This window comes from Hyperolius riggenbachi, chromosome 7 (genome assembly GCF_040937935.1).
Source record: "Hyperolius riggenbachi isolate aHypRig1 chromosome 7, aHypRig1.pri, whole genome shotgun sequence".
Taxonomy (NCBI): domain Eukaryota; kingdom Metazoa; phylum Chordata; class Amphibia; order Anura; family Hyperoliidae; genus Hyperolius; species Hyperolius riggenbachi.
Window position 1 is genome coordinate 316,308,490 of NC_090652.1, and position 144,179 is coordinate 316,452,668.

The window sequence follows — 144,179 nt, forward strand, 5'->3', positions numbered from 1 at the left end:
ACGCTAACCACATTAAGATTATTTTCTGGTGAACGCTACCCACATTAAGATTATTTTCTGGTGAACGCTACCCACATTATGATTATTTTCTGGTGAAAGCTGCCCACATTACGATTATTTTCTGGTGAAGCCTGGCCACATTACGATTATTTTATGGGGAAGGCTGGCCACATTACGATTATTTTATGGTGAACGCTGCCCACATTACGTTTATTTTCTGGTGAACGCTGCCCACATTACGTTTATTTTCTGGTGAACGCTGCCCACATTACGATTATTTTATGGTGAACGCTGGCCACATTACGATTATTTTATGGTGAACGCTGGCCACATTACGATTATTTTATGGTGAAGGCTGGCCACATTACGATTATTTTCTGGTGAACGCTGGCCACATTAAGATTATTTTCTGGTGAACGCTACCCACATTACGATTATTTTCTGGTGAAGCCTGGCCACATTACGATTATTTTATGGTGAAGGCTGGCCACATTACGATTATTTTATGGTGAGCGCTGCCCACATTACGTTTATTTTCTGGTGAACGCTGCCCACATTACGATTATTTTATGGTGAACGCTGGCCACATTACGATTATTTTATGGTGAAGGCTGGCCACATTACGATTATTTTATGGTGAAGGCTGGCCACATTACGATTATTTACTGGTGAACACTGGCCACATTACGATTATTTTCTGGTGAACGCTGCCCACATTACGATTATTTTCTGGTGAACGCTGACCACATTAACACTATTTTCTGGTGAAGGCTGGCCTCATTACGATTATTTTATGGTGAAGGCTGGCCACAATACGATTATTTTATGGTGAAGGCTGGCCACATTATCATTATTTTCTGGTGAAGGCTGGCCACATTACGATTATTTTCTGGTGAACGCTGCCCACATTACGATTATTTTATGATGAATCATTGCTGCATTTTGGTTATTTTCTGGCAAAAGATTGCCGCATTCCGATTATTTTAAGTGAATCATTGCTGCGTTATGAATATTTTCTGTTGAAAGATTGCCACATTACTTTTATCTTATGGTGAAACATTGCTGTGTTATGAATATTTTCATCAGGGGACACCACATGGGGGGGGGGGGGCGCCACAGGTTTTCTCGCCTGGAGTGACAAAATGGCTAGAGACGTCGCTGCATATTTCAGTAACAATATGTCAGTTTGAAGGACAAGTGTAAGATTTACAGTTACATGAATAAGTCTTTTAGTGGATAAATACAAATATTTGCACAGATCTGTGCATGAGAGGTAAAGGAGGGAAGACACAAGGGTGTCAGGCTTTCAGAGACTGACTCTCTCTCCAGTAGATGGACATTTCAGCATGGGGCAGTATTGCTGCTTCGCTCTGCACTCAGTGCACTCAGTAATGTGACACAAGGGTGGAGCTCCAGACCGAGAACTAAGAAGAATTACCAGAAATGAAAGTGAAAGAATTTCAGAGCTGAACTAGGAAGGACAATTTTCCCTCTCTGGCCTCATTCTTAGTCCTTTGTACGGCCTAACACACCAAACCCAGCTCTCTGCACACTCTACAAACTACCCCTCACCATGGGGGACAGCAGCTACCCCTACCCTGTCACTCTTCAGTGGGAGAGTGGCCCAAACAGCCTGAAGAAGCTGAAGAATAAGATCCTGCTGTATTTCCAGAAAAAGAGTGAATCTGGTGGTGGAGAGTGTGAGATCCTAGATACCGACTGCAGGCAGGGGTACATCCTCATACACTTCAAACTACAAGCAGGTAAGTGCTAGAAAGGGGTACAGCCTCATACACTACAAGGAGGGGGCCGGTAAGTGCTAGAGAGGGGGTACATCCTCATATGCTACAAGGAGGGGCAGCTAAGTGCTAGAGAGGGGCCGGGCCGAGGCATAGGCTGGAGAGGCTCCAGCCTCAGGGCGCAGTGTAGGAGGGGGCGCACAATTCATTCAGTTGTCATTCTTAATTGTGTATTAAGCAGAAAGAAATAAGAAAAGGGGATACATAGCAGTGACTGCAAGCCAGATAACTAGATATTAAGGTGTTGGGGAGGTTGTGGGCCCTGTGGCCCTCTTAGTCTAATAGCAATCAGTGTGTGACGGCTGGGGTGGGAGGGATGGAGGGGCGCACTTTGGTGTCTCAGCCTTGGGTGCTGGAGGACCTTGTCCCTGCTCTGGAGAGGGGGTACATCCTCATATACTACAAGGAGGGGGCAGGTAAGTGCTAGAGAGGGGGTACAGCCTCATACACTACAAGGAGGGGGCAGGTAAGTGTTAGAGAGGGGGTACATCCTCATACACCACAAGGAGGGGGCAGGTAAGTGCTAGAGAGGGGTACAGCCTCATACACTACAAGGAGGGGGCCAGTAAGTGCTAGAGAGGGGTACAGCCTCATACACTACAAGGAGGGGGCTGGTACGTGCTAGAGAGGGGGTACAGCCTCATACACTACAAGGAGGGGGCAGGTAAATGCTAGAGAGGGGGTACATCCTCATACACTGCAAGGAGGGGGCAGGTAAGTGCTAGAGAGGGGGTACATCCCCATACACTACAAGGAGGGGGCAGGTAAGTGCTAGAGAGGGGGTACATCCTCATACACTGCAAGGAGGGGGCAGGTAAGTGCTAGAGAGGGGGTACATCCTCATACACTACAAGGAGGGGGCAGGTAAGTGCTAGAGAGGGGACACATCCTCATACACTACAAGGAGAGGGCAGGTGAGTGCTAGAGAAGGGTACATCCTCATACACTACAAGGAGGGGCAGGTAAGTGCTAGAGAGGGGGTACATCCTCATATACTACAAGGAGGGGGCAGGTAAGTGCTAGAGAGGAGGTACAATACAATACAATAACATTTCTATAGCGCTTTTCTCCCATAGGACTCAAAGCGCTTAGGCTCTCTTAGATTCAGTAATTAGTAGGATGAAGTATTCACACAACAAAAGTTATATTCCTGCAAATGCCAAACTGAACAGGTGGGTTTTCAGTCTGGATTTAACCACTTGCCGACCGCCTACTTCATATTGGCGGCAAAGTGGCAGCCCCAGGACCACGTAACGCAGAATGGCGTCAGGTCCTGGGGCACTCTTTGGCCGGGGATCGCGCGCTGGGATGCGCGCTCATCCGCCGGCAATAGGCTCCGCCCACCCGCGACGTCAACCCGCCGGCCAATCGGAAGCGCCGGCGGGTTGTTAACCCGACGATCCCCGGATAGGAAGCGTATAATACGCTTTGTAATGTTTACAAAGTGTATTATACAGGCTGCCTCCTGCCCTGGTGGTCCCAGTGTCCGAGGGACCACCAGGGCAGGCTGCAGCCACCCTAGTCTGCACACAAACACACTGATCTGCCCCCTGATCGCCCACAGTACCCCTCAGACTCCCCCCTGCCCACCCCCCAGACCACCATTTGCACACAATCACCCCCCTAATCACCCATCAATCACTCCCTGTCACTATCTATCAACGCTATTTTTTTTTTTAGTCCCTAAACTGCCCCCTGCTCCCTCCTGATCACCCCCCCCCCACCCCTCAGTTTCTCCCCAGACCCTCCCCCCCCCCTGTGTACTGTATGCATCTATCCCCCCTGATCACCTGTCAATCACCCGTCAATCACCCCCTGTCACTGCCACCCATCAATCAGCCCCTAACCTGCCCCTTGCGGGCAATCTGATCACCCACCCACACCAATAGATCGCCCACAGATCCGACATCAGATCACCTCCCAAATCCATCGTTTACATCTATTCTCTCCTCTAAACACCCACTAATTACCCATCAATCACCAATCAATCACCCCCTATCACCACCTGTCACTGTTACCCATCAGATTAGACCCTTGCGGGCACCCAATCACCCGCCCACACGCTCAGATTGCCCTCAAACCCCCCCTTATCGATTCGCCAGTGCATTATTTACATCCGTTCTTCCCTGTAATAACCCACTGATCACCTGTCAATCACCCCCTGTCACTGCCACCCATCAATCACCCCCTGTCACTGCCACCCATCAATCAGCCCCTAACCTGCCCCTTGCGGGCAATCTGATCACCCACCCACACCAATAGATCGCCCGCAGATCCGACATCAGATCACCTCCCAAATCCATTGTTTACATCTATTCTCTCCTCTAAACACCCACTAATTACCCATCAATCACCCATCAATCACCTTCTATCACCACCTGTCACTGTTACCCATCAGATTAGACCCTTGCGGGCACCCAATCACCCGCCCACACGCTCAGATTGCCCTCAAACCCCCCCTTATCGATTCGCCAGTGCATTATTTACATCCGTTCTTCCCTGTAATAACCCACTGATCACCTGTCAATCACCCCCTGTCACTGCCACCCATCAATCACCCCCTGTCACTGCCACCCATCAATCAGCCCCTAACCTGCCCCCTGCGGGCAATCTGATCACCCACCCACACCAATAGATCGCCCGCAGATCCGACATCAGATCACCTCCCAAGCGCAGTGTTTACATCTATTCTCTCCTCTAAACACCCACTAATTACCCATCAATCACCCCCTATCACCACCTGTCACTGTTACCCATCAGATTAGACCCTAATCTGCCCCTTGCGGGCACCCAATCACCCGCCCACACGCTCAGATTGCCCTCAGACCCCCCCTTATCAATTCGCCAGTGCAATATTTACATCTGTTATTCCCTGTAATAACCCACTGATCACCTGTCAATCACCCATTAATCACCCCCTGTCACTGCCACCCATCAATCACCCCCTGTCACTGCCACCCATCAATCAGCCCCTAACCTGCCCCTTGCGGGCAATCTGATCACCCACCCACACCAATAGATCGCCCGCAGATCCGACATCAGATCACCTCCCAAGTGCAGTGTTTACATCTCTTCTCTCCTCTAAACACCCACTAATTACCCATCAATCACCCCCTATCACCACCTGTCACTGTTACCCATCAGATTAGACCCTAATCTGCCCCTTGCGGGCACCCAATCACCCGCCCACACCTCAGAACGCCCTCAGACCCCAGCCCTGATCACCTCGCTAGTGCATTGCTTGCATCTATTTCCCCCCTCTAATCACACCTTGAGACACCCATAAATCACCTCCTGTCACCCCCTAGCACACCTACCCATCAGATCAGGCCCTAATTTGCCCCGTGTGGGCTCCTGATCACTCGGCCAAACCCTCAGATCCCCCTCAGATCCCCTTCCGATCACCTCCCCAGTGCATTGATTGCATCTATTTTCCCCTCTAACCGCCCCCTGAGACACCCATCAATCACCTCCCGTCACCCCCCTAGCACTCCTATCCATCAGATCAGGCCCAATACATCCTGTCATCTAAGAGGCCACCCTGCTTATGACCGTTTCCACAAAATTTGCCCGATCATAGACCACCTGTCATCAAAATTTGCAGATGCTTATACCTCTGAACAGTCATTTTGAGAAATTTGGTTTCCAGACTACTCACAGTTTTGGGCCCGTAAAATGCCAGGGCAGTATAGGAACCCCACAAGTGACCCCATTTTAGAAAGAAGACACCCCAAGGTATTCTGTTAGGTGTATGATGAGTTCATAGAAGATTTTATTTTTTGTCAAAAGTTAGCGGAAATTGCATTTTTCACTAACTTGTGACAAAAAATAAAATCTTCTATGAACTCACCATACCCCTAACGGAATACCTTGGGGTGTCGTCTTTCTAAAATGGGGTCACTTGTGGGGTTCCTATACTGCCCTGGCATTTTAGGGGCCCTAAACCGTGGGGAGTAGTCTAGAAAACAAATGCCTCAAAATGACCTGTGAATAGGACGTTGGGCCCCTTAGCGCACCTAGGCTGCAAAAAAGTGTCACACATGTAGTATCGCCATACTCAGGAGAAGTAGTATAATGTGTTTTGTGGTGTATTTTTACACATACCCATGCTGGGTGGGAGAAATCTCTCTGTAAATGGACAATTGTGTGTAAAAAAAATCAAAAATGTGTCATTTACAGAGATATTTCTCCCACCCAGCATGGTTATATGTAAAAATACACCACAAAACACATTATACTACTTCTTCTGAGTACGGCGATACCACATGTGTGACACTTTTTTGCAGCCTAACTGTGCTAAGGGGCCCAAAGTCCAATGAGTACCTTTAGGATTTCACAGGTCATTTTGAGACATTTGGGTTCAAGACTACTCCTCACGGTTTAGGGCCCCTAAAATGCCAGGGCAGTATTGGAACCCCACAAATGACCCCATTCTAGAAAGAAGACACCCCGAGGTATTCCGTTAGGAGTATGGTGAGTTCATAGAAGATTTTATTTTTTGTCACAAGTTAGCGGAAATTGATATGTATTGTTTTTTTTTCACAAAGTGTCATTTTCCGCTAACTTGTGACAAAAAAAAATCTTCTATGAACTCACCATACCCCTTACGGAATACCTTGGGGTGTCTTCTTTCTAAAATGGGGTCACTTGTGGGGTTCCTATACTGCCCTGGCATTTTAGGGGCCCTAAACCGTGAGGAGTAGTCTAGAATCCAAATGCCTCAAAATGACCTGTGAATAGGACGTTAGGCCCCTTAGCGCACCTAGGTTGCAAAAAAGTGTCACACATGTGGTATCGCCGCACTCAGAAGAAGTAGTATAATGTGTTTTGGGGTGTATTTTTATACATACCCATGCTGGGTGGAAGAAATGTCTCTGTAAATGGACAATTGTGTGTAAAAAAAATCAAATAATTGTCATTTACAGAGATATTTCTCCCACCTAGCATCTGTATGTGTAAAAATACACCCCAAAACACATTATACTACTTCTCCTGAGTACGGCGGTACCACATGTGTGGCACTTTTTTGCACCCTAAGTGCGCTAAGGGGCCCAAAGTCCAATGAGTACCTTTAGGATTTCACAGGTCATTTTGCGACATTTGGTTTCAAGACTACTCCTCACGGTTTAGGGCCCCTAAAATGCCAGGGCAGTATAGGAACCCCACAAATGACCCCATTTTAGAAAGAAGACACCCCAAGGTATTCCGTTAGGAGTATGGTGAGTTCATAGAAGATTTTATTTTTGTCACAAGTTAGCGGAAAATGACACTTTGTGAAAAAAAAACAATTAAAATCAATTTCCGCTAACTTGTGACAAAAAAAAAAAATCTTCTATGAACTCACCATACTCCTAATGGAATACTTTGGGGTGTCTTCTTTCTAAAATGGGGTAATTTGTGGGATTCCTATACTGTCCTGGCATTTTAGGGGCCCTAAACCGTGAGGAGCAGTCTTGAAACGAAATTTCTCAAAATGACCTGTGAAATCCTAAAGGTGCTCATTGGACTTTGGGCCCCTTAGCGCAGTTAGGGTGCAAAAAAGTGCCACACATGTGGTATCGCCGTACTCAGGAGAAGTAGTATAATGTGTTTTGGGGTGTATTTTTCCACATACCCATGCTGAGTGGGAGAAATATCTCTATAAATTGACAATTGTGTGTAAAAAAAATTGTCATTTACGGAGATATTTCTCCCACCCAGCATGGGTATGTGTAAAAATACACCCCAAAACACATTATACTACTTCTCCTGAGTACGGCAATACCACATGTGTGGCACTTTTTTGCAGCCTAACTGCGCTACGGGGCCCAAAGTCCAATGAGCATCTTTAGGCTTTACAGGGGTGCTTACAATTAGGCACCCCCCAAAATGCCAGGACAGTGAACACACCCCACAAATGACCCCATTTTGGAAAGTAGACACTTCAAGGTATTCAGAGAGGAGCATAGTGAGTCCGTGGCAGATTTCATTTTTTTTTGTCGCAAGTTAGAAGAAATGGAAACTTTTTTTTTTGTTTTTTTTGTTACAAAGTGTCATTTTCCGCTAACTTGTGACAAAAAATAAAATCTTCTATGAACTCACCATGCCTCTCACTGAATACTTTGGGATGTCTTCTTTCCAAAATGGGGTCATTTGGGGTGTATTTGTACTATCCTGGAATTTTAGCCCCTCATGAAACCTGACAGGTGCGCAGAAAAGTCAGAGATGCTTGAAAATGGGAAAATTCACTTTTGGCACCATAGTTTGTAAACGCTATAACTTTTACCCAATCCAATAAATATACACTAAATGTTTTTTCTATCTATTCTCTCCTCTAAACACCCACTAATTACCCATCAATCACCCATCAATCACCCCCTATCACCACCTGTCACTGTTACCCATCAGATTAGACCCTTGCGGGCACCCAATCACCCGCCCACACGCTCAGATTGCCCTCAAACCCCCCCTTATCGATTCGCCAGTGCATTATTTACATCCGTTCTTCCCTGTAATAACCCACTGATCACCTGTCAATCACCCCCTGTCACTGCCACCCATCAATCACCCCCTGTCACTGCCACCCATCAATCAGCCCCTAACCTGCCCCTTGCGGGCAATCTGATCACCCACCCACACCAATAGATCGCCCGCAGATCCGACATCAGATCACCTCCCAAATCCATTGTTTACATCTATTCTCTCCTCTAAACACCCACTAATTACCCATCAATCACCCATCAATCACCCCCTATCACCACCTGTCACTGTTACCCATCAGATTAGACCCTTGCGGGCACCCAATCACCCGCCCACACGCTCAGATTGCCCTCAAACCCCCCCTTATCGATTCGCCAGTGCATTATTTACATCCGTTCTTCCCTGTAATAACCCACTGATCACCTGTCAATCACCCCCTGTCACTGCCACCCATCAATCACCCCCTGTCACTGCCACCCATCAATCAGCCCCTAACCTGCCCCCTGCGGGCAATCTGATCACCCACCCACACCAATAGATCGCCCGCAGATCCGACATCAGATCACCTCCCAAGCGCAGTGTTTACATCTATTCTCTCCTCTAAACACCCACTAATTACCCATCAATCACCCCCTATCACCACCTGTCACTGTTACCCATCAGATTAGACCCTAATCTGCCCCTTGCGGGCACCCAATCACCCGCCCACACGCTCAGATTGCCCTCAGACCCCCCCTTATCAATTCGCCAGTGCAATATTTACATCTGTTATTCCCTGTAATAACCCACTGATCACCTGTCAATCACCCATTAATCACCCCCTGTCACTGCCACCCATCAATCACCCCCTGTCACTGCCACCCATCAATCAGCCCCTAACCTGCCCCTTGCGGGCAATCTGATCACCCACCCACACCAATAGATCGCCCGCAGATCCGACATCAGATCACCTCCCAAGTGCAGTGTTTACATCTCTTCTCTCCTCTAAACACCCACTAATTACCCATCAATCACCCCCTATCACCACCTGTCACTGTTACCCATCAGATTAGACCCTAATCTGCCCCTTGCGGGCACCCAATCACCTGCCCACACCTCAGAACGCCCTCAGACCCCAGCCCTGATCACCTCGCTAGTGCATTGCTTGCATCTATTTCCCCCCTCTAATCACACCTTGAGACACCCATAAATCACCTCCTGTCACCCCCTAGCACACCTACCCATCAGATCAGGCCCTAATTTGCCCCGTGTGGGCTCCTGATCACTCGGCCAAACCCTCAGATCCCCCTCAGATCCCCTTCCGATCACCTCCCCAGTGCATTGATTGCATCTATTTTCCCCTCTAACCGCCCCCTGAGACACCCATCAATCACCTCCCGTCACCCCCCTAGCACTCCTATCCATCAGATCAGGCCCAATACATCCTGTCATCTAAGAGGCCACCCTGCTTATGACCGTTTCCACAAAATTTGCCCGATCATAGACCACCTGTCATCAAAATTTGCAGATGCTTATACCTCTGAACAGTCATTTTGAGAAATTTGGTTTCCAGACTACTCACAGTTTTGGGCCCGTAAAATGCCAGGGCAGTATAGGAACCCCACAAGTGACCCCATTTTAGAAAGAAGACACCCCAAGGTATTCTGTTAGGTGTATGATGAGTTCATAGAAGATTTTATTTTTTGTCAAAAGTTAGCGGAAATTGCATTTTTCACTAACTTGTGACAAAAAATAAAATCTTCTATGAACTCACCATACCCCTAACGGAATACCTTGGGGTGTCGTCTTTCTAAAATGGGGTCACTTGTGGGGTTCCTATACTGCCCTGGCATTTTAGGGGCCCTAAACCGTGGGGAGTAGTCTAGAAAACAAATGCCTCAAAATGACCTGTGAATAGGACGTTGGGCCCCTTAGCGCACCTAGGCTGCAAAAAAGTGTCACACATGTAGTATCGCCATACTCAGGAGAAGTAGTATAATGTGTTTTGTGGTGTATTTTTACACATACCCATGCTGGGTGGGAGAAATCTCTCTGTAAATGGACAATTGTGTGTAAAAAAAATCAAAAATGTGTCATTTACAGAGATATTTCTCCCACCCAGCATGGTTATATGTAAAAATACACCACAAAACACATTATACTACTTCTTCTGAGTACGGCGATACCACATGTGTGACACTTTTTTGCAGCCTAACTGTGCTAAGGGGCCCAAAGTCCAATGAGTACCTTTAGGATTTCACAGGTCATTTTGAGACATTTGGGTTCAAGACTACTCCTCACGGTTTAGGGCCCCTAAAATGCCAGGGCAGTATTGGAACCCCACAAATGACCCCATTCTAGAAAGAAGACACCCCGAGGTATTCCGTTAGGAGTATGGTGAGTTCATAGAAGATTTTATTTTTTGTCACAAGTTAGCGGAAATTGATATGTATTGTTTTTTTTTCACAAAGTGTCATTTTCCGCTAACTTGTGACAAAAAAAAATCTTCTATGAACTCACCATACCCCTTACGGAATACCTTGGGGTGTCTTCTTTCTAAAATGGGGTCACTTGTGGGGTTCCTATACTGCCCTGGCATTTTAGGGGCCCTAAACCGTGAGGAGTAGTCTAGAATCCAAATGCCTCAAAATGACCTGTGAATAGGACGTTAGGCCCCTTAGCGCACCTAGGTTGCAAAAAAGTGTCACACATGTGGTATCGCCGCACTCAGAAGAAGTAGTATAATGTGTTTTGGGGTGTATTTTTATACATACCCATGCTGGGTGGAAGAAATGTCTCTGTAAATGGACAATTGTGTGTAAAAAAAATCAAATAATTGTCATTTACAGAGATATTTCTCCCACCTAGCATCTGTATGTGTAAAAATACACCCCAAAACACATTATACTACTTCTCCTGAGTACGGCGGTACCACATGTGTGGCACTTTTTTGCACCCTAAGTGCGCTAAGGGGCCCAAAGTCCAATGAGTACCTTTAGGATTTCACAGGTCATTTTGCGACATTTGGTTTCAAGACTACTCCTCACGGTTTAGGGCCCCTAAAATGCCAGGGCAGTATAGGAACCCCACAAATGACCCCATTTTAGAAAGAAGACACCCCAAGGTATTCCGTTAGGAGTATGGTGAGTTCATAGAAGATTTTATTTTTGTCACAAGTTAGCGGAAAATGACACTTTGTGAAAAAAAAACAATTAAAATCAATTTCCGCTAACTTGTGACAAAAAAAAAAAATCTTCTATGAACTCACCATACTCCTAATGGAATACTTTGGGGTGTCTTCTTTCTAAAATGGGGTAATTTGTGGGATTCCTATACTGTCCTGGCATTTTAGGGGCCCTAAACCGTGAGGAGCAGTCTTGAAACGAAATTTCTCAAAATGACCTGTGAAATCCTAAAGGTGCTCATTGGACTTTGGGCCCCTTAGCGCAGTTAGGGTGCAAAAAAGTGCCACACATGTGGTATCGCCGTACTCAGGAGAAGTAGTATAATGTGTTTTGGGGTGTATTTTTCCACATACCCATGCTGAGTGGGAGAAATATCTCTATAAATTGACAATTGTGTGTAAAAAAAATTGTCATTTACGGAGATATTTCTCCCACCCAGCATGGGTATGTGTAAAAATACACCCCAAAACACATTATACTACTTCTCCTGAGTACGGCAATACCACATGTGTGGCACTTTTTTGCAGCCTAACTGCGCTACGGGGCCCAAAGTCCAATGAGCATCTTTAGGCTTTACAGGGGTGCTTACAATTAGGCACCCCCCAAAATGCCAGGACAGTGAACACACCCCACAAATGACCCCATTTTGGAAAGTAGACACTTCAAGGTATTCAGAGAGGAGCATAGTGAGTCCGTGGCAGATTTCATTTTTTTTTGTCGCAAGTTAGAAGAAATGGAAACTTTTTTTTTTGTTTTTTTTGTTACAAAGTGTCATTTTCCGCTAACTTGTGACAAAAAATAAAATCTTCTATGAACTCACCATGCCTCTCACTGAATACTTTGGGATGTCTTCTTTCCAAAATGGGGTCATTTGGGGTGTATTTGTACTATCCTGGAATTTTAGCCCCTCATGAAACCTGACAGGTGCGCAGAAAAGTCAGAGATGCTTGAAAATGGGAAAATTCACTTTTGGCACCATAGTTTGTAAACGCTATAACTTTTACCCAATCCAATAAATATACACTAAATGTTTTTTTTTTTATCAAAGACATGTAGCAGAATAACTTTCGCGCTCAAATGTATAGGAAATTTTACTTTATTTGAAAAATGTCAGCACAGAAAGTTAAAAAAGTAATTTTTTTGACAAAATTCATGTCTTTTTTGATGAATATAATAAAAACTAAAACTCGCAGCAGCAATCAAATAGCAGCAAAAGAAAGCTGTATTAGTGACAAGAAAAGGAGGTAAAATTCATTTAGGTGGTAGGTTGTATGACTGAGCAATAAACCGTGAAAGCTGCAGTGGTCCGAATGGAAAAAAAGGCTCTGGTCCTTAAAGAGACTCTGTAACGACAAAAAGATCCCCTGGGGGGTACTCACCTCGGGTGGGGGAAGCCTCAGGATCCTAATGAGGCTTCCCACGCCGTCCTCTGTCCCACGGAGGTCTCGCTGCAGCCCTCCGAACAGCCGGCGACTGTGCCGACTGTTCAATTCAATATTTACCTTTGCAGGCTCCAGCGGGGGCGCTGTGGCTGCTTTCGCTCCGAAGGAGGCGGAAATACCCGATCTCAGTCGGGTCCGCTCTACTGCGCAGGCGCCGGAGACTTGCGCCTGCGCAGTAGAGCGGACCCGACTGAGATCGGGTATTTCCGCCTCCTTCGGAGCGAAAGCAGCCAGAGCGCCTGCGCAGGAGCCTGCAAAGGTAAATATTACGTCACCGCTGTACGGAGGGCTACAGCGAGACCCCCGAGGGACGGCAGACGGCGTGGGAAGCCTCATTAGGATCCTGAGGCTTCCCCCATCCGAGGTGAGTACCCCCCAGGGGACGTTTTAACGTTACAGATTCTCTTTAAGGGGTTTTATGACTGCAGTCCTTAAGTGGTTAAACACGTCCAGGGATGGAGCTGTCCTGATCTGTTGAGGTAAGGAGTTCCAAAACGTAGGGGCAGCATGGCAGAAAGCTCTGGGACCAAAAGTTTCCAAGTGGACTCTGGGTATGACTAGATTATTAGAACCTGTTGATCTGAGAATGCGGGGATTGCTACACAGCTGTAACATAGCTTTCATGTATCCAGGGCCTAGATTATTCAGGGATTTAAATGTCAGTAGGCCAATCTTGAATTGGACCCTCCATTCTATAGGTAGCCAGTGAAGGGAGTGCAGGACTGGCGTTATGTGGCAGTGACGGCTTTGGTTGGTTGGTTAGCAGTCTGGCAGCAGTATTCTGTATCAGCTGTAGGCGGTACAAGACCTTTTTTGGAAGGCCAGTGTAGAGAGCATTGCAGTAGTCCAGTCGGGATGTGATGAAGGCATGGACTAAGGTTGGCAGATCTTCTGGGGGTATGAGGTGCTTGATTTTTGCAATGTTCTTCAGGTGAAAATAGGATGATTTCACCACAGCAGAGATTTGAGTTCTGAAGTTTAAATCCCCATCAATTAGGACTCCCAGGCTACGCACATGATCAGAGCTGCGCAGATCCGTGCCTCCTATTCCCAGTGGTGAAGACTGCAAGTTAAGTTGTTTTGTTATCATGCTCTGCCCTCCAATCAGAAGGACTTCAGTTTTGTCTGCATTTAGTTTCAGCCAGTTGTCATTTATCCATTGCTGTAATTCACGTAAGCAGGCGTTTATAGTTAGAGTTGGGTCTGTCACACCAGGCTTCAAGGAAAGATATAGTTGGGTGTCGTCTGCATAGCAGTGGTATGTCAGGCCATGTTTTTGGATTAGTTTTCCCAGCGGTAACATGTAAATCGTGAAAAGCAGGGGAGAGAGGATTGAGCCCTGGGGCACCCCATACTTAAGTGATACAGGGGTGGACAGGAAGGGCCCCATAGACACTTTGTGGGTTCTGCCACTCAAGAAGGATTGGAACCACTGAAGAACAATGCCATCAATGCCGCAGTATTCCTGTAGCCTGTTTATCAAGATGTCATGGTCAACTGTATCAAAGGCTGCAGAAAGGTCTAGCAGTATGAGGATCGAGCACTCTCCTCTGTCTCTTGCCATAAGCAGGTGGTTGCATATTTGGATGAGGGCAGTTTCAGTGCTGTGGTGTTTCCTGAAGCCAGACTGGAATGGGTCATAACTGTTGTTTTGTAGGATTTTGGCTTCTAGCTGGAGGTAAACAGCTTTTTCAATTAGCTTGCCCAGAAAGGGGAGATTAGAGACAGGTCTGTAGCTGGTCATTGCATCTGGGTCCAGGGAGGGTTTTGAGGAGAGGCCTGATGATTGCTTCCTTCAGTAAAGCAGGAAATATCCCTGATTGTAAGGAACAGTTAACAATTTTGACGAATACCGGTACGAACAGGTCGGGGCAGTTCAACATGAACTGTGTTGGGCCAGGATCCAGGTCACAGGTAGTTAGGCGGACGTGAAGGAGGATGCTTGATGTGACTTCTTCATCAATTTCTTTGAAGTTTGACCAAGGTGTTACATTGTCTCTGCTAATGGTCTTCGGCGCTATATTAGGCTCAGATCCTATAAGTTGGATGGCGGACCTTATAGCGGAGACTTTGTCTGTGAAGAAATGGGCAAATTGGTCACAGAGGTCCTTTGAAGACTCGATATTAAGTTTTTGACATGCCGGGTTGCAGAGTTTTTCCACTGTGCGGAACAGTTGGGCTGGTTTGTTAACTGCATTTGCAATCTCTTGTGATAGAAAGGATGATTTTTTTCCCGTGATTACCTTTTGGTAGCTCTTCAAGTGGAGGATTAAGGCATGTTTGTCTTCTGGGGACTGAGATTTGCGCCACAGTCTCTCAAGTTTTCGGCCTTGTCTTTTCAGCTCTTTTATAACGTTATCAAACCACTGTGCATGATGGTGTGGAGTAAGATATTTGGTGCGCAGAGGAGCAATGGTCTCAAAGGTGGAGGACACACATTTGTTGTATTTAAACACCAGAGTATCAGGGTCCAAGCTGGAGTCAGTCAATTCATCAAAGCTAAGGTTATCTCAGATATGTTGAGGTGTTAGCCCTTTTAAGCGGCGATATTTTATTTGATTCTTGACCTGGTGTTTGACAGCTGGTATTGAGAGGGAGAAGTGGATAGTGTGATGGTCTGACCAGGCAACAGGATTAATTTCCACATTGGCTATTGACAGCCCAGTATGGAATATAAGGTCCAGAGTATGACCTTTCCTGTGAGTAGCAGAGCTGATTGATTGGAGGAAGCCCAGTTCATGTAAGGCACGAGGTAGCTCTATTCCAAGTTGTGAAGAGGAGTCATCCACCCATGTATTGAAATCTCCAAGAACAATCCATCTGGGGTGTTACAGTGTTAGGTTGCATAGGAGGTCTACAAGTTCCTTAAGGAAGTCTGAGTATTTTTTTGGTGGGCGGTAGATCAGCAATATGTTAATGTTTTTCTCAGCTGAAAGTTGCACCCCCAAGCATTCAAACGAGTTGGTAGGACCTACAGTAAGTGGTCTGATTTTCAAAGCTGATCTAAAGCAAAGTGCAACCCCTCCTCCCCTGCGTTCTTTCCTGTTGCAGTATATCACGGAATAATTTGTTGGCACGGCGGCCTCCAGGGTGGGGCCAACTGGTTCAGAAAGCCAGGGTTCAGTCAGGCAGGCCAGATCAGAAGACTCTATTAGATCATGTATGATTGCTGTTTTGTTGTTTATCGATCTGACATTACAGAGGACAGCCTTGATGGGGCTACCCTGGGAGCTAGGGTCTGAGATTGAGGACTCCAGGAGGGAACAGTCTCCAGATGTGTGGCTGTCATCTCTGCTGGATTGTGCTGGAGCTATTAGGGTTGTTGGCTGGGTGTACTCTGTAGATTTTGTCACAGAGTTATTTTGGTTCTGCAGTGAAGAACGTCTTTTCCCACGTCCTCTCGATCCTCTCTTTGTCTTTCTGAAGATTCCAACAGACTTAAGTAGAATTATTGTTGATTTGTCAATTGGATAAATATTTCTTGGTTGGTATACAGCTAGAAGTCTCTCTGCTGAATATTGATGTTTACACATTAGAATGGACAAGAGACAGCTCAGGGCTCCTGCTGAGAAAGGCCCTATTTAGAGTCAAGGTGTGAACTTTCTCAGCTGTGGCTGGTATCCTGCAGAGATCAAAGGGCCTGTGTAGACTGAATTGTCCTTACACAGAGATGTATGGATGGGCAGCATGGATTTTAAAACACAGTTCTCCTCTAGTGTATGAGGTACATCCTCATACACTAGAGGAGGAGGCAGGTAAGTGCTAGAGAGGGGGTACATCCTCATATACTACAAGGAGGGGCAGGTAAGTGCTAGAGAGGGGGTACATCCTCATACACTACAAGGAGGGGGCAGGTAAGTGCTAGAGAGGGGCTACATCCTCATACACTACAAGGAGGGGGCAGGTAAGTGCTAGAGGGGGGTGGGGTACATCCTCATACACTACAAGGAGGGGGGCAGGAAAGTGCTAGAGAGGGGGTACATCCTCATACACTACAAGGTGGGGGCAGGTAAGTGCTGGAGAGGGAGGTACAGCCTCATATACTACAAGGAGGAGGCAGGTAAGTGCTAGAGAGGGGGTACATCCTCATACACTACAAGGAGGGGGCAGGTAAGTGCTAGAGAGGGGGTACATCCTCATACACTAGAGGAGGAGGCAGGTAAGCGCTAGAGAGGGGTACATCCTCATATACTACAAGGAGGGGGCAGGTAAGTGCTAGAAAGGGGGTACATCCTCATACACTACAAGGAGGGGGCAGGTAAGTGCTAGAGAGGGGGTACATCCTCATACACTAGAGGAGGAGGCAGGTAAGTGCTAGAGAGGGGTACATCCTCATACACTACAAGGAGTGGGCAGGTGAGTGCTGGAGAGGGGGGTACAGCCTCATACACTACAAGGAGGAGGCAGGTAAGTGCGAGAGAGGGGTACATCCTCATACACTACAAGGAGGGGGCAGGTAAGTGCTAGAGAAGGGGGTACATCCTCATACACTAGAGGAGGAGGCAGGTAAGCGCTAGAGAGGGGTACATCCTCATATACTACAAGGAGGGGGCAGGTAAGTGCTAGAGAGGGGGTACAGCCTCATACCCTACAAGGAGGGGCAGGTAAGTACTAGAGGGGGGCTACATCCTCATATACTACAAGATAGATAGGGGGTACATACTTACCTATCCATTGGTTTGGATGGAGGTTTCTCCATCGTAATGTCACTGTCCTGCTCAGCTGTGCATGGCACCCTGGGCCAGGGTCATTTTGGGTATGCTTTATTGAAAAGTGCTGCTTCTTAAGTAGAAAAGCTACATGGAGCATGAGCGGACAGTGCATGCTGCGCTCCGTAAAGCTGACTCTAGACAGGTAAGTGATAAGCCCCCATTCTACACATGCCGGCCCATGTCATTCACAGATTGCTTTTTAGTGCAAGTCTCCTCTTTAAAAGATTGGGGGACATTAGAAATGGCTGATTGGTAGTTTCAGTCTGTTTTGGACATTCTAGTTCATGGTGTGGCTTGTCTGCTAAGTAAAATCCCCGGTGTTATGTTACAGATCAGGAGCAGGTGCTTCAGAAATCATCTCATGAGCTGAAATTACCCGGAGGGAAGAAGATGAAACTGGAAGTGCGAGCGGCGGGGGCGGAGGGAGCCAGAAGCAGCCCGGAGCCACCAGAGCCAGCAGCAGTAAGTGTCTGCATTCCTGCCAGAGGGGGGCAGCCTGGAGCCAGCAGATAACTCTGGACCTCTGCCATTGTTTTACACTGTTACATAAAGTAACCCAGAGCTGGAGAAACTACGATACTTACCTGCTGCTTCCTCCAGCAGCATAAACACGTGCGAGTTCCTCGCCATCCTCCCGCGGTCTATCGGTCAGCCGCAATCAGCCTCTGTAACTGGCTCAGCCGCATCAGTCCAGGTCTACTGCGCATGTACCGACCTCCCGCACATGCGCAGAAGACCCAGACTGGACCCAACTGAGCCTGTTACGGGGGATTATCACCAATGAACGGCAGACTGCGGGACGACGGCGAGGGACTCGCACATGTTTATGCTGCTGGAGGAAGCCGCGGGTAAGTATCGACTTTTGTAGTTTCTTCAGGTCTGGTACACTTTAAAGTTGGCTCTGTCCACATCTGGTTATGGTTACGCCTATTATTTTTCGCTCTTTCCTAACCTTGATGCCCCAGGGTAACCAGATACCTTCAGGATCCTAACAAGGCCTCTACGCATCCGCCTAGGCTAAGTATCACTAAAAGCGTGGGTCTACGTTCAATTCCTAAATAGATATAGGACGAGTTTCTAGTGCTAAAACTAAATTACCATTGCCTGGGTATGTATTTGGCAGTGTTGGCTCCGCCCACTTTTTCTAATCCCAACACACAATTACTCAATGACCTAGATTGTGAGCTTTGCGGTCTTTGGTACCAATAATTTGCAATGAAATGAAACACAAATCTGATTGGCTGTTTGTAGCTCCACCCCCTTTTCTGAATTTGAACCCCAGTCACCCAATGACCAGCTGTACCAGGTTTGAGGCTTGTGCCATTAACAGTGCAAGAATGGCAGCAATTACATATTCCCCTTGAAAAGCAATAGGTGAATTTTGATTGGCTTTTGTAGGCTCCACCCACTTTTCTAAATATTAATCCCAGTCACCCAGTAACCAGCTGTGCCAAGTTTGAGAACCCTGCCATTCCCCCTTACCACAACATTCACTCTTCTTATGGGCGGGGAAGAGGAATTACTTATTTTGTTTATGTAAGTATTTCTATAGCGCCGACATATTACGCAGCGCTGTACAGAGTATATTGCCTTGTCACTAACTGCCCCTCAGAGGGGCTCACAGTCTAGTCCCTACCATAGTCATATGTCTATGTATGTATCGTGTAGTGTATGTATCATAGTTTATGGCCAATTTAGGGGGAAGCCAATTAACTTATCTGTATGTTTTGGGATGTGGGAGGAAACCAGAGTGCCCGGAGGAAACCCACACAGACACAGGGAGAACATACAAACTCCTTGCAGATGTTGACCTGGCTGGGATTCGAACCAGGGACCCAGCGCTGCAAGGCGAGAGCGCTAACCACTACGCCACCGTGCTGCCCAAATTATTTGTTATTATTTATTTCTTTTTAGAATTCCTAAACACTTATGACATTTCTCTCCTCTAAGAAAATATGGCCTCGGAGTTAAACATGCCCTTTTCCATATATTTCTATATTTTTATGTTGGTATTTTCTTGCTGGCAAATGTGGCGATATACTGTATATATCTCACTAATATTATAAGTGTGAGACTTTGATGTTTAGATGTTAGGATGTTTGTTACTCAATCACGCAAAAATGGCTGAACGGATTACCTGGAATAACATATAGGATACTTTTTATCCCCATAACCAAAAAGTGGGCGGAGACAAATACAAATTTCACTGGGAAAATGTAAACTGCAGCCATTCTTACACTGTTGGAGGGTGATGGGAGGGAACATCGCAGTAAGCCCGCCCTTTTACTGTCTGAAAATTTGATTTGAGACAAAAATCTCATTTCTCAAGCAGTGATTACGGGGTTTAGAGAAACCGGACAATACACAGAAGGTATTTGGATCCCGGGTGGACATACCTTTGCTTAGCTTAGCTAGCTTTGTCTCAGTCAGGTATCCACTATCTAAGCTCTTTAGTGTAGCCTAACTGCTTACTTTAACTAGATCTCAAAATAATATTTCCCCTCCTCTGTAATATTTGTGAAAGCAACAAGTTTTTTTAAGTACACTAAAGAGATGTCCTCCTGCAGATGTGGTTTGTTTTTCTGTGGTCATCTCAGTGCAGAATGAATGTTTATGTATTCAATAAATATTTCTCTATTTTTTCCAGGATTTCAGACAGACGAGGAAGAAGGAGGTTTCGCAGTCCCCAGGTATTTATAGTAATTGCACAGATGTGATGCTGTATGTAGGACATCAGTGATGACATGGGAATGTACGATGAGGTCTAGCCCCTCATTGGGGAGTGATAGGATAGTCCATGCTGTGAATAGTTACCTGCAAAGATCATCACCTGATCACCTGTCCTTCGCCTCTCCAGAGAGGGGTCCTCCTCAGATGTCAGATGAAGATGGCTTGTGGTTGTAGGAAATGATAGTGGTCATGCTGAAAGAAATGACAGTAGAACACATTGGCTGTAGGACAAGATGGTGATCATGTTTTTAGTTAGCCTGCCCTAGACTGAAGTTATGGTGGCTGCTTGCCTTTTGGTTGTCATGTTTCCTGGATGCTACAGTTGCCATGCTGATTGTAAGACATTGTGGGGGCCACCGTGCTTGTAGGTTATAATGCTGGCCATGGTGGTTGCAGGACATAATGCTGGCCATGGTGGTTGCAGGACATAATGCTGGCCATGGTGGTTGCAGGACATAATGCTGGCCATGGGGGTTGCAGGACATAATGCTGGCCATGATGGTTGCAGGACATAATGCTGGCCATGGGGGTTGCAGGACATAATGCTGGCCATGGGGGTTGCAGGACATAATGCTGGCCATGATGGTTGCAGGACATAATGCTGGCCATGGTGGTTGCAGGACATAATGCTGGCCATGGGGGTTGCAGGACATAATGCTGGCCATGATGGTTGCAGGACATAATGCTGGCCATGGGGGTTGCAGGACATAATGCTGGCCATGATGGTTGCAGGACATAATGCTGGCCATGGTGGTGGCAGGACATATTGCTGGCCATGGTGGTTGCAGGACATAATGCTGGCCATGGTGGTTGCAGGACATAATGCTGGCCATGGTGGTTGCAGGACATAATGCTGGCCATGGTGGTTGCAAGACATAATGCTGGTCATGGTGGTTGCAGGACATAATGCTGGCCATGGTGGTTGCAGGACATAATGCTGGCCATGATGGTTGCAGGACATAATGCTGGCCATGGTGGTTGCAGGACATAATGCTGGCCATGGTGGTTGCAGGACATAATGCTGACCATGGTGGTTGCAGGACATAATGCTGACCATGGGGGTTGCAGGACATAATGCTGACCATGTAAGTTGCATGACATAATGCTGGCCATGGTGGTTGCAGGACATAATGCTGGCCATGGTGGTTGCAGGACATAATGCTGGCCATGGTGGTTGCAGGACATAATGCTGGCCATGGTGGTGGCAGGACATAATGCTGGCCATGGGGGTTGCAAGACATAATGCTGGCCATGGTGGTGGCAGGGCATAATGCTGGCCATGGTGGTTGCAGCACATAATGCTGGTGGCCATGATGGTTGCAGGACATAATGCTGGCCATGGTGAGTGTAGCACATAATGCTGGCCATGGTGGTGGCAGGACATAATGCTGGCCATGGGGGTTGCAGGACATAATGCTGCCCATGGTGGTTGCAGGACATAATGCTGGCCATGGAGGTTGCAGGACATAATGCTGGCCATGGTGGTTGCAGGACATAATGCTGGCCATTGAGGTTGCAGGACATAATGCTGGCCATGGTGGTGGCAGGACATAATGCTGGCCATGGTGGCTGCAGCACATAATGCTGGCCATGGTGGTTGCAGCACATAATGCTGGCCATGGAGGTTGCAGGACATGATGCTGGCGATGGTGGTTGCAGGACATAATGCTGGCCATGATGGTTGCAGGACATAATGCTGGCCATGGTGGTTGCAGGACATAATGCTGGTCATGGTGGTGGCAGGACATAATGCTGGCGATGGTGGTTGCAGGACATAATGCTGGCCATGATGGTTGCAGGACATAATGCTGGCCATGGTGGTTGCAGCACATAATGCTGGCCATAGGGGTTGCAGGACATAATGCTGGCCATGGTGGTTGAAGGACATAATGCTGGTGGCCATGATGGTTGCAGGACATAATGCTGGCCATGGTGGTGGCAGGACATAATGCTGGTGGCCATGGAGGTTGCAGGACATAATGCTGGCCATGGTGGTTGCAGGACATAATGCTGGCCATGGTGGTTGCAGCACATAATGCTGGCCATAGGGGTTGCAGGACATAATGCTGGCCATGGTGGTTGAAGGACATAATGCTGGTGGCCATGATGGTTGCAGGACATAATGCTGGCCATGGTGGTGGCAGGACATAATGCTGGCCATGGGGGTTGCAGGACATAATGCTGCCCATGGTGGTTGCAGGACATAATGCTGGCCATGGAGGTTGCAGGACATAATGCTGGCCATGGTGGTTGCAGGACATAATGCTGGCCATGGTGGTTGCAGGACATAATGCTGGCCATGGTGGTTGCAGGACATAATGCTGGCCATGGAGGTTGCAGGACATAATGCTGGCCTTGGGGGTTGCAGGACATAATGCTGCCCATGGTGGTTGAAGGACATAATGCTGGTGGCCATGATGGTTGCAGGACATAATGCTGGCCATGGTGGTTGCAGGACATAATGCTGGTCATGGTGGTTGCAGGACATAATGCTGGCCATGGTGGTTGCAGGACATAATGCTGGCCATGGTGGTTGCAGGACATAATGCTGGCCATGGCGGTTCCAGGACATAATGCTGGCCATGGGGGTTGCAGGACATAATGCTGCCCATGGTGGTTGAAGGACATAATGCTGGTGGCCATGATGGTTGCAGGACATAATGCTGGCCATGGTGGTGGCAGGACATAATGCTGGTGGCCATGGAGGTTGCAGGACATAATGCTGGCCATGGTGGTTGCAGGACATAATGCTGGCCTTGGAGGTTGCAGGACATAATGCTGGCCATGATGGTTGCAGGACATATTGCTGACCATGGTGGTTGCAGGACATAATGCTGGCCATGATGGTTGCAGGACATAATGCTGGCCATGGTGGTTGCAGGACATAATGCTGGCCATGGTGGTTGCAGGACATAATGCTGGCCATGGTGGTTGCAGGACATAATGCTGACCATGGTGGTTGCAGGACATAATGCTGACCATGGGGGTTGCAGGACATAATGCTGACCATGTAAGTTGCATGACATAATGCTGGCCATGGTGGTTGCAGGACATAATGCTGGCCATGGTGGTTGCAGGACATAATGCTGGCCATGGGGGTTGCAAGACATAATGCTGGCCATGGTGGTTGCAGGACATAATGCTGGCCATGGTGGTTGCAGGACATAATGCTGGCCATGGTGGTTGCAGGACATAATGCTGGCCATGGTGGTTGCAGCACATAATGCTGGCCATGGTGGTGGCAGGACATAATGCTGGCCATGGGGGTTGCAGGACATAATGCTGCCCATGGTGGTTGCAGGACATAATGCTGGCCATGGAGGTTGCAGGACATAATGCTGGCCATGGTGGTTGCAGGACATAATGCTGGCCATTGAGGTTGCAGGACATAATGCTGGCCATGGTGGTGGCAGGACATAATGCTGGCCATGTTGGCTGCAGCACATAATGCTGGCCATGGTGGTTGCAGCACATAATGCTGGCCATGGAGGTTGCAGGACATGATGCTGGCGATGGTGGTTGCAGGACATAATGCTGGCCATGATGGTTGCAGGACATAATGCTGGCCATGGTGGTTGCAGGACATAATGCTGGTCATGGTGGTGGCAGGACATAATGCTGGCGATGGTGGTTGCAGGACATAATGCTGGCCATGATGGTTGCAGGACATAATGCTGGCCATGGTGGTTGCAGCACATAATGCTGGCCATAGGGGTTGCAGGACATAATGCTGGCCATGGTGGTTGAAGGACATAATGCTGGTGGCCATGATGGTTGCAGGACATAATGCTGGCCATGGTGGTGGCAGGACATAATGCTGGTGGCCATGGAGGTTGCAGGACATAATGCTGGCCATGGTGGTTGCAGGACATAATGCTGGCCATGGTGGTTGCAGCACATAATGCTGGCCATAGGGGTTGCAGGACATAATGCTGGCCATGGTGGTTGAAGGACATAATGCTGGTGGCCATGATGGTTGCAGGACATAATGCTGGCCATGGTGGTGGCAGGACATAATGCTGGCCATGGGGGTTGCAGGACATAATGCTGCCCATGGTGGTTGCAGGACATAATGCTGGCCATGGAGGTTGCAGGACATAATGCTGGCCATGGTGGTTGCAGGACATAATGCTGGCCATGGTGGTTGCAGGACATAATGCTGGCCATGGTGGTTGCAGGACATAATGCTGGCCATGGAGGTTGCAGGACATAATGCTGGCCTTGGGGGTTGCAGGACATAATGCTGCCCATGGTGGTTGAAGGACATAATGCTGGTGGCCATGATGGTTGCAGGACATAATGCTGGCCATGGTGGTTGCAGGACATAATGCTGGTCATGGTGGTTGCAGGACATAATGCTGGCCATGGTGGTTGCAGGACATAATGCTGGCCATGGTGGTTGCAGGACATAATGCTGGCCATGGCGGTTCCAGGACATAATGCTGGCCATGGGGGTTGCAGGACATAATGCTGCCCATGGTGGTTGAAGGACATAATGCTGGTGGCCATGATGGTTGCAGGACATAATGCTGGCCATGGTGGTGGCAGGACATAATGCTGGTGGCCATGGAGGTTGCAGGACATAATGCTGGCCATGGTGGTTGCAGGACATAATGCTGGCCTTGGAGGTTGCAGGACATAATGCTGGCCATGATGGTTGCAGGACATATTGCTGACCATGGTGGTTGCAGGACATAATGCTGGCCATGATGGTTGCAGGACATAATGCTGGCCATGGTGGTTGCAGGACATAATGCTGGCCATGGTGGTTGCAGGACATAATGCTGACCATGGTGGTTGCAGGACATAATGCTGACCATGGGGGTTGCAGGACATAATGCTGACCATGTAAGTTGCATGACATAATGCTGGCCATGGTGGTTGCAGGACATAATGCTGGCCATGGTGGTTGCAGGACATAATGCTGGCCATGATGGTTGCAGGACATAATGCTGACCATGTAAGTTGCAGGACATAATGCTGGGCATGATGGTTGCAGGACATAATGCTGGCCATGATGGTTGCAGGACATAATGCTGACCATGTAAGTTGCAGGACATAATGCTTGCCATGATGGTTGCAGGACATAATGCTGGCCATGGTGGTTGCAGGACATAATGCTGGCCATGATGGTTGCAGGACATAATGCTGACCATGTAAGTTGCAGGACATAATGCTGGCCATGATGGTTGCAGGACATAATGCTGGCCATGGTGGTTGCAGGACATAATGCTGACCATGGTGGTTGCAGGACATAATGCTGACCATGGTGGTTGCAGGACATAATGCTGACCATGGGGGTTGCAGGACATAATGCTGACCATGTAAGTTGCATGACATAATGCTGGCCATGGTGGTTGCAGGACATAATGCTGGCCATGGTGGTTGCAGGACATAATGTTGGCCATGGTGGCTGCAAGACATAATGCTGACCATGGTGGTTGCAGGACATAATGCTGACCATGGTGGTTGCAGGACATAATGCTGGCCATGGAGGTTGCAGAACATAATGCTGGCCACGGTGGTTGCAGCACATAATGCTGGCCACGGTGGTTGCAGGACATAATGCTGGCCATGGTGGTTGCAGGACATAATGCTGGCCATGATGGTTGCAGGACATAATGCTGGCCATGATGGTTGCAGCACATAATGCTGGCCATGGTGGTTGCAGGACATAATGCTGGCCATGGTGGTTGCAGGACATAATGCTGGCCATGGTGGTTGCAGGAGATAATGCTTGCCATGATGGTTGCAGGACATAATGCTGGCCATGGTGGTTGCAGCACATAATGCTGGCCATGGTGGTTGCAGGGCATAATGCTTGCCATGGTGGTTGCAGGACATAATGCTGACCATGGTGGTTGCAGAACATAATGCTGACCACGGTGGTTGCAGCACATAATGCTGGCCACGGTGGTTGCAGGACATAATGCTGGCCATGATGTTTGCAGGACATAATGCTGGCCATGATGGTTGCAGCACATAATGCTAGCCATGGTGGTTGCAGGACATAATGCTGGCCATGGTGGTTGCAGGACATAATGCTGGCCATGGTGGTTGCAGGACATAATGCTTGCCATGATGGTTGCAGGACATAATGCTGGCCATGGAGGTTGCAGGACATAATGCTGACCATGGTGGTTGCAGCACATAATGCTGGCCACGGTGGTTGCAGGACATAATGCTGGCCATGATGGTTGCAGGACATAATGCTGGCCATGGAGGTTGCAGGACATAATGCTGACCATGGTGGTTGCAGCACATATTGCTGGCCATGGTGGTTGCAGGACATAATGCTGGCCATGGTGGTTGCAGGACATAATGCTGGCCATGGTGGTTGCAGGACATAATGCTGACCATGGTGGTTGCAGGACATAATGCTGACCATGGTGGTTGCAGGACATAATGCTGGCCATGGTGGTTGCAGGACATAATGCTGGCCATGGAGGTTGCAGGACGTAATGCTGGCCATGGTGGTTGCAGGACATAATGCTGGCCATGGTGGTTGCAGGACATAATGCTGGCCATGGTGGTTGCAGGACATAATGCTGGCCATGGTGGTTGCAGGACATAATGCTGACCATGGAGGTTGCAGGACGTAATGCTGCCATGGTGGTTGCAGGACATAATGCTGGCTATGGTGGTTGCAGGACATAATGCTGACCATGGTGGTTGCAGGACATAATGGTGATAATGCTGTAGGACATGAACTCAGCCATGGTGACTGTCATGTAAATATTTGGTTTTGGAGATGATGGTGCTCATGGATGGCTCAAAACACTGTTATGGAGGCTGTTGGACATTACTTTGGCACCTGTTGACTTTGTTGTAGTGCTGAGCATGATTACACTGGATTTTTTTTTTTTTTTAGAATATAGTCATTTCAATGTCCAAACAATGCCTAACTACAACACCCCCAACTTATACAGTAACTATAACTTATAACTAACTTATCCTCGATATTTGCCCACCATCTAAAGTGTGTATAATGCTGGGTACACACGGTGCTTTCCCGCACTCGATGCGCCGCTCGATTTCCGGCTGCTCGATTATTTCTGAACATTTCCGAGCGCATTTCGATGATTGTTAGGTTGATTTAAATGTAAAGTATGCCAAATCGACCTAACGATCCAGCGAAACGCGAATCGGACATGTCGGAAATAATCGAGTCAACACGAATCGATGGGCGCATCGAGTGCGGGAACGCGAAGTGTGTATCCAACATAACACTAGCTTTAAACTCCTGTGACTCCCCTCAATATGCTTAACGTTGTCACAGGATCGTGCAGCCTAACACTCACCCTAATGCTGGATACACACGGTGCGTTCCCGCACTCGATGCACCCATCGATTCGCGTCGACTCGATTATTTCCGACATGTCTGATTCGCGTTTCGATGGGTCATTAGGTCGATTTGGCATACTTTGCATATAAATCGACCTAACAATCGTCGAAATGCGCTCAGAAATGCTCGGAAATAATCGAGCGGCGCATTGAGTGCGGGAAAGCACCGTGTGTATCCAGCATAAGCCTAACACTGGCGATTGCTCTCCAAATAGTCTAACGCTAACCTTACCCTATACCACTGCCTGATGTTAGCCTTAATTCCTACACTAAATTAACTTTAGCTAAATTAACTTTACTAACTTTGCTCAACCCTATTTCATGCTAACCTTTCACACAAGTGAAGCCTTATGCTGGGTACACATGTTGAGATTTCCCGCTCGATTCGAGGATCGATTTGATTATTTCAAACATGCTCGATTGGATTTCAATCGTTCCTGCCGTCGATTTTTCATACTTAACATGAAAAAAACGATCGAAATCCAATTGAGCATGTTTGAAATAATCGTATCGATCTGTTCGATCCCGCGAATCGAGCAGGAAATCTCAATGTGTGTACCCAGCATAAGACTTTGCCACTGACCTTAGTCAGGAGTCCACACTAGACCTCTACCTGCTAGGCCTGCTCCGAGATGAATGGTTGCTAAATCTCTGTTGTCCATCATGGCACAAACGGCTACCTGGTCATTTCCATGGGGCCACACTGGGTTCTCTGAGATTATATAAAGTAAGATAAGTTTTTTATAAAGGTAATTTTGAAGTAGAAGTCAGGAGGTGGTAACTGTTTGATGTTCTTTCTGAAGGACACAATTTAGTCTTTTTGTCCTCTCCATCCAGCAGCCGCTCAAAAGCCACATTCCCAACCACAGCCAGAGACACAGGAGGAGCCGTCATCATCCTCATCACCCCCATCCTCTATGGTCCTGATACGGAACCTCCAGGACAGCCTCACTCCCGATATGCTGAACCTCCTGCTGGAGAACGTGAGTGGGAAGAATGAGGACTTGGACTTCAGTGTGGAGAGGATACCTGAGAACCAGTCTGTGGTGGTCACCTTCACCTGTGACTTCGGTGAGAACCAGAGAACATTCTGAGGAATACAACAGTGAAACAATAAACAGGGAGCTATAGTCTGACAATTTATGTACGTCTTCACCAGTGAGTTCTCATTGTTCTGAACATCCTTCCGTCTAAAATCCAGAATTTAATAACAAGTTTCTAATAAATAAACGTCTGTATGGAGGATGTTTCTATGTAGGTGGGATAACAAACTGATGAAGTATTAAACCTCAGTTCAGTCAGTTTTTATATATATTAAAGTAGTATTGTCATCAAATTTCATCTATAGACTAAAGCATTAGAAACAGCATAAAATGAATAGCTAAAACCATCTGACTTGGTCTCTAGGGTTAAAACTCATGCTTTACACTTTATTTAGAGCCTAACTGATAAGTTTGCCATTGCTAGGAAGAACTATCAGATTGTGCTGGAAGTGAATTCACTGTTTAAACAAGACAGAAAAAGCTCCTGCTGTATGGGGGATGGGGAGGGGCAGAGAACTTTATCTAGTCTATTTGCTGAGTAATTATCATATTTTTCTAACCATAAGACGCACCTGACCATAAGATGCATGTACTAAACCCCTGGAGTGTACCATTAAATTTATCTTTGTTGAATTACACAGCTTTCTTGTGTCTACTTGAGGGAGGTAAGTCCACCACTACCTCCTAAGCAATTTTAAATATTTTAAATTTTGTTTTTATCCTTTTGGCGCCTCTGTTCAGTTCATAATACACTATTCATCCACCCTTGGTGGAGGGGGATACCCCCTTTTCTTCAAGCCTACAGAGAGCGACTTCTTATTCCTGAGTGAGGACAGGTTAATCTCCTCACCTGCCTATACAGTGGTTGCCTGGAGGTAACCCTGGTTTGTGAGTATATATTTTACTCCTTCTCACTATACTAAATTGCCCGAGACTTACTACACTATATTGGGCTCTCGGTTCTTCTTTTTATATAAGATGCACCTAGGTTTAGAGGAAAAAACGCAGGAAAAAGTATACTAAACCTGGTGCGTCCATGGTGCAGGGGCATCTTATAGACCTTTTCCCCTTAATTATTATGTGCCTCTTGTATCCCTCTTGCACATTTTGGTGTCCTTCCCTCACGTGTCATCCTCTGTTCCTCTTGCTTCATCCTCTTTGTCCTCAGTATCCTCATTTGTGTCCTTCATCCTCCTCTGGCCCCCTCATCTGTCCCCTGTGTCTTCCTCTGGCCTCCTCATCTGTCCCCTGTGTCCTCCTCTGGCCCCCTCATCTGTCCCCTGTGTCTTCCTCTGGTCTCCTCATCTGTCCCCTGTGTCCTCCTCTGGCCCCCTCATCTGTCCCCTGTTTCTTCCTCTGGCCTCCTCATCTGTCCCCTGTGTCTTCCTCTGGCCTCCTCATCTGTCCCCTGTGTCCTCCTCTGGCCCCCTCATCTGTCCCCTGTGTCTTCCTCTGGCCTCCTCATCTGTCCCCTGTGTCCTCCTCTGGCCCCCTCATCTGTCCCCTGTGTCCTCTGTCACCCTGTATCCTCCTCTGGCCTCCTCATCTGTCCCCTGTGTCCTTCTCTGCCCCCCTTATCTGTCCCTTGAGTCTTCCTCTGGCCCCCTCATCTGTCCCCTGTTGTCCTCCTCTAGCCTCCTCATCTGTCCCCTGTGTCCTCCTCTGGCCTCCTCATCTGTCTCGTGTCCTTTGTCACCCTGTATCCTCCTCAGGCCTCCTCATCTGTCCTCCTCATCTGTCCCGGGTCTTCCTCTGGCCTCCTCATCTGTCCCCTGTGTCCTCCTCTGGCCCCCTCATCTGTATCCTGTGTCCTCTGTCACCCTGTATCCTCCTCAGGCCTCTTCATCTGTCCTCTTCATTTGTCACCTGTGTCCTCCTCTGGCCCCTCATCTGTCCCATGTGTCCTCTTATGGCCCCCTTATCTGTCCCCTGAGTCCTTCTCTGTCACCCTGTATCCTCCTCTGGCCCCCTCATCTGTCCCCTGTGTCCTTCTCTGTCACCCTGTATCCTCCTCTGGCCCCCTCATCTGTCCCCTGTGTCCTTCTCTGTCACCCTGTGTCCTCCTCTGGCCCCTTCATCTGTCCCCTGTGTCCTCCTTTGTCACCCTGTGTCCTCCTCTGGCCCCCTCATCTGTCCCCTGTGTCCTCCCCTAGCCCCTCTGGTGCCCCTCTGGTGCTACTCTTCCCTGTGGGGAAGAGTAGCATGACGCTACAAAGCACATGTAAAAGTAGCCTTAGAGCTCCCAACCTGCAAGAAATTACTCAAAATAAGTTTGATATTACTTTTTTAACTATTGTTTAGTATTTTGTTAGTTGCTTAGTGCAAAAAAAGTTATTTTTAATTAACCTGAAATAGAAACAGAATCCCGGAGCAACAATGCTGTATCCAATGTGAAAACTTCCAACACTTTTTTACAAAAACATATTAAAGAAAGTTATACTTATCGGTACAAACAGCAGTAGCTGAAGTGCAGAGGAGGTTTGTCAATCGTTTCGCCCTGCCATATGGGCTTTTTCAAGACTGTATGGTTGTTTATTTTATTTTTAATTAAGATGTAATATCTCTTGTCACACAGAACTACTTTCACACATACTTATGGCATATTTTAGTAATGTTCGGCAACTTTTCTTTTCCAGACGTTCGAAACTTTATTAAAAATTTTCAAACAAACCTCAGAGTCAGCAGCCTTAAGCTGAGAGCCGAAGCTCTGGAAGAACCTACAAGTGTGAGGATCGAGGGTCTACCCCCCAACATGCCAGAGGATTACATTGGTCTTTACTTTGAGAACCCCAAGCATGGTGGTGGTGCCGGGAGTGTGAAGGACATCATGGTCCTGCCTGAGATGGGAGCCGCGCTGGTGACGTTTTCTGATGCACGGGGTAAGACTTGTGTCCTGCCTAATGCCTTCTATCCATTGCCTAGGAAGGGCATTGCACTGGAAATGTCTACATTAGCTGTATGTAGGACATCCGTGTAGCTGGGATCACTTATCTGATCACTCTCTTTTGGTGCAACAGAATATCACTATAAACCCCACTCCTCATTAACAGTAACTACACAAGACCGGGGGTGCTGAAGACTTTTGCTGGTTTCCTGATGTTTTCCCTATTTTTATGCATATTCTTGTAATTGATTATGGTCTATTCTGGTGAAGGGGTACACCACTAAGGATACATTTTTTTCCCAATCTCCCAATAGTTTAATTACAGTGACTGCCAGGTGTGGGCGCAATACTTTGTGGGCGGGGGAAGGGGGGGGAGGATTCCACCCCTCTTATAGGCACCCCCCTCCTTTCCAATCTTAACGGGCATAGCTTGCTGGTAACTAGAGATGAGGGAGACCCCCACAGTTTTTTCACCCATTATCAGCTCTCTGGTAGGCAAGGCTAGTATAGCTCTGAATATGTTGAGCACCTTGGTTCTGTCGAGTGGTAGTTGAGCCAATAGGGTAGTGGTCCTCAAACTAAGGCCCACGGGACAAATGTGTCCCCCTGAGGCTTTTTTACCGGCCCCCCACACAGAAAATGTATTACTTATTTTATATATTTACTATATTGAACCCATCACTCAGGAGACAATCCGCTGGGTTAGACATGTTTATCTCCGAGCAGTCCCGCTGTAAGATGCTGTGTGTATCCGAATCATCCGAATCAGAATCAGAATCATCTTTATTATCGCCAGGTACACCTATTGGTGTGCCCGGAATTATTTGTGGTACACATGGCAAATGGCAATACAGGAACATATAACAATGCAGGGCAGACATAGCAAAGCAAAGCAAAAAAAAAAAAAAAAAAGCAAAAACATACAAAGCAAACAAATGAAGCAACACAAGTTCGAGTCTAGGGAGGGTCAGAGATTACAGCTGTGAGGGAGGATAGCCCTGAAGGCTAGAGTGTCTCAGTGGTGTAGTGGTGTGGTGTAGGGGGGGGGGGGGGGGGGGGGCGTTCTTGAGTTCAGTGAGTTCAACAGGAGAACTGCTTGGGGGAAGAAGGTGTTCATGCGCCTGGTGGTTTTGGTGGGGATGGATCTGAAACGACGTCCCAATGGTATCCGGACTTTGCCTGATGAAGGGGCGTCGCCCTGTCGGACATGCAGTGTGACTGCTCTGACATAAACACAAGGTGATGCCAGGGGAGTGTCTGCTGAGTGTTTATTGTCATAGAGGAACTAATTACTGTATGGTGGTTACAGTTCCCCATCGTCCTGCGCCCAGACAGTCATGATACCAATGACAATACACCCATATGCAGCTTCAGTATAATCTTCTAAACAAAAGTAGGCAATCAGTATATATAAAGGGAGCGCTCTATACAGGGGCGAGCCTGGGGTGCCTGGCACCTGGGTGCAAGATTTTCTCTGGCGCCTATGGGAGTGGTTAAATTAACCGCACCCAACCACATAACCACACCCATGTCCTGCCTAATCACACCCACACCTTCCACCTCTTTCCGCATGCATGTGATACCCCATTCCTACCCCTCTTCCATGGGCTTGCTCCTGGCTGGCTTTGGCTTCCTGCGAGTCTGCTAGTCTCTGGACTGACTCAGGCTGAGAGGTTCTGCGAGTGCAACGCAGTCACACACTGCGTATTTATGGCTGCCTGCGGCCACCCTACTCTCGCTCGCTGACGTCGGCTCCTCCCCCCTGCCAAGCCCAAGGTGGGCTGCCTGTATCTTTCCCGTTGCGCCACGCGGCCTGCCAGTGTTGCCACCCTTTCACGTAATTTTTTACTGACAAATACCTAAAAATTTACTGACAAAAGATTATTTTTACTGACAAAATTTCCCCACTAAATGCACATAAGAGACAGCTTTTTCCCATGTAAATGCACATAACAAGAGACCGCTTTTCACCAGTAAATGCACATAACAAGAGACCGCTTTTCACCAGTAAATGCACATAACAAGAGACCGCTTTTCACCAGTAAATGCACATAACAAGAGACTGCTTTTCACCAGTAAATGCACATAACAAGAGACTGCTTTTCACCAGTAAATGCACATAACAAGAGACAGCTTTTCACCAGTAAATGCACATAACAAGAGACAGCTTTTCACCAGCAAATGCACATAACAAGAGACAGCTTTTCACCAGCAAATGCACATAACAAGAGACCGCTTTTCACCAGTAAATGCACATAACAAGAGACCGCTTTTCACCAGTAAATGCACATAACAAGAGACCGCTTTTCACCAGTAAATGCACATAACAGGAGACTGCTTTTCACCAGTAAATGCACATAACAAGAGACTGCTTTTCACCAGTAAATGCACATAACAAGAGACAGCTTTTCACCAGTAAATGCACATAACAAGAGACAGCTTTTCACCAGCAAATGCACATAACAAGAGACAGCTTTTCACCAGCAAATGCACATAACAAGAGACAGCTTTTCACCAGCAAATGCACATAAGAGACAGCTTTTCACCAGCAAATGCACATAATAAGAGACAGCTTTTCACCAGCAAATGCACATAATAAGAGACAGCTTTTCACCAGCAAATGCACATAAGAGACAGCTTTTCACCAGCAAATGCACATAAGAGACAGCTTTTCACCAGCAAATGCACATAATAAGAGACAGATTTTCACCAGCAAATGCACATAATGACAAACAGCCAGTGTCCCCAGAATATATAGCCAGGGATATATGTGCCCAGTATATGTAGGCAGGGGTATATGTCCCCAGTATATGTAGGCAGGTGTATATGTCCCAGTATATGTAGGCAGGTGTATATGTCCCAGCATATGTAGGCAGGTGTATATGTCCCAGCATATGAAGGCAGGGGTATATGTCCCAGCATATGAAGGCAGGGGTATATGTCCCAGCATATGAAGGCAGGGGTATATGTTCCAGCATATGAAGGCAGGGGTATATGTCCCAGCATATGAAGGCAGGGGTATATGTCCCAGCATATGAAGGCAGGGGAATATGTCCCCAGCATAGGTAGCCAGGGGGTATATGTGCCCAGCATAGGTAGCCAGGGGGCATATGTGCCCAGCATAGGTAGCCAGGGGGTATATGTGCCCAGCATAGGTAGCCAGGGGGTATATGTGCCCAGCATAGGTAGCCAGGGGGTATATGTGCCCAGCATAGGTAGCCAGGGGGTATATGTGCCCAGCATAGGTAGCCAGGGGGTATATGTGCCCAGCATAGGTAGCCAGGGAGTATATGTGCCCAGCATAGGTAGCCAGGGGGTATATGTGCCCAGCATAGGTAGCCAGGGGGTATATGTGCCCAGCATAGGTAGCCAGGGGGTATATGTGCCCAGCATAGGTAGCCAGGGGGTATATGTGCCCAGCATAGGTAGCCAGGGGGTATATGTGCCCAGCATAGGTAGCCAGGGGGTATATGTGCCCAGCATAGGTAGCCAGGGGGTATATGTGCCCAGCATAGGTAGCCAGGGGGTATATGTGCCCAGCATAGGTAGCCAGGGGGTATATGTGCCCAGCATAGGTAGCCAGGGGGTATATGTGCCCAGCATAGGTAGCCAGGGGGTATATGTGCCCAGCATAGGTAGCCAGGGGGTATATGTGCCCAGCATAGGTAGCCAGGGGGTATATGTGCCCAGTCTAGGTAGCCAGGGGTATATGTGCCCAGTCTAGGTAGCCAGGGGTATATGTGCCCAGTCTAGGTAGCCAGGGGGTATATGTGCCCAGTCTAGGTAGGCAGGGGGTATATGTGCCCAGTCTAGGTAGCCAGGGGGTATATGTGCCCAGACTAGGTAGCCAGGGGGTATATGTGCCCAGTCTAGGTAGCCAGGGGGTATATGTGCCCAGTCTAGGTAGCCAGGGGGTATATGTGCCCAGTCTAGGTAGCCAGGGGGTATATGTGCCCAGTCTAGGTAGCCAGGGGGTATATGTGCGCAGTCTAGGTAGCCAGGGGGTATATGTGCCCAGTCTAGGTAGCCAGGGTTTATATGTGCCCAGTCTAGGTAGCCAGGGGGTATATGTGCCCAGTCTAGGTAGCCAGGGGGTATATGTGCCCAGTCTAGGTAGCCAGGGGGTATAGGGTCCCCGTTTAGGTAGTTAGTAACAGGAGCGCTCCCCTCCCCTCTAGCCGCTGCTCCCCCCTCACTTTGCCGCAGCTTCAGACCTCAATCAGCGGGCGACCCGACCAGTAAGAGGGCGCTGGACGCACCCGCTCTTTATGCGGAAGTGATGTCACTTCCGCATATCAGTGCGGCGTGCTAGGTCCTAGCGCCCGCCCGCCTGATCGAGGTCTGACGCGGCGGCGCCGCCGGCTAGAGGGAGGGAGCGAGCTTTGGCCACAGGGGGAGAGCGGCGGCCACAGGGGGAGAGCGGCGGCCGGGCGGCGCCTCTCAGAGGCAGGCGCCTGGGTGCCTTGCACCCGCAGCACCCGCCCAGGCTCGGCCCTGGCTCTATAGTGCATTAAAAGCCTTTTTGATAGCTGCAATATAAAGAATGAAACTTACAAAAGATTCCAGCATATACATGTAATGGTGGGCTCCCCTCTACCTCATGCTATATCCCTTCACGCTCCATGACCAGCAGTGTGGGCATCCAGATCTCTGTGGAACCAGGAAGTATCAGCGGTGGCTGTGGGTGGGGCCAATCCTGTGCCTGCCAGCGTGTCACAAACTTAACTGGAACTCCAGTGAAAATTATGTAATAAAAAGGTGCTTCATTTTTACAATAATAATGTATAAATGATTTAGTCAGTGTTTTCCCATTGTAAAATCTTTCCTCTCCCTGATTTATATTCTGATATTTACCACATGGTGACATTTTTACTGCTGGCAGGTGATGTAAGTGGAAGTACCTGCTGCTTGCTGTTTTGGCAGTTGGAAACAGCTGTAAACAGTTATTTCCCACAATGCAATGAGGTTCACAGACAGGAAACTGCCAGGAAAATGGTCCTCACAGTCACCAGTGGGAGGGGCTTCACCACAATATAAGCTATACAGCGCCCCCTGATGATCCATTTGTAAAAAGGAAAAGATTTCTCATGTAAAATGGGGTATCAGCTACTGATTGGGATGAAGTTTAATTCTTGGTCACAGTTTCTCTTTAAGTGACTGTGTGTTAAGGTTAGAAAACGGGGGCAGAGCCAACAGCAGCCAAATACATACCCGGGCAACGCCGGGTCATCAGCTAGTCTTAGATATAAATAACAGATCTATAGAGCTACTGTATGTTTCATGACTTGTTAGGAAATGTAACATAGAGTAAGTTTCAGCACAGTTATATTTCACTAGTAGACCTAAGCCCGTTTAAAAACGGGCTCTAGGTCTTTATCGGAACCGCTCTTTCCTCCCTCCCCTGTGACCGCCACCACCGGCGCGCACAGTCAGCCCGCCGTCCCGTCCGGCTCCCTTTCCCAAGGCTGTCCGTGCGGCACATGCGCAGTAGCCCAAAGCACGGACACACACACATACACAGGGACGCAGAGACACAGGGGGGTTATTATATAGGATTTTATTCAGTTCAACACAAGCATGACTGAACTTTAACGAATCAGTAACACTATTTCTGATCTGTTTTTCTTCCTACGTTGCTTCCTTGTTGAGTGGCACTGCTCTGAGTCTAAGACACGTAACCTTGGAATATGACAAACAGCTGGATAATAAACTTATGGAACTCAGTTGCTGAGGGTGTGACCAGAACGTGGACAAAGTTTACAGCACTTATATGGATAAGAAGTATTGCTGCAAAGCTTTGCTGCTGAAACTGACTCTCTATATTACATTTATTAACAAGTCATGAAACATAACACTATAGATCTGTTATTTATATCTCAGACTAGCTGATGGTCTGCTGTTGCCCTACTGTTTCTAACCTTGACACACAGTCACCCAATATAATATAAGTTTGTGAGCTTTGGTGTCCTTGGCATCATTAATTTGTATTTTCCCAGTGAAATGAAACAAATCTGACTGGCTGTTTATGGCCCCGCCCCTTTTCTGAATTTGAATCCCAGTCAATCAATGATCACTATACCAGAATAGAGGCTTGTGCCATTAACAGTGCAAAAATGGCATTCAATATGTGAATTTTGATTGGCTGTTGTGTGTGCCAAGTTTGAGAACCCTGCGATTAACAGTCTAAGAATGGCTGCAGTTTACATTTTCCCATTAAAAATGAATTGTTGAAATTTGATTTCCCCAAATTTTTTACCTTCGTCACCAAGTGACCAGCTGTGCCAAGTTTAAGGCCTCTGGCTTTATTACTGAAATCTGAGTTCACTCAATACTTAGTCGGGAATCCTTTTGCAGAAATGACTGCTTCAATGCGGCGTGGCATGGAGGCAATCGGCCTGTGGCACTGCTCAGGTGTTATGGAGGCCCAGGATGCTTCGATAGCGGCCTTAAGCTCATCCAGAGTGTTGGGCCTTGCGTCTCTCAACTTTCTCTTCACAATATCCCACAGATTCTCTATGGGGTTCAGGTCAGGAGAGTTGGCAGGCCAATTGAGCACAGTAATACCATGGTCAGTAAACCATTTACCAGTGGTTTTGGCACTGTGAGCAGGTGCCAGGTCGTGCTGAAAAATGAAATCTTCATCTCTATAAAGCTTTTCAGCAGATGGAAGCATGAACCCACTTTTGAACCAGAAACAGCGGCAGAAGCGCCTGACCTGGGCTACATAGAAGCAGCACTGGACTGTTGCTCAGTGGTCCAAAGTACCTTTTTCGGATGAAAGCAACTTTTGCATGTCATTCAGAAATCAAGGTGCCAGAGTCTGGAGGAAGACTGGGGAGAGGGAAATGCCGAAATGCCTGAAGTCCAGTGTCAAGTACCCACAGTCAGTGATGGTCTGGGGTGCCATGTCAGCTGCTGGTGTTGGTCCACTGTGTTTTATCAAGGGCAGGGGCAATGCAGCTAGCTATCAGGAGATTTTGGAGCACTTCATGCTTCCATCTGCTGAAAAACTTTATAGAGATGAAGATTTCATTTTTCAGCACGACCTGGCACCTGCTCACAGTGCCAAAACCACTGGTAAATGGTTTACTGACCATGGTATTACTGTGCTCAATTGGCCTGCCAACTCTCCTGACCTGAACCCCATAGAGAATCTGTGGGATATTGTGAAGAGAAAGTTGAGAGACACAAGACCCAACACTCTGGATGAGCTTAAAGAGAATCTGTATTGTTAAAATCGCACAAAAGTAAACATACCAGTGCGTTAGGGGACATCTCCTATTACCCTCTGTCACAATTTCGCCGCTCCCCGCCGCATTAAAAGTGGTTAAAACAGTTTTAAAAAGTTTGTTTATAAACAAACAAAATGGCCACCAAAACAGGAAGTAGGTTGATGTACAGCATGTCCACACATAGAAAATACATCCATACACAAGCAGGCTGTATACACCCTTCCTTTTGTATCTCAAGAGATCATTGTGTGTTTCTTTCCCCCTTCTGCTCTCATGCACTGAAGTTTCAGGCTGCTCTTTTCTTCTTGCAAACAGCTTTGCCCTTGTCTGTAATCCTCAGTATGTGAAAGCCCAGCCAGCTCAGAGGACGATTTATCCAGCTTGTAAAAGATAAGAGAGAAGAGAGAATCTGCCATAATCTAAATAACACACAGGCAGTGTGCAGAGAGGGGCCTGTAGGGGGGAGATTCATCACAGAACCACAACACTGAAGAACTTGGCAGCCTTCCAGACACAGGCCGACAAGTCTGACAGGGGAAAGATACATTGATTTATTACAGAGACTGTTATAGTAGAAAGTGCTGCAGTAAGCCACAACACATTAGAATAGCTTTTGGAACTTGTAGGATGATAAAAAACAGGATGCAATTTTTGTTACGGAGTCTCTTTAAGGCCGCTATCGAAGCATCCTGGGCCTCCATAACACCTGAGCAATGCCACAGGCTGATTGCCTCCATGCCACGCCGCATTGAAGCAGTCATTTCTGCAAAAGGATTCCCGACCAAGTATTGAGAGCACAACTGAACATAATTATTTGAAGGTTGACTTTTTTTTGTTTTAAAAACACTTTTCTTTTATTGGTCGGATGAAATATGCTAATTTTTTGAGATAGGAAATTTGGGTTTTCATGATCTGTGTGCCAAAATCATCAATATTAAAACAATAAAAGGCTTGAACTACTTCAGTTGTGTGTAATGAATCTAAAATGTATAAAAGTCTAATGTTTATAAGTACATTACAGAAAATAATGAACTTTATCACAATATGCTAATTTTATGAGAAGATCCTGTGTATATGTATATATATATATATATATATATATATATATATATACAGTATATATATATATATATATATATATATATATATATATATATATATATATATATAGTTAGTTGTTTTGTGTTAGCAACAGCTAGTAGAAGAAATACAATTTGTGAACAACACCTTTTTATTGGCTGGTTGAATATATTTTCAGAGACAAGCTTTCACGTACAGTCAGTTCCCTTCTGGTATTATAAATCACGCGTACGTTAAAAAGGGGCGCTGGGAAAAAAGGGCGCGGGGTTTTAAACGATAAACATGGATAACGTTTAAAAATATAATGTACTATATTTCGTTTAAAAATAATGTTTTATCTATATATATAATAGACTAAGTGCCTCAACCTTCGAGCAAGAAGAAGAAGTACTTTGCATGAGAAAATGTATGCGTGCTCAAACACCAAGTTTAAGGCCTCTTTTCCACGGACTGTTGAGCTGTGTGCTCAGCAAGCAGTTACCAGGCAGCAGTAAGCAGTTACCAGGCAGCAGTAAGCAGTTACCAGGCAGCAGCAAGCAGTTACCAGGCAGCAGCAAGCAGTTACCAGGCAGCAGCAAGCAGTTACCAGGCAGTAGCAAGCAGTTACCAGGCAGCAACAAGCTGTTACCGGGCAGTAGTGAGCAGCTGTAAGAGTTTGAGAGGCATTTTACTGCCTATCAACTGTCCGTGGTAAAGAGGCCTACCCTAGCAAGTCTGGCTTTGCAAATCTGGCTTAATTGGCTATTCATGAGGCAATGCTCATGCAAATTTGCTTTTGCGTGCCAAACTATGCAGGGTCAAAAAACTAATACCCCAAAGCGGTCGCCCTGCTACATGCCAGTGATGAGCGAAAATGCAAAAATTTGTTTCGACAATTTTTTGCCGAATTTTCGCCTAATTTCGTTTTGACAGGCAAATTTTCCATCTAATTTTTTCACGTTAATTTTCGCCTAATGCCAGTCATTTTCACGTTACTTGCGTATTATTGCTGACATTTTCCACATAAGGGCATTAGCGTCCGCATTCAGAGAAGTTTCTTGCGCATTATTGCGGACATCTTCCGCATAAGGGCATTAGCGTCCGCATTCAGAGAAGTTTCTTGCGCATTATTGCGGACATTTTTCCGTATAAACGTCCGCATAGACTGAATTTCCATGCGGATTATTGTGGACATTTTTCCGCATAGGGGCATAAGCATCCGCATACAATGAATTTTCGATGCTGGTCGAAAACGCAAGATTTTCGTGAAAATTCGCCAAAAATGAAAATGGGATTTTCGATGCGAAACTGCTACATGCTACATTAGCACTATCCAGGAGCGCCACAGGGAGGATTCCCAATGCCCCCTTTTTTATACAACCGGGGGGACCGCGGGTCCCAGGCTCTCTCACTGCCTGGGAACCACAGCGGCACCCCGGAGGGGGAGGCTAGGTGGTGCAGGCGACCCCCCCCCCCCCCCCCCAAGCGTGGCCAGCGCCGGGAGAGCCGTCTGCACCCACCTCCCAATATTAGAAACAGGCACTTACCTTAACGTCCATTGCGTTCTGCTAAATGCGCATTAACTTGGGGGCACCACATGAGAGGGGAGTGAAGCATGGGTCACCCCGAGCTTTAGAGCTCAGGGCTGGCTCACATACAACACTCCGGGGGGGGGGGGGGGAGAGGACAAGCACAGACAACTAACTCCACGGCTCACACCGCCGGAGCAAGCTATCCACCACCTGCCTCCAAAGGATACAAACTGAAAAAAATGCTTTCCATGAGAAAATTAATGCGCATGTAGCAGAACGCAATGTACGTTAAGGTAAGTGCCTGTTTTTAATATTGGGAGGTGGGTGCGGACGGCTCTCCCTGGCGCTGGCCACACTTGGGGGGGGGGGGGGGGCTGCGCCACCCAGCCTCCCCCTCCGGGGTACCGCTGTGGTTCCCAGGCAGTGAGAGAGCCTGGGACCCTGCGGTCCCGCCGGTTGTATAAAAAGGGAGGTATTGGGAATCCTCCCTCCTGGATAGTGCTAATGTAGCATTAACTTATTCCCGCAGGGCGACTGCTTTGCAGTATTGGTTTTTTGACCCTGCATAGTTTGGCATGCGAAAGCAAATGCATATTTGCATGAGCATTGCCTCATGAATAGCCAATTAGGCCAGATTTGGAAAGACAGACTTGCTAGAGTTAAACTTGGTGTTTGAGCACGCATACATTTTCTAATGGAAAGCCTAAAGGTGGGTACACACATCAGATAAATGTCTTTGGAAAATGAAAGATCACAGACCAATGTTACCCCCTTCCATGTAGTATGAGAGCCATACCTACACAGTCTATTCTATGGAGCTGAACTCCCCATCAGATAAATTTTTTTGCAAGATGCTGCACACAAAGATGCTGTACACATGCAACAGATCAGTATCTGCAAAAGATCTGTTCCTGCAAAAAATCAGTTTCTGCAAAATGCATTCATAGTCTATGATATCTGCAGATCTCATGCTGGGCATACACGGTATGTTTTCTACCATGTAATCGAGCCGCTGATGGCTCGATTGATAATTTCCGACGTGCCCAATACCCCGCCGGATCGATTCTGCGCTCGATACCGGCGGGCAGGACAAAAGAAGAAACGAGGGTAAAATAAGAAAGTGCTCGCGGGGACGAGCGGGAATCGATCCGGGTGCCCGCGGGAATCGAGCCAGCGGCTCGATTACACGGTAGAAAACGTACCATGTATGCCCAGCATAATATACACCTTGTTGGACGGACATTCATCTACAGATCAGACAATCATCTGCAGATATGAAGATCCATCCTGGTTGATCTGATCTGCAGATGATTGTCCGTTAAACAAGGTGTGTATGAGATCTGCAGATTTAGACTATGAATGTATTTTGTAGGTACTGATATTTTGTAGATACTGATCTGTTGCATGTGTACAGCATCTTTGTGTGCAGCATCTTGCAAAGATTTCTATCTGATGGGGAGTGCAGCTCCATAGAATAGACTGTGTAGGTGTGGCTCTCATACTACATGGAAGGGGGTAAGATCTCTGTCTGATGGGGAGTGCAGCTCCATAGAATAGACTGTGTAGGAATGGCTCTCATACTACATGGAAGGGGGTAAAATTGGTCTGAGATCTTTGATTTTCCAAAGACTTTTATCTGATGTGTGTACCCACCTTTATTCTTCTTGCTTCAAGGTTGAGGCACGTACTCTGTTAGATAGATAGAAGATGCGGCGTATGCTACGACGCGGGTCGGCTAGTAAAGTTATAAATCATTAAATAATGTGCATGAAATCGGCAATTGTGAAAACATTAATCTTCTGTTTAAAAAGTGAAACGTATAATAACGTTTAAAAAAAAATAAGTAAGTAACCCTCCCTGTACCTACCCCTAACCCCTAGACCCCCGTATTGGTGCCTAAACCTAAGACCCCCCTGGTGGTGCCTAACCCTAAGACCCCCCTGGTGGTGCCTAACCCTAAGACCCCCCTGGTGGTGCCTAAACCTAAGACCCCCCTGGTGATGCCTAAACCTAAGACCCCCCTGGTGGTGCCTAAACCTAAGACCCCCCCTGTGATAAGCATTAATAACGTTTCAAAAAAATATTCTGCGGTTTTTCGTTTAAAAATAATGTAAAAAAAAAAAATTGTACTGTTTTTCGTTTAAAAATAATGTTTTAAAAAAATATTGCACTGTTTTTCGTTTAAAAATAATATTAAAAAATGTATAAATCATTAAATAATGTGTAATCATGAGAAGCAGTTATAAAACATTAAAAGTCTCCGGGCGCCGCTTTTAAAACGTTATTTTTCTCCGGCGCCCTTTTTTCCTGTTGGGCGCCCATTAAACGATATTTATTATGGGAGTGAATGGCGGCGCCCGATTTGTCCACTAGCCTCCTGCGCCCTTTTTTACTGTTACCATAAATCACACTGTGTCTGATGTAGAGAACTGAGTGTTTCTGAAAGCTTTCATCCAAAACTACAGTATATTCAGTCAGCCAGTAAAATGAATTGCCTGCAATGTTTTCCCCTTTTCTTATCTCTCAGCAGTCACATTCTGATTATCTTTTTTCCCCCCTTCTATGCAGCTGCTAAGAAGGCTCTGGCCACGAAGCATATGATTAGTAAGAAAGATGTGTCGGTCTATCCTTATTTCCCCGCACAAGATATTGTGCTGTATGGGAAGCAAAGGCCCTGTATAGAGAAACCAGAGCCCGTCATGTCTCCGATAAGCCCATACATACTGGAATTCATCCTGAAAGATGAAACGTTAAAAGACCACATGGAGAAAACAATGAAGACTCATCACTGTGATGTCAAATGGCCAGAGCTGCTCTGCCCCCAACCCAGCATCACCCTGAGCTTTCCTGAGGACTTGTCTTCTCATCTCAGGACCATGGCAAAGCTTGTTCCAACATGGAAAGATGAGGTTAAAAACAAGTTCTCCCTTCTCATATCAAAGTTTAAAGTCATTGAGTATAAGATGCACCAGTCGGCTTGGGGAGTTATTAGAGAAAAAATCAAGAGCCCCACATATCATGATGTGCTGATCAAACCTGACCTACCTGCAGAGAAGGTCTTCCTGGCAGGATTGACCAAGGATGTCACTAAGATTGACCCAACATTCAGGACACTGGTAGAAGCTACCACTACAGAAGCAGAGAGAAAGAGCCAAAGCATAACGGAAGACATACCTGTGTCCCCAGCGCTCTATCAGATTATGTGTAACTGCGGCACGTTGGAGAATATACTGAAGCAAGTCCCAGAGCTCAACATTGACTATAATGCGCCAACAAAGAAAGCTCGGCTGTCTGGACTGAAAGAAGAAGTGCTCACTGGCAAATTTGAGATACTCAGCATAGCACAGCAGATGAAATCTAAACTTGTTCCTCTGAATCCACAACTTTTGGAGTTCCTGATGACCACTGATAATGAAGACCTGTCAGGATTCCTGTTTCTAAGACACAAAATTAATGCGCTGATGGAAATCGATGATAACTCTGTGAAACTGACAGCTTACTCCAAGAGCGACTTGATGGAGGCTGAAGAACAAATGATCAAAGAACTTATTTGTGAAGAACTTTCTGTTGAAGACAAGAATATTCTGAGAAGTCCCGAGTGGAGAAAACTTCACTCGGATCTGCTTCAGAGGTTTAATGCAGAGAAATCCACAGTAAGAATCGTGGAATGTCCTTCTGGGGTAATGATCGCCGGTTTGTGTTCAAATGTACAGAAATGTCGCCATGAAGTCAGTGACTTTCTGGTGAAGAACACGCCAATGCAGAGGAACATTAAGGTCCAATCGGTGGCAATTATGCACTTCCTTAAGGAGGAAAAGAAGTCAATGTTGGATGACTTGAGAAAGAGCATGAGACTTACAACGCATTATAAAATCATCCGCTTGAAAGGTGCAAAGCTCTACGTGACAGAGGCAGAATCATGTATACAAAAGGTCCTGTCCTCCCTCTGCTGTGACACACTGCGCATTGATAAACCTGGAGCCAAGAAATTCTGTCTGAAAAATGAAGACTTGTATGTTACTACGGCTAGGAATAAATACAGATGTGTCCTACATTTAGAGAAGGATGGAGAAGAAGATGAGATTGATGAAGAGGAAACGGATGAAATGGATGAACACCAATGTCAAGTAAATCACCCAAGTGGTACAGTCATCTCTGTGCGTAAAGAGGACCTGTGTCGTCTCAATGTTGATGTCGTTGTTAATGCAGCCAATGAGGATCTCAAGCATATTGGAGGTCTGGCATTGGCTTTACTTAGAGCTGCGGGACACAAATTGCAACAAGAATCTGATGAAATTATCAGGAAGGAAGGTCGGCTGCAAGCAGGTGAATCAGTGGTAACCGACTCTGGGAACTTGCCGTGTAAACAGGTTATACACACGGTTGGGCCCAGGTGGAATGATAGGTCACCTTCACAATGTGAGCATCGTCTACGGAAAGCCATAACTTCCAGCCTGGACCTGGCTGAAGCATGTTGTCATAAGTCCATCGCAATCCCAGCTGTCAGCTCTGGTATTTTCGGGTGTCCGGTAGATGAATGTACACGGATTATAGTAGAATCTGTCAAAGAATATATAGATGGCAAACGTGGAGGGAGCTGCCTTACAGATATCCGCTTGGTGGACACTAAAGAAGACACAGTAAGAATCTTTGCTTCAAATCTGAGAAGGGTATTTGGGCAACAGGAACCTGATTTGCCTCCGAGGTATAGGGAGAAAAGAACTGAGAGACCTGAGAGGTTTGAGAAGATTACTCCACACAACAGAGTCTATCCAACCAACATATCTAAAAATCAGATGACAACCAGAGAAGACATAAGGATCAGAGTGGTAGAAGGACTCATCCAAGATGCAGCAGTAAGTAGTGAGAGTCTGGTGAGTAGATGTTTGTTCCTTTTGGATATATTGCCAATAATGATCAGAGTGATAGATGGACTCATCCAAGATGCAGCAGTAGGTAGTGAGAGTCTGGTGAGTAGATGTTTGTTCCTTTTGAACATGTTGCCCAATAATGATCAGAGTGATAGAAGGACTCCTCCAAGATGCAGCAGTAGGTAGTGAGAGCCTGGTGAGTAGATGTTTGTTCCTTTTGAACATGTTGCCCAATAACGATCAGAGTGATAGAAGGACTCATCCAAGATGCAGCAGTAGGTAATGAGAGTTTGGTGAGTGTATGTTTGTATCTCTGGACATGTTGCCCAGATAAAAGTAACACATAATGCTATTAATGGGAAACGCAATTTCCGGAATGCAAGGAACATTGTACGCTTACAGACAAATGGAGGACAACCCCAATTAGCAGCGTTTATAAATAATTACACACATTTCTGGCAAAGGGCAAGGACCCTACAGTGCCTTCAAAATTAATCTTTATTGGGTTCAAATTAAACTAAATATGTATAAAAAAAACACATATAGAACATATAACAGTTTGGACCAGACACTACAGGGGTCCACGTGAGAAACACAATGAACCTCCTATCCAAGGGTTGACATTGGTCTAGTGTCACACGGCTTGGACAGCGCCCAGGGCTCGGTGTCCCACAACATTAGATAGATCCGAACAGCTGTCCTTCCAACCAGGGGCTGAGAAATTGATTTATGGCAGCCAATATACCATCACTGATGTCTCAATGTTTCAAATTTTCAACATACGTAAAGCCCTTTCTTGGCTTAGCCTTAGCAAAGGATTGTTCCCTATTGTCCCCTCCCGTCTCCTCCTGGATAATATTATAACTAGGAAAGTTGAGCAAGCAGTATCCAGAAAGCCTCACTAATCAAATGTGAGGAGTCCACCAGTATTATATAAACCGGATGTGCAGAACGGCCAATCTAATGACCAAACAACAGCATGAGCCTCAAAATACCGCATTAGTCCGGATATAATTGTAACATCACAACAAACTTTATTGTACATCTCTGCATAACTCTAAAAACATCTAAGAACATCAGTATTCATTGGCGGGGAGGGGCTTCCAATAATAACCACCCACAGCCACATGCCCAGAGAAGGATCATCCACCAGGCAACCTAGGCAGGTGCCAGGGGCCTAGTGGGTGTCAAGGGGCCCTCCAGCCACCTTCTCTGACCTCTCTCCACTTCAGCTTGCAGAAAAGACCACACGGGGGCCCCAAATCTACTACCTCGCCTAGGGCCCCATTACAAGTGAATTCAGCTCTGCACACGCCTGCTGGCATGATCAGGATTTTACCAGCACTGCAGAGGATCGTTATTTTACCAGGCCTGTTTTCTCGAATCACCACTTGGTGCTCCTAACACATAAATCAGAACCACGTGCAGCTGCAGGACTCTGTTTTAGTCATCAGATCGAGATGTCTTACTTTAAAGGGAACCTAAACTGAGAAGGATATGGATTTTTCCTTTTAAAATATTGCCAGTTGCCTGACTTTCCTGCTGATCCTGTGTCTCTAATACATTTAGCCACAGCCCCTGAACAAGCATGCAGATCAAGTGCTCTGACTGAAGTGTGACGGAATTAGCTGCATGCTTATTTCAGGTGTGTGATTCAGCCACTACTGCAGCCAGAGAGATCAGCAGGACTGCCAGGCAATTGGTATTGTTTAAAAGGAAACATCCATGTCCCTCTCAGTTAAGGTTCCCTTTAAAGAGAGTCTGAAGCCTCCCTAAATCACTGTTTTTACTTCACAATACTGTTAGGCATGATTGCCCCCTCTGAAACGCCGCACCCCCGCGGCTGCAGTCTCAATGAATCCCCCCGAAATCCCCGGGGGAAGATTAGGGGAGCGCTTCAGCTTTCAGCAGTAGCTCTGCCTCTACTCTGTCAATCTGCGTGGATCTCCGCCTCTCCCCGCCCCTCTCAGTCTTCCTTCACAGAGAGGGGCGGGGAGAGACGGTGACCTGCACGCAGATTGACACTAGCAAAGGCGGAGCTACAGCTGAAAGCTCTGCCTCCCCGGGCAGCAAAATCCACCACCAGGAAAGTCGTAGATTTTTTCCTCGGGATTTTAGGGGGATTAATTGAGATTTCAGCCGCGGGGATGCGGCGTTTCAGAGGGGGCATTCATGCTTTACAGGATTGTGAAGAAAAAACTGTGATTTAGGGAGGCTTCAGAGTCTCTCTAAGAAACAAAATATCCGTGAATAGATTATATTTGTGTTTGGAAACAATATATTTTCACTTTAAAGTGTACCTGAGATGAGCAGAAATATTTGATACATACCTGGGGCCTCCTCCAGCGGCAGCCCCGTCGGGTTAATTGTTCCTCGCCATCTTCCCACGCCTCCGGATTGTCCACTAGGTGGCCCTGTAATTTTGCCAGTTGGCGCAGGTACAGAACTCTCCTGACGATGGGGTACACAAGCGGGGCCGGGCCGCGCATGCACGGTACATCTTGACTGCCGAAGTTACCAGGCCGCCTAGTGGAGGAACCATGTGGCGTGGGAAGAGAGGGAACGATTAGCCTGATGGGGGCTGGAGGAAGCCCCAAGTATGCATTAAACTTTTTCTTCTTATCGTCTCAAGTTTCCTGTAAAGCGGACCTGAACTCAGAACTTCCTCTCTGCTCTAAAAGATACACAACAGCATAATAACCTTTACAGAAAAACATTTCTTGTTGCAGCTGATACAAATCCTAAAATAAATCTGCACAGTTTCTACTTCCTGCTTTCATGGAAGCAGACATATTGTTAACATCCTGTGCTTTCAAATGAACTGCTCTGCTATGGCAGTCAGCTGACACAGCTGAGAGATCAAATTACAACTTGTGATTAGTGACAGATGAGGGGGAAGAGTTCAGGTCCACTTTAAGTGCATATTACAAACAAAACGGGTCGGTGTTGCAATAATCCAATATGGAGGGGGGGGGGGGGGGGGGAGAAGACGGCCCATCTGTCTGAGCGGTTCGGAGTGGATAGTATTGATATATATGGAAAGGATTTATGGTTTCTGTGAGTGGAATCTGTGAGTGGAATCTGTGTGTGGAATCTGTTAGTGGAATCTGTGAGCGGAATCTGTGCGTGAAATCTGTGCGCGGAATCTGTGCGTGGAATCTGTGCGCGGAATCTTTACGTGGAATTTGTGCACGGAATCTGTACGTGGAATCTGTACAAGGAATCTGTGTGCGGAATCTGTACGTGGAATCTGTACACGGAATCTGTGCGTGGAATCTGTATGTGGAATCTGTGCGTGGAATCTGTACGTGGAATCTGTACAAGGAATCTGTGTGCGGAATCTGTACGTGGAATCTGTACACGGAATCTGTGCGTGGAATCTGTACGTGGAATCTGTACAAGGAATCTGTATGTGGAATCTGTGCGTGGAATCTGTACGTGGAATCTGTACGTGGAATCTGTGCGTGGAATCTGTATGTGGAATCTGTACGCGGAATCTGTGCACGGAATCATGGATTCTGTACGTGGAATCTGTGCGTGGAATCTGTGCGTGGAATCTGTGCATGGAATCTGTGCGTGGAATCTGTGCGTGGAATCTGTGCGTGGAATCTGTACGTGGAATCTCTGCGTGGAATCTGTGCCTGGAATCTGTGCCTGGAATCTGTGCCTGGAATCTGTGCGCGGAATCTGTGCGCGGAATCTGTACGTGGAATCTGTACGTGGAATATACATAACATCCAATATGGGGGGGGGGGGAGACGGCCCATCTGTCTGAGCGGTTCGGAGTGGATGGTATTGATATATATGGATATATGGAAAGGATTTATGGTTTCTGTACATGGAAACTGTACGTGGAATCTGTGTGTGGAATCTGTTAGTGGAATCTGTGAGCAGAATCTGTGCACGGAATCTGTATGTGGAATCTGTACGTGGAATCTGTGCGTGGAATCTGTGCGTGGAATCTGTACGTGGAATCTGTGCGTGGAATCTGTGCGTGGAATCTGTGCGTGGAATCTGTGCGTGGAATCTGTGCGTGGAATCTGTACGTGGAATCTGTGTGTGGAATCTGTTAGTGGAATCTGTGTGTGGAATCTGTTAGTGGAATCTGTGAGCGGAATCTGTGCATGGAATCTGTATGTGGAATCTGTACGTGGAATCTGTGCGTGGAATCTGTGCGTGGAATCTGTACGTGGAATCTGTACGCGGAATCTGTGCGTGGAATCTGTGCGTGGAATCTGTACGTGGAATCTGTACGTGGAATCTGTACGTGGAATCTGTACGTGGAATCTGTGCGTGGAATCTGTACGCGGAATCTGTGCGTGGAATCTGTGCGTGGAATCTGTACGTGGAATCTGTGCGTGGAATCTGTACGCGGAATCTGTGCGTGGAATCTGTACGTGGAATCTGTACGTGGAATCTGTACGTGGAATCTGTGCCTGGAATCTGTGCCTGGAATCTGTGCGCGGAATCTGTACGCAGAATCTGTACGCGGAATCTGTACGTGGAATCTGTACGTGGAATCTGTGCGCGGAATCTGTGCGTGTAATTGTGCGCGGAACCTGTGCGCGGAATCTGTGCTTGGAATCTCTACGTGGAATCTGTACGTGGAACCTGTGCGTGGAATCTGTACGTGGAACCTGTGCGTGGAATCTGTACGTGGAATCTGTACGTGGAATCTGTGCGTAGAATCTGTACGTGGAATCTGTACGTGGAATCTGTGCGTAGAATCTGTATGTGGAATCTGTGTGTGGAATCTGTTAGTGGAATCTGTGAGCGGAATCTGTGCGTGGAATCTGTGCGCGGAATCTGTGCGTGGAATCTGTGCGCGGAATCTTTACGTGGAATTTGTGCACGGAATCTGTACGTGGAATCTGTATGTTGAATCTGTGCGAGGAATCTGTGCGTGGAATCTGTACAAGGAATCTGTGCGTGGAATCTGTACAAGGAATCTGTGTGCGGAATCTGTACGTGGAATCTGTACACGGAATCTGTACGTGGAATCTGTGCGTGGAATCTGTACGCGGAATCTGTGCGTGGAATCTGTGCGTGGAATCTGTATGTGGAATCTGTGCGTGGAATCTGTACGTGGAATCTGTACGTGGAATCTGTGCGTGGAATCTGTATGTGGAATCTGTACGCGGAATCTGTGCACGGAATCATGGATTCTGTACGTGGAATCTGTGCGCGGAATCTGTACGTGGAATCTGTACGTGGAATCTGTACGTGGAATCTGTGCGTGGAATCTGTACATGGAATCTGTACGTGGAATCTCTGCGTGGAATCTGTGCCTGGAATCTGTGCCTGGAATCTGTGCCTGGAATCTGTGCGCGGAATCTGTGCGCGGAATCTGTACGTGGAATCTGTACGTGGAATATACATAACATCCAATATGGGGGGGGGGGAGACGGCCCATCTGTCTGAGCGGTTCGGAGTGGATGGTATTGATATATATGGATATATGGAAAGGATTTATGGTTTCTGTACATAGAATCTGTACGTGGAATCTGTGTGTGGAATCTGTTAGTGGAATCTGTGTGTGGAATCTGTTAGTGGAATCTGTTAGTGGAATCTGTGAGCGGAATCTGTGAGCGGAATCTGTATGTGGAATCTGTACGTGGAATCTGTGCGTGGAATCTGTGCGTGGAATCTGTACGTGGAATCTGTACGTGGAATCTGTACGCGGAATCTGTGCGTGGAATCTGTGCGTGGAATCTGTGCGTGCAATCTGTGCGTGCAATCTGTGCGTGGAATCTGTACGTGGAATCTGTACGTGGAATCTGTACGTGGAATCTGTACGTGGAATCTGTGCGTGGAATCTGTACGCGGAATCTGTGCGTGGAATCTGTGCGTGGAATCTGTACGTGTAATCTGTGCGTGGAATCTGTACGTGTAATCTGTGCGTGGAATCTGTACGCGGAATCTGTGCGTGGAATCTGTACGTGGAATCTGTACGTGGAATCTGTACGTGGAATCTGTACGTGGAATGCGTGGAATCTGTACGTGGAATCTGTACGTGGAATCTGTGCCTGGAATCTGTGCCTGGAATCTGTGCGCGGAATCTGTACGCAGAATCTGTACGCGGAATCTGTACGTGGAATCTGTACGTGGAATCTGTGCGTGGAATCTGTGCGCGGAATCTGTGCGTGTAATTGTGCGCGGAACCTGTGCGCGGAATCTGTGCTTGGAATCTCTACGTGGAATCTGTACGTGGAACCTGTGCGTGGAATCTGTACGTGGAACCTGTGCGTGGAATCTGTACGTGGAATCTGTGCCTGGAATCTGTGCCTGGAATCTGTGCGTGGAATCGGTGCGTGGAATCTGTGCTTGAAATCTGTGCGTGGAATCTGTACGTGGAATCTGTGCGTGGAATCTGTGCTTGGAATCTGTACGTGGAATCTGTGCTTGGAATCTGTACGTGGAATCTGTGCGTGGAATCTGTGCCTGGAATCTGTGCCTGGAATCTGTGCTTGGAATCTGTGCGTGGAATCTGTGCCTGGAATCTGTGCCTGGAATCTGTGCCTGGAATCTGTGCGTGGAATCGGTGCGTGGAATCTGTGCTTGAAATCTGTGCGTGGTATCTGTACGCGGAATCTGTACGTGGAATCTGTGCCTGGAATCTGTGCCTGGAATCTGTACGTGGAATCTGTGCGTGGAATCTGTATGTGGAATCTGTACGCGGAATCTGTGCACGGAATCATGGATTCTGTACGTGGAATCTGTGCGCGGAATCTGTACGCGGAATCTGTACGTGGAATCTGTACGTGGAATCTGTGCGTGGAATCTGTGCGTGGAATCTGTACGTGGAATCTCTACGTGGAATCTGTGCCTGGAATCTGTGCGCGGAATCTGTGCGCGGAATCTGTACGTGGAATCTGTACGTGGAATATACATAACATCCAATATGGGGGGGGGGGGAGACGGCCCATCTGTCTGAGCGGTTCGGAGTGGATGGTATTGATATATATGGATATATGGAAAGGATTTATGGTTTCTGTACATGGAATCTGTACGTGGAATCTGTGTGTGGAATCTGTGAGCGGAATCTGTGAGCGGAATCTGTGCACGGAATCTGTACGTGGAATCTGTGCGTGGAATCTGTACGTGGAATCTGTACGTGGAATCTGTACGCGGAATCTGTGCGTGGAATCTGTGCGTGGAATTTGTGCGTGCAATCTGTGCGTGGAATCTGTACGTGGAATCTGTACGTGGAATCTGTACGTGGAATCTGTGCGTGGAATCTGTGCGTGGAATCTGTACGCGGAATCTGTGCGTGGAATCTGTACGTGTAATCTGTGCGTGGAATCTGTACGCGGAATCTGTACGTGGAATCTGTACGTGGAATCTGTACGTGGAATCTGTGCCTGGAATCTGTGCCTGGAATCTGTGCGCGGAATCTGTACGCAGAATCTGTACGCGGAATCTGTACGTGGAATCTGTACGTGGAATCTGTACGTGGAATCTGTGCGCGGAATCTGTGCGTGTAATTGTGCGCGGAACCTGTGCGCGGAATCTGTGCTTGGAATCTCTACGTGGAATCTGTACGTGGAATCTGTGCGTGGAATCTGTACGTGGAACCTGTGCGTGGAATCTGTACGTGGAATCTGTACGTGGAATCTGTGCGTAGAATCTGTACGTGGAATCTGTACGTGGAATCTGTGCGTAGAATCTGTATGTGGAATCTGTGTGTGGAATCTGTTAGTGGAATCTGTGAGCGGAATCTGTGCGTGGAATCTGTGCGCGGAATCTGTGCGTGGAATCTGTGCGCGGAATCTTTACGTGGAATTTGTGCACGGAATCTGTACGTGGAATCTGTATGTTGAATCTGTGCGAGGAATCTGTGCGTGGAATCTGTACAAGGAATCTGTGTGCGGAATCTGTACGTGGAATATGTACACGGAATCTGTACACGGAATCTGTGCGTGGAATCTGTATGTGGAATCTGTGCGTGGAATCTGTACGTGGAATCTGTGCGTGGAATCTGTATGTGGAATCTATACGCGGAATCTGTGCACGGAATCATGGATTCTGTACGTGGAATCTGTGCGCGGAATCTGTACGTGGAATCTGTACGTGGAATCTGTACGTGGAATCTGTGCGTGGAATCTGTGCGTGGAATCTGTACGTGGAATCTCTGCGTGGAATCTGTGCCTGGAATCTGTGCCTGGAATCTGTGCGTGGAATCTGTGCGCGGAATCTGTGCGCGGAATCTGTACGTGAAATCTGTACGTGGAATCTGTACGTGGAATATACATAACATCCAATATGGGGGGCTGGGGAGACGGCCCATCTGTCTGAGCGGTTCGGAGTGGATGGTATTGATATATATGGATATATGGAAAGGATTTATGGTTTCTGTACATGGAATCTGTACGTGGAATCTGTGTGTGGAATCTGTGTGTGGAATCTGTTAGTGGAATCTGTTAGTGGAATCTGTGAGCGGAATCTGTGCACGGAATCTGTATGTGGAATCTGTGCGTGGAATCTGTGCGTGGAATCTGTGCGTGGAATCTGTATGTGGAATCTGTACGTGGAATCTGTACGCGGAATCTGTGCGTGGAATCTGTGCGTGGAATCTGTGCGTGCAATCTGTGCGTGGAATCTGTACGTGGAATCTGTACGTGGAATCTGTACGTGGAATCTGTACGTGGAATCTGTACGTGGAATCTGTGCGTGGAATCTGTACGCGGAATCTGTGCGTGGAATCTGTGCGTGGAATCTGTACGCGGAATCTGTGCGTGGAATCTGTACGTGGAATCTGTACGTGGAATGCGTGGAATCTGTACGTGGAATCTGTATGTGGAATCTGTGCCTGGAATCTGTGCGCGGAATCTGTACGCAGAATCTGTACACGGAATCTGTACGTGGAATCTGTACGTGGAATCTGTACGTGGAATCTGTGCGCGGAATCTGTGCGTGTAATTGTGCGCGGAACCTGTGCGCGGAATCTGTGCTTGGAATCTCTACGTGGAATCTGTACGTGGAACCTGTGCGTGGAATCTGTACGTGGAACCTGTGCGTGGAATCTGTACGTGGAATCTGTACGTGGAATCTGTGCCTGGAATCTGTGCCTGGAATCTGTGCGTGGAATCGGTGCGTGGAATCTGTGCTTGAAATCTGTGCGTGGAATCTGTGCGTGGAATCTGTGCGTGGAATCTGTATCTGTGCGTGGAATCTGTGCGTGGAATCTGTGCTTGGAATCTGTACGTGGAATCTGTGCTTGGAATCTGTGCTTGGAATCTGTACGTGGAATCTGTGCGTGGAATCTGTGCCTGGAATCTGTGCGCGGAATCTGTGCGTGGAACCTGTGCGTGAAACCTGTGCGTGGAATCTGTACGTGGAACCTGTGCGTGGAATCTGTACGTGGAATCTGTACGTGGAATCTGTGCCTGGAATCTGTGCCTGGAATCTGTGCGTGGAATCGGTGCGTGGAATCTGTGCTTGAAATCTGTGCGTGGTATCTGTACGCGGAATCTGTACGTGGAATCTGTACGTGGAATCTGTACGTGGAATCTGTACGTGGAATCTGTGCCTGGAATCTGTGCCTGGAATCTGTACGTGGAATCTGTGCATGGAATCTATGCGTGGAATCCGTACGTGGAATCTGTGCGTGGAACCTGTACGTGGAATCTGTACGTGGAATCTGTACCTGGAATCTGTGCCTGGAATCTGTGCGTGGAATCTGTACGTGGAATCTGTGCGTGGAACCTGTACATGCAATCTGTGCTTGGAATCTGTGCGTGGAATCTGTACGTGGAATCTGTGCGTGGAACCTGTACATGGAATCTGTGCGTGAAATCTGTGCATGGAATCGTGGAACCTGTACGTGGAATCTGTGCGCGGAATCTGTGCGTGGAATCTGTGCGTGGAATCTACGTGGAATCTGTGCACGGAATCTGTACGTGGAATCTGTACGTGGAATCTGTGCGTGGAATCTGTATGTGGAATCTGTACGTGGTATCTGTGCGTGGTATCTGTACGCGGAATCTGTACATGGAATACGTGCGTGGAATCCATGTGTGGAATCTGTATGTGGAATCTGTGCGTGGAATCTGTGCCTGGAATCTGTGCCTGGAATCTGTGCGCGGAATCTGTACGTGGAATCTGTGCGCGGAATCTGTGCGTGGAATCTGTGCGCGGAATCTGTTAGCGGAATCTGTGCGTGGAATCTGCGTGGAATCTGCGTGGAATCTGTTCGTGGAATCTGTTCGTGGAATCTGTCACGTGGAATCTATGCGTGGAATCTGTGCGTGGAATCTGTGCGTGGAATCTGTACGTGGAATCTGTACGTGGAATCTGTACGTGGAATCTGTACGGGGAATCCGTGCGTGGAATCCGTGCGTGGAATCCGTACGTGGAATCCGTGCGTGGAACTGTGCGTGGAATCTGTACGTGGAATCTGTACGTGGAATCTGTACGCTGTGCGTGGAATCTGTACGCGGAATCTGTACGCGGAATCTGTACGCGGAATCTGTTACGTGGAATCTGTGCATGGAATCCATGCTTGGAATCCGTGCTTGGAATCCGTACGTGGAATCCGTACGTGGAATCCGTACGTGGAATTGTGCGTGGAATCCGTACGTGGAATCTGTACGTGGAATCTGTGCATGGAATTTGTACGTGGAATCTGTACGTGGAATCTGTACGTGGAATCTGTACGTGGAATCTGTACGTGGAATCTGTACGTGGAATCTGTACGTGGTATCTGTGCGTGGTATCTGTACGTGGTATCTGTACGCGGTATCTGTACGCGGAATCTGTACGTGGAATCTGAATCTGTACGTGGAATCTGTGCGTGGAATCTGTGCGTGGAATCTGTGCGTGGAATCTGTACGCGGAATCTGTGCGTGGAATCTGTACGCGGAATCTGTGCGTGGAATCTGTGCGTGGAATCTGTGCGTGGAATCTGCGTGGAATCTGTGCGTGGAATCTGTGCGTGGAATCCGTGCGTGGAATCCGTGCGTGGAATCCGTGCGTGGAATCCGTGCGTGGAATCCGTGCGTGGAATCTGTGCGTGGAATCTGTGCGTGGAATTTGTACGTGGAATTTGTACTTGGAATCTGTACGTGGAATCTGTACGTGGAATCTGTACGCGGAATCTGTATCTGTACGTGGAATCTGTGCGTGGAATCTGTGCGTGGAATCTGTGCGTGGAATCTGTGCGTGGAATCTGTGCGTGGAATCTGCGTGGAATCTGTGCGTGGAATCTGTGCGTGGAATCTGTGCGTGGAATCCGTGCGTGGAATCCGTGCGTGGAATCTGTACGTGGAATCTGTGCGTGGAATTTGTACGTGGAATCTGTACGTGGAATCTGTACGTGGAATCTGTACGCGGAATCTGTACGTGGAATCTGAATCTGTACGTGGAATCTGTGCGTGAAATCTGTGCGTGGAATCTGTGCGCGGAATCTGTGCGTGGAATCTGTACGCGGAATCTGTGCGTGGAATCTGTGCGTGGAATCTGCGTGGAATCCGTGCGTGGAATCCGTGCGTGGAATCCGTGCGTGGAATCCGTGCGTGGAATCTGTACGTGGAATCTGTGCGTGGAATCCGTGCGTGGAATCCGTACACGGAATCTGTACGCGGAATCTGTATGTGGAATCTGTACGTGGAACCTGTGCGTGGAATCTGTGCGTGGAATCTGTACGCGGAATCTGTGCGTGGAATCTGTACGCGGAATCTGTGCGTGGAATCTGTACACGGAATCTGTACACGGAACCTGTGCGTGGAATCTGTACGCGGAATCTGTGCGTGGAATCTGTGCGTGGAATCCGTGCGTGGAATCTGCGTGGAATCCGTGCGTGGAATCCGTGCGTGGAATCCGTGCGTGGAATCTGTACGTGGAATCTGTGCGTGGAATCTGTGCGTGGAATCTGTGCGTGGAATCCGTGCGTGGAATCCGTACACGGAATCTGTACGCGGAATCTGTATGTGGAATCTGTACGTGGAACCTGTGCGTGGAATCTGTGCGTGGAATCTGTACGTGGAATCTGTACACGGAATCTGTACGTGGAATCTGTACGTGGAACCTGTGCGTGGAATCTGTATGCGGAATCTGTGCGTGGAATCTGTACACGGAATCTGTACGTGGAATCTGTGCCTGGAATCTGTGCGTGGAATCTGTGCCTGGAATCTGTACGTGGAATCTGTACACGGAATCTGTACGTGGAATCTGTGCCTGGAATCTGTACGTGGAATCTGTACGTGGAATCTGTGCATGGAATCTGTGCGCGGAATCTGTGCGCGGAATCTGTACGTGGAATCTGTGCGTGGAATCTGTGCGTGGAATCTGTGCGTGGAATCTGTGTGTGGAATCTGTGCGTGGAATCTGTGCGTGGAATCTGTACGCGGAATCTGTGCGTGGAATCTGTGCGCGGAATCTGTGCGCGGAATCTGTGCGTGGAATCTGTACGTGGAATCTGTGCGTGGTATCTGTACGCGGAATCTGTACGCGGAATCTGTACGTGGAATCTGAATCTGTACGTGGAATCTGTGCGTGGAATCTGTGCATGGAATCTTTGCATGGAATCTCTTTCAGGGAAATTAATACCAATAATTAGGAAACATGATGGGGTAACTATGACATGCCGGTTTTAGATGTATGCACAGACAGCGGCACAAGAGACAGAATTGTTACCAGCCCCCTTTTTAAAACAAAACAGACAGGGGTGAATGACTTTTTGGCAGGAGGAAGTTGGCACATGAGAAACGAAGCTGACGAGAAACGAAACTGATCGTGCAACATTCTGAAGTGTCAGTTTCTGAGAATTAGCAGAAAGGATAGAGGTTTGTGTACAGATCAGCCTGAGGGGATAAACGGAGGTTTCAAGTGAACAAGAATGTGGATCAGGCCTGACTTATAACAGCCACTGTCCGGCCAAAACCTCTGTTTCCCACAAGTCATGATTTAAAGAGACACTGAAGCGAAAAAAAAAATGATGATATTATGATTTGTATGTGTAGTACAGCTAAGAAATAAAACATTTAGATCAGATACATCAGTCTGATTGTTTCCAGTACAGGAAGAGTTGAGAAACTCCAGTTGTTATCTCTATGCAAAAAAGCTATTAAGCTCTCCGACTAAGTTAGTCGTGGAGAGGGCTGTTATCTGACTTTTATTATCTCAACTGTTCCTGGACTATTTACTTTTCCTCTGCCAGAGGAGAGGTCATTACTTCACAGACTGCTCTGAAAGACTCATTTTGAATGCTGAGTGTTGTGTAATCTGCACATATTATAGAATGATGCAATGTTAGAAAAAACACTATATACCTGAAAATAAAAATATGAGAATATTTTCTTTGCTGCTAATCTTCTAGTAATTATTCATAGTACACAACCAATTCATTATATCATATATATTTTTTCGCTTCAGTGTCTCTTTAAGGAAATCTGAAAAGTGATGTAAAATACCTTTATTTGCTGTTCAAAGTCTACAAAACCGCCATGTCATTTGCTTAAAAACAGGCGTGGTGATGATCACGTGACCACCTGGGATACAGGTGACTAAAAGGGGTGTTCTGAACTATTTTAAAGATAACCTGTAACAAAAAAAAAGTTCCCCTGGGGGGTACTCACCTTGGGAGGGGGAAGCCTCAGGGTCCCAATGAGGCTTCCCTCTCCCCTGTAGCTGCAGGCAGTCCAGTGCTGGCTCCCCCGAAGTCTCCTGCAATCCTGGCTCCACAAGCCTGACAAGGCTCGCTATATTTACCTTCCCTGGCTCCAGCAGGTGGCGCTGTTGTAGCTCTCAGCACGGAGATAGGCGGAAATAGCCGATCTCCGTCCGGTCCACTTTACTACGCAGGGGCAGGAGTCTTGCAGGAGACTTGCACCTGCGCAGTAGAGCGGTCCGACAGCGATCGGCTATTTCCGCCTATCTCCGAGCGGAGAGCCGATACTGCGCCTGCGCTGGAGCCGGGAGGGTAAATATTTACATCCCCGCTGTTCGGAGGGGCACAGCGAGACCGCCGTGGGACACAGGAGGACGGGGGAAGCCTCAATAGGATCCGGAGGCTTCCCCCACCCGAGGTGAGTATCCCCCAGGGGAGGTTTTTCTCAGTACAGGTGTTCTTTAAGATTGTTTTTTTCACATTTTATGCTCTTATTATAAGACAGAGGCTACAGGCTTAACACGTGTTACCTGGGCAGGGGATTTAATGATGGAAATCAGGTAATGTTACAGAAAGGACAAGAGAGAAAATATATGAAAAATATTGTCCCTTTATAAACATAGTGAAGATATCTATACATCACAATTACAGGAGAATCTTGTTATAGTAAACTCTGATATAGTAAACCTCTGCATATTGTAAACTCAGGCCTCAGGTCCCAGCAAAGGCCTCAGTATAAATGTCTGACCAGTTGTGATATTGTAAACTAATTATTCTGGTCCCTCTGAGCTTACTATGAAGGGATTCTTCTGTATATTGTAATGAAATGTGGTTTTAAATAAAGTTTCCCCTAAAAAAAATAAACATTTATGTAATGAGCAAAAATTTTAGAAATCAGTTACTATTCCCAAGTTATGTTAGAAGGAAAACAAAGCAGGAGATGACACCTTCACAGGCTTTTCCATGAAGGGTTTGCTAGATAATGGCGGGTCCCCGGCTGCCGCTGTGTGAAGAATAGTGGTAAAGAGGCAAAAAAAATCTCTGTTCCAAACTGACCGGACAGAAATTCTCTGCTTAACAATCGGGTACACGAAACAAGGAAGGGATAGGTGAAAATGTGGTTTCTACACTATCATATACGGTTTATATTGTACAAAAAGTACAGCTTGTACCAGATCAGACCAGAGCCACATGAAAAGTGACATACTCTGTGAGATGGAATTGCTGAATCCAGAAGCAGAAATGTAACCAGAGACCTGCAGGAAGCCCCACAGAGCATCATCTTGCCTGTGGATACTCATCCTGACCTCCAGGCCTTGCTTTCTCCTGTCAGAGAGAAATACTGGAAATTTTACCTTGTCAGCACAGAGCCAACCAACAAACATTGCTTGCACATGATGTTTCATGTTTTCATGTGTAGGTGACATATTTAGCTTTGTTTTCACCTCAGAGAGATACAGTGGCTTGTAAAAGTATTCGGCCCCCTTAAAGTTTTCCACATTTTGTCACATTACTGCCACAAACATGAATCAATTTTGTTGGAATTCCACACATGAAAGACCAATACAAAGTGGTGTACACGTGAGAAGTGGAATGAAAATCATACATGATTCCAAACATTTTTTACAAATAAATAACTGCAAAGTGGGGTGTGCGTAATTATTCAGCCCCGAGTCAATACTTTGTAGAACCACCTTTTGCTGCAATTACAGCTGCCAGTCTTTTAGGGTATGTCTCTACCAGCTTTGCACATCTAGAGACTGAAATCCTTGCCCATTCTTTTCTGCAAAACAGCTCCAGCTCAGTCAGATTAGATGGACAGCGTTTGTGAACAGCAGTTTTCAGATCTTGCCACAGATTCTCGATTGGATTTAGAGCTGGACTTTGACTGGGCCATTCTAACACATGGATATGTTTTGTTTTAAACCATTCCATTGTTGCCCTGGCTTTATGTTTAGGGTCATTGTCCTGCTGGAAGGTGAACCTCCGCCCCAGTCTCAAGTCTTTTGCAGACTCCAAGAGGTTTTCTTCCAAGATTGCCCTGTATTTGTCTCCATCCATCTTCCTATCAACTCTGACCAGCTTCCCTGTCCCTGCTGAAGAGAAGCACCCCCAGAGCATGATGCTGCCACCACCATATTTGACAGTGGGGATGGTGTGTTCAGAGTGATGTGCAGTGTTAGTTTTCCACCACACATAGCGTTTTGCATTTTGGCCAAAACATTCCATTTTGGTCTCATCTGACCAGAGCACCTTCTTCCACATGGTTGCTGTGTCCCCCACATGGCTTGTGGCAAACTGCAAACGGGACTTCTTATCTTTTTCTGTTAACAATGGCTTTCTTCTTGCCACTCTTCCATAAAGGCCAAGTGCACGACTAATAGTTGTCCTATGGACAGAGTCTCCCACCTGAGCTGTAGATCTCTGCAGCTCGTCCAGAGTCACCATGGGCCTCTTGACTGCATTTCTGATCAGCGCTCTCCTTGTTCGGCCTGTGAGTTTAGGTGGATGGCCTTGTCTTGGTAGGTTTACAGTTGTGCCATACTCCTTCCATTTCTGAATGAAATTTCTTGAACACTGCTCCGTGGGATGTTCAAGGCTTTGGAAATCTTTTTGTAGCCTAAGCCTGCTTTAAATATCTCAATAACTTTATCCCTAACCTGTCTGGTGTGTTCTTTGGACTTCATGGTGTTGTTGCTCCCAATATTCGCTTAGACAACCTCTGAGGCCCTCACAGAGCAGCTGTATTTGTACTGACATTAGATTACACACAGGTGCACTCTATTTAGTCATTAGCACTCATCAGGCAATGTCTATGGGCAACTGACTGCACTCAGACCAAAAGGGGCTGAATAATTATGCACACCCCACTTTGCAGTTATTTTTTTTTTTTTACATTTTGGAATCATGTATGATTTTCATTCCACTTCTCACGTGTACACCACTTTGTATTGGTCTTTAACGCGGAATTCCAATAAAATTGATTCATATTTGTGGCAGTAATGCGACAAAATGTGGAAAACTTCAAGGGGGCCGAATACTTTTGCAAGCCACTGTATCTGTGTGGTCACAACTACCAGTTGTGACTTTTCCAAACTATGGATGGATGTATAAGAACCCCACCGGTTCTGATTTCTCTAGACTATAGATCAAATTGTTAGGCCCTTACTGGCTCTGAATTCCCCAGACTATGGATGGGAGTATGAGGACTTCGCTGGCTCTGACTTCTCCAAACTATAGATGGAAGTATGAAGAATCCCACGGGTTCTGACTTCTTTAGACTATACATGGAAGTATGAGGACCCCAGGACCCCATTAGTTCTGACTTCTCCAGTCTATAGATGAGAGTATGAAGATGAAGAACCCACTGGCTCTTACTTCTCCAGACTATAGATGGGAGTATGAGGACCCCACTGGCTCTGACTTCTCCAGTCTATAGATGGGAGTATGAGGTCCCCACTGGCTCTGACTTCTCCAGACTATAGATGGGAGTATGAGGACCCCACTGGCTCTGACTTCTCCAGACTATAGATGGGAGTATGAGGACCCCACTGGCTCTGACTTCTCCAGTCTATAGATGGGAGTATGAGGACCCCACTGGCTCTGACTTCTCCAGACTATAGATGGGAGTATGAGGACCCCACTGGCTCTGACTTCTCCAGACTATAGATGGGAGTATGAGGACCCCAGTGGCTCTGACTTCTCCAGACTATAGATGGGAGTATGAGGACCCCACTGGCTCCGACTTCTCCAGACTATAGATGGGAGTATGAGGACCCCACTGGCTCTGACTTCTCCAGACTATAGATGGGAGTATGAGGACCCCACTGGCTCTGACTTCTCCAGACTATAGATGGGAGTATGAGGACCCCACTGGCTCTGAATTTTCCAGTCTATATATGGAAGTATGAGGTCCCCACTGGCTCTGACTTCTCCAGACTATAGATGGGAGTATGAGGACCCCACTGGCTCTGAATTTTCCAGTCTATATATGGAAGTATGAGGTCCCCACTGGCTCTGACTTCTCCAGACTATAGATGGGAGTATGAGGACCCCACTGGCTCTGACTTCTCCAGACTATAGATGGGAGTATGAGGACCCCAGTGGCTCTGACTTCTCCAGACTATAGATGGGAGTATGAGGACCCCACTGGCTCCGACTTCTCCAGACTATAGATGGGAGTATGAGGACCCCACTGGCTCTGACTTCTCCAGACTATAGATGGGAGTATGAGGACCCCACTGGCTCTGACTTCTCCAGTCTATAGATGGGAGTATGAGGACCCCACTGGCTCTGACTTCTCCAGACTATAGATGGGAGTATGAGGACCCCAGTGGCTCTGACTTCTCCAGACTATAGATGGGAGTATGAGGACCCCACTGGCTCTGAATTTTCCAGTCTATATATGGAAGTATGAGGTCCCCACTGGCTCTGACTTCTCCAGACTATAGATGGGAGTATGAGGACCCCACTGGCTCTGAATTTTCCAGTCTATATATGGAAGTATGAGGTCCCCACTGGCTCTGACTTCTCCAGACTATAGATGGGAGTATGAGGACCCCACTGGCTCTGACTTCTCCAGACTATAGATGGGAGTATGAGGACCCCAGTGGCTCTGACTTCTCCAGACTATAGATGGGAGTATGAGGACCCCACTGGCTCTGAATTTTCCAGTCTATATATGGAAGTATGAGGTCCCCACTGGCTCTGACTTCTCCAGACTATAGATGGGAGTATGAGGACCCCACTGGCTCTGACTTCTCCAGACTATAGATGGGAGTATGAGGACCCCACTGGCTCTGACTTCTCCAGTCTATAGATGGGAGTATGAGGACCCCACTGGCTCTGACTTCTCCAGACTATAGATGGGAGTATGAGGACCCCACTGGCTCTGACTTCTCCAGACTATAGATGGGAGTATGAGGACCCCACTGGCTCTGACTTCTTCAGATTATAGATGGGAGTATGAGGACCCCACTGGCTCTGACTCCTCCAGACTATAGGTGGGAGTATGAGGACCCCACTGGCTCTGAATTTTCCAGTCTATATATGGAAGTATAATGAATCAGAAGAATAAACTAATCTGGATTTGAAAAAAAAATCACATAAGTGTGTACGCTAGATTTCTTTTATATCCGAACAATATCAGATCTGAGTGACAATCTGATTACTCATTGGAACAAGATCTGAAGTGAACATTGCATGTTGTATACAGGGGTTTGGAACGTATTTCCCTTAGGTCCGGATACGATTGAGTGTTGAGGACAACGCTTGCGTTTGTATGTGATATACGCACACATTGTCCAGGCCAGCACTATGTTTGGTAGCGGATGAATGCATGCGGCGTCTGAAAAAAAGCAACATGCTGTCAGCTTTCTTGCACTCTAGAGGGGTGCAGCAAGCATGGCTTGTGCCACAGGAGCCACAGCACCATGAGCTCCATGTATGCCCTGTGCTGTGCCGCCATGCCTGCTCCTGTGCTGCGCCCCATGCCTGCCTCCATCAATCCCTGTCATTCAGACCTCAGATCAGATTAACTCTTATCTAGGGAACATGGCTACTTAACTTATGCATGTAGGGCGCACTTGGCTTGGTGTTAGAAAAGAGGACAGGGAGTGAATAACAAGGATGCTGTTTTTAGAAGGGAAGGTGGCTCTGACTGAGGAGGGGGGGCGCAATCAGTGATGGGCCGAAACTTCGCATGTGCAAAATTTCGCATCGAAATTCGCATTTTCACATCCTAATTGTGATGTGAAATTTTAGGGAAAATCGTAATTGATTTCGTATGTAAAAGTAGTATTTCATAAGTGTGCAGAAAATCTATTTAGGTGCTGCACACTGAGCTGGTGGTCATTTCAGATGCAGCCTTAGTGGTATGCGCTGGCCCTCTCCTCGCTATATTACCCAGATACACCCTTGCTCAAAACCAATAGGAAGGGGAGTCCTGCCCTATGTGACCTCAGCAAAGGCCTAGGAATACCTAGAAGCGGGTATTGAATAATGGAGATCTGGTAGAGGAACCTGCCCCTCACTGTGTGAGTAATACTTTGTGTTATTTGTCTGGCAGACAGATGTGGTTGTGAACAGTGTGGGTAGGAATCTGGATCTGGACAATGGTGGCGCTTCGAGGGCTCTATTGCAAAAAGCTGGGATGAGACTCCAGCAATGCCTGAGTGATGCCCGTCAGGGTGGCCACGTGGGAGATGGTGCCATGTTCATCACCGAGGGCTGCAACCTGTCCTGCAAGACCGTCATCCATGTGGTGGCTCCTCATTGGGACAGAGGACAAGGACAATCAGAACAGGTAAAATATATCGTTACATATAAAAAAATTCTTTTATTTTTGTTTTATTTTGTACAAACATTCAATTTTGATTGGCCAATTTTGTCACTTCCATGTAGTGCACAAATAGGATGAAAAGGTGGCCAGATGATAATAAAATGAATTAAAGGGACTCTGAGCAGTGCCAGAAATTAAAAGATTACACTTACCTGGGGCTTTTTCCAGCCCACCGTAGGCGGCGAGGTCCCCCGGCGTCCTCCTGGCTCCTCTCGGTATGCCTCCGCCGGCCCCCGTTACAGGCGACACCCGGAACGGGTGTCGGGGCGGCTCTTCCTGGTTCCTGATGCTCGTCGTCATCATCAAGGCGGTCGGTGTGACAGGTCTGCGCATGCGTGGAAAACCAGGAGGGGCCAGGAGGACGCTGGGGGACCTCGCAGCCTACGGTGGGCTGGAAAAAGCCCCATATAAGTCTTTTAATTTCTGGCACTGTGCAGGGTCCCTTTAAAATCTATGAAATATTTTTATTTACTTAAGTATTTATATAGCGCCAACAGATTACACAGCGCTGTGCAGAGTATATTGTCTTGTCACTAACTGTCCCTCAGAGGTGCTCACTATCTCATCCCTACCATAGTCTTATGTCTATGTATGTATCGTGTAGTGTAGGTATCGTAGTCTGGGGCCAATTTAGGGGGAAGATGTGGGAGGAAACCAGAGTGCCCAGAAGAAACCCATGCAGACACATTGGGAACATACAAACTCCTTGCAGATGTTGACCCTGGCTGGGATACACTCCGGGGACCCAGAACTGCAAGGCGAAAGCGCTAACCGCTATGTGCTGCCCAAAATAAATAAGGGTTGGAGGTGCTGGCTTACACCAATGAAGACAAATGAATAATCTTTAATAGCACTGGCTGTTTGTGTTTTTGTTTAGGGTGACATCCCCCCCCCCCCCCCCCCCCCCCCCAGCTACTTCTCTGTAGTGCAGTATGAGCTCTGCCTCTTACCAACACAATCTGCTCATAGTATTCAAAATATTTTGGCCCTCGTTGTACATGGAAGTGGTAGAATTTGCCAAAATTGGAAGTGTGTAGGCCTAGGTTTTTTAGAAATTCTCAACAGCTGTGATAATCAGTTTCTCCTGCAAGAGTTACCCACATGATACACAAGAAACATTTCATTTGATCAGGTGATGAATTCCTTAGTGTCTGATTGGTTATGATCACATGATCGTTTAACATTACTGCTTCCTGTGTAGGCCAACACCACGACTAACATTTTTAATGTTAGATTTTCAGGCACATAATAAGGACGTGTTTAAGTGAAACGGAGAAGAGACGGATGAAATCCATAACATTTCCAGCCATCGGAACGGGAAATCTGTCATTTCCAAGTGACGCTGTCGCTGCTTTCATGTTTGAAGAAATTCTCAAGTTTAGCAGTGAAAGCAAAGCCCGACATCTCCGAGAAGTGGACATTATTCTTCATCACAACGATCAGAACACAATTACGGTAAGAGAGAAATCATCGGAACATGGATTACTTTAGTTATGTTCAGCCACTTATCTCAGGCATCAGATCTAATGGGATGTCATGGCATGGTGGCAAATAACTGATATCAGGCAATGTTCAGCCACTTATCCCAGGGATACACACTGCCATCTGATCTAATGCTGAGCCACTAATCCCAGGCACACACACTGTCATCTGATCTAATGTCCAGCCACTAATCCCAGGCATACACACTGCCATCTGATCTAATGTCCAGCCACTAATCCCAGGCATACACACTGCGATCTGATCTAATGTTCAGCCACTAATCCCAGGCATACACACTGTGATCTGATCTAATGTTCAGCCACTAATCCCAGGCATACACACTGTCATCTGATCTAATGTCCAGCCACTAATCCCAGGTACACACACTGCGATCTGATCTAATGTTCAGTCACTAATCCCAGGCATACACACTGCAATCTGAACTAATGTTCAGCCACTAATCCCAGGCATACACACTGTCATCTGATCTAATGTCCAGCCACTAATCCCAGGCATACACACTGCGATCTGATTTAATGTTCAGCCACTAATCCCAGGCATACACACTGCAATCTGATCTAATGTTCAGCCACTAATCCCAGGCACACACACTGCGATCTGATCTAATGTTCAGCCACTAATCCCAGGCATACACACTGCGATCTGATCTAATGTTCAGCCACTAATCCCAGGCATACACACTGCCATCTGATCTAATGCTCAGCCACTAATCCCAGGCATACACACTGCAATCTGATGTAATGCTCAGCCACTAATCCCAGGCATACACACTGCAATCTGATCTAATGCTCAGCCACTAATCCCAGGCACACACACTGCGATCTGATCTAATGTTCAGCCACTAATCCCAGGCATATACACTGCGATCTGATCTAATGTTCAGCCACTAAACCCAGGCACACACACTGCCATCTGATCTAATGTTCAGCCACTAATCCCAGGCATACACACTGCGATCTGATCTAATGTTCAGCCACTAATCCTAGGCATACACACTGCAATCTGATGTAATGTTCAGCCACTAATCCCAGGCATACACACTGCAATCTGATCTAATGTTCAGCCACTAATCCCAGGCATACACACTGCGATCTGATCTAATGTTCAGCCACTAATCCCAGGCATACACACTGCGATCTGATCTAATGTTCAGCCACTAATCCCAGGCACACACACTGCAATCTGATCTAATGTTCAGCCACTAATCCCAGGCATACACACTGCAATCTGATCTAATGTTCATCCACTAATCCCAGGCATACACACTGCGATCTGATCTGATGTTCAGCCACTAATCCCAGGCATACACACTGCGATCTGATGTTCAGCCACTAATCCCAGGGATACACACTGCGATCTGATCTAATGTTCAGCCACTAATCCCAGGCATACACACTGCGATCTGATGTTCAGCCACTAATCCCAGGCATACACACTGCCATCTGATCTAATGTTCAGCCACTAATCCCAGGCACACACACTGCCATCTGATCTAATGTTCAGCCACTAATCCCAGGCATACACACTGCGATCTGATCTAATGTTCAGCCACTAATCCCAGGCATACACACTGCAATCTGATCTAATGTTCAGCCACTAATCCCAGGCATACACACTGCGATCTGATCTAATGCTCAGCCACTAATCCCAGGCATACACACTGCGATCTGATCTAATGTTCAGCCACTAATCCCAGGCATACACACTGCAATCTGATCTAATGTTCAGCCACTAATCCCAGGCATACACACTGCCATCTGATCTAATGTTCAGCCACTAATCCCAGGCATACACACTGCCATCTGATCTAATGTTCAGCCACTAATTCCAGGGATACACACTGCAATCTGATCTAATGTTCAGCCACTAATCCCAGGCATACACACTGCGATCTGATCTAATGTTCAGCCACTAATCCCAGGCATACACACTGCGATCTGATGTTCAGCCACTAATCCCAGGCACACACACTGCGATCTGATCTAATGTTCAGCCACTAATCCCAGGCATACACACTGCGATCTGATCTAATGTTCAGCCACTAATCCCAGGCATACACACTGCGATCTGATCTAATGTTCAGCCACTAATCCCAGGCATACACACTGCGATCTGATCTAATGTTCAGCCACTAATCCCAGGCATACACACTGCGATCTGATCTAATGTTCAGCCACTAATCCCAGGCATACACACTGCAATCTGATCTAATGTTCAGCCACTAATCCCAGGCATACACACTGCGATCTGATCTAATGTTCAGCCACTAATCCCAGGCATACACACTGCGATCTGATGTTCAGCCACTAATCCCAGGCATACACACTGCGATCTGATCTAATGTTCAGCCACTAATCCCAGGCATACACACTGCAATCTGATCTAATGTTCAGCCACTAATCCCAGGTACACACACTGCGATCTGATCTAATGTTCAGCCACTAATCCCAGGCATACACACTGCCATCTGATCTAATGTTCAGCCACTAATCCCAGGCATACACACTGCGATCTGATCTAATGTTCAGCCACTAATCCCAGGCATACACACTGCATTCTGATCTAATGTTCAGCCACTAATCCCAGGTACACACACTGCGATCTGATCTAATGTTCAGCCACTAATCCCAGGCATACACACTGCAATCTGATCTAATGTTCAGCCACTAATCCCAGGTACACACACTGCGATCTGATCTAATGTTTAGCCACTAATCCCAGGTACACACACTGCGATCTGATCTAATGTTCAGCCACTAATCCCAGGCATACACACTGCGATCTGATCTAATGTTCAGCCACTAATCCCAGGCATACACACTGCCATCTGATCTAATGTTCAGCCACTAATCCCAGGCATACACACTGCAATCTGATGTAATGTTCAGACACTAATCCCAGGCATACACACTGCAATCTGATCTAATGTTCAGCCACTAATCCCAGGCATACACACTGCGATCTGATCTAATGCTCAGCCACTAATCCCAGGCATACACACTGCGATCTGATCTAATGTTCAGCCACTAATCCCAGGCATACACACTGCCATCTGATCTAATGTTCAACCACTAATCCCAGGCATACACACTGCCATCTGATCTAATGCTGAGCCACTAATCCCAGGCATACACACTGCCATCTGATCTACTGTTCAACCACTAATCCCAGGCATACACACTGCCATCTGATCTAATGCTGAGCCACTAATCCCAGGCATACACACTGCCATCTGATCTACTGTTCAGCCACTAATCCCAGGGATACACACTGCGATCTGATCTAATGTTCAGCCACTAATCCCAGGCATACACACTGCGATCTGATCTAATGTTCAGCCACTAATCCCAGGCATATACACTGCGATCTGATCTAATGTTCAGCCACTAATCCCAGGCATACACACTGCAATCTGATCTAATGTTCAGCCACTAATCCCAGGCATACACACTGCAATCTGATCTAATGTTCAGCCACTAATCCCAGGCATACACACTGCGATCTGATCTAATGCTCAGCCACTAATCCCAGGCATACACACTGCGATCTGATCTAATGTCCAGCCACTAATCCCAGGCATATACACTGCGATCTGATCTAATGTCCAGCCACTAATCCCAGGCATACACACTGCGATCTGATCTGATGTTCAGCCACTAATCCCAGGCATACACACTGCGATCTGATCTAATGTCCAGCCACTAATCCCAGGCATACACACTGCGATCTGATCTAATGTTCAGCCACTAATCCCAGGCATACACACTGCAATCTGATCTAATGTTCAGCCACTAATCCCAGGCATACACACTGCGATCTGATCTAATGTCCAGCCACTAATCCCAGGCATACACACTGCGATCTGATCTAATGTCCAGCCACTAATCCCAGGCATATACACTGCGATCTGATCTAATGTCCAGCCACTAATCCCAGGCATACACACTGCGATCTGATCTGATGCTCAGCCACTAATCCCAGGCATACACACTGCGATCTGATCTAATGTTCAGCCACTAATCCCAGGCACACACACTGCGATCTGATCTAATGTTCAGCCACTAATCCCAGGCATACACACTGCAATCTGATCTAATGTTCAGCCACTAATCCCAGGCATACACACTGCGATCTGATCTAATGTTCAGCCACTAATCCCAGGCATACACACTGCAATCTGATCTAATGTTCAGCCACTAATCCCAGGCATACACACTGCGATCTGATCTAATGTTCAGCCACTAATCCCAGGCATACACACTGCAATCTGATCTAATGTTCAGTCACTAATCCCAGGCATACACACTGCGATCTGATCTAATGTTCAGCCACTAATCCCAGGCATACACACTGCGATCTGATCTAATGCTCAGCCACTAATCCCAGGCATACACACTGCGATCTGATCTAATGTTCAGCCACTAATCCCAGGCATACACACTGCAATCTGATCTAATGTTCAGCCACTAATCCCAGGCATACACACTGCGATCTGATCTAATGTTCAGCCACTAATCCCAGGCATACACACTGCAATCTGATCTAATGTTCAATCACTAATCCCAGGTACACCTGCTGAGATCTGATCTAATGTTCAGCCACTAATCCCAGGTACACATGCTGAGATCTGATCTAATGTTCAGCCACTAATCTTAGGTATACACACTGCAATCTGATCTAATGTTCAGCCACTAATCCCAGGCATACACACTGCAATCTGATCTAATGTTCAGCCACTAATCCCAGGCATACACACTGCAATCTGATCTAATGTTCAGTCACTAATCCCAGGCATACACACTGCGATCTGATCTAATGTTCAGCCACTAATCCCAGGCATACACACTGCCATCTGATCTAATGTTCAGCCACTAATCCCAGGCATACACACTGCGATCTGATCTAATGTTCAGTCACTAATCCCAGGTACACCTGCTGAGATCTGATCTAATGTCCAGCCACTAATCCCAGGCATACACACTGCGATCTGATCTAATGTTCAGCCACTAATCCCAGGCATACACACTGCCATCTGATCTAATGTTCAGTCACTAATCCCAGGCATACACACTGCAATCTGATCTAATGTTCAGCCACTAATCCCAGGCATACACACTGCGATCTGATCTAATGTTCAGCCACTAATCCCAGGCACACACACTGCAATCTGATCTAATGTTCAGCCACTAATCCCAGGCATACACACTGCGATCTGATCTAATGTTCAGCCACTAATCCCAGGCATACACACTGCAATCTGATCTAATGTTCAGCCACTAATCCCAGGCATACACACTGCGATCTGATCTAATGCTCAGCCACTAATCCCAGGCATACACACTGCGATCTGATCTAATGTTCAGCCACTAATCCCAGGCATACAGACTGCGATCTGATCTAATGTTCAGCCACTAATCCCAGGCATACACACTGCGATCTGATCTAATGTTCAGCCACTAATCCCAGGCATACACACTGCGATCTGATCTAATGTTCAGCCACTAATCCCAGGCATACACACTGCAATCTGATCTAATGTTCAGCCACTAATCCCAGGCATACACACTGCAATCTGATCTAATGTTCAGTCACTAATCCCAGGAATACACACTGCGATCTGATCTAATGTTCAGCCACTAATCCCAGGCACACACACTGCGATCTGATCTAATGATCAGCCACTAATCCCAGGCATACACACTGCGATCTGATCTAATGTTCAGCCACTAATCCCAGGCATACACACTGCCATCTGATCTAATGTTCAGTCACTAATCCCAGGCATACACACTGCAATCTGATCTAATGTTCAGCCACTAATCCCAGGCATACACACTGCGATCTGATCTAATGTTCAGCCACTAATCCCAGGCACACACACTGCAATCTGATCTAATGTTCAGCCACTAATCCCAGGCATACACACTGCGATCTGATCTAATGTTCAGCCACTAATCCCAGGCATACACACTGCGATCTGATCTAATGCTCAGCCACTAATCCCAGGCATACACACTGCGATCTGATCTAATGTTCAGCCACTAATCCCAGGCATACAGACTGCGATCTGATCTAATGTTCAGCCACTAATCCCAGGCATACACACTGCGATCTGATCTAATGTTCAGCCACTAATCCCAGGCATACACACTGCGATCTGATCTAATGTTCAGCCACTAATCCCAGGCATACACACTGCAATCTGATCTAATGTTCAGCCACTAATCCCAGGCATACACACTGCAATCTGATCTAATGTTCAGTCACTAATCCCAGGAATACACACTGCGATCTGATCTAATGTTCAGCCACTAATCCCAGGCACACACACTGCGATCTGATCTAATGTTCAGCCACTAATCCCAGGCACACACACTGCGATCTGATCTAATGTTCAGCCACTAATCCCAGGCATACACACTGCGATCTGATCTAATGTTCAGCCACTAATCCCAGGCATACACACTGCAATCTGATCTAATGTTCAGTCACTAATCCCAGGAATACACACTGCGATCTGATCTAATGTTCAGCCACTAATCCCAGGCACACACACTGCGATCTGATCTAATGTTCAGCCACTAATCCCAGGCACACACACTGCGATCTGATCTAATGTTCAGCCACTAATCCCAGGCACACACACTGCGATCTGATCTAATGTTCAGCCACTAATCCCAGGCACACACACTGCGATCTGATCTGATGTTCAGCCACTAATCCCAGGCATACACACTGCAATCTGATCTAATGTTCAGTCACTAATCCCAGGCATACACACTGCGATCTGATCTGATGTTCAGCCACTGATCCCAGGCATACACACTGCGATCTGATCTAATGCTCAGCCACTAATCCCAGGCATACACCCTGCGATCTGATCTAATGTCCAGCCACTAATCCCAGGCATACACACTGCGATCTGATCTAATGTTCAGCCACTAATCCCAGGCATACACACTGCGATCTGATCTAATGTTCAGCCACTAATCCCAGGCATACAGACTGCGATCTGATCTAATGTTCAGCCACTAATCCCAGGCATACACACTGCCATCTGATCTAATGTTCAGCCACTAATCCCAGGCATACACACTGCGATCTGATCTAATGTTCAGCCACTAATCCCAGGGATACACCCTGCGATCTGATCTAATGTCCAGCCACTAATCCCAGGCATACACACTGCGATCTGATCTGATGTTCAGCCACTAATCCCAGGCATACACACTGCAATCTGATCTAATGTTCAGCCACTAATCCCAGGCATACACACTGCGATCTGATCTGATGTTCAGCCACTAATCCCAGGCACACACACTGTCATCTGATCTAATGTCCAGCCACTAATCCCAGGCATACACACTGCGATCTGATCTAATGTTCAGCCACTAATCCCAGGCATACACACTGCAATCTGATCTAATGTTCAGCCACTAATCCCAGGCATACACACTGCAATCTGATCTAATGTTCATCCACTAATCCCAGGCACACACACTGCCATCTGATCTAATGTTCAGCCACTAATCCCAGGCATACACACTGCAATCTGATCTAATGTTCAGCCACTAATCCCAGGGATACACACTGCGATCTGATCTAATGTTCAGCCACTAATCCCAGGGATACACACTGCGATCTGATCTAATGATCAGCCACTAATCCCAGGCATACACACTGCGATCTGATCTGATGTTCAGCCACTAATCCCAGGCATACACACTGCGATCTGATCTAATGTTCAGCCACTAATCCCAGGCATACACACTGCAATCTGATCTAATGTTCAGCCACTAATCCCAGGCATACACACTGCAATCTGATCTAATGTTCAGCCACTAATCCCAGGCATACACACTGCAATCTGATCTAATGTTCAGCCACTAATCCCAGGCATACACACTGCAATCTGATCTAATGTTCATCCACTAATCCCAGGCACACACACTGCCATCTGATCTAATGTTCAGCCACTAATCCCAGGCATACACACTGCAATCTGATCTAATGTTCAGCCACTAATCCCAGGCATACACACTGCAATCTGATCTAATGTTCATCCACTAATCCCAGGCACACACACTGCCATCTGATCTAATGTTCAGCCACTAATCCCAGGCATACACACTGCAATCTGATCTAATGTTCAGCCACTAATCCCAGGGATACACACTGCGATCTGATCTAATGTTCAGCCACTAATCCCAGGGATACACACTGCGATCTGATCTAATGATCAGCCACTAATCCCAGGCATACACACTGCGATCTGATCTGATGTTCAGCCACTAATCCCAGGCATACACACTGCGATCTGATCTAATGTTCAGCCACTAATCCCAGGCATACACACTGCGATCTGATCTAATGCTCAGCCACTAATCCCAGGCATACACACTGCAATCTGATCTAATGTTCAGCCACTAATCCCAGGCATACACACTGCGATCTGATCTAATGTTCAGCCACTAATCCCAGGCATACACACTGCAATCTGATCTAATGTTCAATCACTAATCCCAGGTACACCTGCTGAGATCTGATCTAATGTTCAGCCACTAATCCCAGGCATACACACTGCGATCTGATCTGATGTTCAGCCACTAATCCCAGGCATACACACTGCGATCTGATCTAATGTTCAGCCACTAATCCCAGGCATACACACTGCGATCTGATCCAATGTTCAGCCACTAATCCCAGGCATACACACTGCGATCTGATCTAATGTTCAGCCACTAATCCCAGGCATACACACTGCAATCTGATCTAATGTTCAATCACTAATCCCAGGTACACCTGCTGAGATCTGATCTAATGTTCAGCCACTAATCCCAGGGATACACACTGCGATCTGATCTAATGTTCAGCCACTAATCCCAGGCATACACACTGCGATCTGATCTAATGTTCAGCCACTAATCCGAGGCACACACACTGCGATCTGATCTAATGTTCAGCCACTAATCCCAGGCATACACACTGTGATCTGATCTAATGTTCAGCCACTAATCCCAGGCACACATGCTGAGATCTGAAATTTGATTTTATGGGGTGCCGTAGCAAGGTGTCAAATAACTGATATTAGGTAATATTCAACCACTAATCCCAGGATCATACTGAGATCCAAGGCCCCATATTCCATTTCAGATCATATTCCATTCTTTCTCAGGGCTATTTTCCACTTAAATGGACACTGTTGATTAACATGTTTTTTTCAATTGAGATAGGAATAGTTTGGGAAGTGCTTAAGTAGTGTTGTATACATTTCACTGCTTACCTCTTTGTTTACTGTTATCAAATTCCTTTCACTCTTCACTGACGGCCAAGGTGAGCAAGCTGAGCAGGGTGTAGGCCAAGCTGAGCAGGGTGACGAATCAGTAAATCATGAGGGAAGGTCCCTCTACTTACATCTGTTAACCCTGTATGTGAGAAATCTCTCACTAGCTAACTGCAGCTGCATGTGTCTCTGAATGAACTGTCTGCATTGAGAGCAGAGGAGATGTATCTTGTTTGTAATTGTGTGTGAAACCTGACACCTGAGGCTTTTCATGGAACTCTGTAGTCTCACTTGCAAATTACAGCACTGGCTGTGAAATACTGAAGCACATACACCACCCCTTTGCCAATGAATGTTCCAATACAACCTACACACAATGAATTACATCTTTTGCCTCTGATATTTAACATGAAAAGTAGGAAAATGTTTACACAGCTACTTAGACATTATTTGTACATCGTCATTTTGGAACACTTGGTTTGATAGTACAGTATTCCTTTAAAATCATGATCACATTATTGTGACTCCAAGTGCACCCAACGTGGGTGTGATCTTTGTGATCTGGTGAGTATCACACCACAATTGCCTTCAACACAAGCACAAACTAACAAACGCAGGGCCAACGTTTATAACCAGTTAAAATCATGTTGCAATTGCATTCCTCTTATGGAAATGTTACCACTCAATTTTAAGTAGTTGAGCAGGATCCAGCACTTTATGATGCTAAAATGATCGGAATCAGCTGCTGGAAAACAGCCCTCAAGGACACAAAAAGCAATGCAGTGGCTCAAAGACAGCAAAGAAGGGTGCCAATACTGGAGAGGAGGCATTCGTAGAATTGCTGTGTGCCTCTTATGCCCCTGGGGTGTAGCAGTTGTTGCCCCCTGCAGGCACATCAGTAAACATGCAGGGAAACTGAACTTTCGCTATATAACCCGACCAGAGCTCCAGTAATGCAGGAATCCCCGCTCCCCAGCAGGCCAATCGCTACCACCACTGGTGACTCCATTCCTCCTCGACACCAGAATCCCATCAGTGAATAAAACCTACATTCTGAAAATCTTCCTGTTTCTTGTAAATAAACCTTGAGATCATACACAACTCAACAGAGCTCATAATGTTTATCTGTTTCACATTTAGGAGTTTTACAAGGAACTGGCTAAGAAGATGGATAGAAATGCCACAAGAAGTGGTCAGAGTTACCCCGTCTCCACAGGAAGCAGTCACAGTTATACCGGCGCTGCAGGAAGCAGTCAGAACGCACAGGAAACTGTCACAACAGGACCGGGTGAGTGATGACAGCCGGGTGAGGACAGGACCGGGTGAGTGATGACAGCCAGAGATTATCAGATGTGTCACCAAGAGCAGTGGCCACTCAAACAATTTGCACTCCTCACTGGTTTCAGAACATTGTTTAATCTCTTAAACTCCTCTCTTATGCTCTGTCAGACCCTAACCTCTACTCCTACCCCTGCCTAACCCTAACTTCTCCTCCTACTCTGTGCCAGACCCTAACCTCTCCTCCTACCCCTGCCTAACCCTAACTTCTCCTCCTACTCTGTGCCAGACCCTAACCTCTCCTCCTACCCCTGCCTAACCCTAACTTCTCCTCCTACTCTGTGCCAGACCCTAACCTCTCCTCCTACCCCTGCCTAACCCTAACCTCTCCTCCTACCCCTGCCTAACCCTAACTTCTCCTCCTACCCCTGCCTAACCCTAACTTCTCCTCCTACTCTGTGCCAGACCCTAACCCCTCCTCCTACCCCTGCCTAACCCTAACTTCTCCTCCTACTCTGTGCCAGACCCTAACCTCTCCTCCTACCCCTGCCTAACCCTAACCTCTCCTCCTACCCCTGCCTAACCCTAACTTCTCCTCCTACCCCTGCCTAACCCTAACTTCTCCTCCTACCCGTGCCTAACCCTAACTTCTCCTCCTACCCCTGCCTAACCCTAACCTCTCTTCCTACCCCTGCCTAACCCTAACCTCTCTTCCTACCCCTGCCTAACCCTAACCTCTCCTCCTACCCGTGCCTAACCCTAACTTCTCCCCCTACTCTGTGCCAGACCCTAACCCCTCCTCCTACCCCTGCCTAACACAAACATTTCCTCCTACCCTGTGCCTACTGCCTAACCCTTACATCTCCTCTTACCCTGTGCTTTATACCAACCTCTCCTCCTACCCTGTGCTTAACCCTAACTACTCATTTTACTTTGTGCCTAACCCCTCCTCCTACTCTGTGCCTAACCTTAACCTCTCCTATCCGTGCCAAACCCTAACCTCTGCTCTTATCCTATGCCCAACCCAATCTTCTCCTCCTACCCTGTGCTTAACACCAACCACTCCTCCTACTCTGTGCCAGACCCTAACCTCTCCTCCTACCCTGTGCCAGACCCTAACCTCTCCTCCTACCCTGTGCCAGACCCTAACCTCTCCTCCTACCCTGTGCCTAACCCTAACTTCTCCTCTTACCCTGTGCTTAATACCAACCTCCCCTACCCTGTGCCTAACACCAACCTCTCCTCCTACCCTGTGCTTAACCCTATCTACTCATTTTACTTTGTGCCTAACCCCTCCTTCTACTCTGCGCCTAACCTTAACCTCTGCTCTTATCCTATGCCCAACCCAATCTTCTCCTCCTACCCTGTGCTTAACACCAACCTCTCCTCCCTCCCTGTGCCTAAGAAAATACATGTTCCTTTTGTGTGTTGCAGTCTTCTTTGGCACGGTGACCACGCCAACACAGGGGGTTCATGAAATGAAGCTCGGATCAGTCACTTATCAGGTGAAGTCTGGTGATATTTCCAAGGAGGACACCGACATTATAGTGAATTCCACCGACCAAACATTTACCATGAAATCAGGTATGTATACCACCAGAGAATGAGCCCACTCATCCACCCATTTCTCTCCTCCACACAGTCCCTAAGATCTTCTCCCAATCTGTCCTCCGGGACAGTCCTGTGTGATCCATTGCGTGGAGGAGGTCTGGGATTCAACCCACAGCACCATACATGTGTCCCGTCTTTCCTCCACATGTCACCCCCACTTTCCCCATCCTTCCCCCACTGCACCCCAAGTCTCACATTGTTGTCTCCTTCTCAGGTGTCTCTAAAGCCATCCTGGAGGCCGCAGGGCCGAGTGTGGAGAATGAGTGTCTCCAGCTGGGTAAGTGGTCACAATCTGCCGATATCCTTAGTGAGCCTCTCTCAGCTAAAGTGTTTGTACAGCCTGCAGATTTTCTTGGCTCAATTATTGTTTTGGCTGAAAATGTAAAGTGTATAGAGGTGTCCCCCAATGTCGCTGGCCTCGCTCCATAGCAATCTGCCTGGCTGGACCACTGTCCCTCGATCTCAGCTCTTGTTTTCCTGGTACACCTTCATATAAGGTTCCTGCTGCATGGTGCCACTCACACATCTCTTACTCTTTCCATGGCTATAAATAGCTAAGCATTAACCATGAGGGTGGGCGGTACACATGAGGGTGGGCAGTACAAATAGGGGTGGGCGGCAGAGCCGGATTATCCACCAGGCAACACAGGCAGCTGCTTTGATCTATTGAAAGGTCAGGGCCCGGCAGCCCCAATAAAGATTTATTGCCACTGTTGATGTAACTCTTTATGGTCTTCAGTATTTCTCTCTGTAACAGATAATAAGACACATACAGACAGTGTTTCCTCCTGGATATCCCCCCCCCCCCCTCCCCTCCTTAGTTTAGCTGTCAGACACAGGCTGGGATCTGGAATGACTAATGTTATTTGTGTGATCTCTGTCCAGCGTTCTCCACTAATAAAAATGTTTTGACACATAGTAATAGTTTCACACACTGTGGCATTATTTGCAGAGTGTGAGCAGAGAGGAGCAAAGTATCTGTTACAGGGGGGAGATTTCTCCCAGACCTTTTATTCAGTGATTTAGGGCCGGTCCAGTGTCTGCTGTATTCAGGTTTGTTGTTGTAAGGCAATGTGAAACACTAGGCTAGCTGATAAAAGTGCAATTCCAGGGCAGACAAGATGGTAAATATACACAGCATGATGCAGAGCTTGCCTGGAGGGTCTGTGGGAAAATATCTGTCTGGTCTCTCCCCATTGTTATAATGACTGCATGTGTGGATAAGGTGTTAAACAAGTTGAATAGTTTTTGACAGTCCCTAGACTCCAGGAGGGCTGCTTTCTGACTTGTGTGAGAGACTGGCAGGGACAGGAGTCCTATTACAGGCAAGTAACCTGTCTGATGTGGGACTGCAATACAGCTCTGCTCCATCTCAGGCTATTCTCAGTTTCTCTCCACTCTTCCTCTGGGCTAGTGCAATGCAAAATCACAATAGCTATCGCTAGCAATTTGCGAGTGCAATTTTGTGAATCGGTTTTCAGAGCGATTTTTGAATGAATTGCTCCAAAAAAATGCTACATGCAGTATAGCTGCGATTTTGAAAAAATCACAATGTTGCTGTGGGAACACCCTCATAGGGTAACATTAGCCAAGCGCTTTTCAAATTGCTCTTGGTGTACACCAGCCCTCCCATATTCACTTTTGTTTAGCTCTTCCCCTAGTGCTGGGTGTCTTCTTGTCATACAGGAAAGCTAAATAAAAGTGCAATCCTGGTGAGGCAAATATCTTCTTCCCTCTCTGGCCCAGTGCACACTAAAAACCTCTAACCTCTAGCAGATCTGCAAAACGTTAGAGGTTTTTGAAGCAGATTTCAGAGCGATTCTAGGCATGTTTAGAGACGTTTTCTAAACATGCCTAGCGGTTTCGGGTGCGTTTTTGTGTAGCAGATTACAAATATTGTTACAGTAAAGATGTTACTAAACAGCTTCTGTAACAAAAACGCCTGAAAAACCGCTCTGATCTAGCGCTTTTTAGAGCAATTTTCCACTTTCCTATACTTTAACATTGATGCAGAAACGCCTCAGAAATATAAAAAATACTACAGCCCCCGAGTTTGCGTTTGTGGAAAAAACTAGCCGCTCTGGTGTGCACCAGCCCATTCACTTTCATTAGCCAAGCGGTTTTCCCCCAGCAAGAGTTTGAAAAAAAACGCTTTAGAACCACCCTGGTGTGCACCAGCCCTCTTTCAGCTTTTTCTCTCCTCACTGTTTCTCCCCTTCTCTGCATAAAGTCTCAGACACAATATAAGCACTTTTCTGAGCGATTTTACCGCAATCGCGATTTTACCATGATTTTAATGTAAGTCAATTTGAGCGTTTTTTAAAAAGCTCTCAGAAATGGAAAAGCGCCAGGTCCAGATGGCCTAAGCACTGAATATTATAAGATATTACAGACAGAAGTAGTTCCTCACTTACAAAAAGTGTTCAACACAATATTAAAGACGGGGACACTGCCCCATACGGCAAATAATGCGTATATCAAAGTCTTACCCAAACAAGAGAAGAACCCATTAATGCCCGAGTCATATAGACCGATCTCATTAATAAACCAGGATTTGAAGATACTAACAAAAATTATGGCGGATAGATTGGCTACGCTATTACCCGCTTTAGTAAAACCACACCAGGCTGGCTTTGTAAGGGGCAGATCAGCAATCTCCATTATAAGAAAAGTATTAACGGTCCTAGACTATGCTAAACTTTATCCCAAAACAAGTCGAGAACATGCAATTTTATTATTAGACGCGGAGAAAGCCTTTGATAATGTCAGCTGGCATTGGTTACAAAAAGTGCTAGAGTTCATGAAATTTTCAGGAGCTTTCATGTCACTAGTTAAAGCCCTCCACACTTCTCCAACTGCACAGGTTTACACACCTGGCTTTTTATCTCCATTTATAGAACTACAAAAGGGAACACGGCAGGGGTGTCCACTTTCACCCCTCCTGTTTAACTTGTCTCTGGAACCCATGGCACGACTGTTAGAGCGCAAAATCCAAGGGATTGAAATAGGGGCAACCACCCTGACACAAATATTATTCGCGGACGATATTCTGCTCTTTATGTCTAGGCCATTGTCTCAAATCCCGCTAGTCTTTAAGTTGATCCAAGAAGTAGGACAGTTCAGTGGATTCAAAGTAAACGAATCTAAAAGCGAGCTTCTCTTACTGTCAGCCAGAACTGACACCATATCACAATTCAAGAAGTTGAATATCAAACTTTGCTCCACCGTAAGATATTTGGGCATTCAGATACCTAGGGATCCAAACTCAATATACACACTCAACTATCCCCCCTTGATATCAAGAGGTAGGAAATTTTTGCCATGGGGCTGCAACATATATGCTCAGAATACTCACTATAATTATTATGAACCCAACTGGTGATTTTGTGTAGCCAGTATGATTACATAGTAAAGTTTTTTTGCACAAATGTGGCCATGAACACCTAATACCTCTCAGTTGGAAAGTGAATCTTTATTGAACATACAAAGCCGCTGATAGACACCTTCCACGACCAAAAACACAGACAGAGATAAAAACTATTTCTGCGCAGAAATAACACATAAAACCAAGGTGCCAACCCACACTTCCCCTAGTACCATACTCTAGGCTTCTGTGCATGGAGTCCGTCATAAACTCTCTGCTCCATGCACACAAGCCCAGCCCACCCACAGCTCTCACTCCACCCAGCACCAAGCATACAGCAGCTGCCTCCCCCTAATGGGGATAAGTCCTTAGATGTTAAGCAGTAGCAAGCAAGCGTATTTAGTGAGCATCAGGAGATTTGAGCCAAAGTGCTGATATATGAAGCAGAAAGCAATCTCAACCAGACATCAATATCCCATAGTTCATCAGTGACACACAAGGACTTGTTATACTTGCAGTGCTCCACGATCTGAGGTGGCTCGGTTCACCCTTCTGTTCCACTCCTCTCCCCTTGTCCACAGGCCAGTCCACCGCTATGATTCCCTCCACTCCAGGTGTCATTAGCAGATTACCCGGAGGAGTATCCCCCCTTGATAACTAAGCTTAAACAGCAACTCCAAAACTGGGAGAAATTGCCCATTGATTTGATGGGAAGGGTTGCCTTAGTGAAATCAATAACTTTTGGTAGACTTTTATTTCCACTTCAAACCATTCCGTTGTTATTGAAACATCTAGACATAAGGGAACTAGACAGAGCAATTGCACGCTTTTTATGGGCAGGAAAGAAACATAGAATAGCCTTATATAAATTACAATTACCCAAAATGTGGGCGGGACTTGGGGTGCCACACATCCGAAATTATAATTTAGCTTGTCTCTTTAGACATGTAAAAGATTGGATCTGTGGCACCGAGACCTTCTCAAACATAGAATTAGAGAGATCATTCGTAGAACCATGGTCGCTGGCGGCACTCCTACACACAAGCTACCCAAAGCTGCCAATTAAAGCCAAACGCAGTGGGATCATTAGAGACACATGGGCAACCTGGAAGGAAATCAGGAAACGATTTAATTTACACTCCCAAGTCTCTAAATACATGCCCCTATGGGGACACCCAGACTTTCCTGCAAGTTTGTCACACCAAGGTTTTGCAACATGGGAGGACAAGGGAATAACAACACTAGGGCATCTCTTCCATTTAAAGAGAGTCTGAAGCGAGAATAGATCTCGCTTCAGACCTCATAGCTAGCAGGGGCATGAGTGCCCCTGCTAAAACGCCGCTATAGCGCGGCTTAACGGGGGTCCCTTCACCCCCAAATCCCCCTTTGAGCAGCGGGGGAGCGCTTCCTGGTTGGGGCAGGGCTAACCGCCGCAGCCCTGCCCCACGCGCGTCTGTCAGACGCGTATCTCCGCCTCTCCCCCGCCCCTCTCAGTCTTCCTTCACTGAGAGGGGCGGGGGAGAGGCGGCGATGCGCCGCTGATAGACACGCTGTGAGGCAGGGCTGCAGCCGTTAGCCCTGCCTCCAGGAAGAAGATCTGCAGCGACCATTTTCCGACCAAGGTTTGCGGGGGGTGGGTTGAGGGTGAAGGGACCCCCGTTAAGCCGCGGGATAGCGGCGTTTTAGCAGGGGCACACGTGCCCCTGCTATATATAAGACCTGAAGCGAGATTTAGTCTCGCTTCAGTGTCTCTTTAAGCGAAGGAAAATGGAAAACATTTAGGGAACTTAGAACAGAATTTAACCTTCCCAAACATCATTTTCTGTATTATGCGCAGATCAAGTCATATATCTCCAGTTTACTGAGGGATTTATCCAAAGAACAGAACTTTAATGACTTTGATGCCTTTCTTTCACCGGGACATACCAAGCTCTCTCTGGCCAACATACAACAAAATCTATCCAAAGTACAGCTGGAAAGTCACACCATTAAAAATCTAAAAGCATGGCTAAAAGACATTAATGATCAAGAGATCATGATGAAGATAATCGAGGGAAATCTCTTGTTTCGTCAACTCTTCAAAAATGAGACTTGGAGGGAGTCCCACTACAAGCTCATACATAGGGCAAAATACGCCTTTAATATCAAGTATACATCACCGCCAGCTAACTATTCCCTCAACTGCCCGAAATGCCAGTATCCGCAAGCGAACTTGTTCCACTGTATCTGGGAGTGTAATGTAATCAATACCTTTTGGAAAGAAATAAATGCTTTTATAAAACAAATCTGCAAAGTAGATATATCAATTACACCCCAATTATGTCTGTTCCACTTCGAAGATTCAAAGAGACAACAGGAAGACAACACAGAGAACACACAAAACAGATTACCGGTACTGGGACATATAATACTCGCAGCAGCAAATAAAACAATATATAATAAATGGATCTACCCTTCCCACCCCACGGTCTGGGATGTGAAACAAGAACTTCTACACTTATTCACTATAGACAAACTGGATGCTTGGGCAAATACGGAAAAAAAGGCAAAGTCGTTTTTCAGGAAATGGAAAAGATTTATAGAACTATATTTCTCTCGGGAAGACATTCAAACTATTGTCAGACCATTCAGATACTCGACATGGTATGCCACGCTAGATTTATTAGGGGAACTGGGACCGTTAAAATTAATGGGATGAACTAAAAGGAACAGCGGGAAAAAAAAGGGTAAGGGGGAAGGGGGGCGGGGCTTAGGGAACAGTTTTATTTTGGGGGGAAGATAGTAGAGGGAAGGGAATGTTCAAAGGTAATGCTGTCTATAGGTCTCAATAAATGGCCAGAGATATGTACTCTCAACATACATATGTTACCGCAATTTCATTATATGTGTTATCAATGTTGACTGTTACAAAAGTTCAAATAAGTTTGTTAACAAAAGGCAAAATCCAATAAAACATCTTTTTAAAAAAAAAAGCTCTCAGAAAACTCTGATGGCTAAAAGTGCTCATAAAAGCGCTTATAGTGTGTCTGAGCCCCTAGTATTTGTACACTGCGGGTGAGTTGGGCGCCAAGAGCGCCGAATGATGGCTCTTCCTGCTGCCACTAAACTCCCTGGCGGTGTTAAATATTATTCCCGTTCAAGCCGTTGCAACTCTGAGGGAGGTGTAATTTGGGGTACGGTGATCACCTGAGCCCGAATTTTCCTTGCGCGCCCCACACAGCATATTATTGCTGCTATGGGGCTCCTGGTTTGGGTAACCGGTGCTGAGCGCCGTGCACCAAAACCACCTGCTTTGCCTTCTTCCTTCTCCAATCTTGTTATTAGAAAGTAGAAACCATAATCTAAAGCTGGCCATACATGCATCAATTGTTACAGGCAGATTCTTTCACTATGATCGGATCATAATGGCTTTTCCACCTGTCAGTACTGAGCATGGATGTGGCCTATAGGGTTTCATACTATAGTGAAGTGTGTTGTGTGCAGGCAGTGATGCACTGCCACTGACCACCAAAAAGGCATGGTGGGGGTGGGGGGGGGGAGGATTAGAGTGAAAACAGTGATGGAAGGAGGGGTACCAAAACTTTTGGAAATTAGCATTAGCGAGGCAGGGATAATGGTGCCAGGATGCTTTACCTGACTAAAGGTGCGTACACACATGCGACTATAGTCGTTTGTAACGATCGTTCCCCGATCTTTACCAACGACGATCGTTACAAAAAACGAACCACCGACTATTAAGGCAAACGACGAACGAGCCAAATCGCTACAAAAGAAAGTTCTGTCTCGGCGGATTTTAACCAACGACGATCGTTTGCAAAAGTAGTACATCGTTGGAAACGATCGTTCGTACTAGGCTTGACATGCGCATTTCACTATTTCTCCATGGAACTTCTCATTTTTATGCGCAGGCGCAATAGTTGCTTTCTGTGATGTAACGTTCGTTCTAACGATCAGATCGTTACACACATTTTAAAACTACCTTTACTTAGGTCGTTCTTTCATCAATTAAAAGTTCGTTCGTCGTTCTTAACGAACGATCGTTGTCGCATGTGTGTACGTAGCATTAGGCTGGTCTGATAAAGAGGGAGGGGATATCCGAGATGGAAGAGGGACATATTTGAGGGATTAGTAGAGATGGTGGCGAAGGGGAGGACATAAATGGGGGTCGGGGGGAAGGAATGAGCCTTGGGGAATTAAAGTGACCATACATCTGTTGACATCTGGCTACCTATACTGGGGGGTGACAGCTGGCTATATATATATTGGAGGGGTCATCTGGCTACCTATACTGGGGGGGTCACTTGGCTACCTATACTGGGGGAACATCTGTCTACCTTCTCTGGGGGGTTGTCTTGCTATCTATTCCGGGGGGACATGTGGAAGGGGGGCCCAAGTTTATTGCTCTGCTTGGGGCCCTGTGTGGTCTTAATCCAGTTCTGGTGGGCGGTACACATGAGGGTGGGCGGTACACTTACCTCATTTATGAAAAAACCTTGGATATTCAATAGAGAACTTCACTGACACATTCACAACGCATTTTGGAAAAGACCTGGGAGCTCACTTCTTCAGGTATAGTGCCGGTCGGCTTCTGTGTCCACACACACACACTGTGACTGTGTCAATACAGTTCTCAATTCAATATTCCAGGTCTGATTTGTTTTATACAGGCTGCAGGTCAGATTACAGTAACTGTTAAGATTAGAGAATGTATAGATATATAATAGGTGGTGTATAAGGGCTTTGGGGAGATAAAATAATTAAAACATTAAAAGGGAGAGTAGGTAAGCTACTTACTTCCTGTAGTAGGAACAGAGATATGCATACCTATCAAGATTCAGCCACTGAGCATTATAACCTGAGGAAGTGGCCAGAGACCCACAAAATGCATTGTGGTGTGTCCCAAGAAATTCCTTAACCCTTGCCTTTTACTGTTCATACTTCAGGAAGTAAGTGAGTTACTTACTCTCCATATTAAAATGTAAATTATTTCATCCCACCCCAACACCTCTAAACCTCCTGTTATACAATCTATTTGTACAGTATCATTAGTTTCCCTGGCCATGTGCTTCTCACATCTTCCCATATATTAATCTTCCTGTATATCGGGTGTGGCCGTACAGTCATCCATGGACACTGGAGAGATGGGGACATCTGTGGCTCGGGGTTCTCTGTCATGGTTGGGGTAATGCATTATTACAGTAATAAGTAAATAATCATCCGGTATTTCTTCTTCTGCAGGAGCTCAGAGTAATGGGAACCACATTGTTACAAAAAATGGAAATCTCCGCTGCAAAAACATTCTCCATCTCGTCGGCAGGAATAGAGCTGAAGGCATCAAAGATTTCATTTCTGAAGCTCTGGCTGTATGTGCTCAGCTGAAGGCATCGTCGGTGGCCTTTCCAGCCATCGGGACAGGTCTGGTATCCACCTTCTACTCCTCATACCTTCCCTGTCTCACCATCTGCCACAACAACACTGTCCTCTCCACCTCGTCATTCGTCCCACCACTTCATGTCCCTTGTGTCACCTTCTGTCTTACTGTAACCTTTCCTGTGTCACTTGTCAAGTCACTGTCCCCATCACCTGGTCATTCTTCCATCCCACCACTTCCTGTCTGCTGTGTTATCACCAACCATTAGTCTTCTCATTTCCATACCACTGCTCACACCAAGCCTCATCATTCATGGTCAGGATCCTAGAGTGATAAGAAGTCTCTTCTAAAAACAGAAGGTATTCCCTGGCTATCATTTTTTATGTGTCCGAAAAGCAACATGGATAATGTATCACAAAAGATCAGTGAGCATAGCCGTTCATGTCATTTCTTTCTGCTCCTATAAGCTCCTGTTACCCTCCTATAATGGAGGGTAAGTTATCTCTTTCCTCCCAAGAATGGCCATTTACCAAATTTCATACTGGTAAAAGACAGGAAAAAAACACGGGAACTTCGGAAGCCCAATCTGGTGTAGTATCGTTTAGTTGTGTAGGGTGGCAATAAATGATACAAATGCATACTCACAAGTTTGGGTTGCCACCAGATGCAACCACTCTTAAAGTGAACCTCCGGACTAAAAATTGACTCAGCAGCACTGAAAAGGCTTGGTGTTTCTTTAACAGTTTCACAGCATCAGAACTTTGTTTCTCTTATACAAGCCTCATTTTTAGCTGCACAGAAGAAAACTGCCCGGGCTTTTTTTCCCTGATGCTGTGCAAAGCATGATGGGATTTCTGATTTTGTTGTTCTCGTTCTGCTGTTTTGGTGCAATTTTTTTTTTTTACATTTTGAATATGACATTTGAAGCCTAGTGTGTGCAGCTGGGAGGGGTAATCAGGACACAGGACAGTTGGAACGGTGTCTCCTGCTCCTTGTCACCTCCTTTCAACCAAAAAGATGGCTGCCCCCATGACAAAGATGGCAGCCCCCATGAATCACAAACATTTGCCTGTTCTTTTAAAATAGGGTGGGTAAGAGATTATATTGCCTATCTATTCTAATTAACATAACTAATGTAACTTGATGACAGTGTGTTTGTTTAGGCTGAAGTTCCCCTTTAAGGGCATGTGGAGAAATACCGTCTCCACTCGGCCTTTCAGGTGTAGAGGATCGGTCGCTGCTCCAAAAAAGGTCTTTTCTCACAATTAAATTGTGTGGTACTAACCCTAGTAGTGTAGGGTATTTTACAATAAAATAGTGCTAGGAGGCGCCCAAAACAATAAATCAAATGAATACTCATGCCAGTCAGGCGCATTTCAAAGTGCAATCCAGACCTGGATACCTGCTATTTTGGCACAAACTTGACCTGAGGAAGCGGCTGTTGCCGAGAAATGCGTTGTCATTGTCCTTATGAAATAAAGTTCTAAAAATCTTTTTATAGAGACACTCCTTGTGAGTTTTTTTTATATAGCCTTCTAATTTGGCTGTTTTTACCTCTGGGCGCCTCCTAGCACTATTTTAATATACCAAATTGTGTAAGAATGCAAACTTTATTAGACTACTGCTAGACAATGAGTTTCCTGGGCATTCTCCCCCTTCATCAGGTCTGTTATGTGTCAATAATGAGAGTACTCTTGCAGGTGCTCAGTGTTGGCAGATGGAAGATCTGAAGGAGCGGGATGTGGGACGCGTGCGAAATATGTTGTCTAATAGTAGTCTGATAAAGTTTGTATATCGCTACATAATATCATTAATGGCCACTCTTGGGAGGTAAGTTATATCTTAGCATCCCATTTTAAAAGTTTTTATACATTTTATTGTATGTGGGCAGTTAGTGCCATAGTAGACCTCACAGAGGTGGGCACATTGGCCTCTGGATCTCATCCAACCTATAGACCTGTGCACTTTAGAGACCGACCTTCACCCAGAGGAACCTTTAGAGCCCTGAGTGGGAACAAACTTATATTGCATCCATACTTACCTACGGAGCGGTTGTTTGGATGCCAACCAGAGTTTTTGAGTACCTATCCCATGTCTCTCATACCAAGCACACTACACTGTTGTCCTTGGTTTTGTCTTCCATTTTGTTTTTGAGTTTTTATTGACTGTTTTGAAACAGCAGGCCAGTCATACATCCACAGGCTTTGGTTTATGGCACACGCATAGTTTATATGATACAACTGGAGGCATCAGGCTGGATTGGCTTCATCAGTACAGGGTATGGATTCTGAATTGCTCTATGGGTAGGAATTGAGATAAAAGTCCTATGGGGTTTAAAGTTTAGTTATGGAGGACTAGATCTAAAGTAGCTGGCCTAAAATTCCACACAGAACTGCTGATTTATACCACACCTATGCTATATTATTTAAGAAAAAAATTATGTAATACAAGTTGTAGACAGCTGTCCCCGGCTAGGTTGGTTTCATCAATACAAGGTATGGATTGGATATGACCCTCTGGATCATAAAGGCTCAAGGTGTTGAAGTTCATACACGCCTTTTTTTAGCTTGGTTAACTGTGCTATGGAGAAGGAGATCCAACAGAAGTCCTCATGGTGTTAGATCTCCATGCTCTGTTGGAATCCAGCACTACTAGAGATGGAGATAGAAATAGGAGCCATAGGCTATCATTCATAAAAGTGTTGTCGGTAACAGTAATCCGTGCGGGAAAATACCGCTGTCGGTATTTCAGCCTTCTGGGTGGTCATTCATAAAAATGTTTCTAGTTGCGATAGGAGTGCGGAGATATCCCGCTGTAGGCTGGCGGTAGGCTGGCGGTCGGCATGCGGAAACAGGAGAAGCTGGCCGAGTCCCTCCATGCGGTGTTCTCTCTGCTGCTGCTTGGGAGGTCTGTCCCATTCACTTATATGTACTCCGCATGCTTATCGCTACATCCAGGGGAGCGGTAATCCACGTCCGCATACCGCTTGCATAAAGTTTATGAATTTACATTTTGTTACATTTCCGCATGGAATCACCGCACAATGCGGTAATTTATCGCTCTGCTCGGAAATGTCAGCTTCGCATGCGGAAACAGCCTTTATGAATTGACATTTTGCTCAGTGCTTGGTAAAGTCGGCTGTTTTTAGCATTTCCGCATGCGGGAATGCTTTATGAATGATAGCCATTGTGACTTGCTGAAGGAAGATCTTATATCTTTACTGTGATGTACAAGTCCAAATCTGCCATTAGAAAGAACATCACACTCAAACACAATGCTCCATGGCCTACTGCAGACCAACATTTATTTATACTTTTGGTTCAGTGTCACCAGGCAGTTTGGACTTGGCATCTTCTGTCATCTATGCAGCAGACAACACACTATGTACAGAACAGGATGTGTCCTGGCAGAGAGGAGAGGATCATTTCTGGTCTTTGTTGCAGGTATGGGTAATATCCCTTCAGCCATGGTGGCTGACATTATTCTAGAAGCTGTGGCCCAGTTTGCCAGATCACCGAAGTCTATTCAGATGGTCAAAGTCGTCATTTTCCAAAAGCAAATGCTGAATGACTTCCATTCCAGTATGAAGAAGAAGGAGGGGACCGGACTGGCCAAACAAGAGTCACTTCTATCCAAAATCACCCAATTCACCAAATGTGAGTATTCTCCATTGTAGAAGGTTCCCTTTATGTGACATTATTATTATTATTATTATTATTATTATTTATTTATTTATAAAGCGCCAACATATATTGTACAATGTAAGAACACAAACAAGGGATACATAATGATGCAGACAATGATATACATGGAAATATGAACACTGATACAAGATACAGCACTGCTGATTACAATTTGATTTAACAGGATGACTAAAATGTATAAATTTCTAACAGTGTGCAAGCAATTGAATTAATAACATTCCATGACACAAAAGGATGAGAGCCCTGCCCTTGCGAGCTTACAATCTGAAGGAATGGGGTGGAAACAAGAGGTGGGGGAAGTATACAGTATATGTACAGGCAGTGCGTAATTAGGTTATTTAGTGGGTGCATGGCCTAAGCTAGAGAATATGCTTGTCGGAAAAGGTGGGTTTTGAGGGAGCGTTTAAAGATTTCAAAGGTGGGAGAGTGGCGGATGTGTTGTGGAAGGGCATTCCAGAGGAGGGGTGAGGCACGTGAGAAGTCTTGTACACGTGAATGTGAGGAGGTAATTGTAGAAGAGGATAGAAGAAGCTCGTGTGCAGATCTGAGATTGCGGTTGGGTTGGTATCTGGAGACTAGTGAGGAGATGTACAGGGGAGAGAGATTGTGGAGAGCTTTGTAGGTTATGGTTAAGAGTTTGAACTGAATCCTCTTATTAATTGGTAGCCAGACATAACATGTCCGTCACTTCCACAACACCTCCGTCACTCACCAACCTTTCAAATCTTTAAATGCTCCCTCAAAACTCACTTTTTCAGACAAGTATATGATCTAACTTAGGCCATTCCCCATTTGAGCTCCGATCAAGTTGCACTCCTCGCTAGATAACTTAAAAACACTCTTGCCTGTATGAATACGGTATACTACCCCACCACTTCTTCCCCCCATTCCTTTCGATTGTAAGCTTGCAAGGCCAAGGCTCTCTCTGCTTTTGTGTCTTGGAAGTTGTTCTAAGAGATGGCCCGAACAGTTTACCCGCGAACAGTTCCTGGCGAACTTGGGCTGTTCGCCATTCGCATTTAACATCATTTTTTTTGTCAAAAATTTGCTTTTCGCATTTTTTACATGTAAGTCAATGGCCACCGAATTCAGTGGTTAATAGCAAAACCCTTGTACATTCTAGAAACACCAAATTCGCAGGGTATGTTAAGGAGGACAGTGGAAACAAGAGAAACGAATATTCAAAAAGACCTTATAGTTTTGGAGAGAATCGATTTTAAAGTTACAATAAGAAAAAAGTATACATTCAAATGCGGTAAATGATAGATAATGTATAACCTAATGGTTGTGTAAATCTAAATTATTTAAAAAAAGAGCAGTGAATTCTATGTCAACGCTGTTGGCCAGGGATCGCTATACAGCCGCAATATAGTTATATAAGGATCCCTGGCATCTTTACCTATTTTTCTAACCATTTTTTTTCCTCAGAGTTTGGGAACTTTAAAAAAAATGATGTGGGGTCCCCCTCCCCAGCCCCTGGTTCCCCATGCTGGCTGAATAGCCAGAATGCAGATCCCCAGCCACGTAGGGCTTTGCACCCTGAGCTATACCAGCCTGCATGGTCCATGGTATGGGGGGCTCCGGGGGAGAGGGGCGGCCAAGCCTTCCCCTCTCCCCCAGAGCCCTTGTCCAATACATGGACAAGGGGCTCTTCCCCACCTCCGGTACCCCAGGAGCAGTGTTACTTGCAAATTTTCACCAAAGTCAATGGGGTTGAGGTCAGGACTCTGACTGGGCCACTCCAGAAGGGGTATTTTCTTCTGTTTAAACCATTCTGTTGTTGATTTACTTCTATGCTTTGAGTCATTGTCCCGTTGCAACACCCATCTTCTGTTGAGCTTCAGCTGGTGGACAGATGGCCTTAAAGTGCATCCGAGGTGAACTTTTACTAATTGCATAATTGTGTTCCTTTCCTATTGTTTATGAGGCATTCCTCAAGCTAAATACTTTTTTGTTTTTGTTTTAATACTCTAATTCCCTATTAACTAAAGAAGCCACGCCCACAGTTCTTCAGAGAGCCTTGGCAGTAGCAAGGGCTCATGGGAGCTCAGTCTGGGTAGAAGGAGGGGGAGGTATTACTAGCCAGAGATTTCAGAGGCAGAGGGGAGGAGGAGGGGGGATTAGGTTTTTTTTCACAGTCTGAGTGCTGATGGTGCAGATAAGCCTGCCTCTGTGTAATGTTTACAAACAACATGGCTGCTGTCATTGTATCACAGGAAGAAATAATCATATTCTATCAAAGCTGTTTGCAGATAGATATACTGTCTAAACTTTAGATAAGATATATAGACAAGTTACTTGTTATAGTTAGTTTTACATCTCGGATCCGCTTTAAGTTCTTCTGCAAATTGTCTTGATAAACTTTGGAATTCATTTTTCCTTCGATGATAGCAATCTGTCTAGGCCCCGATGCAGCAGAGCAGTCCCAAACTATGATGCTCTCACCACCATGCTTCACAGTTGAGATGAGGTTTTGACGTTGATGTGCTGTGCCTCTTTTTCTCCACACATAGGCCCATATGCAATTAACTTTTTCTCTTGAGTTTTTCGCTTAAGTTTTTCATCTTTCCTTTCAAATAATTTGTAAGCGCTTTGCAATTGTAAAAGTACCCAAATGTAGGTGAAAAGTACCATCAAAATTATTTTGAGTATTTTCCTGCTTGCAGGTGGCTTAAAATGCACTTATTATTTATTAAAACTCAGGAAAAAAGTTAATTCCATATAGGCCATAGTGTTGTATGTTTCTTCCAAACAACTCAATTATGGTTTCATCTGTCCACAGAATATTTTGCCAGTACTACTGTGGAACATCCAGGTGCTCTTTTGCAAACTTTAAATGTACAGCAAGGTTTTTTGGGACAGCAGTGGCTTCCTCTGTGGAATCCTCCCATGAACTCCATTGTTTAGTGTTTTACGTATCGTAGATTTGCTAACATGGATGCTAGCATATGCCAGAGACTTTTGTAAGTCTTTAGCTGACACGGTAGGATTCCTCATTGAGCATTCTGCGCTGCGCTCTTGCAGTCATCTTTACAGGACGGCCACTCCTAGGGAGAGTAGCACCAGTGCAGAACTTTCTCCATGTATAGACAATTTGTCTTACTGTGGACTGATGAACAGCAAGACTTTTGGAGATACTTTTATTACCCTTTCCAGCTTTATGCAAGTCAACAATTCTTAATTGTTGGTCTTCTGAAAGCTCTTTTGTGTGAGGCATCATTCACATCAGGCAACGCTTCTTGGGAAAGCAAACCCAAAACTGCTGTGTGTGTCTTTTATAGGACAGGGCAGCTGTAACCAACACCTCCAATCTCATCTCATTGATTGGACTCCAGCTGGCTGACACCTCACTCCAATTAGCTCTTGGAGAGGTCAGTAGTCTGGGGATGGTGTGTTCAATAAAAACATGAAGACATTTCATTACTTGTGTGGTATTCGTCGAAGAAGACTGTGATTGTCTATTGTTTGGAATTAGATGAAGATCAGATCACATTTTATGACCAATTTGTGCAGAAATCCATACTATTCCAAAGGATTCACATACTTTTTATTGCTACTGTACGTATAGTTAGAGCAAAAGCATATTTAAATTTGCCACCAATGCTCCCCAATTACCTGATCCCCATTGGTCTGTTATTAGACCAATGGGGAGCCTTACAGCTTTAGCTAGAGCTCTGCTCTGAGTTCCCTCCTGTGCAGCTCCCACTCTCCTCCCTCCTACCTAAACCAATGCAATTATGGCATTTTATTGAAATACGTATCTTTCTGAATAATGCAGGCACTTACCGCAGTGTTGGCACTTGGCCCCGTAATTGCCTCCGTGTTTCCCCAACGGGTTCCCCATCGACTGGCCAGTCAATGGGTCAGTCACTGACATTCGCCAAGACCTTCCTGTTTCTTAGCGCCGATCGCTTTCTCCTCTAATGAGGTAAACGCGTGGCTTGTTTTCGTGCACGCGCATCATCTCTCACGTCACGTGTTTGTGCGTGCTTGCGTAACCCACAAGCGCTGATTGTCAGTGGCCATCACCCCACGCAAGTCAATACGCTCAGCTCGTGTGCTGAAATTGAACAGTGCACGAGCGTGGAGAAGGAGATTCTCGCTCTGTCAGCCGCTCTGCACAGGAAATCAGAGCGGTTCAGGCGCCATATATTAATGATGCATGGAAAATAAAACCTCTGCCTTACAACAGTTCAAAAATCCTCTGCACTCCTTTCATTGGATAAAAGCATAAATCCTTTTATTTGGTCATCATAGAAAAATAGCAAAATAGGGCAGCATGCAAGCTGACGCGTTTCTGACCCTGCCGGGTCCTTAGTTGTAGCTATTGTGACATGCTCAGATTGGTCTTAAATACCTAGAGACCACACCCCCTATTCACCACACCTCAACAGGTGATAGAGCAATCTTAAAGGGGAACTGAAGTAAGAGGTATACGGAGGCTGCCATATTTATTTCCTTTTAATCAATACCAGTTGCCTGGCAGCCCTGCTGGTCTATTTCTCTGCAGTAGTACCTGAATAACACCAGAAACAAGCATGCAGCTAGTCTTGTCAGATCTGACTTTAACGTCTGAAACACCTGATCTGCTGCATGCTTGTTCAGGGGCTATGGCTAATAGTATTAGAGGCAGAGGATCAGCAGGGCTGCCAGGCAACTGGTATTGCTTAACCTCCTGAGCGGTCTGGACGAGCTCAGCTCGTCCATCACCGCCGGAGGCTGCCGCTCAGGCCCTGCTGGGCCGATTTTTATCAAATAAAGTGCAGCACACGCAGCCGGCACTTTGCCAGCCGCGTGTGCTGCCTGATCGCCGCCGCTCTGCGGCGATTCGCCGCGAGCAGCGGCGAAAGAGGGCCCCCCTAGCCGCCTGAGCCCTGCGCAGCCGGAACAAAAAGTTCCGGCCAGCGCTAAGGGCTGGATCGGAGGCGGCTGACGTCAGGACGTCGGCTGACGTCGATGACGTCACTCCGCTCGTCGCTATGGCGACGATATAAGCAAAACAAGGAAGGCCGCTCATTGCGGCCTTCCTTGTTTATTCTGGGCGCCGGAGGCGATCGGAAGATCGCCTCCGGAGCGCCCTCTAGTGGGCTTTCATGCAGCCAACTTTCAGTTGGCTGCATGAAATAGTTTTTTTTTTATTTAAAAAAAACCCTCCCGCAGCCACCCTGGCGATTTAATCAGAACGCCAGGGTGGTTAAAAGGAAATAAACATGGCAGCCTCCATATACCTCTCTCACCAGTTCCCCTTTAAAGGGAAATAACCCGTGGTGGAAAGAGAGTGGACTCCAGTGTATTGTACAATAATTTGCATGAATACATATGCATAAAATTACATTAAAAGACAATAATAAAGTAGAGCTAACCCACTGCTGTTGTATACCCCAAACACAAGATCATATAAAGAGGGGGGGGGATCAACTGCCTTACAACAGTTGCAGCCATTGAGGACAGTCGAAAACAAGCTGAATAGCGAGTATGGAAGGTAGGCTACTTGGACATGTGTTTCCTTCAAAATATTAATGTTGGTTTAGGTACTCTTAAAGGGAACTTTAACTGAGAAGGATATGGATTTTTCCTTTTAAAATAATACCAGTTGCCTGACTCTCCATCTGATCCTGTGTCTCTAATACTTTTAGCCACAGCCCCTGAACAAGCATGCAGATCGGGTGCTCTGACTGAAATCAGACTGGATTAGCTGCATGCTTGTTTCATGTGTGTGACTCAGACACTACTGCAGCCAAAGAGATCAGCAGGGCTGCCAGGCAACTGGTATTGTTTAAAAGGAAACATCCATATCCCTCTCAGTTAAGGTTCCCTTTAAGTATAGCTAGAGCAAAAAGCATGGTTCCAAGGCTCTCCATTGGTCTGTTAATCAGGGCTGTGGAGTCGGAGTTGGAATCGGAGTCGGGGCAATTTTGGGCACCCGGAGTCGGAGTCGTTGATTTCATAAAGTGAGGAGTCAGAGTCGGGAGTCAGAGTCGGATGATTTTTGTACAAAATCCACAGCCCTGTTAAGTATTAGAGTAAGGAGTCGGAGTCGGGGCCATTTTGGGTACCCAGAGTCGGAGTCATGGTTTCATAAACTGAGTTGGAGTTGGAAGATTTTTGTACCGACTCCACAGCCCTGCTGTTAATAGACCAATGGGGAGCCTTGGTGGCAAATTTAAAGATTCTTTTTCTCTACCTACTTAGTATAGCTACAGCTGCGGTTAGCGGCGATGTGTGGCAGCGGGTGCGCAGTGGAGATCTTCAGTCAAGGTAACAGAGGATATTGGTGTGGGACATTTCTGAGGATATTGGCGTGGTAACATTTTTTTAAAGGTAAGTATTCATGGTTAATTATGATTAATAAAGGCCTTTTCTCATCATTGTATTTTTATTTCTTTTAACCCTCCTGGCGGTGCGCAGTTTCAGTGGTTGCGTCCGCGGGAGTAATTTTTTGAATAAAACTTTTTGTAAACCTTGTAGCTAGCACTAGGCTAGCTGCCTGTGTCCCCCAAGTCCCCCCGCACCTCTCTAATCCCCCCGATCACTGGCGCTTATATTTACCCAGCCGCGATCCCGCAAGAGCCGCAGCCTCTGCAATCAGCTTTAGTCGTCGTTATGGCGACGATCGGACATGACGTCTGACGTCATCATGCCCAGTCCCGATCCTCCCCATAGCGAAGCATGAAGGTGATTGGAGAGGCTGCGCTATCGCGGGATCCGGGGGGTGGTACGTATAACGGTGGTGATCGGGGGGATCGGAGCAGAGCGGAGGGACTTGGGGGACACAGGTAGCTAGCCTAGTGCTAGCTACAAGGTTTACAACAAGTTTTATTCAGAAAATTCCTCCCGGGGCCATGTAATCCTCTGCGGCGGCTACCCCGAGTGTACGTCGGGGCTACCACCAGGGAGGTTAACCCTTTGTGGAAATGGGAAGTGGAGGTGGCTGGCATCTGGGTGTCCAATTTTTAAAGCACGCTGTCTCAACCTGCTTCGCATTTATTGTCACTGCTGCTCACCTCTCCTTTCTGATGAATCATGTTGTCTTCTCTCCAATAAGACAGGATGAGTCACCAGGAGGGAGGGGCAAGGAGTGATCACATGTGAGACAGCAGCTGTCAGGCTAGACTGAAGTACTATTGCTATACAATTTTGCAGTGCTTGTTTGAGGTTTTGGTGACTGATTTGCAAAGATAAATGTACCGATTCCTCTTTTCCAGCTGTGTTCAGCATTTTCCGCAGTGATGATACTGAGGAGCCCAAAATGGTGGAACTGAGAGAGAACATTGAGCCGGTTGTCTTCCACCTGTGTGCAGAAAGTCGGGATCTTGTGAACAAGACGTCCTCCTGGCTCCGAGACCTCATCCTGAAGGAACAGCATGAGAATGTTATAACAGATGACTGGATCCGGGAATTTGATGAGAGGGACCAAGAGGCCCTGATCCAACTTCAAAAGGATCATACAGTTAGTCTTATATTTGATCTGCCAAATTTCACAGTCAAAGTTCTGGGTCTCTCAAAAGATGTTCTAGAAGTCAGCAATAAAATCCAAGACATGATAAAGAATGTAAGAGATAAGAAGACCAGAGAGCGCGAGGCCCAGCTTTGCAGTAACGTGGTGGAGTGGGGATACTACCAAGGCACCAACTTCATTCCATTCGATAAGATGACGAACATGGAACTGGAGAAGGCCAAGACAGAGGACAGGCAGAGTCTGAGCATTGATATCGCTGGAGCCAAGTACACTGTTATTGTAGAGCTTAACATTGCAAGAGATTCAAGAGGAAACCAAACTAAGATCGAGCGAAAGCCTAAACATGGTAAATCCAGCATACCTACGTATTAATTATTATACTAAAACTCAAGTATTATGCAGTTCCCTACATTTAAAAATAATACCACTAAGGGGCGGTTCACACAGACGCTCGGTGGTGTCCTCCGGCCTTCCGTTCTGCGTCGTCACATCTGGGGGCGGCGCCAGGCTTCCTGCGGCGATTGTTGGCCTCCAGTCGTGATTGGCGGTTTTCATCCCTGCAAGGGGACATGAAGACGTGGGGGTCACCTGAACTACGCGGTAAATCGGGATCGGAATCCCGCTTTTGCGTAATCGGCGGTAACCGTGCTCTATATTATATATTACACATTATACAGATATATTATATATATTGCACATTTCACAGCTCTTTACAGAGTATATAGAGGCGATCGAGTCAGATCATTGACTGTCCTCAGAGGAGCTCAAAAGTCGTAGTCTAATGTCCTGCCCTATTTATTATTATTACTATTATTATTATGTATTTATATAGCACTGACATCTTCTGCAGCACTTTACAGAGTACATAGTCATGTCACTGACTGTCCTCAGAGGAGCTCACAATATAATCCTATCATAGTCGCAGTATAATGTCCTGCCATATTATTATGTTTATTGTATATAGCACTGACATCTTCTGCAGCGCTTTACAGAGTACATAGTCATGTCACTGACTGTCCTCAGTGGAGCTCACACTCTAATCCTACCATAGTCATAGTCTAATGTCCTACCATATTCTTATTATGTATTTATATAGCACTGACATCTTCTGCAGCACATTACAGAGTACATAGTCATGTCACTGACTGTCGTCAGCGGAGCTCACACTCTAATCCTACCATAGTCATAGTCTAATGTCCTACCATATTATTATTATGTATTTATATAGCACTGACATCTTCTGCAGCACTTTACAGAGTACATACAAGTTGTAAAGAGGTCGGCACCACTCCAAGCATCAAGGAAAGCTCTTTTATTGCATCACCATTGTGGCTTAACAATGACAAGCGTTGTTTCGGGCGTTGCCCTTTTTCAAATTGCAGCAGCCATATACAAACACACATGTGCAGTGCCTTAAATACCCCACCTCCACTAAAATCACCAATCGGTGACTTACTGGGCGGAGACCAGTGGTGGACCTGATGGGGAACTGCAAAGGCTAATATGTAAATCACAATTAACCACCTGCCTGCTGGCAAAAAGACCCAATGCAAAGATTAAGAGTAAAAGTGCCTCCATTGGTCATAAAAAACAGATCATATGACATCCGCATCACTTCCTGGACCTATCTGGCCAATCAGGAAGATCCACGTCATAAAACGGAACCACGCGTCCAAAAATACGCATGCATGCATGAGCGTACGCATGGAACGCCAGTCAGCCGCGATGTAACCGCAAAACGCGGAAAAGACGCGAAAAAGACGCGAAAAAAGCAGCGAAAAAGATGCGAAAAACCAAACGGCAAAAACCCGCTTCAAAGCAATGCGTCACAAAGTACGCATCCCAACATGGCGGTACGCATGGAACGCACCCCAAACGCGGAGTGCGCTCCCACACGTGTACGACTAATCCGCAACGCGTCAAAAAATACGCAAAGCATATGACCATACGCGTAAAAACCGACGGTAAACCGCTTCGAAAAATGCGTCAAAGTACGCATCCCGACATGGCGATACACATGGAATGCACCCCAAATGCGGAGTGCGTTCACAAACGCGTACGTCTGATCCTCAACACGTCAAAAATGCGCAAGACATATGACTAAACGCATAAGAACAACATGCATGCATACATATGTATGCATTTATGTATGCATGCATGTTGTTCTTATGCGTTTAGTCATATGTCTTGCGCATTTTTGACGTGTTGAGGATCAGACGTACGCGTGTGGGAGCGCACTTCGCGTTTGGGGTGCGTTCCATGCGTACCGCCATGTTGGGATGCGTACTTTGTGACGCATTGCTTTGAAGCGGGTTTTTGCCGTTTGGTTTTTCGCGGCTTTTTTCGCGTCTTTTCCGCGTTTTGCAGTTACATCGCGGCTGACTGGCGTTCCATGTGTACGCTCATGCATGCATGCGTATTTTTGGACGCGTGGTTCCGTTTTATGACATGGATCTTCCTGATTGGCCAGATAGGTCCAGGAAGTGATGCGGATGTCATATGATCTGTTTTTTATGACCAATGGAGGCACTTTTACTCTTAATCTTTGCATTGGGTCTTTTTGCCAGCAGGCAGGTGGTTAATTGTGATTTACATATTAGCCTTTGCAGTTCCCCATCAGGTCCACCACTGGTCTCCGCCCAGTAAGTCACCGATTGGTGATTTTAGTGGAGGTGGGGTATTTAAGGCACTGCACATGTGTGTTTGTATATGGCTGCTGCAATTTGAAAAAGGGCAACGCCCGAAACAACGTTTGTCATTGTTAAGCCACAATGGTGATGCAATAAAAGAGCTTTCCTTGATGCTTGGAGTGGTGCCGACCTCTTTACTACTTGAATGCTTTGAGCACCTCGGTGGACGCAGAGGTGAAGGTCGAGGCACACTCATCTTCATTTTGGTGTGGAGCTCCTCCTGACTACAGAGTGTCCTTTACAGAGTACATAGTCATTGTCAAGAACCGGCCCGCGGCACGCCTGCGTATACGGTTCCCGACTGCGGGTTTGACCAGATTAAGCGGGGAACAGCCTTATTTAAGCTACAAACAAGGCTGGAACCCCTCAAAACACCTCTCACTGCCACCACTAGCGTTGCTAGACACTTCCACTCTGCTGTCGAGTCCTCAGCGCGCACTCCGCGTTTTCGTATTTGGGTCAGCTTTGCGCTTAGGCCAAATACGGGAACGCCACGCACCCACACACACACACAGTTGCAATCTTACACTGTCGTGAAGCAAAGACCCACTAACAGTCGTTCCGAACGATACTGTTAGCTACTCGCACTGGCGTTGTTCGTACGTTGGGTCAGCTGCGCGCTTAGGCCAACGTATGACAAACGCCCCCACACACAATGCAATTACAATTTCCTACGGTAGTGTTGCTCAAGCGTACAATTAGGCATGAACTTATACACGGTTACACTTCAGTCTCTTCTAGGCTATGAGTGTTAGTTTAGTACGGCAGAAGTCAAACTTATTAAATAATAATTTAATATTCCAGAAAAAACATAGAACAGGGCAGAACTGAATATATACAAAAAGATTACAAAAAAACAAAGTAAAAATAGTTACAAGATAAAATGTACAAAGATAACACACAAAGCGATTTTGCTTACCAAAATAAACGGGAAATAAACGTACCAGCGTATCGATCTGGTGTTGTTGCGGGCGGTACGCACTTCTGGTCAGGAACCAGGTTAGTTCTAGCCGTGTGAGCTACCTCCAAGAACTACAAGTTGTGGCTATCCTAGCTGCGGTTTTATACTATGAAATACGCCTGGAGGCTGTAAGCCTGTGTGGACGGGGGGAAGCTAGATTTAATAACATCCTCAGACATAATTTGATTTCCCAGGTAAAAGTCTACTATACATCAAAGATTGTGAAGTTAGGCTTTCAACTCCAGGTGAAAACTTGATTAAGGCGTTTTCCTGTCTCCGTTCTCAGACATAAATGGGATTTCCAGAGATCCACATACATGAAAAGGGTACTATAGCACACACACAAAACAAAAGACTTCCTTCACTTCCAATCTCCCCAGGTTACAGGTGACAATTGATTAAGGCTTTCACATTGCAGCAGGATGTCCTGTGTGATAGGTGACTGGTCGTATTCACTGAAGACCTCTTTAGATGCAAATGTAGGTCTAGTGACCCACCCACACAAATACAGGAACAGTCAATGAATCTAGCCTGCATCTCTACACCTTTGACATACCACAGCAGATATAAAAATGGGAAAATGAAAATATATTACTGTATTATCCTTAACAGCATCAGCACCCCAATATATCTCCACACCTCCGCCGTTAACTTGGTGCAAGGCAGACGATCTTCCCAGATCATCCTGCCAGCACCTACACTGTTGGTTCTGCTTGACGGGACAGCCCGTCCGCATTCCCATGATTGCTCCCCTTCCAGATGGCGCTGGCAGGTGAATGTAACGCATCATCCTGCCAAAGCCTACATTGACGGCCTGGCCGGGTGGGGAAACCCTTTAGCATCCTCAGGAGGGTTCCCCACCTGTCAGTTAGCTCCAAGCTACACGACTGGAAAGCTAGGTCAGGTTGCTGCAATGTGTCGTTGCCCTTGGGCACCTGACGTAACCAACCAGGGGAATGTGGGTCAGTGGCGACCGTGAATTCGCAACCATAGAGACTGTGCTGCAACTGGGGAAGGGTTCCAACCGTCGCTACACGCACTCTCTCTATAGTGGCAGGAGCTATCTCTCGGTCCCTTTGGGGAACGAGTATCTGCCGGTCTGCCTCCTCCACTTCGGACAGCTCCGAGGGAATAACTTCCCAGAACCCTCTCAACCTGCCCCTCCCAGCTGGTGACCTGCTGGCTAGCCCCCTGAGCTCTTCCAGGCTGCTGTCAAATCGAACAGCCCCAGAGAGCTCAGTGCTGCCTGTCACACATTCTAGGAAGGCTGCAGACGGAGAGGCTCCTGGGCCCTCCGGGCCAGGTTCCGAATTGGATGTGGCTGACCCAGCAACATTTGCCACTTCGGTGGACAGTCCCTCTGCTGTAGACCCGCTAGCACTGCGTGCCCACCTTACACACATCATAAATCACGTCACATTTTGTCTTAAAACCATCTGAAGGGGAAAGATCTGGCCTGGTGCCGTCTGCCCCTTCAGTGGACAGTCCATCTGCTGCAGCCCAGCGAGCGCCGCTGGTTACTCCGGCAGCTGACGGAGTGTCCACATGACACACAGCATTATGTAGCACAACACATATGCCATCAGCATTATCATCCCTACATATATTGTCATTTGGGACATCACATAAAACCTCCACATTATCTGTATCATTACACACATTGCTACTCAGCACTTCACAATTATCATCAACAGTTCCTGCATCGATCGCCTCGATAGTCCGTGCGTCATAAATGACATCATCAGTTTCTGCATTCTCTGTGTCAACAGGTCCCACTCCAGGCCTAGGCACTGGAGACTCACTAGGGCTGGCTCCTAGTACACAGTCCATAGCCCCTGGGGCCTCTCCAGCACTCCCCACTTGCACAGCATTATCAAACAGTACCTTGCAAGAGTCCAGAACTTCTGCTGGGGATGCAGGCTCCACAGGGTTTGGAGTAGGCTCATACCGGGCCACTAACCGTCCCAGGTCAGTACCCAGCAAAACGTTGGTGGGGATTTTGTCAGTTACCCCAACTTCTTTCAGTCCGCTGCCGGCCCCCCAACTCAGGTGGACCAAGGCGGTGGGTATGGCTGGGGTGACACCCCCAATTCCTCTGACAGCAATCATTTTCCCAGGTATGTACTGCTCCGGGTTCACAAGCTGGGGATGTATGAGAGTCACTTCTGCTCCAGTGTCTCTCAGCCCAGTGGCAACTGTACCCCCAACCGTGACAAGCTGCAGATTCTCTGCATAGCCAGTAGCATTCCTGGTAGCACACAAAGCCGTTGGGACTTCACTGGGGTTTGAGGCCTCACTGGATTTTGGGGCCTCCCTCTTCCTCTCTGGGCAAGTCGTGCTGATATGACCCACCCTGTCACATACAAAGCATTTCCGAGTGTCATGTTGCTTGAATCCAGGAGACAGCGGTGCTTGCCTCCTCTGGGTGCTGGGTGAAACAGGTTTAGCAATCTGTTCTCCTCTCCAGCTGGGCGTAGTAGTCCTCCGGGACTCAGGTGCTCTATGGGCGGTGTAGGAATCGGCCATTTCCGCAGCCTCATCCACTGTCTTTGGTTCTCGATCCAGCACAAACAGCCGGACCTCAACAGGACAGGTGTGGAGGAACTGGTCTTTTATCATCAGTTCCTGCAGGGCATCTAAAGTTTCCACTGACAGTCCTTTTACCCACTGCTGGAAGGCAGTGCGCAGGTTGCAAGCATGATCCAGGTAGCTGTCATTAGGACCTCGCTGCACTGTCCTGAAACGTTTGCGATACACTTCTGGCGTGAGGTGGTATCGCGCAATAATGGCTTTCTTAATTGCCTCAAAGTCTGTTTCTTCCTCCTGGGGGAGACTCACAAACGCCTCCAGGGCCTTGCCTCTCAGCCCTGGTGTGAGGTATCTTGCCCACTGCTCACGGGGCACCCCATACTGCCGACAAGTCCTTTCAAACCCCTGTAGGAAAGTGTCTATGTCAGAGTCCTTGTCCATAGCGGGGAACTTATCCAGGGGGATTCTGTGGACTCGCTCACCTTCGCGTTCTGCGGGTCCAGCAGACCGGTTCTGCTGCTGAAGTTTAGCCAGCTCCAGCTGGTGTTGCCGTTCAGCTCTTCCCTCCTCTGCCCGGAGTCTGTCCCTCTCGGCCTGGAGTCGCTGGGCAGCTTGTTCCCTCTCTGCTTGCCGATGTTCCAGAATCAGCTTTAGGCGCAGTTCGGGCTCAGCCGAACCTAGTAGCTGTAGGTCGGCTTCCAGAGATGTCATCTCCGTGTTAGGTGGATCATCCAGGACATCGTCTCCACTCGCATCCTGTGGCGGGAGCGATTCCTCCTCTGGCGTGTCGTGAGCTGCATCTGCTGACGTTGAAGCACGGGCTCGTTCTGCCTCATCATGCTCCTCGAGCGCACGAACTAACTGCTCCTTAGTCTGGCCGCTCACCGTCTCGATGCCTTTGTGCTCACACAGGTTGAGTAGTATCTCTTTGTTTTGCCTTGCATAGCTGGATGCTTTCTGAGCCATCGTGTTGCACAAAATAAAAAGAAAAAAAAAAGGGGGGGAGGGAAAGCAAACACCAAGTGTGTATCTATGAACAAAAAAAAAAAACGTATATAGATTCTGCACTGAGTAGACTTCTGTAGGCTAGTTGCTTCTAGCAAGCTTCCAGCCTTTAGTACTCAGAATAGCGAGCTAAACTGCGTACTAATGTACTAAACGATGCCACCACTGCCAGCCAATTATGTCAAGAACCGGCCCGCGGCACGCCTGCGTATACGGTTCCCGACTGCGGGTTTGACCAGATTAAGCGGGGAACAGCCTTATTTAAGCTACAAACAAGGCTGGAACCCCTCAAAACACCTCTCACTGCCACCACTAGCGTTGCTAGACACTTCCACTCTGCTGTCGAGTCCTCAGCGCGCACTCCGCGTTTTCGTATTTGGGTCAGCTTTGCGCTTAGGCCAAATACGGGAACGCCACGCACCCACACACACACACAGTTGCAATCTTACACTGTCGTGAAGCAAAGACCCACTAACAGTCGTTCCGAACGATACTGTTAGCTACTCGCACTGGCGTTGTTCGTACGTTGGGTCAGCTGCGCGCTTAGGCCAACGTATGACAAACGCCCCCACACACAATGCAATTACAATTTCCTACGGTAGTGTTGCTCAAGCGTACAATTAGGCATGAACTTATACACGGTTACACTTCAGTCTCTTCTAGGCTATGAGTGTTAGTTTAGTACGGCAGAAGTCAAACTTATTAAATAATAATTTAATATTCCAGAAAAAACATAGAACAGGGCAGAACTGAATATATACAAAAAGATTACAAAAAAACAAAGTAAAAATAGTTACAAGATAAAATGTACAAAGATAACACACAAAGCGATTTTGCTTACCAAAATAAACGGGAAATAAACGTACCAGCGTATCGATCTGGTGTTGTTGCGGGCGGTACGCACTTCTGGTCAGGAACCAGGTTAGTTCTAGCCGTGTGAGCTACCTCCAAGAACTACAAGTTGTGGCTATCCTAGCTGCGGTTTTATACTATGAAATACGCCTGGAGGCTGTAAGCCTGTGTGGACGGGGGGAAGCTAGATTTAATAACATCCTCAGACATAATTTGATTTCCCAGGTAAAAGTCTACTATACATCAAAGATTGTGAAGTTAGGCTTTCAACTCCAGGTGAAAACTTGATTAAGGCGTTTTCCTGTCTCCGTTCTCAGACATAAATGGGATTTCCAGAGATCCACATACATGAAAAGGGTACTATAGCACACACACAAAACAAAAGACTTCCTTCACTTCCAATCTCCCCAGGTTACAGGTGACAATTGATTAAGGCTTTCACATTGCAGCAGGATGTCCTGTGTGATAGGTGACTGGTCGTATTCACTGAAGACCTCTTTAGATGCAAATGTAGGTCTAGTGACCCACCCACACAAATACAGGAACAGTCAATGAATCTAGCCTGCATCTCTACACCTTTGACATACCACAGCAGATATAAAAATGGGAAAATGAAAATATATTACTGTATTATCCTTAACAGCATCAGCACCCCAATATATCTCCACAGTCATGTCACTGACTGTCCTCAGAGGAGCTCACACTCTAATCCTACCATAGTCATAGTCTAATGTCCTACCATATTATTATTATGTATTTATATAGCACTGAAATCTTCTGCAGCACATTACAGAGTACATAGTCATGTCACTGACTGTCCTCAGAGGAGCTCACAATCTAATCCTACCATAGTCATAGTCTAATGCCCTACCATATTATTATTATGTATTTATATAGCACTGACATCTTCTGCAGCACATTACAGAGTACATAGTCATGTCACTGACTGTCCTCAGAGGAGCTCACAATCTAATCCTACCATAGTCATAGTCTAATGTCCTACCATATTATTATTATGTATTTATATAGCACTGACATCTCCTGCAGCACTTTATAGAGTACATAGTCATGTCACTGACTGTCCTCAGAGGAGCTCAGTGTGTTGGTGGCTCTGGATTGGTTGGTGTCTCTGGATTGGTTGGTATCAGTGACTCTTTGCTGTATCTGCTTCTCTTGCAGGACAGTTAGAGCTGCCCCAGCACTGGGATCCAATGCCAAACGAGAATGTGAAGTTGGTGCCGCTGGCCGCTGGGAGTAAGGAGTACACAGACGTGGAGACAGAATTCAGGAAAACGTGTGCGATGAGAATCGTCAAGGTAGTCCATCTTTTGTGTTAAGTGGAACATTTAGTTTTTTGTATTAGATTTAGTACTCATGACATTTTTTAATCAAGGAAATAATAAATAATGACTACTTGGGATGGTCAATGAGAAGTGAGTGATTTCGAGTTGAGGCAACAACAACTGCTGCTCTTTATTGGCCCATTTCAAGGCTGCATTAATTTCCATAGAGTCAGCATAAAATGATGCATCAACTTGAAATTGTTGTCACTTCATTGACCATCCCTATAGACCACCTGTGTCCTGAACCCCACCCCAGACAGGTCAATGAGGTCATACATGAGACATCCTGAACCCCACCCCAGACAGGTCATACATGAGAAGTCCTGAACCCCACCCCAGACAGGTCATACATGAGAAGTCCTGAACTCCACCACAGACAGGTCATACATGAGAAGTCCTGAACCCCACCCCAGACAGGTCATACATGAGAAGACCTGAACCCCACCCCAGAGAGGTCATACATGAGAAGTCCTGAACCCCACCCCAGACAGGTCATACATGAGAAGTCCTGAACTCCACCCCAGACAGGTCATACATGAGAAGTCCTGAACCCGACCCCAGACAGGTCATACATGAGAAGTCCTGAACTCCACCACAGACAGGTCATACATGAGAAATCCTGAACCCCACCCAAGACATGTCATACATGAGAAGACTTGAACCCCACCCCAGAGAGGTCATACATGAGAAGTCCTGAACCCCACCCCAGACAGGTCATACATGAGAAGTCCTGAACTCCACCCCAGACAGGTCATACATGAGAAGTCCTGAACTCCACCACAGACAGGTCATACATGAGACATCCTGAACCCCACCCCAGACAGGACATACATGAGACATCCTGAACTCCACCACAGACAGGTCATACATGAGAAGACCTGAACCCCACCCCAGAGAGGTCATACATGAGAAGTCCTGAACTCCACCACAGACAGGTCATACATGAGAAGTCCTGAACTCCACCACAGACAGGTCATACATGAGAAGTCCTGAACTCCACCACAGACAGGTCATACATGAGAAGTCCTGAACTCCACCACAGACAGGTCATACATGAGAAGTCCTGAACTCCACCACAGACAGGTCATACATGAGAAGTCCTGAACTCCACCACAGACAGGTCATACATGAGACATCCTGAACCCCACCCCAGACAGGACATACATGAGACATCCTGAACTCCACCACAGACAGGTCATACATGAGAAGTCCTGAACTCCACCACAGGCAGGTCATACATGAGAAGTCCTGAACTCCACCACAGACAGGTCATACATGAGAAGTCCTGAACTCCACCACAGGCAGGTCATACATGAGAAGTCCTGAACTCCACCACAGACAGGTCATACATGAGAAGTCCTGAACTCCACCACAGACAGGTCATACATGAGAAGTCCTGAACTCCACCACAGACAGGTCATACATGAGAAGTCCTGAACTCCACCACAGACAGGTCATACATGAGAAGTCCTGAACTCCACCACAGACAGGTCATACATGAGAAGTCCTGAACTCCACCACAGACAGGTCATACATGAGACATCCTGAACCCCACCCCAGACAGGACATACATGAGACATCCTGAACTCCACCACAGACAGGTCATACATGAGACATCCTGAACCCCACCCCAGACAGGTCATACATGAGAAGTCCTGAACTCCACCACAGACAGGTCATACATGAGAAGTCCTGAACTCCACCACAGACAGGTCATACATGAGAAGTCCTGAACTCCACCACAGACAGGTCATACATGAGAAGTCCTGAACTCCACCACAGACAGGTCATACATGAGAAGTCCTGAACTCCACCACAGACAGGTCATACATGAGACATCCTGAACCCCACCCCAGACAGGACATACATGAGACATCCTGAACTCCACCACAGACAGGTCATACATGAGAAGTCCTGAACTCCACCACAGGCAGGTCATACATGAGAAGTCCTGAACTCCACCACAGACAGGTCATACATGAGAAGTCCTGAACTCCACCACAGGCAGGTCATACATGAGAAGTCCTGAACTCCACCACAGACAGGTCATACATGAGAAGTCCTGAACTCCACCACAGACAGGTCATACATGAGAAGTCCTGAACTCCACCACAGACAGGTCATACATGAGAAGTCCTGAACTCCACCACAGACAGGTCATACATGAGAAGTCCTGAACTCCACCACAGACAGGTCATACATGAGAAGTCCTGAACTCCACCACAGACAGCTCATACATGAGAAGTCCTGAACCCCACCCCAGACAGGTCATACATGAGAAGTCCTGAACTCCACCACAGACAGGTCATACATGAGAAGTCCTGAACTCCACCCCAGACAGGTCATACATGAGAAGTCCTGAACTCCACCACAGACAGGTCATACATGAGAAGTCCTGAACTCCACCACAGACAGGTCATACATGAGAAGTCCTGAACTCCACCACAGACAGGTCATACATGAGAAGTCCTGAACTCCACCACAGACAGGTCATACATGAGAAGTCCTGAACTCCACCACAGACAGGTCATACATGAGAAGTCCTGAACTCCACCACAGACAGGTCATACATGAGACATCCTGAACCCTGTCACGCTTGGTGGTATATCCTCCACGGTCAGCACACAATGAGGATTCTGACGTGAAGGAGGTACACACGCTAGCACAAGGAACCAGGATATCCCCAGTTTAGTGAAGGAGAGGACTGACTCCAACAGGAGATGTGGCGCACAGAGCAGGCGTAGATCCGAACAGCCACAAACAATCCTTCCACTATAGTGGCTCAGCGCAAGGCATCGCTGAGCGCAAAAACCAGAACTCAAAAGATCAGGACAGGAACCAGAATGAACGTTTGCTTAACTAGTCACTGCTTAAGTGACAGCAAACGTCCAAGACAAGACAGACTGGAATGAGGCAGCCAATGCGATTGCAGCGGTGGCGTGCCCCACAAGGACAGGACAGGATAGTCGGGAAATAGAGTCAAAGAAGACAGACGTAATACACACAAATATACAATAGGTATGACTTCCTAGCGTATTACGATTACAGCTATCAATGAACTACAAACGACTAACTGACATATGTATATATCGGCGATAAACCGATATATGACATAAGCAAGGAACACTGACTAAGAACTGGAGCAGGACTAGGAACAGGACTGAACTAGCTAAGCACGGGTGATCACGATACGCGCAACCTACCAAAACGTGCTGGAACTAACTGACTGAACACAGGATATAAACAGTTCGTGTACGTATATATCAGCGACACTGATGTATTAACGTAACACGAATACAAGGAAAATAACAAACGTGCAAGTATGCGTATATATTGGCGATGAACCGATATATGACGCAAGACAAGCAAAGTAGCAGTTTCTGATAGCAAGAGCAGGACTAGGAGGACTCGCTGACCCCTTCGCAGGAGTCAGTGCAGTCCACACGGACTAGGAACGAGGTGAGGCTCGGACAGAGAAACAGACTGAATCTGAGACTATGATAGCCCATGGAACACTGCAGGAAGCAGTCCTTTATACTGAGGTCATCCAATGGGAGCAGACATGCAGATTCCCACACAGGTAAATGGTAATTAATCACAGGCTGACAGCAGGAAAGGGCAGACAATGATATGCAGCCTGCAAGAAATGGATTGCAGCTCCATTGCAACAGACAATTAACCTGTCATTAACTTCAGAGCGACTGCAGATGGAATCAACACTCAGTGTGAGCGCACGCAAAACTATGCGAGCAAATGCACGCAAAGAAATCAAAAACTGCTTGTCTTCAGTAAAACTGCAGCAAGCAGTACATTCTGCAGAAGTGATCATAACAAACCCCACCCCAGAGAGGTCATACATGAGACATCCTAAACCCCACCCCAGACAGGTCTACATGGAGGACACGGAGGGAAGCCACAATTTGATACTGAGAGGCTTCCCTTTCTTTAGGTAAGAATGTGATTCTCAACCTGAGCTTTGCCTCAGGCACACTTTAAGTGGTGATTGAGTGGAGTTTGACAGTTTGCTCACTATTCCAAAATATGATGTGTCTGACTCCACATCTCAGTGATGGTGTTGAGAATTGGAGAAATGTTTATTTTTTCTGCTCATTTTTAGTCCTCATGACTGATCTGGGCCCACATCAGCAAGTAGTTGGTCACCCAGGGTGTGACGGGAGGAGGGATCACCTGAGTTGGGAAACAGGACAGTGCTGGTCCTGGAAGAGCTTGTCACCCTTCCTAGAGCAAAGGGTCAGGATCTCACAATCCCAGGAACACATCAGAAGACCGCCGTTCATTGTGCATCCAGTAATGATATTGTTGTATCTGCAGATTGAGAGAGTTCAGAATCGTCACATGTGGATAAATTACCAGATAAAGAAGCAAAGTATAGATGAAAAGAACGGCACCACCAACAATGAGATGCGGCTTTTCCATGGCCTGGATGGCAGTACGGTGAAAAGTGTCAACCACAATGGCTTCAACCGGAGCTACGCCGGCAAGAACGGTAAGTAACCAAACTATGCTGGAGACTTCAAGCAGGGAGGATGGTCAGTTATACACTGTGACCCCCTGTAATGCTGTGATTGCATCATTAGTTCTATATAACGTAATTGCTAAGGAAGTCACACTTGTGGCAAGAAACTTGAGTTTGCTAAAGCAAAATATTTCAGATGCAATGCAAAACACAAGCAATAGCAGAACTGTATGATTGCAAGCACAAATAGGAAAACATACACAAAACCAACAATCTTTACAATAATAAGTAAACACTAATGAATTGCTTATCTTTTACAAACACTATAAAGTCGTGCTCAGACCATGGTTCCGCAGAGGAAGAGACCTTTCCTTTCGATCCAAATCACACGTGCTTCCCTCCTATCACAGGAACTCATAAACACGTCTTTAACCCATCAGTGTTGGAAACAGAAAGCCCCTCCCTCTTCTGTGTTGGCTGGCTATATATTAGCTAACTCCTCCCACAGCTAACCTTTTGTAGCCTATAGCAACCTCAGCCACACCTACTCCTAGCCCAGCAGCAGCCATCTTGCTATTGTTAGAAGCAACACATGAGCTGCACTTGGTCCAGGCTCCATTTTACATTGGCACAATAGACACAAGGAAAGTCAATAAATATCATAGCACAACACCTCCATCCGGCAAACACATTGATCCCCATACAGCTTAGATTCAAAGTCAAGTGATTACATTATCTCATTTATGTTTCCTTATCAGGCACAATTAGTAAACATCTGTAGAAGAAATGGAGCGCACTATAGTGCATTACCTCAAAGTTTCTTTATTGCGAAATAAAAGTTATACTCACAAGAGTTAAAAGAAATGGCGCTTTTCAGCGGTGAAGCCAACCGCTTATGTTCCCAGGCAGGGCGGCAGCAGCACGCTGTGGCCAGCAGCGCGAGTCCCGGTGGCTGGGGAAGACCGTCTCGCTGTCGGGGTGGGCGTGGCTCGGGTTCAGTATGCGTGCAGCGTCATTCCGCATTTCGGCGCTCTGCGCCTTCGTCAGATCAAACATACAATTAGTAAACATTTCTGGCAATGTTTTGGCTTGGGTAGTTAGCAGAAGACTAAACAGCAGAAAAATCTCACTAGAATTATATTATATAAATACAGCAGCTGTGCAGTAAGATCCAATGGCAGCTTTCAGAGCAGATAAACTGTTCTTTGGTAACCTGCAATTTGTAAATGGACAATAACACTTGTGCACACAAGCAAATACTGGCTAATAAAAAGTAGGAAAATGTGTCTTTATTAAATGTAATCTTCCTTTAACAAGCAGTCCATGTAATATTAGGGTGTGTTTAACTTTATAAGTGAATGATAAGCACACATTTATGAAATACGGTATCTAACTAGTTCATCTGACATGTAATTACAATGAAAAATGGAATCGGAAACTATTTAACGTCAATGGGAACTGCTAAAAATAAATAAAAATAAGCAGGTACAGTGGGTTGCAAATGTATTCGACCCCCTTGAAGTTTTCCACATTTTGTCACATTACTGCCACAAACATGAATCAATTTTATTGGAATTCTACGTGAAAGACCAATACAAAGTGGTGTACATGTGAGAAGTGGATCGAAAATTATACATGATTCCAAACATTTTTTACAAATAAATAACTGCAAAGTGGGGTGTGCGTAATTATTCGGCCCCCTGAGTCAATACTTTGTGGAACCACCTTTTGCTGCAATTACAGCTGCCAGTCTTTTAGGGTATGTCTCTACCAGCTTTGCACATCTAGAGACTGAAATCCTTGCCCATTCTTCTTTGCAAAACAGCTCCAGCTCAGTCAGATTAGATGGACAGCGTATGTGAACAGCAGTTTTCAGATCTTGCCACAGATTCTCGATTGGATTTAGATCTGGACTTTCACTGGGCCATTCTAACACAAAGATATGTTTTGTTTTAAACCATTCCATTGTTGCCCTGGCTTTATGTTTAGGGTCATTGTCCTGCTGGAAGGTGAACCTCCGCCCCAGTCTCAAGTCTTTTGCAGTCTCCAAGAGGTTTTCTTCCAAGTTTGCCCTGTATTTGGCTCCATCCATCTTCCCATCAACTCTGACCAGCTTCCCTGTCCCTGCTGAAGAGATGCACCCCAGAGCATGATGCTGCCACCACCATATTTGACAGTGGGGATGGTGTGTTCAGAGTGATGTGCAGTGTTAGTTTTCCGCCACACATAGCGTTTTGCATTTTGGCCAAAAAGTTCCATTTTGGAAATCTTTTTGTAGCCCAAGCCTGCTTTAAATTTCTCAATAACTTGATCCCTGACCTGTCTTGTGTGTTCTTTGGACTTCACGGTGTTGTTGCTCCCAATATTCTCTTAGACAACCTCTGAGGCCCTCACAGAGCAGCTGTATTTGTACTGACATTAGATTACACACAGGTGCACTCTATTTAGTCATTAGCACTCATCAGGCAATGTCTATAGGCAACTGACTGCACTCAGATCAAAGGGGACCGAATAATTATGCACACACCACTTTGCAGTTATTGATTTGTAAAAAATGTTTGGAATCGTATGATTTTCGTTACACTTCTCATGTGTACACCACTTTGTGTTGGTCTTTCATGTGGAATTCCAATAAAATTGATTCATGTTTGTGGCAGTAATATGACAAAATGTGGAAAACTTCAAGAGGGCAGAATACTTTTGCAGCCCACTGTACTTACCTAAGGAGAGGGAAGGCTCTGGGTTCTATAGAGGCTTCCCGCTCCTCTCGCGGTCCCCATTCCAGCGCTGGCTCCCGGGTAGCAGTATTCAACCAATCCGGTCAAATACTGCACTCTCTCTGCCGCTGAAGGATGTTTCGAAATTCTTTGGGAGCCCGGGTGCTCCCTGAAGACAGGCTGCTCCATACCGCGCACTTGCGGGCACCCTCTCTTGAGCACTCGTGCATGCACAGTATGGAGCCACCTGTCTTCTCGGGGACTCAGTTCCCAAAGACTTCCGAAGTCCCCTCTGCCGGGGGATTCAAACAGGGGAACCAGCGCATAACGGAGGGGACCGAGTGAGAAGCAGGAAGGCTCTATAGGACCTGCCCTCTCCTTAGGTAAGTATCTGGTTCATTTTCTTTAGCGATTCCCAATGACTTTAAAGTACAACTGAAGGTTAAAAAACGGAAAAAGGCAAGGCACTTACCTCCTGCAGCCCACTGTAGTGGTCCACTTTACCTATTCCACTCAGCAGAAGTTACATAGGTTTTATCAAGTCCTGCTGTGGATAATCAGATCCATACTGAGCATAGACAAGACAGGTTTGCATATTCCCTGTAGTACTAAGGTGCTTGAGTACAGCTTCCATTCATGAGCAGCTTCACTCTACTGGGCATGCACGGACCTTCCTCACACACATTCCCAGTCCAGATGGGATCGTCCAAAGTCAGAGGGGCAGCTGCAAGAAACCTATTGGACTTCCGCTGGAAGGATGATCCGTACGCTGGATCACTGTGCTCTCGGGCAGTGTTTCTTTCGTGATCCCCCAACGGTGCATGTTTTGCAGACAACCTCCCCTATGCACAGGTGGGGTAATTAGTGTCTCAGCTAGGTGGATTCCATGTACCTAAGACACTAATCATCCCACCTGTGCACAGCTAAGGTTTCCCGCAAAACATGCTCTGTTGGGAAGTGATGAGGACTGGTTTGAGAAACACTATCCTAGGAGAATACAAGGGACCATTCTGAGGTTTCCCGTTACTGAGGTGAGCATGTTCCATTTTTTGTCTAGAGCTCAGGTGTGCTTTAAGTGACTTGTAGGATATGTGATGGAAATGTTTGTATCACAGAGTAAATGCTGTTTGTATTTCGCTTTCTCCTGCAGCGGCTTGTTACGGAAATGGGACATACTTTGCGGTGCAGGCCAGCTACTCGGCCCATGACACGTACTCCAGACCAGACGCCAATAGGATAAAGCACATGTACCTGGCCCGCGTGGCTACAGGGATGTCCTGCGTTGGACATTCAGGGTTGGTTGCTCCTCCTGTCAAGAACTCAGCAAATCCCACCGACCTGTATGACAGCGTCACAGATAGTACACCAAACCCTGTGATGTACATCATATTCAATGACATCCAGGCCTATCCAGAGTACCTCATCACCTTCACTCATTAATCACGAGATCTACCCACTGACAGTGCCTGGCCGCCATATTGCTGCTTCCCCTATCCTCCCGGCACTCTCCAGCCAGACACACAAGCAGTACGATTACTACGTGTGCATTTCAGATGGTTGTGTCTATTTATTTTTGTTCTCTAAATATATCACACACACAGGGGTGTAACAAGAAATCACTGGCCCCCCTGAAAAATTTTAGATGCAACCCCCCCTCTCCCCCAGCTTTCTGCACAGGTAAACTGAAAAACAATTTTATTCAATTGGCTAGTGCAACTTAAATGTGTTTCCCCATGCAGATAAAAACAGACAGCAGTGAAGCACTGCAGCATTTTCTCTATCAATTACATGAGCTTCTGTGATAAAACGTGAATGTTTTCACACATACAGACACACATGGTGTTCAGAAAATGCATACAGAAAACCGACAGACGAGTGTGCTCACAGCCTCAGCTTGTTACACTCACTCTGTCCATCTCTGATGGAGCAGAACTGGCTCTGCAGACTCCTCCAGCATCACTACAGTACACAGCACTTGGGGAGGGGTGGAGAGGCTGGGGGCGGGGCTCTGCAGACTCCTCTAGCATCACTACAGTACACAGCACTTGGGGAGGTGTGGTGAGGCTGGGGGCGGGGCTCTGCAGACTCCTCCAGCATCACTACAGTACACAGCACTTGGGGAGGGGTGGAGAGGCTGGGGGCGGGGCTCTGCAGACTCCTCCAGCATCACTACAGTACACAGCACTTGGGGAGGAGTGGAGAGGCTGGGGGCGGGGCTCTGCAGACTCCTCCAGCATCACTACAGTACACAGCACTTGGGGAGGGGAGGAAAGGCTGGGAGTAGAGCAGCGATGTACACAAGACCCTGCTGCACACTGAATAGGGACTGTCTACAAATCTTTGTCTGCAAAGCTTTTTGTATGATTCCCTATCAGTGGCTGAGCAGATGCAGTTATTAGAACAATTGTGCAGAGAGCAGAATGTTTTTTCTTTCCGTGCCCTTAGTTGTCAGTCCCTCAGGACAGGGAAAAGAAACTTCTCCCCCCATCAACGACAGGGTGCCCTGCAGCTTCTGGGCCCCCCTGCAGCTGCATCCCTTGCAGGGTCTGTTCTTACGCCCCGGCACCTTGACATGCCATGGAAGCATGGGAGGATTGCCTCGTGCCTCATCCACCGGTGTTGGGAGGAAATGCTGCCAGCTTCTGGTGTCTCTCAGAATCTTCCCTGAAGGACGGTGTGCCTCCTCCTCACCATGCATTATGAAGGTTTATTTTCCTGCATATATAGGAAAAAACTGCAAGGAAAACTGGCTCTTGGGTGCACCTTGGAAACACATAGCAATATATGAAGTCATGTCAAAAGATAAAACCATTTATTGATATATTTCCAGAATACACAATACATACAACTTCCAAACACAAATCCGTGGGGCTCCAGTAATGAGCAAAAACGCACACAAGATCGAATAAACAGTCCGCCCAAAGTGACCACCTAATGCTTCAAAAAGACAACAAACTAGAAATGAAAATGATTCATTCTACACACCAAACTCGTCAGTCAAAGTTACGGTTCTTCAATTGTAACAATAAACTACTCCAACACATTGCAGATATAGATATAGATACATATATATATATATATATACATCTACAATTTGTTTGAGTAGCTTACAGATTACCCAGCAAGCTCATAGTGAACCAGAACTGCCAGGAGTGTGTGAGGGGCTACAAAAGACTAAAAAGCCCTCTTACTAAAATGCTACGGAAAACAAAAGTTTTCCTTCTTAAAACAGAAGGTATTTGTGATTATTCAGGTTGGAGTGAGCCCTGAGATGTCTCCCACAATACATCACTGCTGAATATGCAAATCATCCTTTGTTGTCCCTGTAAACTAGCCACACCTCCAGAACCGCTGGAAGGCAATGATGTGCTAGCTTGTTAATTGTACAGAGCCACAATAATCCAACATGCATACAGACTGTTTCGGATTGTTTGATCCTCATCAGTGCATGGCATGGATTAATTTGGCTCTATGGAGTAGGACTTGGGTAGCTTACCATTACAATTGGTTCTATAGATATACATTCAACGTGTTTAAATAGCTCCCCATTACCACAGTTGGTTCTATAGATGTATCTTCAATTTGTTGGAGTAGTTCACTTCATTACCACAACTGAAGAAACTAAAGTTTGGTGAAGGTCTTCAATGGTGGCCATACATGATACAATAAAAACGTTCGATTATCCCATTTATTCGATCTAAATGATCGAATCGAATGAAAGTTGAAAAAAAAAATTTTTTGATCAAGAAATTCAAACGATTATCCAGTTTTTTCGAGAAAAATCAGATCGGACATGCTGGAAAAATCTTTATATTTGATCTAACAGAATAATTGAACTAAATTATCTAATCGAAAAAAATGAAAAATTGTACCATGTATGGCCACCCTAAGACAGACAAGTTTAATATGTGAAATTATTCTCAGCCTCGTCTCGTGGTTTTGATCTTTTTATTTTTCGTCTTTTTGAAACATAAGATGGCCATTTCAGGAATGTTTATTACATCGTCTGTGGTTGTTTTTCATTAGAGGGTTCCCTTAGATATTTTTATCAAGCATGTTGTGTGTATTTTTTTAAATATATGAATAAATGTTTTACTTTTTGATAGAACTTGATTATGTGTTTCCAAGGTGCACGCAAGAGATGGTGTTCCCTGCCAGGTTTTCAGTATACATTCATTGCTGGGAAGATGTACCTGGGAACAATAAATGTTGTTGATCTGATAGGCTTTTATAGATGCGGCTGGATCAGTGGCTGTATGGGGGGTTTAGGATTTTGTGATTTTGTTTATTGCAGCAGAACTCCCTGCGTAGCCATAGAGGGAAGGGGAAGGCAAAGCACAGATCTTATGTAGATGTTTTATGGGGTCTTCAGCATTTCCCAATGTCTGTAGGCCACAAAACTCCCGAGATCTTATTGGGTGGCAGGAAATTGACTGACCCAGGCAACCAATCACAGCAGAGATACACCTGGTTCGGTCCCTGGTGTTGAGCCTCTATACTCCCCCATGTTGATTGTTAAACATCGTTGGACTGCCGAAACATATGTATAATTTCTAAGGAACAGAGGAAATGGTCACTCTGGTATACAAGGTGTAGGGTGCATGGCTGATATAAATAGACCAAAGCAATATGAAGTATCTCAGCGCTGCAACCCAATAATTTCCAACACCAGGGGGTCAACCAGTCAACACCCTTATCCACCTAAACGGTCAATCCAGTGCAGCAACAAATGGACTGGGTCTTTACCTGGATTTTAAGGCCTATTGGCCAATTTATTGCAGTAACACAGTGCAAAGCACAACGTTTTGACCCAAGCGGTCTTAATCAAGTGCTCACAGAACCTTAGAGCAACAGTCATTATAAGTGCATAAATTAACATAGTTTGTTGCTGCACTGATATAAATAGACCACGTAGGGTAATGAATTATTTTATTCGGGAAATCCCCTCAGTCTTAAAGTGCACCTGAGGTGAACCTAGGGTCAAAAGTCAAATACTTACCTAAGAAGAGGTAATCCTCTGGATCCCGTACAGCTCCCCGTTGTCGAGCAAGGACCCCCCAAAAGGAGTCTGGAAAGAGTGTGGTGGATTCCAAGCTCACGACCGAGCCCCTCTACAAGCATGGGCGTGGCCATACTGCGGAGGCGTGGCCATGCTCACACTGGTGCAGCCTGGCCATAGAGGTGCACATTCGCAATGTGCAGGAGGGCCCTGGGAAGCGGCGGAGGTCCAGAGGATGGGAAGCCTCTGGAGGTAAGTACTGTATATTCCTGCGTATAAGACTACTTTTTAACCCTTGAAAACCTTCTGAAAAGCTGGGGGTCGTGTTATACACTGGGTGTCATTGATGCCGGGTGATACGCCCTCTCCTGTTACCGCCTCTCAGATCTCACTGCTGAGGGAGCGCAATCTATTCTTTCATACCGCTCTGATAAACAGGTAGACAAGGAGAGCTGACCAATCCGCTTAAGGAGAGTTGACCAATGCAACAAGTCAATTGACTATATACTGGGTAACACATACAGTACAGCACCAGTATCTGTTCATACATAGCACCAGTATATGATGTATTTTATTTGGTGTGCGTTGGAAGAGGGGTAGTCTTATACGGCGAGTATATCCCAAACTATATTTTAACTGGAAAAGTTGGCAGGTCGTCTTATACGACGGAATATACAGTATTTGATTTCTGACCCGAGTTTCCCCTTGGGTTCACTTTAAGCTGGGTACACACATTCAGCGTTGATTGCCCAATGTTACCACTTCCATGCTGTATACACAATCTGTTAAAATTTATTCTGTTGGCCCTCATACTACACGGAAGTGCTAAAATTGGGCAATCAAGATTGGATGTGTGTACCAGACTTAAGACTGAAAGGTTTTCCTAAATAGTATAATAAACCTAGAGTGCTGGTGAAACTCCTGGATTCAGTTCAGCCTCTGTATAATATTTGGTTAGAACAAGCGTGTCAAACTCAAATACAAAGTGGGCCGAAATTGTACACTGGGACTTCATTGCGGGCCAACCTCAATGTCTACTGGCCACCTTCCTCCCTTATAAAGTTCCCAGGTGTCTAATTCCCCCTCTAACCCCTATACAGTTCCCTAGTGTCTAGTGGGCCTCCCTTCCCTATACAGTGTCCTAGTGTCTAAAGCCTCCTCCCTCCCCAATACAGTTCCCTGGTGTCTATTAGTACCCTCCCTCCCCTATACAGTTTCCTGGTGTCTAAAGCCCCCTCTCTCCCCTATACAGTTCCCTGGTGTCTGCTGCCTCCTCCCTCCCTTAGACAGTTCCCTGGTGTCTAGTGGTCCTCCCTTCCCTTATACAGTTCCCTTTGTCTAGAGGCCCCCACTCTCCCCTATATAGTTCCCTAGTATTTAATGCTTTCCCCCTACCTCCCCATATAGCTTCCCTGGTGGTCTAGAGTGGGCCAAATATAATGCAAAGTGGGAAAACCACTTGAGGGCCAAATTAAATGGCTCTGAGGGCCAAATTTGGCCCGCATGCCAGAGTTTGACATGTATGGATTAGAAGTACATATCGGACACTGGTCACATGGTTGGACATCTTTAGTAACTTGGACATAAGACTGCGAGGCAGCCGACCTATGCAGTGAGATAGAAAGAACGCAGGGATACCGGTATACCAATCTAGTGTAGTATTTTCAGGCAGCACATAAGTGTCTGGAAACACATAAATTGGATCACAAACTGGGAAAGAGGCACCCAGGACGGTATAATACTAGGTTAAAAACACAAATAAATAAGGAGGCGTGGCCTACCTCAGTAATGACAGTCACGTAGGACAATAACGTTAATTTAGCACAGGCAATTTCGTGAATCTGAGCCCTCTTCCTCAGGCCAATCACAGTGCCAAAGGGTACAACAGTCTCTGAGGCGCTCTGAGGCTTCATGTTAAATCTTCCCCAGTTTACTGAATACATAACTACTGACAGACAACGCGTTTCGCGGGCTGAAGCCGCTTCCTCAGGTCATTGTGTGTGTGCCTTGTATACAGCCCCAGCATGTTGGGAGAGACCATTCCTAAGTGCCTACACGCGAGTTCTGGTTGGTCATAGCCATGGAGCGATTTCTGCCGGATGTCAATTTTGGGGCGTCACCCTTGTTCTGTCTTTCTCAAATAAATAATCTTAAACTGAAAAACATCTTTCTGTGTTTTTGTCTTTCCTGTTTTATTGGTTAGTGTGTACCGAGTGGACAACTCAGTGAACATTCATCTGTCAATCTGGTCATTATGTCACCCGGGGGGGGGGGGGGAAGGGGATAAATGGGTGGGTTACTTGATCAATTTATGTCATTTATAGCTCAAGCCCAGTTATTGAGCTCAGATATGTGGCTGTTCATATTATTCATTTTTCGGTTAAAATTAGTTAAACCCCAATAAAGCAGTCAATTTGTATTCCCTGGTCGATTACTGGGTATTTGGAGGAGGATTTTGAATTAGAGGCAACTCAGGCAAGTGACTTAAAGAGGAGCTGTCGCGTAAATCTTAAAATTTAAAGTGCATACAAATAAGAAGTATGTTTCTTCATGAGTAAAATCAGCCATAAATGACTTATCTCCTATGTTGCTGGCATGTACAGTAGGTAGTAGAAATCTGACATTACTGACAGATTTTGGACTAGTCCATCTCTCTCTAGGCGATTCTCAGCATGGCCTTTATTCTTTATCAAGACACTTCCTGAAAAAGATTTATACAATGATGCTGACCAGCCTTCCTGCTCACCATACACGTCTTTGTCAGTTGGACAGAGCAACTGCCATTCACTAAGTGCATTTTGAAAATAAAGAAATCCCTGTGAACCCCCCATGAGGAGATGGGCTAGTCCAAAACCTGTCGGTTCTGTCAGATTTCTACTACCTACTGTAAGTGACAGCAACATAGGAGAAAAGTAATTTATGGCTCATTTTACTCTGGAAGAAATGTACTTCTTTATTGTATAGGTATACATATAATTTAAATTTTAAGATTTTCGCGACAGAGGTCCTTTAAAGGAATCATCAATCAAATGAAGCTACCCCCATTTCTACTTATCCAGGACTTCCACCAGCCCCTGGTAGCCGATATGTCCCTCACCGCATCGCCTCTCTCTGCGTCTGGCTGCCAGTCCCCCACGGTGCCTCGCCAGGCCGTCCTTCTCTGTGCCTGCGCAGTACACTTAAGACCACGTGGAGGTGACTGACAGTGACCTGTCAATGAAGGTCATCCTGCACACCGCCGGGGGCCAGCGGCTGAGAGCGGAGCAAGACATAGGGGCTGCCAGGGGCTGGAGGAAGCCCTGGGTAAGTAATACTGGAAGTTGAATCATTTGATTGATGATTGCTGTGGGTTACAAAGACACTGGCATGTGTTGATTCTGGATGAGGGCATTATGAAGTTAGTAGGAGACAGACCTTACATGGCAGCATCATATCCAAAAAGTCAGTTGGTGAAATGTGAATTCAATACCAAACAGGAAGAAACATGGTTAGGCAAACATCCAAGAACATGTGGGGTGTTAAGCTGCGGCTACTGTTCAATCTGCAAGTATGTGGAAAGATCCAAAACATTTTCAAATGCGAAGAGGAATTAATGTGTGCAAGTGTAACTTTGTTCGTTACAATGACCACAGGCATCTCAGTGATGTTGGCGATCATTGACACAGACACTTAGATTGGTGAATAGGACCTGTTATTCCATTCACTGATCTCCAGGCTAAGAGGCGGCGGCGAGAACGCGCACGGGAGCGAGCAGTGGCCATTCGCAGCAAGGGCCGTATATCGATTCCCCTGTGCGGGAACTGAAGTCCGGTGGGGTGTAGATATACTGCTGCGAACAGCATAACTGGTTAACTAGTAACCACTGAGGGTTTTTTCCCCTTTAGGACCAGAGCAATTTTCACCTTTCAGCGCTCCTCCCTTTTATTCACAAATAACTTAATCACTACTTATTACAACAAAATAATCTACAGTATATCTTGTTATTTTTGCTCCCAATTAAGCTGTCTTTGGGTGGTACATTTTGCTAAGAATTATTTTATTCTAAATACATTTTAACGGGAATAAGAAAAAAAAATCATTATTTCTCAGATTTCGGCCATTCTAGTTTTAAAATAAAACGTGATACTGTGGATAAAATCCACACATTTTATTTGCACATTTGTCCCGGTTATTACAACGTTTAAAATATTTCCCTAGGACAATGTATGGCGACAATATTTTATTTGGAAATAAAGGTATATATTTTCTATTTTGCGTCCATCACTAATTTCAAACCCATAATTATAAAAATAACAGTAATATACCCTCACAATGTACAGTACATATTCAAAAAGTTTGATCCCTAAGGTAACTATTTATGTATTTATTTTTAATTTACATTTTTTTATATGAAAATGCATTATTTGTGTAACTATGGGAGAGTGGGGGAGGTAAGGGGTTAATTTTAATAATATATGTATGTGTTTTTATTAAAATAAATATATGTAGGTGTAATTTTACTATTTAGCCACAAGATGTCATCTCACTTTTTCTTCCTGTGTGTACTGTTAGTACGCAAACAGGAAGTAACGCTTGTATGTGTTACTTACCAGTAGTTTGTTACAGTGACTGCTACAGTGACTGCAGGCATCTCTTTGATGCCGGTGATCACTGATACGGGGACTTAGATCAATAAAAGAGAACTGCGTTCCCATTGACTAATCTCCCCACTAATGGGTGGCAATGAGAACAAGAGCGGGGCGCACAGGAAGCGCACAGCGGCAGACGAATATCTACTTCCCTGGGACTTCAGATTAAGTCTTGCAGGGTGTAGATATACTGCATGCTGTGCAGTAACTAGTTCATGGACTACCCAGTGTTCACACCCAATGTGCAATGAAGACTTTGGAGTCTGGGGGCCACTGCGCCTGCGTTGCGGTGTCTTCACTCCCGCTGGTGTCACCAGGAGTGTACTGTGCAGTCCCAGTATGGTCTGTGCCTGCGCAGTGCGCTCCTGGTGACATCGGCGGGAGTGAGGACACGGCGGCGCAGGCGCAGTGGTTTTCGGACTTTGGAGTCTGGAATTCCAGAAGTGGGCCGGGGGCGGGGCCGGAGTGTCGGTGAGTGGTTGCATGGGCGCGGGATGTCTGCGGGGGACCATTGGAGGCCCCGGGTGGGTTCAACTCATTTTTCCCCGACCCCCTACAGTATCCCTTTAATGACATGTATTTATGCTTGAAAAAAATATCTGTTTTCCCTTTTGATGTTGCATGTATATAAGCTGTCTGTACCACCAGTTTGCAAACTAACAGGATATGAGCCCGACGAAGGCTGCAAGGCCGAAAGCTTGCTTATTTTTATTCATTTTTAGTTAGCCAATAAATGGTATCATCCTGATTTAAAACTTCTTGCTAATATATTCATAAATCAATTACAACACATTAACTTATTCAAGTCCATGAAAATTCTAAAAAAAAAGATCAGAAAAACGTAAAATCAGACTTGTTATTGGTCTAAAATTACCGCAGTGATCCAATTTTTGCAGCAAAGTTCTGCATTCTCCGATTGGTCCAACGCTTCCGAGTTCTGCGATTGGGCTAAAATTACCGAGTTGCGGTAAATCGGATTTCTGCGGTTTTCCAATTTCCGACTTCTGAATTGAAATGCAGATTTCCGTTCTGAAATGCGGATATTTCAATTCCGCTGAGGCCTCTTGCACACTACATGCGATTCCCATTTTTTATACAATCCGATTTTTGATTCCGATTAAAAAAGTGCTGCACGCTGCTACGTCTTTTATTCGGAATCAGAAACCGGATCGTATAAAAATTTGGAATCGCATGTAGTGTGCAAGAGGCCTGAATCTGAATAAGCATCCGTACACAACGCAGCTTCCTTATCCTCTCCACTTCTTTGTGAAGCCACAACCTTTCCCTGTCGCCTCCTCATCTGAGAGGAAACACGGTGTCTACACATCCACCTTACCTGAGCCACGGAGTGGCAGGGCCAGATTTAGGCCAAGGCCGATAGGCCATGGCCTAGGGCACCACAGAAGCAAGGGCAGGTGGACAGCTGGCAAAATTTGCAAGCTTGCCAATGCTGCAGTGCAGGGGGAAATTAAGCGAGAGCCTAACAGCCTCCTGTGCAGCAGCTGCCTTGCTCTCTGTGCACGTTATTGTTGTGGTGGGAGGCTACAGACTCGAGTAGCATTGCAGAGTTTCAAGCAGAGAAAGTGGAATATCAGCCGCCAGTCACTCACATCTCCAGCGTAGAATCTTCCTCTTCCCCTCTGTCACCATCAGCCGCCGCAGTGCATCTGTCCCTCCCAGGGGCGTAGCAATAGGGGGTGCAGAGGTAGCAACCGCATCGGGGCCCTTGGGCCAGAGGGGCCCCGAAGGGCCCTCCCTCAACAACAGTTTTAGCTTTCTATTGGTCCTGTGCTCATAATAATCACTTCTATAGATACTTTGAATAGTGGTAATCATTAACAAACTTTTCCCCATCCCCTTCTTGCACCTCTGACACTGTAGTTGCCATTTACAGATTTTGGTGCACCGTATCAATTGTTATGTATAGAGAGCTTGGGGGGCCCCATTGTAAAACTTGCATCGGGGCCCACAGCTCCTTAGCTACGCCACTGGTCCCTCCAACCGGCATCTCTCACTTGGGACTCGCTGGCATGTTACCAGCGGGTCTCCCTATCATGTGACACGATGGTAACATGCTGGTGAGTCACATGTTAGAGACGCCGGTTGGAGGGACAGATGCACAGTGCCGGCGGCTGATGGAGAAGGAGGGGAAGAGGAAGCTTCTACGCTGGAGACGAGCGGAGATGTGAGTGACGCTGATGGCTGCTGCAGTGTGAGCTGGCTACCTATACCGAAGGAAGGGAGGAGAAAAGGGGGAGGGGGATAAGGGAGTCATATGGCTACTTACACTGGAGGGAATGGAGGGGGGGGGTCATCTGGCTACTTATACTGGAGGGAAAGGGGGAGGAGTAATCTCGCTACCTATACTGAAGGGGGGAGGCGGCGGGTGAAAGTTGGCCTTGGGCGGCAAAGTGTACAAATCCGGACTGCTCTGTGGAGCAGTCCATAGACATGCCTTGCCACAGGAACATTCTGCTTCTCTGGACTATCATGAAATGCTTTGCTGGTGTTCCTGAATGTGGACCTTCACATTGCGAGACTCTCACCTACACAAATACACATCTGTACACAACAAGTGCAATTGTAACAACCTCGGGATTTTCTGTCCTGTGTGTGGGTGGGAAATGGCACTGCTGAGAATGATAGCTGGGCAACAATTACTAGAATAACAAGGGTGGTTCCCTTTCTTGCCTCCAATGAACTTGTGTTCTCGAGCGGAATCCCTTTTTGCATATGAAGTTCTCAATCGTTTTGCCTCTTCAATAAGCAATCAGGAAAATCCCTGAACACTGTCCCACACTTTACCTAGTTTTCATTAGGGGGCACTCTGTGCTGCCTTGTCTTATGAAAAGGTTAGTGGGATTCAGTCAACATTTTTCTGGGTAGGCCCATTGTATTTAAAGTGGAACTGAAGGTAGAATTAAAACAAACTGTTTCACTTACCTGGGGCTTCAGCAAGCCTCCAGCAGTCGTCCTGTCCCGTGCCAGTCCTCCACGAGCCTCCGTTCTCCTGCCGCCAGCCCCCAGCAGCCGTCCTGTCCTATGCCGGTCCTCCACGAGCCTCTGTTCCCCCACCACCACTCCGTTCTGTTCCTCGGCTTGTAAGTTGATGCCAGTGCAGCCCTGCCAAGCGTATCCTTTCTACGTGTTCCCGTCTGCAATGCAGGCCCAGCGGTGAAACCGGCCTACGGTGGGCTGGAGGAAGCCCCAGGTAAGTACCAATTTCATTTTTAACGACTGCTCAGGTTACACCGCCGCTATTATTTATGAACATTTTGCCCCATTCTTGACATCGCCCATGCCCTTTTTTTGCAGCAGCACACCACAGGTTAATGATGATCTGTTGCGCAGGGGTGCCCCACATCTCCCAGGATCCTAGCACTGTCCGTTAGGTAGCATCCCCCACTATATGTAGCCAGATGTGCCCACAAGTCTAGGTAGACAAAGGTGCCCCCCAGTATAAGGATTTCCTCAGTCATTAGTAGCCAAAGGAGGCCCCAGTATAGGTAGCCAGATGTGACCCCCAGCAGGGGCGTAGCAATAGGGGGTGCAGAGGTTGCGACCGCATCGGGGCCCTTGAGCCAGAGGGGCCCTCAGCTACAGTATTAGCTCTGCATTGGTCCTGTGCTCATAATAATCACTTCTATAGATGCTTTGAATAGTAGTAATCATTAACAAGCTGTTCCCCAACCCCTTCTTGCACCTCTGACACTGTAGTTGCCATTGACAGGTTTGGTGCGCTGTATCAATTGTTATGTATAGAGTGCTTGGGGGCCCCAATGTAAAACTTGCATCGGGGCCCACAGCTCCTTAGCTACGCCACTGCCCCTAGTATAGATATTAGTGCCCCCCAGAATTGGGAGCCGCAATTGGTGCTGCTGAGTGCTGATGATGATCACACTGATCCTCAGAAAGCAGTGACAAGTGCAGCAGCGCTCCTGGGAGCAAATGGCACTCCAGGCGATGCCCTGGAATATCTTTCCTCAAAATGACTCTCAGTATATACTATCTCAGGGGTAGGTAACCTATGGCTCGGGACTCGGGAGCCAGATGTGGCTCTTTTGATGGCTACATCTGGCTCACATACAAATCAGTAGGGATTGATTCACTCACCTACACTGCTCAAGCAGTGCAAGTAAAATTTTCAAAGTAGGCACACTACAACACACTACTAACTTACTCATGCTCCCTCCAAAATGAACAGCTGCTCCAATTGTCCCACTCTGGACCCTGTCAGGTCCAGTGACTTTTTAGACCGAGATCCTCGCACTTTGATTGGCGCTTGACACTTGACAAGCAGCCTATTGGGCCAAAGTGCAGGGATCTTGTCCTACAAAACGAATCCACCCCCACGTCAGCTAGCTAATTGTACAAGCTGTTAGTCTGTATTTCTCCTGTCTGGCTCTCGCTGAAATTGCTGATGTTGCTGAAACCCAAGAGAAGCTAAAGATGTGTCTGACACTTTCGCTGCCCGGAGGATCAACTGTATACACATCACCATGGCAACAGGAATGTAAGTCCTCTGTTGCACATGTGCACTGTCCCAGTTTGAAACATATTATTTTATTATTAGTAGTAGTAGTAGTAGTATTTATATAGCACTGACATCTTCTGCAACACTGTACAGAGTATAGATAGTCTTGTCACTAACTGTCCCTCAAAGGAGCTCACAATCTAATCCCTACCATAGTCATATGTCTATGTATGTATCATGTAGTGTGTGTATTGTAGTCTAGGGCCAATTTAGAGGGACAAAACGAGGTCCCAGAGCTCAACTGTGTAGTAGGGTTTCAACACCAGGGAGTCAACCAGTCTGCACTTGGATCCAACAAGGTGCACATAAATCAGACCAGCAAGAAAGGAAGACTGGGTCTCCACCTGGATTTATGCAGTTATAGCAGAAAACTTTTTATTGTATGGAATATGGAATAAAAAGTTTTTTGCTATAACTGCATAAATCCAGGTGGAGACCCAGTCTTCCTTTCTTGCTGGTCCAATTTAGAGGGAAGCCAATTAACTTTATGTATTTTTTTTGGAATGTGGGAGGAAACCAGAGGAAACTCACGCAGACACGGGGAGAACATACAAACTCCTTGCAGATGTTGACCTGGCTGGGATTCGAACCGGGGACCCAGCGATGCAAGGCAAGAGCGCTAACCACTACGCCACTGTGCTGCCCATGGTGGAATGGCTCTGCCTCTCACAGAATTACATTTTAAAATATGCAATGTTTATGGCTCTCTCAGCCAAGAAGGTTCCTGACCCCTGGCCTATCTACGGTACTCTATTTCACAAACCAGCCAGGCACACAACTTAGTGTAAACCTGAAGGGAAAAAAAGTGCCCCCTGGTGATACTCACCTCGGGAGTGAGGAAGCCTCTGGATCCTAAAGAAGTTTCTCGCGTTCTCCTCAGCAGAGGGGTTCCAGCACAGCACCCCCGAAAATCCCCTTGTATGCATTTGTCCCCGCTGTGCGCATGCGCAGTTGCGCACTAGCGGCTTTCTGCTCGAGCTCCGGCGGAACTAGCCAGGCCTAATCAGGGCCACTCTGCTGCACAGACGCAAGGGTGCCCAGTACAGCAGACGCAAGGGTGCCCAGTACAGCAGACACAATCCTCCCAGTACAGCAGACTCAAGCCTGCCCAGTGCAGCAGACGCAATCCTGCCCAGTACAGCAGACGCAATCCTGCCCAGTGCAGCAGACGCAATCCTGCCCAGTACAGCAGACCCAATCCTGCCCAGTACAGCAGACACAATCCTGCCCAGTACAGCAGACACAATCCTGCCCAGTACAGCAGACTCAATCCTGCCCAGTGCAGCAGACGCAATCCTGCCCAGTACAGCAGACGCAATCCTGCCCAGTGCAGCAGACGCAATCCTGCCCAGTACAGCAGACCCAAGCCTGCCCAGTACAGCAGACACAATCCTGCCCAGTACAGCAGACACAATCCTGCCCAGTACAGCAGACACAATCCTGCCCAGTACAGCAGACACAATCCTCCCAGTACAGCAGACGCAAGGGTGCCCAGTACAGCAGACACAATCCTGCCCAGTACAGCAGACACAAGCCTGCCCAGTACAGCAGACACAATCCTGCCCTGTACAGCAGACGCAATCCTGCCCAGTACAGCAGACGCAATCCTGCCCAGTACAGCAGACGCAATCCTGCCCAGTACAGCAGACGCAATCCTGCCCAGTACAGCAGACGCAATCCTGCCCAGTACAGCAGACGCAATCCTGCCCAGTACAGCAGACGCAATCGAGCCTGAGCACAGCAGACACAATCCTGCCCAGTACAGCAGACGCAATCCTGCCCAGTACAGCAGACACAATCCTGCCCAGTACAGCAGACTCAATCCTGCCCAGTACAGCAGACGCAATCCTGCCCAGTACAGCAGACGCAATCCTGCCCAGTACAGCAGACACAAGCCTGCCCAGTACAGCAGACGCAATCCTGCCCAGTACAGCAGACGCAAGGGTGCCCAGTACAGCAGACACAATCGAGCCTGAGCACAGCAGACACAATCCTGCCCAGTACAGCAGACGCAATCCTGCCCAGTACAGCAGACACAATCCTGCCCAGTACAGCAGACACAATCCTGCCCAGTACAGCAGACACAAGCCTGCCCAGTACAGCAGACGCAATCCTGCCCAGTACAGCAGACGCAATCCTGCCCAGTACAGCAGACGCAATCCTGCCCAGTACAGCAGACGCAATCCTGCCCAGTACAGCAGACGTAAGCCTGCCCAGTACAGCAGACACAAGCCTGCCCAGTACAGCAGACGCAATCCTGCCCAGTACAGCAGAGGCAATCCTGCCCAGTACAGCAGACGTAAGCCTGCCCAGTACAGCAGACGCAATCCTGCCCAGTACAGCAGACGCAATCCTGCCCAGTACAGCAGACACAATCGAGCCTGAGCGCAGCAGCAATTGTAAACATTACTGTTTAGTTTTGTTTGGAGTACCAGCACTAAGGGGCCCTAGCAAAAGCACTAGTGTTTTGCAAGTGTGAATGGGCCATTGACACTTGCAAAATGCAAAACGCTAGTGCTTTTGCTAGCGTTTTGCTCTGGCGGTTTTTGTTGATTAATTCGAAAAAATCGCAGTCGCGTTTAGCACTTCTATAGCAATAAACGCGATCGCCGGGAAATTGCCTCAAAATGGTGCAGGATACAAATTTGCGTTTAGCGATTTGCGTTAATCGCCGTCGATTAACGCAAATCGCCCATGTGAGAACGGGCCCGTAGGGTATTATGGCACTAGCGATTCATAAAGCGCTAGCGTTTGAGCGTAAAACGCTCAGATGTGAACAGAGCCTAACAGACCGAAGTAGGATCCAGAGGTCACCCCCCCCCCCCCCCCCCCGAGGTAAGGATCTTTTTGTTTTTGTTTTTACATTTTAGATTTACTTTTATAAACAACTATGAATTAATTACTCTGAATACTAGACTCTGAATTAATTACCTCTCTGATTAATTATTATGGTTCCCCGGGTTTAAATTCCAGCCAGCGCACTATCTGCATGGAGTTTGTATGTTCCCCCGTGTCTACGTGGGTTTCCTGCAGGCACTCCAGTTTCCTCACACACACCCCAAAAACATACAGGCTGGGTTCACATATGACATAGCGTAAAAAAAGTAGCGTTTTAGGATGGTGCATTTGCGATTTTCTATAGTGTCTTTGGAGCGTTTTGCGTTCGTGTCTTTTTACACAGATGCATTTTTCATGCGTTTTGCGTGCGTTTTAACACGCTTGCGGTTTGCTTATGTGAAACGCATATGCGTTTTGTATGCTTTTTTTATATAAATTTAGACAACAGGAAGTGGAAACACATCAGAGATCTTTATTTTTTTATCAAAAACGCATAAAAAAAACGCATGAAAAACGCTATGCATATGCGTTACCATAGACTTTCATTATGTACGTTTTGGCAGCCATCCTGCATAATATACAACACTACCAGCGTTCGCGAAACGCATACTGTACAAACGCAGCTTATTCTGCTTCCCATAGACTAACATTGCTGCATAAAACGCAGCGCTTTTCACAGCGGTAGCATTTCTGCTATGTGTGCATCCAGCCTCAGATAGTTAATTGGCTTCCTACTAAATTGGCCCTAGGCATACAGTACATGATACACACATAGACATGTGACTATGGTAGGGACTAGATTGTGAGTCCCTCTGAGGGACAGTTAGTGACAAGACTGTATACTCTGTACAGCTCTGTGGAAGATGTTGGCACTATATGAATACTAAATAATAATAATAATTATTGTTTATTTTCCGCTATGGAAATGTAATACACTTTGAACATTTGTTTATTCCTCTTTGTGACAGTTCAGTTCTTTGTTGTACATTTCCCTCAGTTCCTACAAGCCTGCATATTACAGTAAGAGGGCGGAGCTGTAGTATATACTGTATATAACACACACACATATGTATATACAGTATTTTCTGTACAGAGAGCAGCACTCCTCACCCTCCCTGGCTGAGGAATGCTGCAGATCAGGGCTGCCTCTGTCTGCAGGAGGGGACAGAAAGAGAAGTCAGCTGACCTGAAGTAACAGAAAGTGAAACTGTATCAAGTTCATTTCCTGGAATAATAAGAGCAGAAACCACCCAGATTCTGAGACCTCCACTCACTGCTCTCCTGTGGCCTCCCCACTGACTGCAGCCCCCCACTGACCTCACTATGGGGGACCCCAACTTCTGCTTCCCTGTGGCCCTAAACTGGGACCAGGGGCCACAAAAGCTGGAGCAACTGAAGAGAAAAGTGCTGCTGCATTTCCAGAATAGGAGGAAGTCTGGTGGAGGAGAGTGTGAGATCCGAGACTATGACTGCAGCCGGGGATACATCCTCATCTACTTCAGGGAGGAGGGAGGTAAGTGCTGGAGAGGGGTACATCCAGGAGTGTAACTAGAAATTAGTGCCCCCCCCCCCCTGCAAAGCTTTGGATGGGTTGTTCCAACGAACTGACCTACATCGTCAAATTAACCTACAACCCGTTGACTTTACTATCCCCCATCCCTAACCCTTATTCTTGCCTGTGCATTTGTCAATGCATGTAGGCAAGTTTGATAGGTAGGTTACTTAGTCGGCAGATGGGGCCTTCCTACCCATCCCCCCACCCCCTTAAAACAGAACTTGGAAAGGCAGGCCAGACAGGATATAAAAAAACATACTTACAGTATAGGTAGCCAGGTATAGTTGCCCCCAGTATAGGTAGCCAGGTATAGGCGCCCCCCAATGTAGGAAGCCAGTTATAGGTGCCCCTAATATAGGTAGCCAGGTATAGGTGCCCTCAGTATAGGTGGCCAGGTATAGGTACCCCCCAATGTAGATAGACAGGAATAGGTGCCCCTAATATAGGTAGCCAGGTATAGGTGCCCCCATTATATATAGTCGGGTATAGGTGTCCCGAGTTTAGCCAGGTATAGGTGCGCCCAAGTATAGGTAGCCAGTTATGGGTGCCCCAGTGTTATAGCAATGGGGGGAGGGTGAAGCGGGCACACACAGCTGTGGGGAGGGGCCCAAGTTCCCCCTCCTTCACCTTGCGCCCCCCCCCCCTTCAGAAGTAATAGCAGCCGCCGGGCAGGGAACGTGGACTGTCCTTTTCTGCGTTCCATGCTGACGGAGCTCCAGTCTGCTCATTTGCAGTGCCACTCGCTCTACTTCCTGATGAGCTAATCAGTAAGTAAAGTGAGGCGCTGCCACAGAGAAGACCTGAGCTTTGTCGCATGGAGCGTGGAAAAGGTGAATCCGCATTCCCTGCTGTCATTTTTGGAGGGGGATGACGGAAGGGGGAGCCCTAGGTGAGGGAGGGGGGAATTGGGGCCCCTCGCCGCGGCTTTGTGTGCCTGCTGCTCCCCCTTCTTGAGCTGCACCCCCTACTGCCCCTAAAAATGGCCCGGCTGGGTACGAGAGCCGCAGCCTCCCTCAGGCTTCTCCCCCATGGGCCCCCCGCAGCTGCATCCATTGCAGGGGTAATTGTTACGCCCCTGGGTACATCCCCGTACACTACACTGAGGGGGCAGGTAAGTAGTAAGGGTGGAGGTACTATCCCCTTACACTACACCGAGGGGGCAGGTAAGTAGTAAGGGTGGGGGTACATACCCATACACTACACTGAGGGGGCAGGTAAGTAGTAAGGGTAGAGGTACTATCCCCTTACACTACCCCGAGGGGGCAGGTAAGTAGTAAGGGTGGAGGTACATACCCATACACTACACTGAGGGGGCAGGTAAGTAGTAAGGGTGGAGGTACTATCCCCTTACACTACACTGAGGGGGCAGGTAAGTAGTAAGGGTGGGGGTACATCCTCTTACACTACACTGAGGGGGCAGGTAAGTAGTAAGGGTGGAGGTTACATCCCCATATAGCACAGTGTAGAGCGCTCCCCCTCTTGCACAATGTAACTCTCGTTATTCTTTATGACAGTTCGGGATGAGGTCCTGCGGAAGAGTCATGAGATGAAGCTACAAGATGGGAAGAAGTTACAACTGGTTGTCTGTCCGGCGGAGGCCGGAGACATGCAGACAGTGAGGACTCCTCCGCCCTCCCAGGAGGTGGCAGTGGTGAGTCTCCAGTGACTCATAGGGCCTCATTTACTGATCTGTCTCTAGTGTGAATGTGATAAGTGACCTGAACGGGATTAATGAGACAGTCTCTGCTCTTAAAGGCCCATACACACGTCCGTTTTTTGCGAACGACGGGTCGTTTGAACGTCAGGCGGATCGCTCAAACTCACTCTTATCACGCGAACGACAGTCTGCACACACGCCTGATTTAGCGGGCGAACGACTGAACGACGGGACGTTCAAATGACCCGTCGTTCGCAACAAACGGACGTGTGTATGGGCCTTAAGATATGCCGCCCTCAGCTTGGTCATATCAGATCATAGTGAGTGGCACTGGAAAGATTTTATGTTATTTGTTGCATGATTGAGTAATGTTCTCCGTATATAAGGATCCGCTCTCAGAAAGTTGCCCCTGTGTTGCAGCCCCCATCGATCGCTGATTCTTTTCATCTCGCTCGTCCCAACTCCCAGGGCCATATGCAATTAACTTTTTCTTCTGAGTTTTCTCCGAACGGGATTTCCGGATGGGTCTTCATGCCGGCGGAAGGGTGGGAAGGGTGGGAGGGAGGGAGCAGGGAGGGGGAATCATGTAGCTAGCGCTAGGCTAGCTACATGATAAAAAATTGGGCGAAAACCCCCCCCGCACGGCCGCGGGAATCAGAACGCCAGGAAGGTTAAGTGTCCCTCTTTCTCATCTCAAAAAGTTGGGAGGTGTGTGTAAGTGAGAGAGGTCTCCACTGACTTGCTCTACCACTGTACACAAATTATAGGTCCCAACTACCACTCTTTGGGAACCCTGTCTCCCTGTCCCTCTTTCAGGAACCAAGTACAGATTTATGTAAATACATCTATATTTCTACTGAAAAAAAGGAGTTTCTAGAACTGGCCCTGATTGGACCCTGAGTGATCAGGTGTGATCAGGGCCGGGTTGAGACAGAGGCAAGAGAGGCTACAGCCTCAGGGCGCAGTGTTGGAGTTGGCACGGGGCGGAGGCAGAGGCGAGAGAGGCTCCAGCCTCAGGGTGTAGTGTAGAAGGGGGCCAGGCCGAGGCAGAGGCGAGAGAGGCTCCAGCCTCAGGGTGCAGTGTAGAAGGGGGTGCAGGGCGGGGCCGAGGCAGAGGCAAGAGAGGCTCCAGCCTCAGGGTGCAGAGTAGGAGTGGGCGCACAACTCACTCAGCTATCATTCCATTATTGTGTTTGAAGCAGAGAGAAATAAGAAAAGAGGATACATGGCAGTGACTGCAAGCCAGATAACGAGAGATTAAGGTGTTGGGGGGCCCTGGGGCGCCTCTTAGTCTAATAGCAATCAGTGTGTGACTGCTGGGGTGGGAGGGATGGGGAGGGGCCTCTTAGTCTAATAGCAATCAGTGTGTGACGGCTGGGGTGGGAGGGATGGAGGGGCGCACTTTGGTGTCTCAGCCTTGGTGCTGGAGGACCCTGTCCCGGCTCTGGGTGTGATTACGGGCTAAATCTAAAGTGTAGTCAGGCTTGAGAACAGTCCGATGAGTCAGAATGCCACCAAACTCTCTCAGGAATCGATGATTCCGTGTTTTAGTATTTTCCATTGGACTTCAGGGTGTTTTACAGTCACACAACGATGACAGAGAAGGCAGAGAGGAGGCGATAGATGGAGGATGGACTCTGTAATGTCCCGCTGACTCTGAGCACTCCCTGAGAGTCCTGCAGACCCAGAGAGCCTGAGATGGTTTGGGGTGAGGTAGCCTGTCACCAGCACCCACCCCTTGCTCTCAGGGTACACCCATGTGACAGGAGAATGAGGGGTGCATCACATCGGAGATGTTGGGGTTATTCGGTGACTGGGCTGGAAATAACCCGTCACTGTCACTGTGTGACTGCTCAGCTTATCTGTATACAGACAGTAGGGACGTATCTCGGTTATATGAGACCAGCAGGTGAACCATAATCTCCACCTGTGGGACTTCCCTGCAAGTGATTTATGAGCAGCTGATAGATTTCTTCACTAAACCCAACAGGCTCAGGCGAGGAGGTATTATTATTTATTTACATATCGCCACCATCTTCCGTAACACTGTACACATAGTACAGAACAAACAGTGGGGAGCCTAGATACACGAGAGGCTCAGAGCTTTGTACAATCAGAACATCCAACAATACAAATATATACATAGCTGATATGCAGTGTGAGACAATACTGGTACATGTCTGTATGATAAATTACAGACAGGAAACACTAGGAGGAGCTCCCTGCCCTTGTAAGCTGTCAATCTAGAGGGTAGTGGGGTGGAGACACTAGAGGGAGGTGCCTGCCCCTGCCAGCTTACAATCTAGAGGGTAGTGGGGTGGAGATACTAGGGGGAGGTGCCTGCCCCTGCCAGCTTACAATCTAGAGCAGTGGTCCTCAAACTAAGGCCCGCGGGCCGAATGTGGCCCCCTAAGGCTTTCTTACCGGCCCCCCACACAGAAAATGTATTGCTTATAAATGCAGTCAGCTACATCTTTAAATATTGGTGGTCCACATATGGAATAGCAGTGCAGCACCCCCCATCCACATGGAAGCCAGAAAGCAGAAATTTTGCTGGTTTCCAATCAAATTCCACATCAGGTGACACTGCTGTCCAATTGGCTTGCAGATTGTCACCTGGGTATGCTTCACTGTCTGGTCCGCAAAGACTTCTACATCATTTTATGTTTACTCCGGCCCACCAGCGGTCTGAAGTATGTTGACCCGGCCCTCAACCCAAAATGTTTGGGGACCCCTGATCTAGAGGGTAGTGGGGTGGAGACATTAGGGGAGGGGCCTGGCCTTGTGAGCTTACAATGTAGAGCAGTGGTCCTCAAACTAAGGCCCGTGGGCCGAATGTGGCCCCCTGAGGCTTTTTTACTGGCCCCCCACACACAAAATGTATTACTTATAGATGAGGTCAGCTACATCTTTAAATATTGGTGGTCTGCATATAGAATTGCAGTGCTGGCACCACCCATCCACACGGAAGCCAGAAAGCAGTAATTCGCTGGTTTCCAATCAAATTCCACATCAGGTGACTCTACTGTCCAATTGGACTTCAGGTTGTCACCTGGGTATGCTTCAATGTCTGGCCCGCAAAGACTTCTACATCATTTTATGTATACTCCGGCCCCCCAGCAGTCTGAAGTATCCCCCGAAGCCAAAACGTTTGGGGACCCCTGATGTAGAGGGTAGTAGGTTGGAGACATTAGGGGGAGGAGTCTGGCCTTGTGAGGTTACAATCTAGAGGGTAGTGGGGTGGAGAAATTGGAGGGGGAGGGAGGAGCCTGGCCTTGTGAGCTTACAATGTAGAGCAGAGGTCCCCAAACTTTTTCGGTCAAGGGAACATACATAAAATGATGTTGAAAAACATGAAATGAATCTAGGTATTGATTCCCCCCAATCATGCCCGGAGGAGAACTCCCAGCAGCATGTGGCGCCCGAAGAACGTCTTTGTGCCCCAGACAGTGAATCGTACCCAGGTGACAACCTACCGTCCAGTTGGACAACAGTGTCACCTGATGCAGAATTGGATTGGAAGCCAGCGTACGACTTCCCGCTGGCTTCTACAGTATGTGGATGGGTGATGCCAGCACTGCTATTCCATATTCGGGCCGCCAATATCTAAAAAGGTGCAGTTGGCCGCATCTATAAGTTATACATTTTGTGTTTGGGGGGCCAGTGCAAAAGCCTCGGCAGGCCACATTCTGCCCGCGGCCCTTAGTTTGAGGACCACTGATGTAGAGGGTTGTGGGGTGGAGACATTAGGGGGAGGTCACACAGGGGTTAGTGGATGAGACAACGAGCCACCAACGCTACCTATAGCAAATTATAGGCTCGTCTGAACAGGTTTAGGTTCCCAGATCTAATCACAAGTGCAAATTTATTACACCTATATTTAATTACACTTATCCTGTTAGGCTTTTATAAAGTTTTGCAGCAGCTCTATGTATTGTTTTTTTGCTGGGCAATGAGGCCTGTTTACTAACTGGCGCTAGTTTACAGTGTCTGCTCACATGCGCGCTCCCACCTCAGTCCCTAGTGCGTGTGCAGGGCTGGCTGCGACCTCTTAATGTACGGCACACACACTAGGTAGGACTAGCATTAGGTAGGATAAGCAGATGGGTTTGCATATACGTAACCATGACACGGTTTTCACACTAGCAGTTTGGCCACAGGATGTCCTCTCTGTTTCCCATGCCTAACTCTTAGGGCGCCTATTCCTTTCTCAGTAATGGTATAATAAGAGAAGCCGGGGGCAGCCTGCCTGGGGGTCATTGACTGATGTATGTGGGGTTGGCTGGGGTGAGCTTCCCCAGAATAATCCGTATGATGTACATACAGTATGTGTCACCTTCATATAGTACTGCATACTTCTAGTGACTTGTGCTATGCGTTCCTTTGTGTTATACATCATCTGTGCTGAATACATATTTACTGTAGAGAAGGTTGATGTGAAAGCTTGGCAGTAATTATGTACTTTCCCTTCTTCCAGGAACGGAGAGGGGAGGAGCGTAAGAAGAGCGCCCCAGGTAAGAGGCAGCGCTGAGTACGGCCTGGTAGTGTGTGCACTGTGTGACTCGATGTCTCATGAGATCTGCTCTGAGATAAACACAACTCTGTTGTTTTCTTTGTATGTTATGTTGTGTTTGTCAGGCAGAGAACCTCAGCTGTCATCAGCATGTGGCTGTGCAGGAAGGCTTTATATTTACATACCTCCCAACTTTTTCAGACGAGAAAGAGGGACACTTAAGCCATGCCCCTGCCACACCCCTGATCATGCCCCCATCACACCCCAGGTCACGCCCCCACCACACCCCTAGTCACGCATACCATAACGATTTCATAAGAAAAATGTGTTGTTTTATAATTCAAACCACACTGGTCCTTTTTATCCTGGTTCATTTTCCTTCATAATAACATTTTAAAATTCTATCATAGTCAAAAATGTGGTATTATTCCTCTGCTTTGTAATATGATTTATTGCAATAATATGATCAATGCCATAATAAAATATTTTGAAAACAAAATTAGTAATATATACATTTAAAGGATATGAATAAAGTTTAGAGTAAATTAAACACATTTTTTGGTAGATAAATAATTTTATTTACACAGAAAGAGGGTCAAAGTCCTAAAAGAGGGACAAATGAAGAGGGACTGTCCCTCCAAAAGAGGGACAGTTGGGAGCTATGTATTTAGGGCTGACTCAGAACCAGCAGACCGGCATCTCGTTGCAAGTGTGCAGAAAAGCATTTGGCGGATTTCCACTGCGCTTCCCGGCGATTGTTGTTTTTGACCCCCGCAGGGGAACATGGGAACGCGGGCGTTAACAGATCCTGGAAACAGCCTGTTGCTTTCAGGATTGCCTAAGCACCGGGCAGACGATGGGAAAAATTGGGACCGAAACGTGGCATTGGCGCAAACGACGGTTATGCGATCCTACCAATGGCTGTCCATTCATTTTAATGGACTGCGCTTAAACGATGAGAACCATGGCCTTTACTGCCCTCTAAGAGTCCGTGTGAACCGTCCCTTATTGAAATCTGTACTCCGGGCAGGACTCAGAACTATGGAGAAGGTGGAAATCCTACCCTGACAAGAGATTTGTAATTCTGTCCATTCAGTCCTGTGATTCAGGCAGCCCAGCCACCCTGCACAGCCATCAGAAGCAGCTCTCTGCCCTCCCTTCTGTTCCCTCTGCAGTGGAGCAGCCCATTCTGGACAAGGCCCCGCCCCCGCCTGCTGATTGGACTGTGTGGAGGAGCAGCTCATTATTCTACTGTCCCCCTCTCTAATCTGGTTCACGCTAATACAGTGACAGCCCTCTGATAGGTTGATATTGTGGCCCTCCTACTATATGTACAGTGAATATATGAACCAATATTAAGACTAATTTAGGTACTTTATATGTAAAATAAATGCAATGATCACTTATTAAAGAGGCCCTGTCGTGAAATATGGTGGATTGTAGTAAATTATTTAGGATACCCCCTTTTACATTAATTATCCTGGTTTTATGCATCAGAAACATGCCCTGTATCTATATTGGTATGTAACTCCGCCCTCCCAGTGATACTTAGCCTAGGCTGCTTAGTTATACAGATTTCTCCTCTCAGAGCACTCTTGGAGATCAAGAGCCTTAACCTTTTCTCTTGAGTTTTCTACCTTTAAAATAGTGCCACAATGTAGGTGAAAAAGTACTATCAAAATTATTTTGGGGTATTTTCTTGCTTGCTGTTGGTTTAAAGAACAATTTATTAGTTAGGTGTGAAATTATTACCCAGGAGAAAACTCGGGAGAAAAAGTTAATTGCATATGGGGCAAGGTGTTGTTTCTACTGACTTCAAAACACACAACAAATAGACATTCCGCAGCGGTGTACCTGCCAGCAGTAAAGATGGTGCCACCTAAGATAAAGGTAAGAATGTAATGCAAACGCTGACTACATAATTTATAAAGCATCATTGTTAAAATAAACAATTTTATTAATTAAGCTAATACCAGTAATATTCCTCATTAAGCTAAGTCCCTGATAAATGGTAATTTCTGATATTTGCTGCAACCATCATCTACCCCCTCCCCCGACCTCCAGGCGACCTCCGGGCATATTATAACCCCCTAGGCTGCTATCAGCACCATCATCATAACCTATCATGACTGTAGGACTCTCTGAGGAGGGTGTGGCTTGAGATTGATGGGGAGTGAGCTGGCAGTAGGAGGTCTCTAAGGAATGGATGAAGATCTCTGAGACAGCACACTCAGCACCAGTCAGACTGTCAGTTCTAACGGCTGCACAGGAAGTGACTGCAGACCAGATATCACTGCAGACTTGGGGAACAGGCAAATTATCCCTATATACCCTAGTTCTCTAAACTGCGGGGCAGACAACTAATAAAAGTCAAACAAACGTATGGTCAGACTGGAGGCAAAACTCGGCTGATTCATTCAATATCTTTTATAAATGATGCTTTCAGGTAAGTTCCCTGCAAATCATCACTGTATTCCCTCAAACTGCCGGGCATTGAGAGGTCTTCTCCATGATCACCCGTCCCTCCATAGCAATGAGCAGGTGTGCTGGACTGGTCTCAGTGTTACAGATCATAATGGGCTCAGTAGCAGTGCCCCAGGGTTGAGGGATCACATCTGGTCACCCTGCAGACCTCGGTTATCCTCAGGTCTTTACACATGAGTAATGGGAGGATGTAAGGGTGGAAGTGATGAGTCATGACAGGTCTACTTCTATCTTGTAATAGATCTTCTAATAGAGACACCAAGAAACAACGAGATGTCACCCGGCCAATCGTCCTCTGTGATCCTGATTGAGAACCTCCAGGACAGCTGCACCCCTGACATGCTGAACCTTCTGCTGGAGAACATCACCGAGAAGAACGTGGACATGGACTTCTATGTGGAGAGATTACCTGAGATCCGGACTGCTGTGGTCACCTTCACCTCTGATACAGGTCAGACAACCTCACTGCCAACACTTCACCATTACCTTCTGGGGTCCAAATATAAGGAAACACAATGCTGCTGTCATTCATTATTAGATGTGGTGGTACAGAATACCCAAATAGCTTGTGGTGACCCAGAACCACTAGGAATAATTATTAGGCGTG

At 46.8% G+C, this 144,179-nt stretch overlaps 2 protein-coding genes across 3 annotated transcripts in view; both read left to right on the top strand.

Moving 5' to 3' along the window:
- Positions 1-1,472: 1,472 nt before the first annotated feature.
- On the top strand, positions 1,473-118,398 carry LOC137525233 (protein mono-ADP-ribosyltransferase PARP14-like). Of its 2 annotated transcripts, none has more exons than XM_068246234.1 (17): positions 1,473-1,763; positions 17,908-18,038; positions 20,224-20,266; positions 28,488-28,721; positions 31,330-31,572; positions 43,969-46,256; positions 65,945-66,181; positions 67,451-67,672; positions 78,144-78,291; positions 79,716-79,865; positions 80,107-80,169; positions 88,495-88,671; positions 92,071-92,283; positions 99,537-100,136; positions 109,007-109,143; positions 113,503-113,677; positions 117,515-118,398. In XM_068246234.1, the coding sequence occupies exons 1-17, from the start codon at positions 1,574-1,576 to the stop codon at positions 117,802-117,804; spliced, it is 5,541 nt and encodes a 1,846-aa protein (XP_068102335.1). In that variant the 5' UTR covers positions 1,473-1,573; the 3' UTR covers positions 117,805-118,398. The 2 variants fall into 2 exon arrangements, with proteins under 2 accessions (XP_068102335.1, XP_068102336.1); XM_068246235.1 differs by having other exon boundaries at positions 28,491-28,721.
- Positions 118,399-134,584: 16,186 nt separating this feature from the next.
- LOC137525234 (protein mono-ADP-ribosyltransferase PARP14-like) overlaps positions 134,585-144,179 on the top strand; it is a 69,032-nt gene continuing 59,437 nt past the window's right edge. Inside the window, exons 1-4 of the mRNA XM_068246236.1 lie at positions 134,585-134,876; positions 136,433-136,569; positions 141,053-141,089; positions 143,814-144,023. Coding sequence (XP_068102337.1) covers positions 134,687-134,876; positions 136,433-136,569; positions 141,053-141,089; positions 143,814-144,023 — 574 coding nt within the window. The 5' untranslated portion in view covers positions 134,585-134,686. The remainder of the gene's footprint in view (positions 134,877-136,432; positions 136,570-141,052; positions 141,090-143,813; positions 144,024-144,179) is intronic.

Bases quoted from the DNA above. Each gene is read 5' to 3' on its own strand.
- LOC137525233 (XM_068246234.1), top strand. From the start codon at position 1,574: ATGGGGGACAGCAGCTACCCCTACCCTGTCACTCTTCAGTGGGAGAGT. The intron at 46,257-65,944 runs GTAAGTAGTGAG...TTTGTCTGGCAG, and splicing joins GACTCATCCAAGATGCAGCA to ACAGATGTGGTTGTGAACAG. The intron at 113,678-117,514 runs GTAAGTAACCAA...TTTCTCCTGCAG, and splicing joins GAGCTACGCCGGCAAGAACG to CGGCTTGTTACGGAAATGGG.